General features: G+C 37.6%; 1 protein-coding gene across 2 annotated transcripts; it reads right to left on the reverse strand.

Annotated features, from left to right (window-relative positions):
* Positions 1–451: 451 nt before the first annotated feature.
* On the reverse strand, positions 452–78,248 carry LOC119786031 (nuclear factor of activated T-cells, cytoplasmic 1-like). 2 transcript variants are annotated; one of them, XM_038289078.1, is made up of 10 exons: positions 77,814–78,248; positions 73,872–74,964; positions 71,325–71,484; positions 58,188–58,390; positions 54,738–54,910; positions 53,649–53,789; positions 43,255–43,310; positions 40,430–40,562; positions 31,015–31,665; positions 452–1,745 (listed from the first exon to the last, which is right to left on the reverse strand). In XM_038289078.1, the coding sequence occupies exons 1-10, from the start codon at positions 77,932–77,934 to the stop codon at positions 1,690–1,692; spliced, it is 2,787 nt and encodes a 928-aa protein (XP_038145006.1). In that variant the 5' UTR covers positions 77,935–78,248; the 3' UTR covers positions 452–1,689. The 2 variants fall into 2 exon arrangements, with proteins under 2 accessions (XP_038145006.1, XP_038145014.1); XM_038289086.1 differs by lacking the exon at positions 77,814–78,248 and adding an exon at positions 75,468–75,621.
* Between the last annotated feature and the right edge of the window lie 65,931 nt (positions 78,249–144,179).

Raw genomic sequence — 144,179 nt, forward strand, 5'->3', positions numbered from 1 at the left:
ACATTTGCATGGTCACCATTGTGTGATTTATTCATCAATTTTTAGAGAACACATTAATTAAAATCACTTTAAACAAATTCCATTTTTTCATAAATATGTCATATTAAAGAGAAATGTTCCACCTTGCGCCGACAGAGAAACGTTTTACAGTTGCAACCATTTTTTTTAAGCCATGGAAGATAGTAAGGCACAAAATAGAAACCTTTTCCATACAGGATAGTCATGCTAATACAGAATATGTCCAAAAATGTATAGGTAGGCTACTCCAAAAGCTACTCTCAGCTAAATGACAACAGTATGGTGTGCATGCGCCATTAGACAGATAACATGAAAGCGGTTATAGGCAAGAAATGATATGTGACACACCAGAGGGGATCACTCTACAATATTTGGTCTGGAGGATAGTCTGCTGTAAAGTGCATTTTATTTGATGTAGGAGAAAACCTACATAGGAAAAAAAACTTGGACAATAACTTCACCAAAGATAAAATCCTTTGGTTCACAAAAATCAATTATTGCCACCTTCTAAATAAGTAACAGTCCTGCCAAAGATTTTGTAAAATCACCCAGATGTCGACAGAACTGAGCCTGTTGTGGAAAAAAAAAAAAAAACGTTGCCTATTTACAGGCAAGCCTGCAGTGCAAGAAGTAGCAGAAAGCGTTGTAGATTAAGCAGGTAAGCATACCGTTGTTCAGTTAAACTCATTGTTGTTCAGCTCCCACACCTACGTCTATAAGCTCCTGCTAATTAGGAACTTTTATCACAGGATTTGCACTTTATAATCTCTGATTGTCTCTGCAACAATATGACATGATCTGGGGATAAAAGCTGGAAGACAGAGAAAGGGTGAGGTCTGAAAACAAAAAGGCACTAAGGTGAAAAGCAGAATGAAAAACGGGAAATGAATGGGGAAAAAGCCATGATAGAAGCATAAGGCATACAATTTTTATCAGATATGTTTATACAAAATAATTATAATACATAACATTCAGCATACATGAAAAAAATATTATTAAGAATAATTATAGGAAAGCAAATAAAAAGTGATTAACATGTATCCATACATAGCCAACATATTTAAGAACCATTAACTCTGTTCCTACAGTATGTAAACAAATTGTTGAAATGATACAAAAAAAGTCATATAAAAACTTCTGCTTTGGGCTTCGATGAACCATCTGCACATGACTGCTGCTGCAGTATGACTGCTGTAAGGCACCAGTTTGGTTGTTGCTGAATGAATCAAAGTCATGATGCCTGACACCACCCAGCCATCCTGTCAATGCATTGACGCAGACTTAAAATGAAGATTGTCATCTTTAGAGGAGTGTTTCAGTCTTTCTGAACTGCTAGGTCCACCAATAGAACATTTATTTGATAATTAAGGCAAGAGTAGTCACATACTTTGCCACTGATATCACTTCCCTTTTTTAATGGAATACAACATTCACCTTGTTTATTTAAACAGAGCCTGATGGCGATTGTCAGTTTGAATCTGCAGCCATTTTCTGAGTAAGAAAAAAGAAAAAAAGAAACTGTCGCTTGTGACGCCTAGGCAGTAGATCCTCTTCATAATGATCTGGAACTCTAGTTTTTTTGTGTGTTGTCCTTTGGCTGAAGTTGCAGCTGGAATGTGTGTGTGTGTGATTGGGTGTGTCGGTGTGCTGCAGCAGAAGACATCTGGACGTCTAAGCATGAGTGTGCACAGAAATGCTGGAGAGGTCGTTCCTGATGATCTCGTTCACTGTCAAGACAAAAGAGAAACAGCATATTGTTAAAAATCTGACAGTTTTCAAGAACCTATGTTTTTCCGGTTGTGATAGGAGTTACTTTTTCATATTGATCAACTTATTCAGTTTAGTATATAAAGCACACCATTGTGTATTTATTTCTTCTCCATTTCTTTCTCATTTATACAGTATGTAGTGCAATTACTTTATTTTATAAACTAGTTGACATTTATTATATCAGATAACATTTTGAGGAGGATGTTTTTGTTGCAAATTAATTTAGATTTGTCATACTTTCTGATCCTCATGATTTTTGCCTTTTCAGGAAATGAGTCTTTAAACCAAAATGATAAAAAAATAAACCATTCATTCATGGAAATGATGAAGGGACTGGTTGAATTGTACTTCGATGATTTCAAACTTCTAGCATTTGTGTAGGAGTGGTTTATCAACACTAAATAATCAGATCAAGATAGTACAACTTTGCCAAAAATAAATTTGCCAAACTTAAACTAAATCTAAAATTTCTTAATCTTAGCTTAATGGTTGAACAAACTTTTTATGTGGGTTAATGTGGGTTGAGTTAAGATTACAATCTACAAAAAAAAAGAAAAAAAAGAAAAAAGAAAAAACAACCTAACAAAATATTTGCGTTGTTTGGCAACTTTTAGTCTTCTTTCAGATATAAACATATATAAGTATCTAGATCTGTGCAGTGGCTTTTTGAAAAGAACAAGTTGTCTTTTTGTAGCTGTTAAATTATGCAATGCTAACATTAGAGAAAATCAATATAATAATGCACATATTTTACCATATAACATTTTTCACACAGAGAGTTACTGAGGTGAGCATAAAGCCCGGTGGGACAGCAGATAATAAACTTAGGAAACTGTATTTTCAAAGAAACAGTTTAGAAGACAACGGAGTGTGTAATTTGATTAAACAACCAATTCTATATAGAAATAGAAGACAGATTATAAAAAAAAAAAAAAACTGTCAAGCCCTGCTTTAGTGGGGCAGTGGTTAGCTCACATGACCCATGTATGTAGGCCTTTATACTCCCCGCAGCAAAGTATTGCAGTGAACTTGACGCAGACATTTTTTGATATATGCTCAATTTTGAATTGTGGTCTGCGCTATGTTATATTCCACGCCACAACGCTGTGGGTCTAGATACGGCCGAGGCGGTGAGGAAGTATGTCTGTCCGACAACGGAGGGACATGAGGGCGAAAAAGAACGGGGATCAAGGTGGAAAACGATCCCAGCGACCGACCTTTGTTTGAATCTGACCTGTGGCCCTTTGCCACATGTCTTTTACCTTTCCTGTCAGCCTACTGTAAAAAAAAACAAAAAAAAAAACAAGCCAACAGTGCTGTTAAAATCTTCAACAAAAAAAAACATCTGTTGAGTTTCACTGACTTTAGCTTAGGCTGTTAATGCTGCCGTTTTACTAACTTTCACTAACGCATGGAAACACATGATGGTAGCTTATTTGTTATAGTCGACATCCTTAATCATGATACAACAATTCTAGAGATGTTAAGATGGAAATTAAAAACATTCTTAACTGGAAGAATACTCCTTCAAATGTAAATACTGAGTTTAAAAACGCAAAAAAAAGGGGCTTAACTCTATAAGGATTTATATAAACCCACAATCTCTTTTACTGTTGAAAAATAAGAAAACAAGTTAATCCAACTATCTGAGTTTGTTTGTATAGGATTTAATCACAAGACTCCCCACCTTAAAAAAAAAAATTAAATATAAGCAAATAAACATAAAAAGACCAGATTTTCCTCCTACAGAATGCTGAAAGTTTGAACTGGGTGTGATCACATAATTGTATGCATTGAAACCAAACTTAATAGTTGGCATAGTCATGGCAAAGCAGACAAATGGATATCAGCGACTGCAGTCCAAACATATCGATGTCATTACGAACACATATCGCCTCTCACACACATCTGTGTTTTAAGCCCATCGTCTTGTCTTTCCTGCATTCAGTTCCTGTGCCCGCGCTTTTCCCACGGTTGGACAGGCAGGGATTAGTACCCTCCTTTATCTGCTGTATTCTCTGGAAAAACAGAGGGAAGTGACTCGAGAAAGATGGCGAGACCCCGAGACCTGCAAACAGGGTGCTTCGGGGGCATCGGAGTGATAACGGGGACTGGAGTAGACACGGAGAGAAAAACAAGCTGGGTGAAACCAGCGGCAGGAAGTCCACCCACTCTGAGGTTCAAAGGAGGCCTGCAGTGTGCTATCAAAAGATAGAGTTTAGAAAACGGTGAGGCATCAGCACATTTCCAGACGAAAAAAACACAGTCTGTGTCTGTGTTAATTCAGGCTTAACACACAAACATGTCCTTCTACTTGTTGCATGAGAATGAATTATACATAAAATTTTAAACGATCTATAATTAGGGGATGTAACTACAAATAATACCTATTATACGCATGGAAACATAAAGGAACATCTAAAAGAGGTAGGTCACAAGCTTTGCCATGCCTTTTGCTTTGAATGCAAACACCCACCTATCTACACACAATGACACAAAAACACGCACACTCAGGTTGGTCGGGACTCACCTCCCTCAACAGGAGGAACTCCCTTCGGAAAAATCCAACCTGTGCCAACACCGCTAGCTGTTTTCAACCCTGTTCCACTCCGAGGCTAAACAGGCATTTACATGCTGAGGTTATTTTTAGCTCCCCCATTACGGGACATAAAGGAAGTAACAAGCACATGCAACAATGAAATGATCCAGCTTTAATGCTGCTGCACAACACTGTTTGCAGAGGTGAGAAAACAGCTCCAGGTAATTCTGCATAACGGCTGGGAAAACCCAAGAATTCAGCAGCAAAAAAAAAAAGCCACAAATGTTCCCTTTCTTTTTCTCACAGCAAACTCCATTGCTTCCTTTCTTCTTTTCAGTCACAGTAAAAATAAGAATGTGACGTTTCCTCCACCCACGTATTAACTGTGGTGTTATTTTCAAGCTTTTTAACTAATATTTTCCACAGGCATGCAGCGTTATGTTCCGCTTTAAAAAAAAAAAAAATCACTCAAGAGTTGATGAAGGTACCACACTGGCCCCTGGGTTGTCATCCTTGCACTGTGTCACAAGTGTGAGAATTTTAGAAACAGGATGTGGCCAACTGTGGCACCGCAAGACACCTCCCGGCTATTTATAGCCGCCTAATGATGCATCGTGCGTATACTATTTACTTGCATCAACTTCTGGGAAATTGAGAAATCGTGAAGAACCTGAATGAGTGATGCTCACAATACCTACCTCATAAAATCTCATAACTGAAAAGGGAACTAACACGATTATGTGTGATCTTGATGATCTGTCCCTGCCTTACTATTTCTGTTTTTCCCCACCTTTAGTGCAACCTGATGGCAACAAATCTGCTTTTAGATGGAAAAGAAAGTGAAAAGTGAAAAAATATTTTGCCAGAGGAGTACAGGCAGGCAGTGAGACTATCTTCTCTTATAATATGTCACAATTTTATGATTTCATTGTAAAGAAGGCATTCCTGGTGTTCTGTTTTGTGTTTTCTTTTCACAGCTCTGGAAACTTGTTTTTTTTTCTTTTTGCCCAAGTTAATAATGGAAACCTGTAACTGGGAGGATACGCTGTCATGAACAAACAAAAACAGCGGAAAACTAAGCTCCAAATATTCCCCCAGCTGAAAAAAAAGAAAAGAAAAGAAACACGTGCCCTGCAAAGCACTGGTTAAACAGAGTGACATCCTTTTATTGGCTGCACCCCCCCCAAAGCAATCAGTAAACCACCGCCTAGACCTGTCAGGACTAATGCATAAGGCTGGGCAGCAGGGAGGTTTATTTTTAAGGGGGGCAGGTATGAGACTGACATGACAATTAATACTATACTTTACTGTGATGCCACTGAGGCTTAACAGTTCAATGGACAATCTGGCTCTTTTGTGCGGCCTTACTCGTGTTTCTTGGCAGGTAGCTAAACCCCTGTCTCCAAAGGGCGTGACAGCAGGCTGAGTAAATGTTGACTTCACTGGAATTACTTGTCTGCATCAATTGTGACAGAAGGTGGTTTGCTTCAACCTGCTGTAAAGAAAACCAGAGTACATGCTGCAAAACATGAAGCGCCAACTAATTACCTACAGTGCAACAGGTTATGAGCTATAAAAAAGCACCATATGAATGACTTTGACCAATTTGTATTTAAATACTGCAGGGGAGATAACACTCATTCTTGTAGATTATTACTATAGAAGCAAACATTCACACTTCTGTTTGATTATTTGAAAATCAAAACCTACTGAAGTTCAGACGATCTCTATAACAAGGACGTAGAGAGCAACTCATTTGATTGTCATTGCTCTGCAAATTTATTGGCAATTCTAAAAGGTTTGTTGTTACTACATTATTTCTGTGTTTGGATTTAGTGACAATGCTCAGTGAGGCAGAGAGGATGAAATCAGACACACATTTAATTAATCAGGTTTAACTTTTGTTTTGCAATACTACTGGAAAATAAACCTCTATCATTACATCTTTTCATGCTGCAAACAGGTTTTGTTCTCTTCAGAGTTCCCCTGACTTCACTTTAAAGCTACAGTGTGTAATTTTCAGCCACATCTAACGTCCAGACTGCAGACCGCAGCAACATGAACATCTCCCCCCCACCGCTTCTCCCCCCCAACAGTACAGCGAGCGTTATGGGACAAAATGTCTTCCACGACGTCCGCATCACCTACCTTCTCAAGTGATGAGGTTTGTTTACATAGATAATTTTACAGATAGTATTTCATTAGTCTGTGTAGGGTATAGATTTCAGTACCGTCTCAGTTCACCTCTCTCAACTTGCCGTAGTTACTTTCGAGCGTAATGGGCGATCTCGCAATCACTAGTTTGTTGGCTCTGCGCTGCCGTAGAGCAAAGATGTCTGCCTCCATGGCTGCGAGACCCGCTCCTATGTAATTATAAATAACGAATTCTAAGGCAACGCAAATATTAAGGTTAAGAGGCTGAGCTCGTAGATGATGATAAATAACATAGTTATGTATAATATATTACGTTTCTGACTGTATATCCCTGTAATTATTACACACTGTAGCTATAATTGTTTCTATCGTTTTGCATCAGTTAGTTTCTCCTGGATTTCAGATTATCAGTGTCTTCAATGAAAATATATGCCACAGATAATCATTTTTATTTTATATATAAACTGAAATTTCCCCTCCATTTCACAATAATAATTTTTTTTTATCAATCACATACAATCTCTGTGCATTCAAGTTTGTTGTTGTAATGTTTTAAAGTGTGAAAAGGGATTGCTTTCGAGTCAATGAGTCGATTCAATCAACTGGTTTACCTTAGAGAGAAAACTTTGAATCATATTAACTGTATGATCTGGTGACCTGTAAAGTGCCTTGAGATGACATGTGTTGTGAATTGCCGCTATAGAAATAAACTGAATTGAATTTTAAAACATAAATACAATAGAGAAATAAAGAAGTGCAAATATTAGGTTTAAAAAATAAAGGTAAACATGTAGGCAATAATATTTGGCAAAAGTAGATTGAATTATTAAAAGCATCTTAGGACCTTGGACCTCTTTTTTCTATATTATTATTGCTGTTATTATTATTGTTATTTCAAAACTATTGATAAGGATAATTTTTCCATATTTATTTTGGCTGTATGAAAACCAACAATTTTGTTTCCATGAGAGAAAAGTTTTAATTTGCACTTAAACTTGGTGAGATTGTATTTAGCATATACGTATTTATTTTAAAACGCAGTGCTTTTCCACTATGAAGGAGATACCTCTTTGTAAATTAAATGTCTTTGTTTTGATCTAAGATTAAAACACTTTTAATTTTGAAATGGCATTTGAAGGTGAAATATAAATACATAAATTGTAAACTAGAGGTTTTGTTCTATCTAAAAAGAGCTTGTTGTGTTAAGTTTCTCTTCTACTTTTGAAAGTAATGCAAGTGAAGGCTTTATGACTCCGTTTACTAACTTTCAGCATGAACCTGACCTCCACAGGAGATTTAGTTAGCATTGTTAGTGGCAGGCGCTGCTCATCGGGGTTCGATAACAGCCGGGCTTCCTCAGAGAACAGAGGATGCCCTGTGGTCTAAGATGCCAAGCCTTTAGGACTGAGAGCTACTTGGAGGATCAGGCTGTTGTAACACAATCCCCTGCAGTAAAATCAGTTCTGACCGCCGTGAAACGACAGCGAATTCGCCTCCTCACAGGCTTCCCCAGCTGACGATTCAAAACATGACCTCTGAACTTCAGGTTGTAACGGCAGCTTCCTGCATGTAACCCCTATTCCCATTAGAGGCCTCCTGACCCTTAAAAAGAGAAATGCACCTTCCTGGTTCTTCCCTTACTTTTCCAACATGTATGATTCGCAGCTGTTTTGAGGTCAAGGACCTTCACACTGAAGCAAGGGGAAATATTTTCTATGCTTACATGTACCCCATCAACTCCGTGAGAAATAAGAGAAGCTTCCTTCTATTGTGGCAGTCAGAGACTCTACAACATGAGGAAGCTGATCTGAGTCACAGACCTTCTTTCATGTAAACACCATACAAGTATAAACACCAAAGTGTGTAGAGAGTAAAACAGCCTAACTGTTAGGTGGACTCACTGTTAAACTTAATCTGAAACTTGTGCTTTCATGTGAAATTGATTTGGTTGGGAAGCCAAACCAAAGCTGCAACTTGCCGGAGAGAGACAATTGAATTTCCTGCTACATATTACTTTTGTTTCCCCACTATATCAAATCTTCCCTCGGCCTCTGCTCAAACACTTAATGGACAATTTGCTACCTCCCACACGCAGCTCAAGTGGCTCAGACTGCGTCACTTATCTTCTACTCATAACCAGCGGTGTCAAAAATAGGGAGGGGTCAGAGGTCAGAAAACACTCGTACGGAACCAGACGAACCGGGGGATCCAAATTCAGTGGGTGAAAAAGAATACGTGGAACAGAGGGCGATGCAATCATGATTCTCACAGATAAATGCAAATGGAAGGAGACAAAGCGTTCCACTCATTCTTCACCCTGATAAAGTGCTTCATAAATTCATCTGAGCCTCACAGGTTGACAGCTTCTAATCCAAAGCATGGCTCCCTTTGGGCCTAATGATGTGATGATATGTGCAGACAGTATATTTCATCTGCACGAGGCTGAAAGTGTGAAGCCTCAGGCTTTCCCAAGAGGAAACATCCAGTCTCCAGAACTGACAGAGCGGATTAAGAAAAAAAAAAAAAAAATTGCAGCAGAGCTGGAGTTTGTTTTAAGAATAGGTCTATCTTGAAAAGAGAAGTATTACAAGGACCTACAACAGCCCTGTGGGGCTGCCAATCAACATTTACCATTGCTGCTATGAATAATGATACCTTGAAAATAGTGAATAAAAAGTTATTGATAAAGGAAAATGATGTAGATAACAGCAGATAAGCAACATCACTTTCTATATCTCACTTTCATTCTGAGTCAAATCAAAAACTCCCCAGCAGCTGAAGGAGAGGCACTGATAGAAATATCTCACCAAGGTCTATAAACATTGCAAATATTATGCAATTTAGACATTATTGCATACATTTTTATTTTTACCTAATGTATGATATTGAATATGTAAATGAATAAATAAACATAAAGAGGATAAGTAAGGCTGTTTTCTTTTTCTTTTGACAAAATTGATATTCTGAAAAAGACAAAAAAAATAACGTTAATGGTATTGTACCTATTTATACTTAGAAGTAACCTGTGAACGGATTCCAAGAATCACTTCACTGATTTGTTGTGTGAGATCATGGCAAAGAAAAAAGAAAAAACCCCAAGGCAAGTTATCAAGTAGAGAACTGTGCATCTCCAAACATCTGGTTCATCTTGGGTTCACTTTCCAGACCCATAGAGTTTCATGAAAAAATAAAAAGCAGCTATCTCATTGTACAGGAAGGAGACAAGTCCTGTGTTCAAGAGATGAACGTGTTCGGTGAAGAACTTATGTAGATTTGGGTTGAAACTAGTTGGACAGTTTGATTGTCTTCAGAGAAACTGACCCTGCGTCCTCATGGCAGGAAAGACCCTTCAGAGAGCAAAAGACTTCAAAAGAAAGAAAAGAAAGGCAGGGTATAGATTGCAAACAATCTTACCAGCAAAGAGATTAATTCATGGAGACATGTCCTGTGATTTGATAAAACTAGAACTTAAGTGACTGGAAATATGTACGTATGGTACATAAAAAAGAAAAAACAAAAAGCATGAAATTTTGATTAAAACATTTTAATTTTTTATTTTAAATTCAATTAAATTAATTGGGTTAATTGGGTTCTACTTCCAAACATATTGCATGGATGGTTAACTGATATATTTATTATTATTTACAAAGAGGATTAAATAATGCTGAAATAAAAATTACAAATAATATTAAATAATGCTGAAAAAAGATTTTATAGACACGTTTGGACCCAACTAACTCTTTAAAAAAGACAAAGAACGATTCAACAATCTGGCTTAAACCCAACAAAATTACTCTTTTGGAGTTATACCAAAGCCTAAATTCATACCAATGAAAATATTAGAGCAAACAAGGTGATTTAAAAAAGAAGAGATGGAAAAAAAAAAGTTTTATCCTTCATGATATAGGAATTGTTTTATCTGACTTGATGTCAGACAAAAATGTGTGCTACTTTTTACAAAGTATATTAATATCCAGTTTTCTTAGTGCCAAAGAAAAGGCCAAAATATACTTCCATAGGTTAAGCATTACTACACCGCTACAATGCTCTGCTTGATATTTATATGTATGCAAAAAACTTTATTGGACACCTTTTTTGGGATTATTTCAAAAGCAATGAACAGAGAAACAGAGATGAAACGGAAAAAAGAAAAGGCAGAATGTTAATAGGGAGAGAATATAGATAATAAACAATATGCAGTTTAGCTGTCATCCCAACCCAAACTGTATGCTTGCCAGGGTGCAGCAAACATATTTTTATTGCTGATGCTAAACAGTCCTTGCTGTCTGATTGTTGGAAAAAGTTATTGTATGACGCAAGGAAGAGGTTTACTCACTATTCCTATCATTGTTATAGAAAATGCTTCAAGCTGTTCTTGGATGATAACAATTTAATTGTACATTCAATAAAAGGTCTGTTATGTGTTCCAAAAACAATACTAGAGACTATCGCTAATGATGATGAATCACATGCAGTCCTAATATTGTCCTGATTTACTTTTTTAACACCATGGTGTTCAAAATTATGTCAGAACAAAAGCAGAGACATGTTTCCCCATCTACAAATGCACAAAGTGCTTCACTTTGCTCATTTTTTAAACGGGAAATTGTCGCTATTCTAACTGAAACCGAGTCAATTGCGGTATTGACAGGTCAGTCCACCAGCGTAGACATGTTTGTATTGCCCCAGCAAGGCCTTTCTGACTGTCGTCATTCCAAGCCCCAAAAAACACTGCTGGCACGTCATTGGTCCGACCTGCTGGTTGTTATGAGACAGATGTATCAGCGGAAGTCTTTCAAGATGGATTTGTTGTGAGACTGAAATCTCAGATCTCGCGACAATTTAGCTTGCAGTGCAAGCTTATAAGTCCAGTTCAACCAGACCAATTTATGTTTGTATTCTAAATCAATGGCTAAGGAAATGGCACTTGGGAGCTCAAACTGTCTGGTTAGTTTCAAACCCTTTCCACCAAAGTCTGAGTTTGAAGTAGTTTCTGAATAGGGAGACATCTGTGAGTTGTTTGGTCAACATAGGAGATGCTTGGTCTTGCTCATATTCTTTGGAGTATGGTCTTCAGGAAAAAAGGGAAAACCTCTTCAAAAAACAGAGAAAATAAGCATAGAAAAGACCAAGGGGTGCCGGTAATCTTATTGCTTCAAATTTCTGCACCCTTGTAGTTTTGGTATTTATTTACCTAATGCTGGCATATCTGTGAGGATTCTCAGTCATCCGGGTCATGGTCAAGCTTGAAAAAGTTCAGTCTAGGCAACTTCACGTCCAGTTGCCTAGACTGAACTTTTTCAAGGCTAATGCTGGCAGCTGGTACCCTCTAGTGATTGTTTGTACCTACTTCAGCTAAGAATGGCTTACAATCATCCTCTAGGATCTCGCCATATTCTGCTGTAAACAAATTGGGTTACATGACTTCAACTAAATATTTCTCCAAGCAGTATTTTGTTCAAATCCATTTAAGTTAATCAGGGATCATAACTCTAAAGTCATTTTTCAAAAGACTTAACCATCGTGTGATCAGAACCATGTACAGTATGTAAGACTCTTGAAGATGAATAATCTCATGGACTACAAGCAAAAATGAACAGCTATGTAAAATTCTAAGCCTAGTTTTACCTTTTGAAAGTTATAGTTCATGCCTTTGTTAACAATTTAAATCTGTTGCCAAACCATAACGGTACAGAATGTGCCTCACCTGTTCTACTTAAATATAGCCAGATTTTCTAGAAAGACTTGAAAGCAGTAAAACAGTGGTATCCCAAATTAGAACTATAAAGACGACAACTTTTACTGAAAGCCCCACCATTGATGAGCTTACTTTGGCACACAACCTTTCCCTTTGATCTAAGGTGGTATGTTCTGCCTTTCCCTATCAAACCACAGTCTCTCTTTCTCTTTGTGGGCCTGCCACACTTCCCTCTCCACCACCTCCTCCTCTCATTTCCTCCGGGGCCCAGGAGGCTGAGGGTGTGTGCGCTTAAGGTTGGTCTCCAGGGAGGAAGAAGGAGGAGGTGTTTACATGGAGGTGATCTCCAGTGCCCTTAACAACGAATCCTCTGAATTCATTCTGTGGTCGATGGAGACCAGATAACTAGAAGTACTTTAATGAATCCAAATGACATGAAAGATATACAAATATTTGGAGGATTTTAAATCCCAATGCTTTGCAAAAAGAGAATTTCACAGATATGTACAGCATAGTACCCGCAACATAAAGCAGATTGGCAGGAAAAATTCCTAAATGTAGTGCAGATGTTTGAAAGCTTGGCGCGCAAATGTTGCATTAAAATTTGTGCTTCAGATTTTCAGTTTACACAGTTCAGCCTGATTGGCTTAAGCTGTTACTCATGCAGCTACAGAGCCAGAATACCACAACAGAGCTCGACAATCAAAGTGTTTATCAAAAGCACGCTCAGAAGTTAGAAGTGAAAGAGCTTCTGTGTGCATGGATGAGGACTTGATGAAAACAAAAGCTCAGTTTCACACAACCAGTGAAGCGTAAAGCAAACACAAAACCATTAAAAAGCATCAAACCGAGTAAAACGCACACATCTTAGTGATTGAGATATGAAAGGAGACATTTAAACTCTTCTCACGCCTCATTACTGGTGGCTTTATGGTAAAATAACTCAGTCATCTGATAAAGCTGCTGCGAAGGAGCCTGAACTGTTTCAGTGGAGGCTGCTGTAGACACAGAGACAAAGTAAAAACACGGGAGCATACTGAAGCAATCATATTGCAGTAGGCTCCGGTCATTTGGGTGAATTTTGGCTGTGCACCTGTACAGAACACAATTTACTACTGCACTAGTAGCGCGGAGCTGTAAATCAACTGTTACCTGTTTTAAATTATATTCCTTTATTTTTACAAAGTGAAGCAATTGTCTCTCTGTCCGAAAATCGGTTACGTCAGCTGATACTTTATTGTTCACTATCAATCATACATAGAATGCTTGGAAAGGCTCATTTCTCTTATTCAGTGTTTTGCTGTAGATGATGCTTGAATGCTATGGCCTTTTGGTAACCCCTATGCTATCTACTGTTTCGCTATCTATAAAAAGCAGAAAACTCCCCTCAATGTCATCTGCAGGATACCAAGGCTTATTATTTTTAAATGTTGGGAAAAGACACAGTAATGATGCTACTGAAAAGACACTGTTCTATTCTGCTTAACAGAGAACACGGGTTGCTTGAAGGGGTTGCTTCAGATTTTGCAGTGGAGCTCTGAAGTTATAATCATTAAATTATGCCATGGCAGTGATAGAAAAAATGTGATAACAATGATTTTGCGGCAGATTGCTTACAGCTAGCCAGACTGACTCCATGTTTTATCTGGCTCCATGTTTATATGAGTATTGTACAATGTTTCATTGCCAAATATTCAACAGTTTCTATTCTTTAAAAAACACCCTTGTTACTTGGCTAAGTTTCGATTAACTGAAGCTGCCAGCTTTACTAATACGCCTGTGAATATGAAAACAGTAGAACTTATCGATGGATCAAGCGAAGCCATATTTACAGCTACTGTATCACCATAGTGTATCACTTGTTAAAATGTTAATTAAAAATGTCTTAAATTTAATTCAAAAATATTTTCTTAATCCTAAAGAAAAAGCAAATGTTGCAATGACGCAAAGATCTCTTACAGTTGTCTGTCTAACAGCAGCTATGGAGAAGCCTCCAGCAGAAGACACTGTTGTTGTTGGACAGTCTGATGAAGACAGTGCTCAGAGTCTCACATAATGGTCTTCATTTTATGAATATTTATGTTATAAAACTCTGAATCCCACAAATATAAAAATTTTCAGATTGCACTTATTAACTGTTTATTAGGACTTGGGATGCCTATATTGTACCAAAAAAAAAATCAAACATAACCAATTCAGCTCAAATAAACTAATATATATATATGTATATATATATATATATATATATATATATATATATATATATATATATATATATATATATATATATATATATATATATATATATATATATATATATATATATTTTTTTTTTTTTTTTTTTTTTTTTTTTTTTTCTTAATATAAGAACATTTTAATTAAAGAGGTAAGTGAGACACTTTGCTAGTGGAACAAGATAATTTACATTTAAAATAAGAAAAAAAATTACATTGTCTTATTTCAATTACATATTATCTAATTATCTTTATGTAAGAGTAAAAATACTCATTCCATTGGCAAATCATCTTATTTACCTAGTCAAATTAGGGGCAAATACAGTCAATTTAAGAAATGTTTACCTATTTATAGATTGTTTTTACACTGTAACTGTTAACTGCATAAAATGTGGAGAAAATATCACCAGTGAAGAGTATCTTAATCAGCATATCCCACTGATTATTTGACATGGAACTTAAAAACAGGTATTATCCGTACCTGGACTATGAGCCTCAGTCCCTGTAGTTATTTTACAGTGTTTGCTTTTAAGATATGTTCAAAGTCAAATTTCCACCTGCCACAGATCTTAGTTAGCCACAATCTGGTAAGGCCAGAAATTAAACTAAAGACTAAATAAGGCTTTACAGACTAAAATCATGTTCCTTCAGTTTTCTCTGAAGTGCTCTTGGAATCCCACACCACCCTGACTCTGAACCATCAGATTAACAGTTTTTTCTGCTGACCCAGAGAGATGGCCTACAGCTTTAAATCGTCTGAGTCTGCAGGGACTCAAAAACACAGAGGAGAAGGTCTCCTCAGGGCACATCATCAGACTTTGTTGCACACAAGAGGCAAGGAGGTGGAGAGAGGCCACTGATCTTCTCTCCAATGTGTTCAGACTTCCTTTGATTTCCACAGAGAGCCAGAGCTACCTGCATCTGGACTCTCTATAGTTCCAGACAGTGTGAGTCAGAGGTGAAGAAGGAGCTTCTTTTTCAGAGACAGCGAGTGAGAAAGACATGCTTTCTGCCAACTGTAAATCATAGGATCACATTTTCACCTGCCTTTGTTCATGCTGGTACAAATCCCAGAGATTTAACGGATACTGTAGCTCAGGAGGTAAACCTGCCATGTATGTACTCTCACAGAGAGCTTTGCTACTCCACCATGATCCAGTTAAAATGCATTAGACATATTTACATGATGTTTTGATATAGATTTCATATAGCTCTACATCCAGTAGATTTAAAGTGTGCAACACCAGAGTACGTTCTAATATAATAAGGCTTTAAAGCAATAGCATCACCGTCTACTGGGAATCTATCCAGGAAGTGTTGATAAATTATTTACTGTTGTCTTCTGATCAATTATAAACAATCAATACCAGACAAATGGGTTACTTACATATCCCAAAAGCTGTTTTTATTAATAGCCAGATACCTATAAAATATTAGAAAAAGACTATTAACAGAAACAAGAAAACCAAGGCAATTCATTGTTTAGCTTGTTATATTTCTGTCACAGTAAATAAAAAATAAAAAACAACAAATGAAAAAAAATGAACAAAACAAGAAACTGCATCCTCATAGGAAAGAGGAAAAATAGATGATTTGTGTGCAGATTCAAAGTGCTCTGCCATAAATATTTTAGAGGGTTGTTTTGTTTAGGCAAAAAAAAGAAATTAAAGCAGATTTTCTTAATTTTTATTTTTTTCTTATTGCATGTTTGATGAATAAGTTTATAATTTTAAAGCTGAAAAAGCAGACAGGAAGGCCAACCTGATGGTAGGATTTAAGAAAGAAAGACACCAACCCTTAATCCCTACCCCAAAATCCAATATGGCTGTTGGATTTTTAAAACATCCATGGTTAGTTTGAACTGGTTGTTTGCATGTCATAATTTTTTTTCAATAACTAATACATCATCTGGTTTATATATCTTAGATTAGTGGTTAATGTGCAACACTTAGAACATTTATTCCTGTTGACTGGTATAGAGAACAATTAATTAAGTGCAACAATTAATAAAACTAAACATTTTCCGACTTTCCTGTAGCCTTAAGGTTAAATATAAATGTAAAAGTTTTTTTTTTTTTTCTGAGATTTATTTCTTTCAAAACTGACATGTAAAGTTGTTTAAAATCCTTATAATTAACTATCAAATTTCATTTTTAACTCATGGAATAGTTAAACAAAACCATTAAAAGATTTAATAAATTATACTACTGTTTTACATAAAATAGGGACATATTTTTAATTGGATGTTTGAGTTTGTGACCTATTACTCAGTGTTTATACTTTAGCTGTAGTTTCTGTGTAATGCTTCCATTAATTTTAGTGCACCCTGTAAAATACAGTTTTTCCCTGTTTGATAGCATGTTGCTTCCAGCTAATCTGAGTACATATCAGAGAGTTGAGGGACTGGTTGAAGTTTATACCTGCTATGGGCCATATGTCAACAGTAGGACCTTCACAGTTTAGTGGTTATGCATATTCCCTCTCCAAACGTAAACCTGTTCACCCACTGCTTGATAAGTCTCCCCGCTGCAAGCGGCCAATGGAGGGGGAGGAAGAAAACGTGATCTTTAACTTTGGCAATGTTATTCTTTCTTTGACTTTTACTGATTTAGTTTTAACAGCTTTAGTTAAGGAAGAGGCACGCAGGGTCTGTGGGTTGGTGTGTGTGTGTGCGAGAGAGAGAGAGAGAGAAAGAAGCATTTTCAGCGCTAGAAGCTGCCAGGGAAAATCACTAAGATTGTATGCTACTTTCTTCCACCTCAGATTTTCCTCTCTTTTTCCCTCAGTCTGTCTCGGTCTTTGTCTCCTTTTCTTTCTATGGTTGGCCTGTTTCTCTTAATCCTTACTGAATATTCCTGGATGTGAAAAAAGGAATGAGAATATTTTGACCTCAATGTAAAAAATATGAAGGCCTTTAGGTTTCATCTCTTCAGCATCAACAATGTTGGTAAAAATAGATGTTTTCTATGAATAGATGTCATTAAGATCTAGTGTAGTTTTTTTTTTTTTTTAGATGCCTATGAAAATAACATCTGGGGAAAATCTGTTGGGGATCATTGAGGCTAAAACAGGTGATATTTACACTTGGCCTTAAGTCTTATGACTGATTCTACTTTCGCTTCACTTTTTTACTCACTTATACTTTCCATCTCAAATACATCCCGTCGACCTTTACTTTCTGGGGTGTATTGTGCTCTGAGACTGTTAGCTCTGCCAACAACTCCAAAACCCAACGGCTTTCCCCATCCCACCAAGCTGGACCAGACCTCTATGTTGACATCCGTCGCTGCAGGATACTGTTTCACTGAGCTAACGAATTTCAGATGGGGAGCTGTTATTAAGTGGTCTGGAATGGAGACCCACTCCTGTTTACTGATGCCGCAGGTATTTATGTGCTGCAAGTACAACAGCTAGAAACAAGAACTTCAGTGTGGCAACAGAATAGCCTCTCTGAACCCCATCCAACTGTCATGTGGACACTTCATGAAGAAAAGCCTAATTTTGACCTGTGATATCATTATAAAGAACACATCTCATCGAAATAAAGAGTCCTGATTTAGGGCTTTATTGCAAGCTTTTCCATACAGTCCTTGGAAAAGTGTTACTTCTCCTTTTAAATAGACTTTAACCACAACGTCAATATATTTAGATGGATTCTACTGTATGTTATAGACTATTACAAAAAAGTGGGAAAAGGTACGGAAAATAATGATACATTGTTTTGACTTTTTCGTAAATAGAAACCTGAAACCAGCAGTGGACAATTATCAACTGTTGTCAGTCCCATCAGGATTGATTGATTGTTTTGGTTTCGTTTGACCAGAGCGTCTTCCTTCCCATGTTTGCTTTTTCTCCTTCATGGTTTGGACAAACTGAACATTAAACTTTCTACTGTATGGTGTTCTTTCCGCTGGTACTTTCATCTTGCCACTCAAAAAGTATCTTGATTTTAAGTGCACACTACAAATAGTTGCCCTTCTGGAACTGTGGATGCAGTGTGGCTACAGAAGTTAAATAGACAACAATATCCTGTTGGTAGTCTTTGCATTGAGTTTATCACATGGTCGGTGTTGCTGCTGCCATCATTGCTTTGTTTGTGGATGTTGGAGCTTGGCCTGTTTTTCAGTGTAGTCCTGGTTCTCTGACTGACTAACTGGATGTGCTCTCTTTTATCCTCTGACATGGGAGTTGGCTCGGAGCTTGTCTGCCTGGCTATGTGTTTCCTGTACGGGGCCACCTGTAGAGTTGACAGTTGCCTTTTGTATCTCTGCTTTCTATGTCTGCCACTGAGCCTGGTTCTGCTGGAGATTTATTCCTGTTAAAAGGGAGTTTTTCCTCTCCACTGTCGCTACAAGCAGTGTTGGGAAAGTTCTCTTTCTACGTGAACTAGTTCAAAGTTCAGTTCACACATTTTAAAATGAACTAGTTCAGTTCATAGTTCACAATTCCAAAAAACGAACTAGTTCATAGTTTTATTTATTTTTTTCATATATTGCTCAATTACACCATAGCCTACTGTAGAACCACAGACAGCAATTATTTTATCAGTTGTAACTCTGAAACTGTGCGTCAGATTTCATCTTCATATCCAGTTTTGAATCCTTATCCAACCAGGGTTTACATTAGCATTGAGGGGACAGATTTCCCCATTGTTGCTTTAACGCTTTGTTGCTGTCCATTCATTTCACACTAGTAGCAGCTGCAGCTTTCACCCCTAAAGTATATTCTCAAAAACATCAGGAAAAATGTGCTGCTTGAATGGTCTTTTTTATGAGTAATTATTAAAAGAAAAATAGGAAAGTAGTCTTTAAGGTGCAAATGTTTTTTTTTTATTTTAATAATTTTTTCCAGTTGAAATTCCATTTCAATACATACTAAAAAGGAATCCTGGAAAATTATACCAGGCAGGTTTAACAAACAAGTTACATGGATAGTAAAACCCTCAAGAACAGGGGTCTTCTATGTTTTCCAGACCAAGGACCCCCAAACTGATGGCGAGATGGAGCGGGGACCCCCTAACTATATATATTGTATGAAATTGTGTCCTATGGTCACTCTCTTACAGATGGAGTAATGTAAAGAAATTAATTTCTCCCTGGGATTATTAAAGTTTTTCTGATTCTGATTCCTGGTTGTTGTGAAGGAAACTGTGCCCAGCTTGAAAGAGCTCCTGTGTGTCGCTGAATGTGTGCATTGATGACTGAAAGACATCTTTTGTCTCCATTTATCTGTTTACTACAGTGTGTTGATTTCATGTTAATGAGTATTTAAAGACATTTCAATTAGTGGGGGAAAAAATTGAAGGGGGGGAATATAAAAATATCAACTAACCATGCAGACCCTCATGCAGTACCTCCGTAGACCCCCTAGGGGTCGCGGATCCCCTGTTGAAGACCTCCGCTCAAGAAGATTTTACTAACACAAACTGAGGGACCAGGCTGAGGTAGGAATTTAAGGTTACTGAAGTGCAGGGGCGGATCTAGAAAAATATTTATGGGGTGGCAAGAGGGGGGCAGGAATTTTTTTAGGGGTGGCAACACATGGCATTTGTTTACACTGAATTTAATCACAGTTATCACAGTTTGGTGAGAATAGTATGTACAGTACTAGTGTTTCATGTGAAACAGTTCATATTAATAATACATCGTACAATGAGATCTCAATTAATAGGAGATAGAAGAATGATAACACTACTTCTAGAGGGGCCTTATCACAGGAAAGGTATTAAGGTAAGACACAGGTGCTGAGTATAGATGTGTGAGATTGACTGTCAGAGAGGCAGCTTTGCAGCATTTGCACAAGAAGAAACTATAGAAAGAAAAAGTTTCCCATCAGAGATCTATGGACTGAGCTGCACTAAAGTGAGCAGAACTACACAGTAGAAATAAATGGGTCAAGGCACCCGAACAAGGTACTGGACATCTATGTATTGTTTACTCTGAACACACATTTACCCCATTTGTTCCTCAGTAACTTGACATACAGCAGTTAAGGCAACATGAAAGGGACATTTCATGCATGTAAATATGCTGTAGATAGAGCTGTATATGGAGGACCAACTCTGCCATATTTAAAAATAAATACAGAAATAAATAAATGCTCAATTAATAAATAAGCATACAATTAATTGCCACCAAAAATACAATCAACAAATAAATACAATTAGAAATTATATTATAATGGCAGGCAGAAATGTTAAAAGGGCAGGCAGAAAGAAATAGCGGCGAAGAAATAACTAGGGTAAAAAAATACAAAGGAAGAATAAAACAGACAAAAATATGATAACATGCACATAAATAAATACTTAAAAATATAAGTAATTAAAAAATGAAGTTGAAGATAATAAATGACAAAAAAATAAATAAGGTAAATATTAAAAAGGCAGAGAAATAAAGAAGCCAATTAAGAGTTATATACTAGTGCTGTCAATCGATTAAATTTTTTTAATCGCGATTAATCGCATCAATGCCTGAGTTAACTCGCTATTAATCGCATTTTAATCGCTAATTTTTTTTCTGATTGAAAATCATTTAAATACTCTCGATGACATACAAAAAATACATACAGGCTAGGTTTGTGCCAATGTTCTTTTTTTAAAATGAAAACAGGTCACATACACTGATTTATGCCATAGAAACATATGGCAAGAAGATGGGGAGGCATGTAGCAAAAAATAACAAATATGTAGGCAAAAAAAAGGCCCTGAAAACAGGCTGATGTAAAGGACAGTCTTTACAGTTAATACAGTCTTTTGAACAAAGACAAGCATTTTACCCTACTGCTATAAAATGTAGTACAGTTAACATTAGATGTTAATTAACCAAGATAATAATGAACAATTTTCAATCAATACATCAAAATCAATAGACCGACATCACTAGATGGAGGTAGTCTATGCTCTAGAAAGTTACTTTTCAGACTCTTAACAAAAATGAGAACACACACACAAGCACCCACCCACACACACACACAGACACACCCACCCACCCACACACACACACCCACCCACACACACACACACACACGATACCGACCTGTGGCGTACACAGACAGCAAGAGTGCCGTAGCAGATTCCATTTCACCTCAGTAATCTGTTTTCTCAGCGTATTTCAGGTTGCTACTAGTTACCAGACACTCAACTTGTTTGTTGGTGGTGGGGCTTAAAGAAAAGGCACTAGCGCCACCCAGTGTATGAGCGTCTTTTTCCCTTGAGGAGCTCCGCTCTTGAAGCCTATGAGAAATGCATACACTGGGGGAAAATAGCCCCGCCTTCCCGCAGGCTGCAGCGGGATGTACTTGGAAAATTGTACCATAAAACCACATAGCGTTAATCTCACGTTAAAAAAATTATCGCCGTTAAAATGGCCTCGCGTTAACGCGATAATAACGCGATAATTTTGACAGCACTATTATATACCTTTATGACTAGCTGTATAATTTAATTTCTACTTACATTTATTTGTTGTTTGTATTTTTGGTGGCAATGAATTGTATGCTTATTTATTTATTAAGCATTTATTTATTTCTGTATTTATTTTTAAATATGGCAGAGTTGGTCCTCCATACTGCTGTATCAACAAATCAACAAAAAGGCGGGTTCTGTTTGTTACATCAAAATCTCCACAAATCTGAAAAGAAGCAACATAAAAAATACATTTTGCTTGTGAGTAGGTTCATACGGGTCATTTCTGGATAATTTCATACTATATATACAAAAAAAGAAACAACAACACTGCTTCATATTAAGCAGGATTTACACCAGTTTCACATTTTTAACTTTTAACACTTTTGGTTTTATTAAAGGAAATATCAGATTTTCTCAGGTGCCAAAACAAAATGTAACGGCTCTGTAAAGGTTCACCAGAGAGCAGAACATAAAGTTAACATGACTATAACAGCTGAATGCTGCGGTTTCCATGTTGCTCAGCAAAATGCTTCACAACTTTATTTAGATCCAATCCCTTTGTGCGTTTTGATTTGAGTACAACCAAACTTGATCGTCTCTTTTCTGTCATAGTTGACCGCAAATATGTCTTTATGAGGCTGAGACGTCAGGCCTAACTAACATCATAGATAGAGAAATAACGTTCTGCAACCTGATTTTTATCATCTGTAAATCAGCATTACAGCTATGCTAGCAACATTGTGCTTTCATTATGATTTCATTTCTCGATAGTTAATCAATTTTTACCTGTTTCATCCTGTGTCTCCTCTCCCCATGACCCCTGGCTCCCTCGCTTTGCCTCATTCGGTTTTCAAAACTAATCAGTCTCAGTCGCTCTCGCGTCATCTCGTGCTGCATTCACTGCAGTCCGACATTGGAAATTTGCGGTCGTAATTCTCAAATGATCCATAATTTATAAGCCTCGCCGCCCCTACCGCCAACTGGGGTGGCAGCAGGGGTGGCAAGGCTGTCATTTAGGGTGGCATTTGCCACCCTATGCCACCCCAGTAGATCCGCCTATGCTGAAGTGCAGATTTTTTTACTGAAAGCCGGCGGGCAAACTTGTTGCCATCATCCTCACCGACCACCTGGTCATAAACCTGTTTTAAATGATCATACTGCTGCTTTGTCGCCTCCACGGTAGCCTCTATGCTACTGTGGCTTCCACGCTGCATTTTGTTTTGATGACGCACGCGGCTGTAGGCTACAACGCTGGTAGCTGCTGTTGCCAGATTGGGTGTTTTTCCGGCTACATATTAAGGCCTGTTTACGGTGTGATTTAGCCGGGGTTTCGCCTGGAGGGCTCTATAGAAATCTGGCAACCTATTGAACGGAGTTGAACTGAGAGAGCGTGCCGTTCACAGACACCAGAATGAACGAGTTCACAACAACGTTCATCAGGCAGTAATACAGTACGTTCAGTTCACGTTCGCCCAAAATATGAACGAGTTCATGAACTTTCGTTCAATGAACGCGTTCAGGCACAACACTGGCTACAAGCATGCTTGATATGAGGGATTGCCTTTGAGTCAATGATTCGATGCAATCAGCATGTTTTCTTTAGACAGAAAACTTTGAATAAATTTGACTTTATGATCTGGTTCAATTGTCTTTGTAAAGTGCCTTGAGATGACATGTGATGTATAAATAAACTGAATTAAATTGACTTTAAATTAAAGTGGTATACAACTAAATTGAGCTAAAATATCTGCAGGTGATAACATTAAGACTATCTTTAACACCAGCTATAAAAAGAAATTGAAAAGAATGAAAGAAAACATATATAATAAGGCACTACTTTGAGATTATAGATCACATAAAATTCCAGAAAAAGACTCAAAAGGTTATTTAAATTAAAATGTTACAAATAATTTAAACTAGATTTTTTTATCTTGAGTGCAAAATGAAAACGTTTTTTTCTACAATTGTGGTAAAATTTCTGCTCTGAGTGAGTTGCTCTTTTATATAATTGCATGTTTATAGTTTCTATACTCCAGTTAATCACTAATCCATTACTAACTATCAGGTTGCAGAAGTCAATCTATGGAGTTAAAGTCTTTTGAAAAAGGCTACAATATTTGGGCAAAGATTAACTAACTAGTACAATATTGTTCTTAAAAACAATAGATGAAATTTAAATACAATTTTAAACAAGTTCAAAATAAAAGCTTTAGTGGATCCCCCTCCAAGGCAGTGATAACCTCACAGCCTTTTGAGGGAAGAATGTTCAGCGATCATTTTGTCAGAATAGTCCGCCTCGCTGACATTTTTTGTAATTTGATTCAGTAATGAGAGTCTGGCATGACGTGGTAAATCCATGATCACAGATATACGGAGGAAGCTTCCAGCCAAGCCGCAGGCCGTGTTTTAGTTCTGACCCACTGTGATCCATGTGGCTTGGTGGCTTTTCAACGCGTGTCTCCCAGACCTCAGAATGTGAGCAACATAAACCCAGCCTCTAAATGGCTGCGTCAGTAGAAACTATAAGACAAACAGTATGTATGATGACCTGAAGCTGCAGAGTTTTAAATAAATGGTTTCTATGACATAGTTGAGTTTTATATAGGAGCTATTTTTGAACTATTTAAGCATCTTTGAATAATATTGAAGATCAGTGAAGTAAAGTATCCTGATGGAAATTCTCTTTCTTATATTTTGTGGCCCTTCTGCACTACAAAACCCATTTAAAACCTGAATCAAAGTCTCTCATCTAAGTGTCTCCGTGTGTGGACCCCAGACACAAATGAAACCCAATTTGTTTAGATAATCTCACGGCAGCTTTTCAGCAGACACATTCTTTAACGGTGACTGTGGATATTATGACGGAGCGACTGAAACCAGACCAGATCTTTTGGCTGAGCCTCCAAGGTCTTTGGTGTGCAGACACACGCATGAATAAAAAAAGAAACAACCTGCCAAAATGAAAAAAAAAATCTAATTTTTACTAATTCATGGTGCTTAACTGTTTAAAACCAATCATTTCAAGAATGGTTTTAACACAATTAAGACAGAGTAAAGCAATGCTAGTGCTATTTCTAACTACTAAATCTAATGATTTGCTTGAACTGCAACCAATTTGAGGTAATTCCGTCAATAACTGAGCAGATTTCATAATAAGTTACAGAACGCTATGATCAGAACCAGAATCTCAGAGGCTCTTAAGTTTTGCCAGGGGGACATATAGAAAGGGGTTGTAATAAAAGGAAACAGAGTGTGCTAAGGTAATTCAGAGGACTTCCGCTAAACAGCAAAGGTATTTCTCCTCTAATGTGAAGAGATCACATGATCTCTTGGTTCCATTAATGTACTTCAGCTGCATCCTCCATCCTTTATATTGCAAATGAATATTGTTTTAAACCACACTGATACTCACTTTATGGGAATGTTTCCCAACTGAGGGCTTTTAGAATATACAAAGACTATCATTTTTCTAGGAAGGTAATGACCCTGATCTCTCTTGGTACCTGACAACAATTAACATCATTAGAGGATCCAGTACACACTAGGTTGTCTTAAGTGTAATAAGCTAATTGTTTACTTTGCATAAAATACTGACAGAAAATCTGCATTTATCCCCATATTGAATATCTAGCTCCTCACTTCAAGTACTCACTGAAGTCTGTAAACTGGATAATGGGCAATAAGAGCCAAAGCTGCTCAAATCACATAGAAGGAATAATGTTTTTAATCTCGATGAGGGGAAATTGAAACAAATCTATTGGCAATCTCAAAAGTACAGTTGTTGATCCATACTGTTGGCAGTCAATGATTCTCAAAGGCTAACACATGAGTGCACCTACCAATTAATTCTTCCCATGGCTATAAAACTTCTTCAAGAAGCTCAAACTTTTACTTATACCTCTCCATGAGACGCGCTGCCAGGAAAGAAGATTCCTTATATGAGAAGGCAGCAATAACAACAACCGTAAAATATCCACATCCTGTCTGAAGTCATAAATAATAAAGAAGCCATCACGTTTTTTCTTGTACCTGTCAATATGTCTACATGTAGAGGGAGACTATGTTCTAGGCATTGCACTTAACCACAAGACAGTGTCTCTTTCCTTACACTATTAGCCAGCCATTGACCTGCTCCCTAAAGGCCAGAGGTTCAGAGGTTGAATGGCCTGAAAGCACATTGTCCCTTACCAAGCCTCTTCATATGGCTGGCTGTACTATCTTAGAAAGAGAACGTATGCATCCAGGGGAAGCTCTGCTTTTGAAATCCCCATTAGACACTCTATGCTCGTCCCTAATGAACACCCTTTAGCCCAAAAATCCTCTCCTTCTTCCGACCCCCTCCAACCCTGCCTTGCGGCACTCTCCAATGTTAGCGACTCAGCATGTTTTTCTTCATCGTGGTGTGGATGCGCTTTCAATCATCATTAGGGGTTTTGTGGAGTCCTGGGGTCCGGGCAATGTGCCAGAATGTGTAAAAGTTTCCATGAGGAATGCCTTGAGTTGCCCTCAGATGTGTCAGAACTAAGTGAAGATTCGAAAGAAACTTAGAATCATGTCTTTGTTGTTGTTATTGGGAGGAAGGAAAGAGGAAAAGAGGCATAGACAATATTGCTTCCAGTTTAGGGAAACAATCTTTGCAGCATTTCAAATACACTGGCTCTAACTCCAACAGGAAACAATCACAAGGGAAAAGACGCCACACAAGGCATTCGGAGTACACATGCCAAATGTCAAAAAGTCGATAGAGGCTATATTGTGCTTTGAGATTTTCTTATTTTGGGGAATAAGGGCCCTCTGTTTTCAAGGGAGGCAGCTGGTAAAAATCTAGGTTGCTGATTAGCTCAAGTTGCTTTGCTGTCTGCTGCATTTAGCAGCAATTCATGACATCACCAAAAGAGCTAATGAGACAGGACAAAGAGCACAAGCCCCAATTAGCTAGGATAGGTAGCCTCTGTTTGTTTTCCCCACAGACACTTGTCTACTGCCCAACACCTATTGCCAACAAAAAGCATTTTTTTCAAAAGAAAAACTTAATTCACTTTTCTATTTTAAAAGAAAGTTAAACTACAGTAGTTTGCAAATTATACACTCTGCAAAAGTGTAACTATATGTGTAAGAACAGGTTTGCAGAGTTGAGTCATGTTGGGTGATGTCACAAGAAAGCCCTTTTACACGTGAGAAAATGTGCAGTTGTTTTAAATTCTCTTTTTTTAGATTTTATTGGGTCAACTCAAATGTTAATGGTGCATACTCATATACACTGATGTCATTTGTCTGCCACTATTTTATGTTGAGCGCCTTGTAAAGCATAGACAGAGGGCTGTGAGTAAATAAGCCATGTCTAAAAGTTGGTTTTATAAAAGCTTGACCAAGAGTTGTTTAAGACTTTTAGTCAATAATACTACAGGCAGTCTTCTAGCAGCAGATGTTTCATCCTCCATCTACTGAACCATGCTGATATGTGGATATATATCCAGCTAGGAGAAGTAACAGTTGGGTGAGTGAGAGCCAAGATGCTACTGAGTGAAAGTATTTAAGCTTTCTGCCAGTAGGAATCTTCCTCTAGCTCCCCCATCACTGTGCTGCACTAGAATAACCACCTCCTGCTTTGTGTTGCTTCTATCATAGAGCAGGGAAGACTTTAACAGTTTATGACAGAGAAAGTGTATGACAGTCTGGGGGGCTTTACACCTCCCTGCACACTAACCCTGCTCCTTGCGGTACAGTAGCTCACTGTTGATAACTTGAGGGATTTCTCAGGGGCTGCGTAAAATCTGGACCTGGCCAGAGAGACACATTTCCTCTGGCTGATGAGACCCGGAGGCCTCAGTGTTCAAGCGTGGGTGGTGCGCTACTCTTGGGGAAGATCAAGTTTGCTCCCGCAGACTTCAAATCACTGGCCTCCCAATTGCTGAGGAGGAGAGCTATTCCACACGGCTGGCGTTAAATCACCGCTACCGTGATGAGGTCATCCGCCTGTCTTGCTTCTCTAATGGAGCAGTGACTCGCTAATATAGGGCCTTAATGCGTGTGAACAGGGAGCGGGGCGCCCTGCAAGCTGCCTTCCGATCTTATTTATTTTAGCTTAGGGCTCATTTAAGGGGTTTGGGAAAGGGCCAAGCCTGCAAGCAGCAGATGCCTTGCAGTATGCTGTTACCACCGCACACTTACCGGGACTCCAGCAGCTCACCACAGATGCTTGCTCAGACATTAGGTGATGCAAAAAGGCAGCTTATTGAGGTTTTCAAGAAGCTGCCACACTGATCTTGTTCGATCAAAGCGCATTCCGGTGCATCTCTAATGCAACTGTAGTCACAAGTTGAATACAATGTATTTGGCCACCATGCTTGAGGAGGATTACGTGACAATGTAGTAAAATGTAGGGAGGCAAAATATATTTTGACATACCTTCACAAGGACTAGCACTGCATGATTAATTTGGTAGAAGTTAATTTTTTTCCTAATCTGACACAGTTATGGTCAGATACACACGCTCAACTTGAGCATAATGAATAAAATAAATTAATAAATAAAAGGGCTTAAGGTTTAAATTCAAATCATATTGCCTTTACATAGTTTTTGAATATTCATAAAGCACAATAATTTCTTAATTGAAAATTTTAAGTCAGAATTTTATCTTGAATGTGTCAAATTCAGAGCAGAAACCTTTATTGATGTTACATATTTTACCTTTTTCCTACTGTGTTTATAACTGAAGTACGGGTTTCCATGGTAATTCTTGGAAATGCTATCAAATGTTCCTCTCCTCTGAAGGTGTTTCTTTGAATTGGATGGGCGAAACAAGATGAGAAGTTAATGTTTTCCTTATCTTTAGATTAGGGTTCATGACCACATGCATTATAAAGTTCCAAAGTGATAAACATTACTAAACACTTACGTAAAAAAAATCAAAAACAAAACACATTATATTGACAGTCACATGTGGTACTAGTGTGATTTTCAGTCACCTTGTTACTTCAGGACTGCAATTAGTTAAAACTGATGAAGCCAAAAATTCAGGTCTCTAGTAAAAAAATTCAGATGATAGTTAAATAATAAAAGAAGTAAGTGAAAGGACACCACCCTATGTTCTTTTGAATGATTAGAATAATCTATGTGTTTTGTTGAGGCCTAATGAATAAATCAAGCTTTAATTGTAATTACAATGCTAAGGCATGATTTTACACAGCTTGTGTTTGAGCTGAATAAAATAACTGTAAAGATTAATAGGCTCTTTAACAGCTATGTAAAATACAGTTTTTCAAATTTGTATTTAAGCACAGTAATTCCACTTAACCCATATATTGCTTTAATTAAACATATTTAGACCATAGCATTTCAATAAAAAGAGGATATAACTGACAATTAAGTATAACTAAGAACTAAGAATAGTCCTTAGAATTTAAAATGAGGCACAGGGGGTTGAAGAAGTTTAACATGAGACAATAGAGCAGGCTCTGTATAGTTTGTTGATGAACTGAGGACTAACGGGACTCATCAGTGCTGACAGAAATGCTGAGAGCTGAATTTCATCTCAATTATAGTCCTACAGCTAAACTCCCCTGGTCCCCTCATGCCTATCACCCCTCAGGTCCCAGAGCAGTTGAGTGTAGAACGGAGAAAGTGGACATGCCTGCTAAACAACTACATACACAAACACATTCAGGTAAGATCAGCTCTCCTAATAAAAGCTGGTGTACAGGAAGAGTGGTATTCCTGAGTTTAAAGGGGTGTCTTTGGCCAACCTCCAAAAGGAGACAGACGATATTTTACTATTTCAGGCTGTCAGGATGTCAGTGTTATGATATTAGAATATATCATAACAACACACGCAGCCTCTGTTAACACAGATAACATGTTGCTGACCTGAGAGATGTAACGTGAAATGGACACAGTGGCAATAAAGCCAACCATATGGTCCCAGGGGTGTGACTGGTTTCATTGCCGAAGGGAGAGCAGTGACCCCACAGTCTCCCTTGATGACGACAGCCATATTCCGCAGACTCCATGGGGAAAAGACGGGAAAACAAAGCCTCTGCCTTCTGCCTCTCTGCATCACTCCCAGAAATGTAAGGGGGGGTGGTTCAGTTCAGGAAGCCCCTACCTATTGTTTTGCTTCCTTCATTAGTCGTCGTGTCAACAGTTTGGCTCGTTATGCGTGTGCCACTGTTTTTGTTCTGCTGCACCCCAGCTGACCTTGGTGTTCTGATGTTTTGACAGATTGTTTCAAAATCTCATCAAGACAGTTTGGCGTTTTGAAGCAAAGCAGCCGCTTGAACCGACATAAACTAGGCCGAACGTTCCACCAAAAGCAAATAAATCTGTAAGTGCTAAAATTATACAAATGTGACGCAAATCGGGGAGCAGAGTTTCATCAGGAAACACCATGAGATGCAGCAGGGTGTGGTGATGTGTGAGGGCCTTCAGATAAGCAGCCATCTCTGGCAGTATTATTACGTTTATTAAGATAGTGTTTTATAAAAGAATAACCTATTGAAGATAGGATCAGAGGTTTACAGGTCCAGGAGGGATACCAAGCTAATTCTGTGGGATGCCAAGCAGCACCATAGTGAAATATTGTCCCCCAAGGATGTTCTCTGTCTGTCTGGGTCGGCACTGACTGTGACTATGTGTATATGATCAGATGTCTATGGGGTAAACCTATTTAACTGATACTAGGTGTGTTTCCATTAATTAACAAATAGCAAAAATTTTTATTATGAATATAAATTTGTTAAATGAAAACACTGCAATTTAGAGAAAAACTCATGTTCTACCTCGAACTCAACGCTCCTGACATTTTGAATTTAAAAAAGCTTCCTGGATGAGAATTGAAACGTCTTCAAACTTGGAAACAAAGTCCAGTGGATTGTTTTTAATTTTCAGTTTTTTTTATCATGTTCCACAAAAAAAAGTTTTCACATTTCGATAAGGTGAGGGTTTTTAAAATCATATGAAATTATTATATTATTCAAAACAGCAATGGAAGCATTTTTTGCATCAGTTATGTAATCTGCAACTGGACCTTATTGCTTCGTAAAAAGACAAACAAGGAGACTGGAAGTAGTTGAAGGATGATGGGGCTCAATAGAGTCATGGGTGAAATATGGATATATCTCATGTGTTTAATCCATCGCTGCCATGTCTGCCTATGCAGACATTTCTATACAGAAGGGGTAAATTTGTAGTAACTTACCATCATCGAGATACATCTGATCCAGTTCCTGTGGCTCTTGCTTGATGGTGATGGCCACTGGTGGAGAACTGGTGTCTTCAGGTAGCAGGCTCGGTGGACTTCCTGCAGCCTGGGCTGAGTTGCCTGATACCTCTGCCTGGCTGGGGCTGTACACTTGAAAGAATGCTGTCTCTGCTGGCCCCCCAGGAGTAGAAGGGTCAGAAACTGGGGAAGATGAAGAACTACTGTTGGAATAGATGGAATGGTGGTAAGCAAGGGGACCCGGGCTGCCTTGAGATTGGAGAATTCCTAGGGAAGAGTTGTGATCAGATGACGTAGAATGTGGAAGGCTTGGGCAGCCAGGAGTCTCCTGAATGGAGGTTACTACATTGCCTGGTGGTGTGGCATGAGTTGGGCTGTTAGGGAGGCATTTGTTGAATGCAACAGGGGACAAATCATGCAGGGTAGGACTTGAGCTGGGAGATGGCGGTGGCATTGCAGAATGGTGAGGAGGGCAAGCAGGATATCCCCCAACCAGGCAGGGGTCAGGTTCAGCAACAGGCATGATGGAGGTCAGCCTGGGCTGGCCATAGTAGGGCTTTGAATGCATAGACAGCCCAACACTCCCGATAGAATCATACTCATCGGTCGGTTCAGTTTTAATTATTGGTACTGGAATGAAAAAGCAGAAAGAAAATTATGATGTTAAAACAAAATCAACGTGAAAGATAGCCACGTGGCACAGTTAGTGCATGGATAATAACTGTGAGCAATACAGTTTTGGCCCCAGTACACTCCCTAATGCCAAACAACCAGTGGATTTAGGCTCAATATCAACTTGGCCTTATATTTCAAGGGAGAAGCCCTGACACCCCTCCACACCACCACCATCCTTACCACACCATGAAAAAAGTAACAGAACCGGGGGAAAGAAAAATGGATGAGTCATCAGTGTGGAAAGCCACAGCTGGCTCTAATAATGAGTAAGACCTATTTTCTTTGGAATCTCCTCCAACTCTGATATCCAATAAAAGTCCTTTAAAGCATTGGACTGCTGCTGCTCTAGGAGCCCTGGACCCCCAAGTTTCCTCCACACTCTGGGAGTAATTGATTCTCTGAGGACCAAAAGATAGGCGGAGAGTAAAAAAAAATGAGTTGATTTGATTTTGATTAGACTGCCTTAGCAGCATAAGAGGCTGCAGAGCTGAGCCTGTGGTTTGAGGAGCTTCAGACCTCAGCTAATGCAGGAGAGTGCTTTGACCCCGCTCAATCATCCTGCCTTCTTTCTTTACATTTCTTATCCACAGCAGTCTAATTTGCTTCCTGTAAGCTTCTGAATGACAGGTATCAGGTGGTAGCAGAATGCTATTAAGAAGAATTTTGTTTTATTAGTTTTTTTTTTTTTTACTTTACTCTAAAACTGTCTCTATCAGATGTATATATTGTACATATAATAAGCAAAGAGATGGAAGGAGGTCCCCACTTACATGCTCTGTACTGAGTTTGACATATAAATAAAACTCTGCCAGCACAAAACTAATTGGCTGTTGTTAAGATACCCTTAAGTATAACAAAGTCTTTAGAGCCACAAAAGACATATTGTTTATTGTTGAACCATAATAAAGGGTGTGGTGCCAGTTATTAAAAAGTAATTGGCTATATTTGCTCCAAGTAAAATTTACTTAAAGGCATATGATTTTCACAATGAAAAGGGTGTCTGTTCCCATGTGTTTGAGATTTTGAACAACATAAAATATAAGACATAAGAATAATTTCAAACAAAGCATCAGTCTGTCACATGACACACAGCTTGTTTTTCACTATGTTATTCTAATTTTTTTTGTCTGGATTTAAACAGACATTATATCACGCATCTAGCCTCTGGGGTGATAAGCGATAACGCAGAAGGGAACACATTTACGTCAGTTCCCTGTGTTTTTAAAGCCAAGGGACCAGGCTTGGTGTGTTGGGGAGAATCGAAAAGCATGTCCCGTGATGCCTCTTCTCCAAAGGCTGGGGAGTAACAAATAAGTCACATTACTTCCAACTCTTCCTCCTCTCTGCCAGTTCTTAGTTTGCAAGGATTCTAAAATATTAGCTTTTCTCAAATCAGACACTGGATCAATTTGATGCTGTAAAAGTTTAGAGCTCTCTTCACTAGGAGTTGAGGTTTGGTTTTAAAAGTAGCTCAGATTTGCATGAAAACAGATGTTTCCATTTGGTTAGTTAAGGAGAAAAATACAACCAATTTTACAAATTAATAATATAGTCCTGATGTTAAAACTCCAGAACACTCATCCAAGCAAAAGCCACTTTTCTGTGCAAGCCTTTCCAGTTAAGGAGAATTTATGAAAGAAAATCAAATTTACGAATGAGAAAACTTTGTCTATTATAGACTATTTTCCTTCTATTGCAACTAATACACAACACCCTGACACCTCTCCCCAAATAGCTGCTCTTGGAATAGTGTCAAATCCAAATGATGCCCAGTGGTGCCAGAACCAGTTCGATAATAAATCTACTAGGACATTGCATGAACAATGTGTGTATCTATATCACCACCAATAAATAACTTCTTCTACCCAGGTTCCACAGAGAAACTCCTTCCAAGCCTGAAAGCTTACATGTGTTTTTAACAAATTTCCTGCAGTCATGTCAGGCTCGGTGGATGGCTGCTCACACTGAATCTGGTTCTGCTGAAGGTTTTCTTCCGGTTAAATGGGAGCTTTTCCTCTCCACTGTCGCTAAAAGCATGCTTAGTGCGAGGGATTGCCTTCGAGTTAATGAGTCGATGCAATTCACTGGTTTTCCTTGATAGAAAACTCTGAATCAATTTGACTGTATGATCTGGTGAACTGTAAAGTGCCTTGAGATGACATGTGCTGTGAATTATAATATAAATAAATATAATGAAATATAATATAAATAAACTGAATTGAATTAAACTGAATTGAATATTAAGGATTCTAACAAGTAAATAAAGCTACATTTTATAACATTCCCCAGAGGCATAAAGTCCATCCATACAAAATATATATATTTCTCTGTACACTCACTATATATAGAAAGTTCCGTCTAAAATTCTTTTTTCAATTTAGGTGCAGCATCAATCAGATTTGTAATAAAACCTGGAGGGCTGCTGCAACCAGTTATAGGACCAACAATTGGTGTGATGCCAACTCTAACATCATTCAGCCCGTGCAGAAGTGCAACATAGTGTAAACAAAGCTGAGACAAACCTGAGGTCTTTTTAAAGGTGACAGGATAAAGCACAATGTGAAACTAGGTATTTTGTTGCCTTATCAAATAACCTTAAGGTTATTTATAAGTTAGTAACTGACAAATTAATGCTAAAAACCAACACTTTCCACAGACACAAAGGAAAAAAAATAAGGTATATATATTATAGTTGGATGTAAAGAAGAGTATAGTTTCTGAAGCCGTTTAAAGTTATAAAATAAAGTGTAACAAGAGGGTAAGAACCAAAGGCAGTTTTTTAAAAATATCTACAATACATAATAAGGCTAAAAATTAACATTTGTTTCCGATGCAGGCCTATGGGCTTGCATGCAGGGTTATTACCAAGTTTTCATAATGAGTTAATTGATAAAATATGCTTTTTTTCAAGCTACACAAAAGGAAATAATGTAATGGTGTACAACCAGTAGTTTCCTTTGATTACGTTTGTTTTCAGCTGCTAATGAGATGGGCAGCAGACCATGTCCATCTTTTACATTTTCAAGACTATATTTTCAATTGTGGGGAAGGAACTTATTTCCATCATCTAAGCACTTGAGGTATTGTGTAAATTTCATATTCTCCACCGACAACATTAAGCTATTTATTATATGTCTTCTTTAAAAACTTCTCTTTCTCTATGTGCCCTTGTAATTTACATTTTCTGACAATGATTTCTGAGAGGGAGAGAGAACTGCTTTCAGTGCAAAGTACAGGGTGTTTTATTTCAAAACCAGGTATGATCTTTGATCAATTGCTGACAAACCTACTGGACTAATTGACAGGTGGTGTTATGTCAATTACTGTAATACCACACTCCGTTCTTTCCATCATTACAACACAATAACACACTTTTTCAACACATGCAGTCTTATTATTTCAACACCAAAATTCAGGCCTAATCCTAAAGACGAAGACAGTGTCTTTTCATGAATGACTTAGAAAAAAGTTCTGTCCACACAAGCGTACTATGTACCAAAAACTGATGACTACAACACTGGACGCACGCAGGCAGGTCCTACGAGAAAATCACAGTATAATGATGGCTAACAGTTGCATGCAGGTTATAAAGGTAAACGGCACAACCGGCATTATCTGAGACTAGTTTTAAACAACAAAAATAATGATAATGATTTGTGCTCTTAAAATGCTGGATTAATTTGGAAGTACAGCTAAAGCACAAAAAAAAAATTTGAGGTCAAACCCATTATTGTCTCTGTATGGATGGGGCGGTCTTCATTTTGAGATCAGTAAGTTTCCTCCAGACTAGTTGGTTTTGGCTTGAAGAAAATACTGCTCTGCAATTTCCTCTAGTTTTCCCAGCCCCATGCCTTTATTAAGCTCATTGGATATGCATCTGTTATTTTTCAGAACCTATATTTCAGCTTGCCTTCTGTAATGTCTCAAAGAATTGAATTTCTAAGGGTATCATGTTTTAAAGGCAATGATGTTAGATAGCATACTGTATTTAATTAAAAACAAAAAAAAAAACTAATCAAACACTGTGTGGTGGTTCAGCAACTTTTCGAGTGAGTGTAGAGGAACATGGTTGTGGGACTCCTCTCCCCTGTTCCAACCACAGAGTAAAAAGGGTGGGGATACGGCAACAGCTTTTGTTAAGAAAAGAACTTAAACTTTAGAGTTATCTCCAAATGGCCTGTAAAAATACAGAGGTTCCGAGAAGCCCCTTCTGTCCAAGCCTCTGTTTTTGCCATAATTTTTTGTTTGTGGTCAGTGAAAACTGTTTCTCATTTCAAGACCAACACGTCACATTTCTGTTAATGCAAGAATGATTGGAAGGGAGCTTGGAAAAGGAAAGTTCACTCTAGGAGCCAGACAAGGACAGTTTCATGAACATCGCAGCATCAATAACAAACATCCAGACTTGACTAGAAATGGTGCTCATGGTATAGGAGACTTGCAAAATGTTTTTTTTTTAAGGTATTGTTTATTTTAAGTAGGGATTTTCGGGTAACTTTTTTTTTTTTATTGAAATCAACTCCATTTGATGAATTGATAGTGTCTACTTTGAAGGAATTTCTTTCAGTGTTGCTATGTTAGTGCTGTTCAACAGCTGTTCATTCTTAGCAGAGATTAACTTGCATTGGCAGGAGAAGTAATGCCAGATTGTAGGAATGCTAAATCAGAAAAATTCTGCTCTGGGATTATTTACACTGTTTAACGGTGAGAAGGATGCAGGATGCACTTTATGAGGTTGCGTTTGGAAATATAAACACACAATAAAATACTTAATTTCTCATCTCAATACTGCCAAATTAGCCATGCTGCATGGTGAAGCAGCAAAACTACCTTGCTGTATTTGGAAGGTGAATATATGATAACAGAAACATGGAGGGCATTACACAAAACATTTGTAACATCATAGAAAAAGACATGCTTGCAATAAGCATGAAATATGGAAAAGCAGTTGTGAGTTAATGCACTTCACAGAGCTAAGTTTTAAAATTCCATTGAGGGCAACAAGAACCCCTTACCCCCATTTAAACGCACTGCTGCTAGCCTTAAATGCCGGAATACACCAAAAAAGCAGCTACTCTCCTCTTCATTGAAATACAGTGAAAAATAGTCTTACAGTATTTATAGTGACTTAAATTGTCGTTTAATTACAGTTTTAAATCTCTTTTTCTTGGATATCATAATTGTGTCAGATATTTAATATTTTTTTTTTTATTAAGCCTAATAGTTCCCTGTTTTGTTATAAACAAGAAAATGGCCACTTATAAATTAACAATGTGTCACTTGAAAAGATCAACCAACCTTTTTTTTTTTATTAATTAATCAATAATTAAAGTCCCTACATGAAAAATTTGGTCAACGGGGATAAGAGTTTTTCACTGTTTGCACATAAAATATCTGCAGTTTGTACGGTTATAAAAATGTATTTATTACTATATTGAACAAACAACAAAACTGTTTTCAAGGCTTTGCGAAAAAGTCCTGTCATATATCCATTAAGTATCTGTGAAACACTCGATAATTCCATTTTCTAAATCATGTGCTTATTTAACTGGATTAAGGGGATATACTCCCCAGTGTTCTTTGTCAAAATTATATAGGTTACCAATTCTATAACAATGCCTTTTAGTTTTTTTCTACATTTTTTTTTTGCCCTAAAGGTGAAAGATCATTGCTTCTTTACAAAGTCTATGTGGGGCCCTAAGTGGTTATATAACAATCAACTAATTAAATGAAAAATAAGTTGAGCTGCTATCTGCATTAGCTGTCAGTATTTGATTATTTGAGGCAAATGTTCTTCGGCGCTGACTGAGCATCTGCATGATGAAGCATGAGATTAAAGGATCTTATTTTAAGGTGACTAATGCAACATTTACTGGTGACATGTGCTGCATTGCTTAGTCATACTGTAGCTAATACAGTCAATTTGCAGTGCCTATCTTACAGATTTTTTTTAAACATCAAATTTCATATGCTGTATTTAATAAGAGGATGATGGTGTATAATCATTTAATTCTCCATACACCACTGAGATGCAGGTAAATAATTTGAAGGCAAGGTGTTTCTGTTTGAGTAAGGCTACTACAGGATTATACATTTATTTCATATGCTTTTTTTTTTTTTAGTTCTAATTACTATCAACAGCATGCAGAGTAAGGCTAAGAACTGTTGAAATCTGCTGACATGTCATATACAATGTAATTGATTTAAGCATCGTGTGGCAGCCCAATGAACAGTTAATTTTGCTTTTTACTTCTTTTTTTTGCTGTTAAGTTGCACAAAAGCAGTGGCTTCTGATAGCATATTCATTAGTGTCAAAGAAAAACAAGTGGTCACATGACCTGAATGGAAAATACAGGTGGTTTTCAGCATCTGTGGTCCCGAGAGTGTCAGCTCCATCCTTCCGCTGTTTTAAACAAGTGATTCTATTTTAAGGCTTGGGTTAGCCTTTTTATAGCAGAACAGACAGCAGAGTGTGAAAGAAATGTTCTCTCTAAACAGCGTCACTGGCCACAACTGTGCTTGAAGTGGGACCGTAGGCCGGAAGACTCTTTTCATAGAAGCGAGCAAAAAGTGTTGGCAAATATTTGTGTGTGAGTGTGAATGTGTGGGTGTCTTCCCTTGCAGCCGACCCCCAAGTATCTTGCCACAACACTGCTTGTTTTACTCACTGTTGACACACAAGCACATACTGAAACCCTCAAAAGCAAACAGCTTCACTCGGATTTCCTCTTTCCATTTAGCTGTATTGAAACTCTTACAATCATCAAGAGTACAAAGGATCTTCTTAGGTTGATTATAACCTTTATACACCATTCCTTTAAAGTGCATATCTATGGTTTAGGTGTTTCTCTGAGGAGGAATCAGATTATAGTTGAGTGATATTAAAGTCAGTTCAGTGCATGACACTTCTCAGTAGTAAGGCAACTTCAAATCAGCTATTATGTGCTACTTGTTGATACAAAAAATTATTTTTTGGATAAGACACTTTTTATGGTATCACGTAACAACTCCTTAAATATAATTTGAGATGAATTGGTTCTTTGGCTGTAACTCCTGTGAGTTAATTATCCTTCATGAAGAAGGCACTCGTTCTGCTTGTGTGGTCTACAGCATGTTCGGGGTTTACTTTGCAGCAAAAGAGAGAACACAAGTCAGCTTTTAATAAGAGTTCTGTTTATGCTCAAGAAAATGACTTCGAGATGCCTAGTTCGGAAGCCTCATATTTTTCTTTTGGTGTCTGCCAAGGCCTTATAAGGTTCTACTCTTGGTATCTCCAATGTACTTTAGCATATTTGGCCTTAGTGTATTTTAATTTAGATAATTTTTGTAATATGAAGACACACAGCGGTGCACAGTTAATTACAAAGGGGAGGGCAAACATTATTTACAAAACTTATAAAAAATCTAAACAAAAAAATTTTGCATGCTTTATACCCCCATTGACAAGTTATCTTCAGAGGTGGAGGATGTCTTCCAAAAAAAACCCAGAATAGTGTGTCATGATCAGAACAGTACCCAGATATGGCTATGCATCTAAACTCCAATATGAACTGATTTGGTGCAAAATTAATCCTGTGCTTCACCCTAAAGCAGCTGTTTAACTGTTAAACAACATCTTGCTGTTTGGATGCTTTATTTCAGCAATGACAAGGAAGCTGCTCAGAGTTGATGTCGATCGTGCAAATACACTTTCTATCCAACTGACTATGATTGATCATTTTTTTATGTGAAGAATACAAAGGATTTCTAAGACTTAATTTTCAAGTCTGGTAGAGGCAACATACTGACTAAAGGGGGAACTTAATATAATGTAGACCACACCATCCAGATTTTGAAAGAAAAGATTGAAAAATGTATTGTTTTCTACAGAGAAACTATTTTATATAACTATTTTTGGTCCACTTGTTTAAATGGCTCTATTTCTGTTTGTTTATCTCTTCGGACCATCTAGTATCTGCTGATAGTGTAAATATGCCATCTTATTAACAGCTGTGGACCTAAAACAGGTTTCAGGCTATCTCACCCACTGGGTCCATTAAGCACTGATCAATGAAAATAAGATATCCGGGTTTGGATCTAATGCATTCCACTGGTAATCATGACAATCTAACACAGTCAGTACCACCTCATCAGCTTTGTCTGAACACATTTGAGGATACATTTTCTGGTAAGAACCTTGAACCATAGCTGATATTTTGTGTGTTTCTTGCCAAAACATTATGTACATCATTCTTAAAATTCCATCATGAAAGCCACTTATATCTTTGACACAGGATAAGCTCACAGAGGAGTATTACTAACCTTTCAGCTTGTTATATGACTGACAGGCTGGATGGGTGTTAGATTGTGTTTCCATATTTGCATACATCTGTAAGATCATTCCTTTCTTGGGGAACCATGGGTTTATTGTGTGAAGCAGGGTGTAAAAGTCAAGTCCCTTGGAGGTTGAGTCAACTACACTGACAGCACTTGGAAGCTCTGTCACTCAGCAGGCCCACCTCAAGGCTGCAGAACGCCACTCTACTACTGAAAAAACACCCCTCTCATCTTCTGCTCTAATTCAGCGACTCGAGCTTGCTGCTCCAAGGCAGGAAGTTAAAAACACCCAGCAAGAATGAGCTACACATTTTTGTGTCATGTTGACAGTTAAAGGCGGATTGCAGATTCTAAATGTCAAGATGTGAATATTTTTTTTAAACAGGATCTGGCTGCTGTTTACCGTTTGCAGGCACATAGGTGAAGCGCTGGTACTGGCTCCTCTTCCTTTTGCCATTGCAGACGTAGAAGTTAACTTGCACTGGACTGGATATTCTCTGATTCCTGTAGGGTGGGATCTCCACAACAATAGTATTCTAAAATAAAAACAAAAAGATAGAAAAAAGTATTTTAAATGAAGCCCTATTTCAAATATACCTTGTAGTTCATGGGGCATAGGAAGACATGATGAGATTGGAAAATAATGCACTTGCATTTCTTTTCCTACAATGCAGATATTTTTGCACACATAACTTGATCACAAAGTAAGCGAGTCTTCTTCACACACAGCTTTTCCTCCACCTATATTAAACATGAACCACTGCAACATAATCCGTACTCGCTGCTGAAATGTAATAATCCATGAAAAAGATTCCTTCATTTCAAGCTATGCCATCCTAATGCACCCGCACCTCAACATATTGAGTGCTTGAAATTTAAAGAAAAAACCAATGACATGACTTACAGAATAATTGCACAAAACAAATGGCCAGTTTGGGCATTTTTCAATAGACAATGAAGGTACATTCCACTGCTAAAAACAGAGGATGTCAGAGTAAAGGTAATAAATGATATCCTAACACTAATTAACACTGAGTCCATACCTTTGATAACACTAAACCCACTACTCAGAACTAGACTACATTAAAAGGAACCAACCAACAAGTATTTAAACATAAGTCATTATAAACAATACTTTTAAAAAAAAATACCTGTTTACTCTCTTTTAAGGAGGTAATGACGCATGAGTTTAAAGTAAAATATTAAAACTGTGAGAGTTTCAGAGATTAATTAACAGGTATGTTATTCATTTATTTTTTACCACTGGACTGCATTTATGGTAGCGTTTCCAAGGGACTGGACAGGGAACTGGTCTAAATGAGCATGTCTGGGCTGTGCATGGGTAGTAGTTGGGCCCATGAGGATAGTCCAGGCCCCTTTGTTTGTCTCTCTGGAAAACCCTTGGGCTTTAGCTTTTCCCTTCAAAGCACAGCTGAAGAATCAGGTTGGCGTATTTGTTTGCTCAGCCGCTTTTTGTTCTGGAGGGGTCACCTTTAAACCCTCCGGTTACCTAGTCTGCTAGACCACAGCATGTCTGTGCAGATATGAACTTTTGACTCCTTAATTCTGACAAGGAAACACTGTGAAATCCTTCTGGGTGCTTGTGCCTAATTCCTGAGATTACTGTCACTCTCATATGGGCTTTCACAGGTTGTAGCAGGGAAATTGTAAGGTCATCACTATGTTTGGAGCAAGTTAGAACACAAAGAGTTAAAGGCAAGATCAGATCAAGTCCACTTTCCATATGATGAGAGGGAGGACATGCGGGTGGGTGAATTGGTGTGTTAAATGCATTCAGGTACACTACTTTCCCTCTCCATCCAAAATAACCAAAGTTAGCATGTTCCTCAGAGCAAACAGCAAACAGTTAGCCAGGCAGACTGGTGGACTTTAGAGTGGTCTGGTTTCAACACACATACGAAGAAAGTTAGCACTCTCTTCCAGTCTCTCTCTGTTTTTAAATTTCATATGGACTTGCGAAAGGATTTACTATCCTCTAACTGTTTCCCAATTTTTTTCTTTTCAATTTTTATTTGGTATTTAGAAATTATGTAAAATTTCAATCAAAACTACCCTGCACCCTGTGTTTTCCTGTCTCGTGATATCCCAATGTGAAAAACATACTTTTAAGGTGATGTAAGGTGACACAATATGAAAAATGTCAAAAGGAAGTCATATGTTTATATGCGGTTCTTCAATTAAAAACACGATGGTAATGCTTTTCTCAAATTTGTATGTAAAACCATTTGTAAACCATTTTCAGCCTGTCCTTAACTGGCCACCTTTTTTCCAGCAACTCTGACTATGACCAGAAAATATCAATTAGAGTTAAATCAGAATTAACTACAGAAGTCCATATTTAACCAGTAGATGCTAGCACATAGTTTACATGAAAGTGAGTGAAATCACAGCAACAAGTGACACTAAATCCTGAAGCACCAGCGTCTGGTTAAAAGTGCATTTGTTTTAGCCGTTTGAAAGCATAAGGTCCCTCAGTCGGTTTATAGAGACAGACCACAGATGAAAGACATCAGCAATTAAAAGCATGCTATCATAATGCCCAAGGAAACTAGTTTTCCACAACCCTCCTTGGCTCTCCGCTCTGAAAGCAGACCTAACTAACCGATGAAATCTTAATGAACTCCAGAGCTAAAGAAGCTCTCAGTGACACGAAGAACAACATTTACTTCATCCCCTCTGTCGACAATTCCCTTTTGGTCAGTTTTATATTAACACAATCTGAGTGTGTGACTGTACGTCAGTGAAAATGAGTGCACTGGTTTATTTTCTCATTACAACCTTCACGACAAGCACCAGGTAGAAACAGGGGTGTGATTTGCTTCTGGCTGCACGCTCACAGGCACAGATGAGGTGTTTAAACCCAGCTCACCGCAACACTTCACTATGAACTAAACGTCTAGCTATGCACTCAGGGCAGCATTGCCGTTTGTGCTTGTATTAGAGCATGTTTCTGCCCGTGTCATGTTTTTATGCAACACCACAAGAGAACGTGTTTACCTCAAGGATGGTACAGTGATTTTGTGAAAATTCCATTCAGGATTGCATCGACTAATCAGTGTGGTCTGTGTTTTTTACTTTGTAATGCCTTAGCAAAGGTTACATCATTAAGTGGGACAAATGAGGAGGAGACCAAAGAAAGGAGAAAGTCTCAGGGGGAAGAGAGGACTGAAGCGACAGAGGCATTTTATATAAATAATAGGTACTTACAGATTTGACAGTGTCCTTGTCAACCTTGGCTTCTGTCTCCCACAAATGGTGCCCATCTGTTGACACAGACACCAAAGAGATTATGATAACATCTATGCCATATGATAAAAGAAGGCAATACGTGGCTGAGACTTGCAGGAGAAAGTCAGGAAAACAATGGTAGTGTCTTTAACCGTAGGCCCCGGAATACTTGGGTAAATTTCAAAATCTACAAGTTGCAATTCAATAAATTCAATAATCTCAGTAATTTAAGTGATTCAATAATCTCAGTAACTTAAGGATTTATCTGTCTGTACATCTATCCATCAATCTTATCTTAGATTATGTTGTGGATGTAAATGAAATGAAGGAGAAGTCAGACGTCACACTCGATGTCTATGGGAATGCTCATTGATTTGTCCTAGATCAGAGGTCTGCATCCAGCTCTAGGAACCCCAAGTAGCTCTTCAGAACCTTCACATTGGCTCTTAATAACGAACGATGATGACAAAAAAAACAGCTAATGTTGTTAATTAAAGACTAACAAAACAAAAGCAAATACAGGACTTTTTAAGAAAGAGTATGTAACATTTTGGGAGTCTAAATGAGTTATGTTTGCATAGATGACTGAAAGCAAACAGAAAGAAGTAAGATGCATCAGTCTACATAATCCTCCCTAGGTTTCCAACTTTCAGTTGTCTACAAATCACTTACGTCTTCTAATTACTTCTGGCTGACCCTTCTCTTCAGGCCAATTTTCCATGGCAGATCCTATCTAAGGTGGAAGCCACAGACAAAGCAGGCATAGGATCATAGGGGATACTGAAACTCCTCTACCATGTTAAACTGCCAATTCTGTTAAGGGTGGGGGGAAATCAGTGGTTGTCTTTATTAAGAAAAAGATAACCAAGAGTAACTTGCTTCTGTACAGTAAGTCCATAGGAAGCTTTTGTTCCCAGTTTATGCTTTCCTATTAGGTGTTTGATGCCAGTAAAGAACCCTGGTTCATTTGTTTTATTTCTTTTCTGCAAAACTGGCAGCCTTTCCCACTCTCCCTTTTTTTTATATTCACTTGATGTAAAAAGGTTTCCCTTGCTGCCATGTACTCAAAGATCCCTGTGAGCTACTGCAGCTGCTGCAAGCCTGTAAAGGTTCAGCTCACATTCTTTGCGTTTTCCCTGGGATTTCATGCCACACCTTTCGTGAGCAGACTCGGGTTCTGCTGGGGCAATCAGGAATGGCCATGTTGCAATTTTTTTTTCTTTTTTTCAGAACCAATGAGTCATTACATCTGTCAGAAGTGGCAGGAAGACAGTGCAGCCTTTGTGTAAGCAACACTATATGAGGTAACACCATGGTTTCTGCAGCTCTCCTGCTATATGTTAGTAGCAGAATAGAGAGAGCTATAGATCAAGAGGAAATGCTAAACCTTTCATAAGAAACAAAAAAAAAAAATTGTTTAATGGCAATTTCCAAACTACTTATATCAAAGGACTAACTTAGCCGGCAAGATCCAAGAGGTTTTCTCTCTTTCAAGAGGCTTATGTTTTTCAAATAATTGCATGAGTGTGAAGCTAAAGGACTGCAGTCAAACTTAGATCTTTATTGCTGAGATGTGGTAGTGGGGGCGGGTGGTCAACTTTATTGTTCTGAGAGAGAAAAAAAATAGTCAGTTGATAGAGCTTTCCAAAACGGCCATATTAAACACAGTAGACGACAAAAACAGACAGTGCACAGATTAGATAAGGGCTTCCTGTTGCGAAACTTGATGAAACTAGATCTCCATATGGAAAAGTATGCCTCTCTGTGAGGAAGATGCACAAGCAGAATCATCCTGGTAAGATGACTGTGGAGTTAACAGACATCTTGCATGTAGCAGGTGAAAAGAGGCACACGTACTGCTGTGAAGCTGAAATGATTGGAGCAGGCCAATTAGAGCGAGCACAGACACAGGGAAGGTCATAACAACAGAGAGAGGCAGACAGAGATGAGCATTCCTCATGTTACGTCTAGAGGAACCAAGAGGGAATCTCGCCCACCTACGCTCTGGGAGACTCTCCAAGAGGGAAACCTTAGACTACAACGTCAAAGTGAAGCTCCAGCAGTAAACATGTTTTTCAAAGACCTAATCTTTCCACCTCCCTCTTCATATTTGCCCTCTCCATCTGCGTCTCTAAATCACTTTGCTCAAGCAAAGTTTAATGTTTTCTCAATCAAACCAAGAAATTCAACAATGCTGTGGTCGGATGGAGATGGAGGCTACTTGTGGCTTACCGTCAGAGATCGGCGTACGACTGATAACCACAGGACTTTCCGTTTTCTCCTTCTTCCCTGCAACATCTGCAAAATGCTTCTGTTCCCGACAACACCTCCTCATGCAACCAACCTCCACCCACGTTCAATGTGCACAAACAGATGCAGACACATGCAAACATACAACCACAATATCCTTTACCTTTGTTCTGGCTTTCAACTTAGATTATTGGAGGTGGCGAAGCACGGAACAATAGTTGCTGAGCACAGAACAGTATCCTTGATGGGAGTTTTGTTGGAAAACTAAGGGTTGATTTTAAAAGACAAATAGGTGGATGTGTGCTCTCTTATTCAAGGTATAATGCTCAGGGATAGGTGACTCACTTGAGGATAGGTGACTCACTTGATCAAATGAGATCCACAAAGACTAACACCAGACAACTCTGACAATACAATGATTCTTAGAGCAATTAGACTTTGCAAAGGCTGTGTCAACTTTGGCTCTTTGGCTTTATCTCCTAATAACACCTCATCCAGGTTGTGTAGTTGGTCACAATCTGGCAACACTGTTATAGTTAAGCTCACTCAAACAAATCTTGTTTGTCCTTTTTTCTTTGATTAAAGTCTTGATAATGATCAAGGGGAGGTCAATGAGCTCCATCTGGTTGAAATGAAAAAGATACGATTATATTCCAGATAAATATTTCAGACATATGTTCTGACTCATTGCTTCAGAAGGCCCGACAACTGACTGGGGATATATTTACCCTTACAGTGAACTTACGGTTTTCGACAGCCAGAGGTGAAATTGCTTTTTAAAAAGCAGCGTTTTGTACATGGCAGCCTTCTGTGACTGAAGAGAGTTCAGTTCAGGTTATTTTGAGGATGGAAAATATGATTCACATACCTAATTGGGGAGTTTTTCTTATGATGTATTTTGCAGCTATCTTTTTCTTCCAGCTTGGATTTTAAGAAGCATCCCCCCACTTTCCTGTTTACATATCTTGAGTTTATTTTCCATTTTATTACCTTTCTACTGCCCCTGCTGCTGCCTTGAATTAAAATGCTTCAGTAATTTTGCACACACTCTCACGGCAGTCACCTTGCTGCCCGTGGAAAAGTGAAGCCAGGAGACTAGACGGATTCTCCAGTGACTGATTCCAGAGATATAGCTGGAATCTCCTCCTGAACACCAGAGGCATTGTAAAAAAACTGTGAAACCAGGAAAATAAAAGTATGCTTCACATCCTGAGGTATCAGTAGCAACAGGGACCTGACAGTAATTATATGATGGATTTATAGTCAGGAACTCAGTTTGGGTAAGTGTATTATTTTTTGTTTTTTTGGGATGGGAGTGTTGGCCTAGAGGGTTAGAGCAGTGCACTTGTGCTATGAGAATGTTGCAAGTACCTGGTTTGATCCCCAAAGCCTCAATATGGGTTACTGACTGCTCCCAGGGCGCCGCACAATGGCAGCCCACTGCTCCCCAAGGACATGGGTTAAATGCAGAGACAAATTTCTCCAATGTGAGATCAATAAAGTTCAGTTATTATTAATAAGAAAGGTGTGGTGATGTGACCTGACTACAAAAAAAGACTAGGCTTATATCAGTTTATCTGGTCGGAACTGCACATACAAAGGAAATGCTGAATGTTTTATAGTATTCATAGTATCAGCTTCGAACTTGTTCAGCTTGAAAGCTGGTTAGTGCTCCACAACATTTTTACAGACTAGACGTAACCTTTATAACTAATTGTTTTTTTCTTAAAAGATACCTTATTAAAAATTGCATCTCCCATAAAACAGCTGAAGAAATATCATAACTACTAATGTAGCCTAGGCAATCTTAAAGATCAATTGCATTTAGGGTGGTTTTTATCATTTAAATGCAACAATGTTCATGTTAATTCCATTTTTTTTTCTCCATGAAAAACATATTAAAATATGTTTTTGTATGCATCTTATATGTGTATCCTTTTACACTAGTTCTAAAACTTGGTTAAAATCTTGTCTCGTTTCGTTTAGCCACTATTATGAAGCAGGGTGGTTACCCAGGACAACATTCATGCAAGACCCAGTGTTTAGATATAACAAAAGGCAGTGTTTACCAAGTATTAGTCCAAAATTAGCATCATAAATCATGCTCTGGTCAGCCCAGTCAGATGATGATGCCAAAGCAGAGTCTAGACATACCAGATGTACAATACCTCAACCAGTTCATCTGGTGTTTAGACTTGCCTGTGCTAGCTGCTTAATTCAGGTGTAAACAGCCTTTATATGAACTCTAACAATTTTTTCCAGCAGGAACTATGATTTCCAAATTCTACAAAATAAACTATCAGAAGACATGCTGAGGGTCAGTCTTTTCTCTGCTGCAGACCAGGCCGTGTGGCACTCCGGAGCTGCAGGCAACACTCCAATCCAACAGATTTAAAATCCATCCAGCTCACCAGGGAATTCCCTCCCCTCCCCTCTGAGTCAGAGAGTAGGCTTTCCCCATCTCTCTCTCTCTCTCTCTCTCTCTGCTGCTCTGTTTATCTGTCTGTCTCTCTATTTTCCCTGCCTCTAGCACTCATTCCATCTGTGGAAAGCAGGGCAGGCCAGAACCCACACATTAGGTGTGCCAGGTATGTCTTCCTTTATCAGTGCCAGTTGAGCGGTTTGGATAAACTGGCACAAAAAAATAATAGCAACACCATAAAACCTGAATCCAGCTCGACAAAGCACAAGCTGATGGAAACTTGAACAAAATGCTAAAGCTGCGGCTCGGCAAAATAATTTCCTTTCATCCCCAAAAGAGAGGAAAAAGACAAATCTTGTGAGCAAAGGATTGCTTACATTGTAGCAAAAGCAAAGACTTGAGGAGAGGATTTCTTGGGTTTAACGGTGATCAGGCTATTTGATTTATTTGATCTTTATTCTATTTGTGGTTGGAAATGAGCTGAAACACTAAGGAAAATATTGAGTGAAAAGGACCAAATATTGACTGATCAGGATGGATGGAACATAGAATAAATATTTCTAAATTACAGAGAATAATCTAATGTTCTGCATGTTGTTAAAAAACAAATCAACTTGCCAAAAGATTAACCAGAAAATTTAGTAAGAGAAAACATGGTGCATGTTATGTTCTCTTTCCTTATGCACCTGGAAACGGGCAGCAGGAATAATGAAGCCTTGCCTTTTTCCTCCTTTTTTCCTTCCTTCTCGCTCTTTTCAAGAGCTTGGGATCTGCTGCTTTCCGCTTCACCCCTCAATGGGGAATCCTTGGTGTATGACTCACTGAAAACACTTCCTCCTGAACAACACAAACAGGCCTGGAGGCTAGCAGCTAGAGCAGGTACCAATGTACGCAACAACACCAGCAAATACATGCACATACATCAAATTCAGCGGGTTTGCATCAGTTTATCCTGTGGGCGATGACGGGAAGCAATGGGGATGGATGGGAGGTTTAAAAAGAAAGTAATTATTATTCAAGCTGCATTAAGATTTGGCAGCAGAGGTTGGAATAGCTTAGTTTATATGATACTGGGGGTGTCTCAGGGGGTATGGTAGGAAAGACCTAATAAAAAAAACACACACACATACACAAAAGGAGATGAAGGTTTTAGCTGTATTGATGGGTAAATAATCTGGTGGTTTTGTAAACTTCTGAACAGACACATTTTTTCTTGCAGTGTCTTGGAAAAAAAATTCATACTCCTTGACCTGAAGCTAAACATATAGTGTATCTGCATAGACTTCTTTTAGTTAACAGTTACTGAAACTGCTTTTTGTTGTGTAAAGTCTTTAACATATGCCTACAAAAATGAATACCCATTCTTTGGAAAATAATCAAAGCCTAGATAATTGATAGCAGATTGTCTTTAAAACTGCAATCTCAAAGTTTTCAGGTTAAATTCTGGACCTTGACTCTTACAAGAAAATGTTGCGATCTGCTGCAGCTCTAGATCCTTTCTTTAAAATTGTTGTCCTGCTAGAAGCTTAATCTCTGATCCAGACCTCAGTGTTTTGCAGTCACTTCCATGAATGACCTGTATGTCGCTACATCCATTTTTCAATTAGCTTTACGCAATGTCCTTGTCCCTGCACTCCACTTCAAAGCATAATACTGCCATTGTGTTTCACAATAGGGGGAGCATGATGCTAAGAGTTGGCTTGATTTGACCCTACAACAGGGTATCAGAATAAATAGAGTGGAACAAAAATGTTCACAGGCTTTTCTGATTATAAAGTGTATAAGAAAAAGTGGCATCTTTTTTAAACAACTCTCCAATACTGCAATACTTTGTGTACATCTAAATTACTGAAACCCAACTAAGTGCATTGAAGTTTGCAGTTGCAGTGTTTGACAAAGTTTGAGTGGTAAATAAATACTTTTGAAGGGCACTCTAGAATTGGAATGCCTCTAATTAAATAGCTCAAGTTTATTTTGGCACATAAATATGTGATTAATATTTCTAGCTTTGAATAACTTTAATGAATTTTCAATTTCTTATATAAAGTGTATTTTTTCTTGAAATACTCATGGATATTTTAGACTTCTTCATTCAACCACTAATTGTTAATGGGCCAATTTTGTAAATTTTTATGGAATTTTTTTTCTTACTTCAAATTGGAGCATTTAACAACATGCAAGCATTTACGATTTATAGTCGGGCCATTTGAGCTAATGGGCTTCTAAGCTGCCTGTGATCTTGTTCTGACTCAACCTAGATGATTTTCACTGCAAAGCATTTTTCACACAAGTTGGAATAAGACTGAATCCGTCTGTTGCTCCTTAGGATTTGTGGAGCATTTTGGAAGGTGTTTATTGGAGTCAATTTCGGAAAGTGAGCAGCCATTCTGACTTTCGATGGCAGCAGCAGTAATGGCTGTCACCACTGTGGCAAAAGCAGTGATTGGTTTTTATGCCTTCCCAGGCGTTTGGCTGCACTCGAATGCGTGTGTCTCTTTGAGCGTAATGGTAACTGTCTGAGAGGAATAATCATTGTGGTGCAAACTTTCAAAGACTCATTTAGTCATGAACTTTTCCAGCAGAAAATAAGACTGCAGTCAGAGAGAAATTTTATAATAAAAGCATAATTTTGAGGTATTTTTTCTAAATAATATTCATTGTGTTACCCTCACTTTAAATTTCAGAAATAATTCTGTGAAACTATATCAAATAGGATTTATTTGATATAAAATACCTAAATTAAGGCTGGATTTGCAGCATTATCTTGAGCCCATATGCTCTGCCCTTTTCCATGCTCATATGTAGCTTCCATTACTGAACGTGTGTGCACATGTGTGTTTGGAGTGTGTTAGTAAGTCCGTAATGGGCTTTTTAACTCCAAGCAGTAGGTCATTAAAATTTAGATAAAAGCAGTCTAAGTAGCAAACAGATAACTGCTCTTCTGATCTCTCACTCAAATGAGAGGACTCTGAACACAAACTGCTAGAATATCAATAGCAAGGCAAAGTGTGGGGAGGTTCCCACTGGAGCAGAACTCCACACTGGCTAATGTGTTTAGCAGATATCAAGGATAGAGGTACACAAAACTGAATATTGAGGGGGGGAAACAGAACAGAAGGAAACAGGGCTGAGGCAAGAAGTGTGGGTGAAAGACAGGAAACACAACCTAGAAGGGGGTCATAGGGCTCAGACAGGAGGGCATATATGTATGAATTTTCTTCTTCAGGGACTCCCCCATCCTCCATCCATGACTAAGTAAATCCAGGAGGAAGGAGACCCCCATATTACCAACATTCAGTCCCTTCCTTAACCACAGAGTCTTTACAGTTAATCTTTTAAACAGAACGTATCAAATTTTTATAGGTTTTTTTTTTCATTTTACTCTTTAAACTTTAAACAAGTAAGATAAAAAAATATTAAACACATTATTTTATATTGTGTTCATCCACTGTTCTTCTAGATATCAGGCATCAGCAATTGACTAGTATGAAATGTAATTTAGACGAAAACAAAGCCCCTAATTTTACTGGATAAGATATACTTTACTAGGGCGCAACTAATGATTATTTTTGCTAATTGATGAATTTGTCCATTATTTTTTCAATTAATGAATTGATATAAAGACAACAAATGTTCCTTAAGGAACATTTTTTACGGAATTAAGTCAGGTGAAACAAAAACTTTTCCACTTGTTATGGTTAGAGCACATTAACAGACCAAAACGTTTTTTTTTATCTTAAATGCCAAACGTTTACATAGAGCTGGTCACTTCGTTGGCTAAAGACACGTTTTAGAGTTAAACATTAATCTATAACTACATTTGTTGTTGTTTATTTCAATGATCAATTAATCACAATTAATCCGATAAGTTATTTCAGCCCTATACTTTACTATTTCATATTAATATTTTCTACAAGTATGTTTTGTATTTGTGCTTCAGGTTTGCCAAAAAATACAATGTCTTCTCTTTGAAAAGGTGAGGAGATAACAGTAAAATCTGATGTATAAAAGATGGCCAATAAACAGCTGGAAAAAATGTGTTGCATTTATTTAATTCTTCTATAGAGTTCAAATCTTTGTGTACAGATACAGCTTAGATTGCGCTGATTGAAACTTTTTCTGCCTTCATCTCTTATGCTCTAGGAAACATTTTACAATAGCAATAAATAGTGCCTGCTGCATGTCCATTGACTTTCTCTCTTTTGATTCATTCTTGAACATCTTCTTGATCATGAAGTCACATCTGTCTCTCAGTGCACAGGATATATAAAAATTGAGCAATGTTTTTAATTCAACTTTGCATCCTCATTTCTCATTTTCAAGTTTAGGTTACCTTCTTTTATAAGGACAGTCTGCTTTTACCAGTTTTGAGTATTATTGTGACTTTTGAACTACATGCACAGTGTGAATAATTGTTTGAAAATCAGAAGGAGCATACAAGATAATCTCCAATATTTTATCTTTAGATTTTTGGTGGTGTAGTTTTTCTAAATTACTACAGAGGAGGCACTCCTAGTGAAGGACATCTCCTTAATTGTGAATTAGTTTGTTGCAATTGCTTTGACTATCTGAGGAACACTTTGGTGGTTTTCAGTGGTTTGGATAATATACAGTATATGCTACAAAACCAAATATATTTTACCCAGTTATGTAGAAAGTGCCAAAGATAAGCACTAATTAAATCTAATTAAGCTTCTGATAAACTATATGGCTGCGATGGACTTGCGACCTGTCCAGGGTGTACCCCGCCTATCGCCTGTAGACAGCTGGAGATAGGCACCAGCACCCCTCGCAAGCCCACTTGGGATTAAGCGTGTTAGAAGTTGGATGGATGGATGGATGGATGGATGGATGGATGGATGGATGGATGGATGGATGGATAAACAATATGGTTTCATTTGAGTGTTGCCTTAGGCAGGTATTGCTAGCATATCTTTAACATTAAACCATACCTTTAACTATTTAAAATGAATAAAAAGTTAAACCCAGTACAGCTTTTAGAGAGACAGCTGTGTATAAACGTTTTATTCATTTAAATTGTACATGAAAAAAAAAAATGTTCCTAAATTATTATGATGACGTTACTTTGAGGAAAGTTTATTTGATAGTTCAAGGCTTTAAAGTTGAGATTATGGCAGTGAGTACATGTTTAATTTGATTACTTTGTGCTCAATCAAACAATTTTTCATGATCATCAGTCAATCATATGCAAACTTGGTTATTATTCCTTCTGCCGTTCCCTCCACCCACGGCATTGAGAAACCAGAGAAACAAAAGGACTCGCCTCTCTTAGGCAGTTGCAGCGACGAGCAACCGTGGCAAGTGAGTGGCAAAATGAGTGAGAGGGTTAACTGTCAGGAGCAGGGCAGTAAGTAAAGACAGAACAGCAAGGCAGAAAGGAAAAGTGAGAAAAAGAGATATTGCACATGCCCTGGTCGTGATTCATTCCTTCACTTGTGGCGAGAACCAAAGAACAGGCAATGGAAACTTCAGCGAATGTAAATACGCTTTGGTTAAAAATATAGTGGTCTAATGCACACCACATGTTGCTTTCTGGCAAGTCTTACTCTATTTTGACGGGAAGAGGGAATAAAAAAAAACACAACTGGAAGTGAGAAGGGTAGAGACATTTGAAAGAGATATTAGGAAGGGAAATTAAAATGCAAGGAACACAGTCTGTGAAGGTTTGCATCCAGTTTACCCTGTGCCTTCTCCACGAACACCACCTTGGACTCGGGAAGGAAGTTGAGTCCGCCGAGCAGCATCATTTTGCCACCAGTGGCAGGATAGCTCTCCACACTCTGCTTCTCCACCAAGGGAAGCTCCTGAGCTGAACGCTGGGCTGCAGAAACACACACAAACTCACCTTTCAACACTGATTTTGAGTCCAAGTGAACAAACTTACTGATCACCATCTACTCTGAGAAGAGCATGACCAGGACAAGGCCTGTAAAACACCAGCTTTTCATTAAGAGAACCAGCTTATCAAATTTATTACTATGATATCATGACCTCTTGCTAAGAGGTTTTCAGCCAACTGCTGCTTTAAAAAAGGTGCAGAACGGCTCAGAATAATACGTTCATGCTCAGATCTTTGCTTCATTATTTCCATCAAGCAGCCAGTGGCCAACCACCTGTCTCTGTTTTCTTTAAAATGAAGCAAGCTGGGATCACCTCTAACCTCTGGAATACAATGAGATGATTCACAGCCAGATACTTAAAAAAACTGGATCTCTATTATCACTAAGATGTGGATTTAATTTATGAGTTTACTTTAAAACAAGTTTCCTAGAGAGCTAAAGGTCCCTTACTGTTCAGCCACGATAAACCAGCTCTGATTAACTTTGACGTTCTGTTAACGTCATCTCTGTCTAAACATCTTGACTTGATTACATTCTTGGGTGCCAATCACATCATAAGTATACACAGAAATGAATGTCAAAGAAACAGAAGTTTCTTATGATGGAATCATTCAAACGTGCCAAAACTGCGGCTGGAAAACGACCTTTGAGGAAAGTGTGCTAATGGGTTGCTTTTACCACATAACTTGGGCATTCATAAAATGTGAATTTGGTAAAAGTAACACGTGTTTGGCACCAGGAACAATACATCTTTTGCCTTTGTGAATTCCTTTGATTGTGTAAAACCTATTGGGTCCAGAGGTAGTGAATTAGTTCCAGTAGGTATTAAAATTGTGGCTTATTTTATTACATTGCAACAATAGATACCACTTTTTTCTTGAGTGGAAAGATTTTGTGCTTGTCTCTATTTGTGTGTGTCCCAAACTTACAGCATTCGATGGGGTTTGAAGCAGCCTGCACCGACACCGTCCTGCCATTGGGCTGGTTGATGTGCACACGGAACACCAACCTCACGCGAGTATTTTTTCGCCCAATGTCTGTTTCTCCTTTGCGCAGTTCAATGTCAGAATTGCGTAGCTTGAGGATTCCTGCACAGTCAATTCTATAAGGAAAGAAGCACAAGAATAAAAAGTTGATCAGTCATTAATTTATATATACTGCTGTCAGTATATAAACACAAATCTATTGGTTTAGTTAGACTTAGACTAACTTTATTGTCTTTTTGCATACACAGAGTGTATAGAAAACGAAATTTTGATGCATAAAGCTTACAACATATTACATCTTTGCTTTGAAGAGGACGTTCTGGTTCTGAACAAACACAAAGAAGAGGAGGTGGTTCTGAATGGACCCAGAGAGGAAAAGGTTCTGGTTCTGAATGGACCCAGTGACGAGAAGGTTCTGGTTCTTAATTGACCCAGAGAGGAGGAGGTGTTTCTGAATGGACCCAGAAAGAAAGAGATTCTGGTTCTAAACAGACCTAGAGAGGAAGAGTTTTTGGTTCTGAATGGAACCAGAGAGCTGATGTTCTGGTTCTGAATAGGATTTCTTTTATGCGTAAGTTTTTTATGTATCATTAAATTTATGGTAAATAACACTCTTAAAACTTTGTCTTTCAAAGTGTGCACTCAAAGTGTTACATTTTGTGTTACAATGACAAACTTCAACATACTTGATTTATCCTTTTTCTATTTTTTCTGGAACCAATACTTTGCAGACCTACTTTTTTTGCTAAAATTGGAACTGTAAATCAATGTAAGTCTACAAGGTTTCATTGAAATATCGCTACAGATAATCTTTATTAGATTGGGGTTTGGACTTTAACTGGGCCATTCTAACTCATAAATCTGCTTTGATTTAAAACTATCCCCTGTAGTTCTGGCTTTAAGGTTTTTATTCTGTTTGACTCCAGCCATCTCTCAAAAGAAAACGATCCCCACAGCATGATGCTGCCAATACCATGTTTCACACTGGAAATTGCTTTCGAGTGAAATATACAGCTTTTAATTTTCCAAAATGCATAGCATTTTTTTGCTTGGGCCTAAATATCCTGAATACTCTTCTTTTGCTTCCATTATAGAATGATACACTACATGTGTTTTTCTATCATATCAAACTACAATCGAACAAAATATATTTCACTTTCAAATGATATTGCATGACTTAATAAAACCCCCATGCATTTTGCATAAGCAATTGTTTGATTGTGTTAACGCACTGAATACCATTTGGGCATAACTGTTTAAATATTGATTGATATTTTTATCCAATATAAACTCCTCGCATCATTGAGGAGGTGATTATCACAAGACATCAGTATCACAAAAAGATCCATCCGTCTCCAGGGCTACTTTGTCCTTTCAGGCTATTGAATTGGTTCATTCTGCATAGAAGCTGCTGTTAATCATTTCCACATGCAGCAGCAGACCATTGCCTAAGCTGTCTGTCTTTATTTATTTCATTTTACAATTTGGGAGGTAGAGAGCTAAAGTTTCTCTCCTTCCTTTTGGTCGGAAAGAAACGTTTTTTTGCAGGCATTTATAAATTGAAATACAACTAATGCGGCTGGTGAAAGGGAGGAAAAACAAATGGGATATGTTTTGGCATTTTATTTGTGTTACGTGGTAGGCTTTTGGGCAGTGCTGCTGGAACACGGCAAATGTCAAGTTTTAAACCATTCCTTGTTTTCTTTTTTCTTTGGTTTTGGTTTATTCAACACGAATGAGGGAAAACTGAAATCAGTCAAGGCAACCTCTCCTTATCAGTTTTGCATAATTTAGGAATCTGTCATGACCGGGTGAAATCAGCTATGGAAGCTATTCAGATGTCTGTCCCTTACTTAAGAAAGCTTAAAATGGGGGTTACATTTCAAATATGAATGAAAAACCTAAAGCACAGTCTTACAATTCTTGCACAAACTGTCTGCAATTGCGAAATTGTCTACTAGCTTATAATATTAAGTTATGGTAAAAGGTTACACCAAGTTCAGTCAGTTTTTCTGCATAAACTGACTTCTTTCAAGAGGAAAGGGGAGAAACTGAAGATGTCAAAAACTAAATTTTGCTACCTTCTGCATCCCACACAGCAAGCAAATTATCGCTGGCACGAGAGCAGATAGGCGAAGGCTGCCTTATCGAGTCAGCTGGTAAACATCTCAGTGGAAAGAGACAGTTAAAGGCCTTTCTTTAAGTTTGACTGTCAGGGGAAAACTGGGGAAACTTTAACTTCTTCGCTTTCAGTCTGAGTGTGAGCATTTAAAGAGCAAAAGAAAGTCAGAAGTCATGTTCTTATTGTTAAACAAACAAGAAGGGATGCATTTAGTCAAACCAATCATAAATGCATAGGATTATGTTCCCTCTCTTTGACATAATTGAGGGAACTAATATCATGGTGAAACAAAAAGAAACAATAAATAACTCTGTATTTTAAATCTCTAAAATACTACGGATAAATATAGTGGGGAGCAAAATTCTGACCTTATTTAAGGTCTGATCTAGAGGGTTATCCCTAACACAGGGTTCTGGGAACAAGTCCAAAAAAGAACATTCCCTACTGCCCCATGAGAAAGGAGCGTCTGGAAAAGTGCTACTACCTGGACACAATGTGGAGTCCTGCTTTGACTTCCTCCCACATCTAAAAACATTCATGACTGGTTGTTTTGTGATTCCAAACTGTCCTCAGAAGAGTTTTCCTCTCACACAACTTATAATAATTAGAGTGCCCTTTAAGTACTGTAATTTGCAATCAAAAGACAGCTCTTTTTCAGATTTTCTGCTTCTATTTTACTGTGGTAGGGGGGTTTTAAGCTTGGTTAACTAAACTTAAAATTGTTTACCTGGCATCTTGTAACTAAATCATATCATATAATGAAATGTTTAGATCATGAAACTGGATAAGTGACTCTGTGTTACTGTGGCAAGCCATTATTTTGATATATGTAATACCGCATACCCATGTTCATTCCTAGCTGTCCAATCTCACAAACGAGCACTATATGAGCTTAATAGATGGTTGTATTGTTTTTGACACACTTGTTACCAGGGTAGAAATGTTTTTGCACATTAATCTTGCCGTCATATTTTTGTACAGTGACATTAACGTAGTTGAAGGACTTAATCCAGGTGGGGGGATGTCTGTATTCTGACATTTGCAGCCCCTGTTTATACATGCCAGGTAGAATTAGTCACCAATGGACAGTTTCAGCCTTAGCACCTGTTCACCTCATGGAGCTAAAGGACAGAGGACTTTTTAGTATTTTGTAATGTTGTATTTTTTCGGGCAATGGTTAAAAAAAAATGTCAACAAAACAGTTGTGTTTCAAAGTGATGTTAACTACAGTAAAACTCTGAAGATTAATTAACACATCTCAAATGACTCACATGGCTCGCATGTTGTTTTCTGGCAGCAGAGGGATCTCCAGAATCTTGGTGTTGGATTGCAAGACTTCATGGCTGGCGGTGGAGACGGTTTTGCCGGTGATCCGATGGACCTGGTAGAAGGCATGCGGTCGCAAAAGGCGATCATCTGCCGTCCCAATGAAAAGCTGCAGGGTGAGGGGCTCACTTTCCATGTAACCATAAAGCTGGAAGCAGAACAAAGAAGCTGAGGTGAGAGGAAGCACAACAAGACCCTTATCTGAGGCAGGTTCTCATTTAGGAAAGAGATTTAATCAGCACCAGGAACTAATAACTGACACATAGCTGAGGGGCTCTAATAGACAAATTGTTCATTACAGTTTTAGCCTCCCAAATCGTTTGAGATTATTTATAGAACTTGTAGTAATTGAGACTTTCTTGAATCTGTATGTTATTCTCCTCGGAATTAAAAATCAACAAATTCTTATTATTGTCTTTTTATTTTATATTTTTATGCTGTATTTTATTCTATTATTGTGTTTTATTATTTTTAGCTATGTTGATCACTTTGCTTTTAGCATTAGCTGTTTTAAAGCGCAATACATATAAAGATGATGATGATGAAGAAATACTGAAAAAGATGAACATTTTCAGGAGTTTCACATCACCTTAAAATCTCTTTAAAACTTTACAAAAATTATGAAAATAAAGAAAATAAAAATAAAAAACAAGAAGGAAGCGGCCAGTTCTCTCTAGAACTGAAGGTTATCCTCAGATTAAGGTCATCCTGAATTTTCTTTAATTCTGCTTTTAACCAGTGTTGACTGAGTTATCATTGCTTTTGCATTACTCTTATTGGTTAAATCAAAATGAGTCAGTGGGATTTAGAAAGTATCCTGAGGTCCAACAAAGATGACTTGAAACGCAACAATGATATCACTAAAGAAGATTAAAAATAAAAACTACATTTACAAAAAAGAAACCAAAAAAAATTGTTGGGTTGATTTTTTCAACATAGTTGCTGAATTTACGCTACTAGGATCAAAGTAGGGTTGATTTAAATAAACATTTGTTCAAAAATTATGGCTTAGCTTGTTGGCTTAGACATCAAGCTAGATCTGGCACTGAACTTCCTTATCAGATGTTACCTAAATATTTCTTATATCTGGGTAACGCTCTTCATCTCACTCTTGTGATAATAGATATTATTCACTCTGAACTATTCTTTGGTTAAAAAATATACCCAGTATGCTAGATCAAGCCTACGACTTAAAAATAAAAGATCTGAACCCCAGATTGCCTCACGTGACCAAGGATTAGGTTTGGAAACTAACCAAAAGTATCTCCTTTTTAATTCAGCCACTGTTAAAGAGTGAATTGTGAACTAAAAAAATCCCTCCATGGAGCACAACATAATCCCGCCCCCTAGGCCTTGGGGCAGTTATGAACTTGCATTGTGATTTCCATTAAAGTTTAGAGACTGTGTCCCACTGTGATGAAAGAGACTAGTGTATCAGTATCACAACTTCAAACAACTACCCCTTCCTTTTGTATTCCTCTATTAGCTGCTGCTGCTTAGCCAATAAAAAGATCAAATATTTGTGAAAAGTTGGAGAGACCCTCCTTGGCCATGCACAGTTTGGAATTGCATTTCATGCATAAACTGATTTATTATCTCAACATAAAAGCAACAATTAATCAAACTATTTTGACAAAAAAATAGATAAATACCTGAATATGGACACAGTATCTCAAAATGTAAGGGGTGACTCAAAACTATTACATTTCCAAGTAATATTTGACTGAGACATTTTACTATCCTATGATTTCATTTGGAGTCAAAGACATAGACCTCCAACGACATATATTTGTTAAACTACAGCATTCTCAAATGGTAATAAGAAGAAAAGATTTGTGCGTCTAAGAATTGCTGTAAAGGTCTAGAATTCATCTTGTACAATTTACCCAAAACAAATCACAGTTCTGCCTCTCTCCTTATGAACCTCCATTGATCCACCCAGGTGGCCTCTTGACCGCTTTAAAAATCTGCTCCAGTAGATCAGTTACAGAAAACCAGGGCTCCCAAAAACTGGGGCTCTCTGACAAAATCCCACAAATTGGTCAATTACCCAAGCACACACCAGCACACTGCCTCAGACAAATTTTCTCTGAGCTCCATCCGAGTGAAAACAGCAGCAACGTCCAACGGAATAAAAAGACCCTACTTGTTTATCTATTGCACTGAGTCATATAGACAAATGCAGACCACATGTAACCTATGACATAATCTGAATAATTGGTTTATAATTACCTCTGAGAGAGCAGGCAGGCACGTGGGTGTGAGGAAGACTGAGGCGACTGGAGAGCTGTCACTTTTTGGTCTTTGAAAAATTGGGGCTACAATTTCATGGACCTGTAATACCTCTGGTTCAAGAACAAATTTGTCTGCGGAAGAAACTTGCCCTGACACAAAGATTAAATGTGTGCTGTCTTTAGTTAATGAGATAGCTTTCGGATAAAGGAAAAGTGAGAGCATGCACCCGTTCCCTTACCAAGTTTCCGAATTAATCACCTTGAATAAAAATAGGGTATGAGCCATTCATAGCAAGTATATATGCATATGTCAGTGATCTAAGTACCAGTTCTTATCTGAGTTTCCTCTCTGATTCACGTATGAAGAAATCATATAGACAGTGGTAAAGTTGAAGCTGTCAATCATCTACACTCCCTATTTCTCTTCAGTCGTCGGTAGTGTCTCTAGCAGCTGTCTCGACCTGTTAGCTAGTCACACATGCTAGTCATCAGTGAGTTAAGCAGAGGTTGGGGGCTTCTTGAAGTCTTGGCATCCCAAGGGGCCACTTCATCTGCTCCGTGATCTCACCGACAGGCCCTGTTCCCCTTGTTATATTTTACTTACAGTGTCACTTGCAGTGATTATGTATATGCACACATGCTACCAGTTACTGGTGCACCGACTGCTGGAAGGGCGACAGCAATGATCAAGATACAAATCTGAATCACTGAAGCAGTTAATTGCATGACGTTGGGTTTTTGGATTAATAAGACACAGGCAGCTAGACTGCAAGGCTTTGTTTTTTGTCACATTTTTTTGTGACCTTAAGCCTTTACCTCGGCTGCCAGATGACTACAGGGTGGGCTTCAAGGAAAGGCAGGACAGTAGGATTGGTGGAAATGGAATGGGGTGGAGAACTTGTCTTTTTACTCATTTTGTGGTTACACACAGTGATTCAGGTATGAGGACTTAAAACCTCATGGGGGAGAGGAAGTGATTAATGAGGTCAGGTAATCCTCTTGGTGACGTTAGCCTACCCGGCAGCAAGAAAAGGCGGTCTAGTCCCCCTGGGTGACCACTTTCAATCGTTTTTCCATATGTGCTCCCATTGACCCTCTACTCACAGTCCTGCCTTGGCTTCTTCTGAACTCCTCTGATACTCAGTTGACTGCACATCACAAGCAGACTACTTCATTACGTTTAAGAATGAAATAAAATCAAGTTAGCAGCCAGTGAGACCAGTTGTGTATTTTTGTCCCCTAGTGACTGTTTTTGCTTTAACTGCAGCCTATCTGCATTTGCATGGCTTATTTATTTTTTTGAAAAGTTAAAGTTTAAAGAGTATCTACGTTTCACAAAGTATCTGAACGCCATTTTCCCCAAAGTATCAGATAGAAAACATACAAACAAAATACTCCAAGAAATCTTTTCACATTTGGTTATGTTAAAAAACCCAATTTTAATGTTGACAATGTTGGGGATTCTGGAATTTCAGCGAAACCTTAGTCTCATTTTTTCTTCTGAATTGTATTATATGTAACTCTATCTTAACTTCCTATTAACTTTATCTAGTTTTCATCTGATGCTATTGAAAAATAAACCAGCAGCATGGGCCAGAATTAACAATACCTCCAGCTCTGCTGCAGTCTTCTCTACCCTCCTACTGTAAACTGCATCCACTACTATAGATTTTAAAATGCCTAAAATGTACTAATTTTGGTCTATTTGACAATAACAATTTGCCATGATCCCTATGTGGTATTTCGCAAAATCTGAAGGGGAATTTCTTTGACTTTATATCAAAAATGTTTTTTCTTTATACTCTGCTCATGTATTAGATGAGTAGTGAGGGCGGCTGTTTATACGCTTCCTCTTTAGGGGTATACGATTCAGGGTAACTGAAATATGAAATAGCTGAACAACAACAAAAACTTTTTTCAAAGTATTGTGTATGTTTCCCTGTGATCCATCTTTCGGTCATCACCTTTGCAAAAGAGATTGGGCACAAGACAAACGGTACACTTCAGCAGATGATGCCCTTATTTACTAACAGTAGACATATGTATGTCAGTCCGGATAAAATAAACGCTTTCTAAAGCTTTTTAGAGTAGGCTATCCTTTAGTTTCCTTACTAACAGTGGCATCTAAAATGTCGCCTGCATCTGGCCTGAATAGTGAAAATAAAAGATTTCAACATGTTAATTGTTCCGATTCAGTGCAAAATTAGTTATGTCTGTCCCGGCTGGAAATTGATTGTGAATACAGTTGAGAGAAGTGCATTACACTGCCGTCTCTACTTCAGCTATTCCTTTCATCACTGCCTCAAATGTCATGACTCGTAGAAGTCCACGTGGCACAGAGAGGAGTACTGGAAGTAGAAGGGGGTTGGGGAGTGGTACTGGGGAGAAATGCAGAAGTTGATTCAAGTTTTCTCCCATTATCCCAGTCTCTCGTCTGTCAAGTGCTGACACACACGCTGCCAGCCTTTGCTGTACCCAATTAAATATACACTCATCCAAGTTGTCTCTCCTTGCAGACTTTACACCATCACCCGCCTGGCTCACTCACATCTCCCATGCCCCATAATGAACACACAAAGCAACATATGCAATTCTTTAATGTGTTTCGTTCCCATGGATGCAAATACCACTCCTTTTGCTAGCTAACAAACTTCTATTGCTCTTAAGGTTTTTGTGGAACCGACTACTTAGTGTTATGTCATCGAGGGCAACATTTCAAGCAAAAGCCTGTGTCTAGACTACTGCGGGTCAAAATTCCCTATAAAAACAATGGTTTTGTTAACAGAAAAACCTGCCATGAGAAACATCATCTAAGTCTACCAAGGTTTTTATAAGGGAGATGATGCATTGATAATCACTCTCTCTCCTCTAACCACCCAAAAAACACCAGGATCTTGTGCTACGCATCATGAATGTACAGCTTGACTGGTTATCACTTCAAACCAAGAAAAACGATGCACAGCTCTGTACTTTTCCACATAGTATTAACTGGTAATTAGTGGTAGCCCGATACTGCTGTAAGGGAAGGAGAACCACAATTTGCGAGTGGCATAAATAGCCCTTTGGGCTACAAATAATAGTTCTGACTAAGCTCTAACAGCACCACAGGGTAAACCGAGCCTTTTGAATATCAAACAGGAGGCAGCAGTAGATTTAATGAGCAATTAGCTAGTACAGTATAGTTTGCTGTACATTGGGTGGGGTTTCTTTGAGACATTACATAGGCACACAGAGACATTACAAAGCACCGGATCCCAAGGTGAAACCACACATGCAGAAAACCCAGCGTGTGCAAGAAGAGGTCTTTCATGTCACTATGGCGGAAGCCTATGGCAGATTTGCTATGCATTAAAGCTGCAGAGCAAGACACAGGTGGGTATTAAGTCATGCATACATTAAAGGGACTATGGCTACATCCTGCAGAAAGTACAGCATGTCTGTTTTGCTTTAGGTTTAATGAAAGATTGTGTGTGTATGCATATGGGCTATTGAATATCTTTCATGAAAAGTCATACGCACTTCTGCATTGTACAAGTGTTTATGAATGTTTTTACCCAGCAATAGATGGGTATCCCTTACGTTCCATTTCAAAATCCTATAATGGACAGCAGCAAGATGAAATTGTTGTTGATTTGCTGAGTAAATCTCTATGAGTAAGTCTCTTATTTTAAACTGTCAAAATTGTTTTCACCCTGCAATGGACTGGCGACCTGTCCAGGGTATACCCCAACTCTTGCCTGTAGACACCAGCACCCCTCGTGACCCCAGCAGGGAAAAGTGTGACGGATAACGGATGGATGGATAATTGTTGTTACAATGCACCGTCTCTTTATTATTTTTCTTACAACTATCCTAATGTTGGTATTGTAAGTTTAAGCACTGGCTATTGAAGTAAAATTTTCCTAATATTTAAAATATTGTGGTACAAGACTTCATCTCCAGTACATGCTTTTGTCCCAGCATTCTGGCATTAATACAACTCAGACACTTGCCTTTTTAGTATGCCTTCCTTCCATGCTTTGTATTTAGCAACTCAAACTGATAAGGTTCTAATCAGCAAAAATCTTCTACCAAAAAAAGATCTATCAAGGGTGTAATTAACCTCATCCTTCTGCTCACTAGTAATGTTTCAGCATGGCTAAGCCATGAGTCTCTTGGCAAAACCACTCTGGTGGTCTGTGGCTATTTTCAACATTACTTTGGAGGTAGGTCCCCCCCCCTTTGTGGACTTGTTTTTGACTGAATTTTTTTCCTATTTGGTGTACTTTCTTTAATCCAAAGTGTGGCATAACATGCTGCAGGTAAGAGCAGTTGTTAGCACTGCTGCCTTCCAACAAGAACACTGCCAGTTTTATTTACTTATTTTTTCCTGATGATTTTTTTTTCTCTCCCATTCCACATCTAGCCTCCCTCTGTGTTGTCTAGTGGAAAAAAATGTGGTTGTCTGTCACTCTACAATTTACCTTATGTATGAATGGGCTGTATGTCATCAATATAGTGGCAGCCCTTTCAGCGTCTACTGTACTGTACTGTACTAAAAAACTTGAAAGAGGTAGCAGCCAGCAAACCTGCAATAAGCAAGTAGATACGGTTGATAGACCAAGATTTCCCATTAGTATGGCTTTAAAAATGCACCTAGTATGGCTACAGGGAAATTAAGTAGCATCTTGAACATTCCAAATGGAGGACACAGAATATCCAAAATCTTCTGGTTTATGATATTTAAAATATTATCTGCCGTTTGATGTAAAGTGCTATGGGCGAATTACAATCGGAGTGCAAGTCTTAAGCAAATGATCTGCAAATAAACAAGAAGGGTAGGGGTGTCAAAATGTTAATTGCCCTGTTGGCAATTAACAAGGTGGTATTGTATGTATGTTATTTTTTTCTCCTATTCTTGCAGCATTGCAGTAAGGTAGTTGCTAGCATCTCCAATCTTTAATGGCTTAGAGTCAAAGTTGTGCTACCCAGAGAAAACACATGTGTGAATGGGGAGAACATGCAAACTACCCACATTAGGGCGCTGGTTGGAATATAATCTCAGAGTCTTCTTTCTCCAGGGTAATAGTGCAGTCAACTGCACCAGTATGGAGGCCATGCAGAAACAGTGTGTCTTTTCAGGCTGCTTCAGCTTGCTGTTTTTTCACCTGGTGTTACTTTCCAACACACGTGTCACCATCACTCATAGCACATGTGTCTGATCATGCATGAGCTAAGAAAACAATAGAGCTGTGCTTGACTGGGACTCAACAGGAGGGAGGCCTGGTGGTTTGGGTTTGGGAAATCACTGAAGGATGAAAAGTTCACTGGGAACGACATCCTCTGGTCCTCAAGAGAGGGAGAAAGCGAGAGAGGCATGGGTGTGTGAAGGGGAGAGGTAGCATCTGCTGGCTCTGGGATTCTGACTCTTGCCTTTCCCCAACTTCCATGCTCAGACAACCTCACGGCTATACTGGTCCTAATCAGCAGGATACAGAATATCTCTAGGGGGCAGCCAAGGCAAGTTCCAGCTGCCTTGTGACTCCATCTGCCCCTTGGGTATCTTTTCTCCTTACATCCTCTAGCAGCAACAACACACATAATCACACATAGACACACACAGACCCACGACAAACACACACACACACACACTCACACACACACACACACACACACACACACATGCTTCCTTGATTTGCCTCCTACACTCATGCCCCTTTGTCATTATTGACTCATTCTCGTTGACTGTGCCTCACCCATCCAGCGCCTGCCACTCATTACCACGGGGCATTTGAGACCAGTGGATGCCCTTCCTTCAGTGTTAATAACTTAACTTTTCACATCACCTCACCAGAGACAAAGAAAGTGTTAACAAGCATCTGAATAAGATTTAAGAGAAATTTTGTATCTTGGACTCTGCAGAAAAACCTTGAGGTACCAAAAATGTTTTTCGAGATACACTATATTGCCAAAAGTATTTGCTCACCCATCCAAATTATTGGAATCAGGTGTTCCAATCACTTCCATGGCCACAGGTGTATAAATTCAAGCACCTAGGCATGCAGACTGTTTTTACAAACATTTGTGAAAGAATGGGTCGCTCTCAGGAGCTCAGTGAATTCCAGCGTGGAACTGTGATAGGATGCCACCTGTGCAACAAATCCAGTCGTGAAATTTCCTCGCTCCTAAATATTCCACAGTCAACTGTCAGCTGTATTATAAGAAAATGGAAGTGTTTGGGAACGACAGCAACTCAGCCACGAAGTGGTAGGCCACGTAAACTGACGGAGCGGGGTCAGCGGATGCTGACGCGCATAGTGCGAAGAGGTCGCCAACTTTCTGCAGAGTCAATCACTACAGACCTCCAAACTTCATGTGGCCTTCAGATTAGCTCAAGAACAGTGCGCAGAGAGCTTCATGGAATGGGTTTCCATGGTCGAGCAGCTGCATCCAAGCCATACATCACCAAGTGCAATGCAAAGCGTCGGATGCGGTGGTGTAAAGCACGCCGCCACTGGACTCTAGAGCAGTGGAGACGCGTTCTCTGGAGTGACGTATCGCGCTTCTCCATCTGGCAATCTGATGGACGGGTCTGGGTTTGGCGGTTGCCAGGAGAACGGTACTTGTCTGACTGCATTGTGCCAAGTGTAAAGTTTGTTGGAGGGGGGATTATGGTGTGGGGTTGTTTTTCAGGAGCTGGGCTTGGCCCCTTAGTTCCAGTGAAAGGAACTCTGAATGCTTCAGCATCCCAAGACATTTTGGACAATTCCATGCTCCCAACTTTGTGGGAACAGTTTGGAGCTGGCCCCTTCCTCTTCCAACATGACTGTGCACCAGTGCACAAAGCAAGGTCCATAAAGACATGGATGACAGAGTCTGGTGTGGATGAACTTGACTGGCCTGCACAGAGTCCTGACCTCAACCCGATAGAACACCTTTGGGATGAATTAGAGCGGAGACTGAGAGCCAGGCCTTCTCGTCCAACATCAGTGTGCAACCTCACAAATGCGCTTCTGGAAGAATGGTCAAAAATTCCCATAAACACACTCCTAAACCTTGTGGACAGCCTTCCCAGAAGAGTTGAAGCTGTTCTAGCTGCAAAGGGTGGACCGACGTCATATTGAACCCTATGGATTAGGAACGGGATGTCACTTAAGCTCATATGTGAGTCAAGGCAGGTGAGCAAATACTTTTGGCAATATAGTGTATCATAAATTGAGCTCAAACACATGATTGGCTCATCTCTTTAGATATATTTTTCTTCACACTGCCTTGCTTGGAGGGGTTTCTAAAGTTATAAAACCCTCAAGATACCCCAGCTGACGGCACAGCATTATAAATCACAGGCATAAATCTTCACTTTCCAAGAAGTCTGCAATCTATGTGAAAAGATATGAGAGAAAAGAAGCACTTTAATTTGTGTGCTATAGCTTTAGAAGCACCTGGACTGACCCCAACTTAAACTCTAAAATTTTACCTTTTTTTTGGGACAAAACTAGTAGTATTTCCACAGCATTTTTTTAAACATTTACACGCCTAAATTGGTTCTTTTTCACATGTTAACTAGTTACAACCACTGGCTTGTATGTATGTGTTTTATAACATCTATTGGTCAGGTTAAAAAATAAAATCTGTCAAAAGAAAGCTATACAAAGTCTTGCATAAAGTTTGTTGCTAGTCATGAGGAGGACAAAGTATGTTCACAAAGTGTAAGATGCAAATGCTACTAATAATAATTTTAATTTAAAAGTTATATTGAAAAAACATATTTAACAGGAAAATTAGTATGAATTGATGGTGCTACATACAAGGAGATCCTTGTAGGAAACATCTGCTACTCCACTTAAAACTAGGGCTAAGGTTCACTTTTCAGGAGCATGACCAAATGATAAGTCAAAACGGTTTAAGGAATGGTTTAGATCAGGATACACCCATTACTGTTCAAAGTTCAGACCTTAACCAAATTACTACCTTTTGACAGATCTGAAAACTAATCTTCACCTTCAGTATATTCTTCATCCAATGTGACTTTGCTTAGGCTATTTTGAAAAGTTTATTTTTTTACTTTTTATATCTAAGAGGCTGGTTTAAAAATGCCCCAAGAAATGGAACCCCATGCTACAAAGTGGTTTTATTATGGATTGACTTAGAGCAGACTTGAATCCAACCTTGAAACCTTTCACATTTCAATCGTCAAGCATTGTCTAGGTCTTTCACTTTAAATCCCAATAATACACACTCAAATTCTGAAATGAGAGCATGCTACTTGTAGACAGTTCTTATGATTAACTAATGTGTTTTTACTCTGTTTTTTGAAGAGTTAGTCAGACAGTAAGCTAAATTAATGCCGGTCACACCTGCAGCAGCAGTGTATGGCAGGCTTACTGTGATCAGCCTCTCCCGGTGCCACGGGGAGGTGCTGGGGTGAAATGTTGATTCATGCATGTTGATGTACAATAATGAAGTGGAGTAATGAACTGTATTTATAGAGAAAACCTGCAGGTTTGACAGGCTTGTTTAAAACACTGTGCTGGCCTACGACTGTCGAGTGCATTTGACATCATGTAGACCAGGATGTGCTGACAACATCTATTTACAAAACTGCTCCAGGACAGTACTTGCACAGTGCTAAGAGTGTGACACTGATGGACCAGTAAGATTAATTTGCACTGGGGAAAATACCTCTTGTTCAAGAAATGGAGCTATGCTGCATTAAGCTTTTTTTTTTGTTTAATAAACCAGTAAAGAATGCAATAAGTCAGCTTTGCTTTAAATGAACAGTTTGACAGCCACATTTATCCTCAGCTGTAGGCATATGAAAAAAGCACTAAATTCCCACCTTGTGTAAACCGAGATCTGAGCCCAGTGTGATGACAGCGCAACATAGAAAGGAGTTCTGTGCAGCGTTGTTGGCGAGACTGACGTGTGCTCTTTTAGAGTTTGCCAAGTACAATAGTGAGAGGTGATGGTTCTTCTCTATACTAATTGAGTCAGCATGCACTGCAACTGGTCAAAGTGACCTTTTACAGGATTACAGTGTATTGACTCTGAGCTTCAGGGAGCATTAATAACACAGTAAACAGGCATATGGTGAAATGTAAAGCCTAGTTTGTACGCACTGTGTTAATGTCAGAAGTCACAAGAAAGGCCTTTTCTGGTAGTTAACAGGGTGGACAAGCTGTAATGAATGGGATTTTTACTATAAATATCATGTTGGTGTTGTGCGCATGAACATTTTTTTATTTAAATATGAAAGAACTTCAGATTTTTACAGATTTATGAGTATATTTCATACTTTCAAACTGAGGTTCTCTTAAAAGGTAATGGAGAATGTAGATATCTATCTCATGTTAAATATTTAGTATAAATTCAGACCAGCTTGTCCCAAAGGATGAAATTGTGTTGCTGGTCTGGGACAGGCTAAGCCTAGCACATATCTCTGTTCTCATAAACAGCAAAGCAGGAAATATAAATGTAGAAAAGGGAAAATCTCAAAGCCTAATTAAAGCCTCTGGGTTTACTCCACTGTTTGCTCAACCTTGGAGTGACACTAACTTCATCATCTGTACTTTATTAATACTTCACTATAGGACTTTCTACAGACATTCATATTAATTTTAGATATTTGTGACCATCTTGATATTAATATTAACACTCGCTGCCAAATGATGCAGCCAAACATGCCCAAATGAAAGGAAAAAATAAAGCACAAATATTGTTGTGGTTTTAACTAATGCTCATTTATTATTTTTACATTGGTTTAACTTTTTGTTACTCTAACTGAATTATCTGCAAGACAATGATGGGTGGAGCACTCCTACATCTATTTACTGTTCAGCCGACCATTCTGTAGAGATAAGTACCCAATTTGTCTGTGTAAATAGTTGAAAGGTTTATACAACAAAGTCTGAGAAAAAAAAAAAAGCAAGGAATGCTTTATAAAAGTAGAGTTGTCTTAAGAGGTGGAACTCTAAGAAAGCTCATTTCTGCCACTCAAAGGAAAGAACAACTGGTATCATATAATTTGACTAAGCTACCTTGTAATTATGAGATAATATCTCATAATTATGACTTAGCTATCCCATAATATTAAGATTATGACATTATGAATGTACTTTTGAGAACAAGCTTTGGGAATAACAAGCTATAAGCATACATGACCTGGAATAAATTGGGCCTCTTTGAAATTTTTCTGTCATTATGATACGGTAAATAAATCATGCTTATGAAATAAAATGTCCTTAAAAATACCTAGCTGTCTCATAATTATGACAAAAAAAAGTTGATTTTTAAAAATAATAATAATTATTATTATTTTTATCCAATGTGCTTTCATAGAGGCCCAATTTAGTCCAGGTCAGTAATTCTCAAATTCTTAAGCACACCCTTATTGGTGTTGCAGCATCATGACAGTAAGGGCACAATTTTATTCAGGAAACAGTTTTGCAATGAAATAGGCAAATTCTTAAATCAGGTGCAGGATCTATTTGCAAAAAATGAAGGTACCCCCATTACACTATAATGTCCCCAGTGTGGTACAATGTGGGTATTTCTATTCTATTCTATTCTATTCTATTCTATTCTATTCTATTCTATTCTATTCTATTCTATTCTATTCTATTCTATTCTATTCTATTCTATTCAATATATGTGATGAAACCCAGACAGAAAGGGATGGAAACAGTACAGTTAAAATAACATGTTACTGCCATTGGATATACCAAAATAGTAATCTAAAAAAACACACCTGATTTTTATGCTACAGTGCATCACTAAACTGTGTTTTTTTTTTTTTTTTTTTTTTTTTTTTATGAACAAAGATATAATTTTGAAGACAACAGCTTCCTATCTATCCACAGATTGACTTACCTGAACTACAGGATGTCCCCCAGACAGTGCCTTCACAGCTCCCCGGCTTCCCTCCGTCTCATAATGTGCCCTATGGTGGGATTTTGGCTGCACCTCAATCTGCAGGTTATACGGACCAGAGCAGGACGGCAACTGCCAGTCAAGAGCCGGCAGAGAAGGGCTGAAAGAGCAAAACATTTTGATTGCTATAGAGTTCAAGTCACTTTAGATTAAGTTTCTTTACATTTATGCATCTTTTGTGTCTTTCATTTCAAATGTAACATAATTTTGCAACCATGTATGCATACTGCATGCTTCACTGTTTCCTCACTGTATCTGCAGCTTCCAGGTTTGCTTTAAATTAGCCACAAATTGAGCCGCTTTAAGGTAATCCAACTGGCTTGATGTCTATGCATTTCTTAATAGCACTAAGTCTAATCAACATTAGCTAGACCTGGATAACTCTTAAGGAATGGTTAATCATATGTTGTGTCTTTATGTAAAAGCAAATGAAAAGCAAATGTGCTCTAGTTTGAGAGCTGTGTTTTACATTAGAGCATTACAAGTGGAAACAGCCACAATGAATTAAGAAAGTGACAGTGGAAGGAAAGATATGTCAGGGGAACGCAAAAAACCTCATACTGTCTGGAACTTAGTGAATGCTTTATCGGGATGGAATAACACTGAGATTCTACAACAAAACCCTATCAGTTCTAAAGAAACCAGAGCATGAAGTGCAACCCATCTTAGAGTGTGATATCTCTTTCTCCGAGCTGCAGCTGGCATCCCTCAACATCATTGTTCTCCAGATGGAGAGTCACAGATTCCCATGTGAAAACTGTAGAGATATCTAAACCAAAACAAACATGTGCAGGACAATATTTCTCTGTGCCGGATGCCTGCTAAACGCAAACCCCTGACCCGAGGGGTGGGTTGACTGAAACCAATCTCTGGCATCTTTGTGGAACTTGCAGGCTGTTTGTTGACCCAAAACAATCTGATTTCCCCCCACAGGGCTTTATCTGCCCAGTCGGTGCATGACATCATGATAGCTGCATGGTAAAAAGATGGTCTAATGGCGCGACAGACCAGCACGACGAGCCAGCTGATTAACTCCCAGACTGCTTCCCCTTCAGCTCAGCCTGTCACCGTTACTTCCTGTTACTCACTATCTTAATCAAACACTTGATTTCCGACAGGAAAGTGTGTTATTGGCAAAGAAAGACATGTCACAAAGGAGGGAAGAAAGAAGAAACACAAAAGCTCACCTTCAGTGTTTGTTTGGATGTGTGTCCACACAATATGTTTGTGTCAGTTGTTATAGCAACAACTGCATACACATGGAAAGCAGGTCCTCTGCACAAAATATGATTGATGAAATAGTTCTGATCTTCAAAGGGAGCTTATTTGGAATTGAGGAGTATGTATCTTTGTTTCTCTGCCTTTTGAAACTGCCTTTGAAGATTAAAAACCGAAACAATCTTGTCATCCAAGAAAAATAAACAGAACTTAATATAGATGCAAAAATACAATAAATGAGTCAGGTTGTGGTTGGTGAAGTGTGTGCTCAGTAAAAAGCTGTTGAAAGGATTAGAGCTAAAGATCATAAGCTTGTTTAAGGTAGTAGAAGTGTGAACTTCTAAAGAAAGTTTTGAAGTAGGTTGGGTTGAGATGCTCTACTGAAGTTATGCATTGGTGACACTGCATTTAAAAAAGACAATGGGGGTTTATAGAGTGATGTCTTGCACATTCTTTTTACATGCTTAAACTTTGCAAAGGTGACTGCTTTATGCAACTTTGTTGCTTTTAACAAACCTACCAAAGATATTTTTTCACAATGAGCTGTGAGAGCTGTATAGTGGGCTTTCTTCCTCTTGGAAAGATTGCAAATTCAGTAATAAATATTATGTGGAATAGGAAGGGGCAACACATTCTGCATTATTAAAGTTGGATCTTTTTTTTAACTTCAATATTTTTTACAGTTCATAATCTTATTTGAACAAACTAAACATTGTGGAATATTCCAGTCATAATTTGAGTTTGCAATATCTTGTGATATTAATGCTTGTCTAACTATAATCTTCTTGTATGTTCAAAGTGGTTTCATTATGGGTTTATATCATAGAATGGAGGATATAATAGAGGTATTTTTCAAAATAATTTTAATGTGTTGCTTTACAGTTTATAAAGTCTAAGAATTAGCAGACCCCATTTACATCTGAAGAGATTCTTTCTTTTTTCTTAACAAAAGAAAGAAAAACTCTTAAGCATACTAGATAAAACAGCGTGTTACTAAATCATGACATTAAAGAATAATCTATCGTTGATTCTTTGTATGAAGTCAATCAGTGACAGATATAGTTTTAATATCATGAAATCTTTTTGGCAATAGATTGCGTTACACCCCATGTTAGGACTAAATGCATTTTAAACACGACTCTTGTTAGATGAGAGGAATTACAAGATTTAACCAACCTACAACCCATATCAGGAGTGTGAAGGAACAGAAAATGTTTTTTATTTTTTTATTTTAATGGAGATAGGCTTTTAAAAGCAGTAATAGCTCACCTGAGGTATGGCTTATGTTTAGGCCAGGAGTATGGATGCTGGGGCACATCCAGGAAGCCTCCACCGTAATTTTCCTTCTTAAGGGTAAGGCGGGAGGAGTAGTCTTCATTTCGAGGCTCTCCTTCAGGACCAAGCTCCTCACCTCCAGGTTCCACCTTAAGACTTAGAGATGGTGAGAGGTCCAGCATCGTCTTCCGTGTCTTCATTGGGATTCCTTCCCCAAGGTCGACCACTCCATCTGTAGTGAGAGCATTAATAGCTGCTACAATGGCTGAGTTGGTGTACTGGTTGGTGTTGGCAAGCCAGTTCTCGTCTGTGACGCTGACTCTTGGGGAACCGTGTGAAGAAGGGGTGGGTGAGTGGTTGGGGGAGCATGATGACTGCTGGTAAGAGGAGCCATTGAAACTGTACTTTCTTTTCCCCATACCACCACTGTTTCCTCCACTAACTCCACTGCAGGAAGGGGAGTTGGGCCGGGACCCACGGGGTTGTGTTGGCCACCCTTCCTCTGCCATAGCTCCTATTTGAGGAGAGTTAGAGGGTGAACGGTGAGGTGAGGCTGCAGGACCGATGACATGTGGACAAGACAGAAGTGAAGATGAACCTCTAGGTGAAACGCTGGGAGACTGCCAGGGCGAGTTCTGAGGGGAATTGTCATAGTTGTAAAAGCCAGACTCATAGGATGAAGCCTCTGAGTTACAGCTGCGGGAGGATATGCTGCTCGCAGGGCTTAGACAGCTAGGGTCACGGTATCCATCAACATTTGGCAACGTCAGTGTTACAATGGAGTTGACGCCTCGTTTGATTATGTGATCTTCTCTACTGCTGGCTTCTATGTCATCCTCTGGGTATTGGCTATAGGCTGTGATCTCTATACGAGGGCTTTCCAGAGCTGGAGCTCCACCAGGTCTTAAGCTTTGAGGCAGATAATAACCTGATGCTGCATTGTTGTCATTTTGAATGTTGTAGCCAGTCTGATGGCAAGAGGAAACTGGGATGACAGGACTGGACTGCAAGGTGTGGTACTGCGTTGTTAGACAGGGGTTGCCCATGCCAATTGGAAGACTGATGTTTGGGGTGTAGTTGTATGCATCTGAAAAACAAAAACCCAAACTATAATTAAAACACATTTAGATAGATAGATAGATAGATAGATAGATAGATAGATAGATAGATAGATAGATAGATAGATAGATAGATAGATAGATAGATAGATAGATAGATAGATAGATAGATAGATAGATAGATAGATAGATAGATAGATACTGTAGATAGATAGATACTGTAGATAGATAGATAGATAGATAGATAGATAGATAGATAGATAGATAGCGAAACAATGCAAAATTACCTAAATGAGATAAAGTTTAACAGATTATGTGTTTACAAACATCTGTAGAAACTTCAGAATCATCTCAATATAGTAGCTATACCTGCGGCGTAGCCACCTTTAGACAAAAAGGCTAAACACTGTTGAAACCTTAGAGAGGAAATTTTAAATGACAGTTTTCAGACGTCTTAATGTCAGTTTTAAAGGCTTTCCTAGAAAACAGAGTCCCTAGTATGCCATAACTTAGGATAACTCATACAACCCACCTGTGTCTGGTTCATTCTGCGCACCTTGATGGTCTTCAAACACACAGCTGAAGTCAAACTCTTGCTCTTCTTGCTGAAAACTCATTTCTGCCTCTGTCATAACCCTCTCTTTCAGGATAAAATCCAGTGCCTCAGCTCAGTCCTCTCTGATGCTTTTCTCTCTCTTTTCTGGTTTAAACAGATGATGATCCCCTGCCCACTCCACCCGTTGTGACACTCCTCCTTAAGTCAGGCCTGACTGCTTTTTGGTTTTAGCTGCAGCTGTTTTTTTTTTTTTTTCTGTTACTCTTTTAAATAGGTGTTTAATCTATGCACTCTGCTGCAAGCGAACTTGTCTCCTAACACCCACTCAAACACATTGAGGCTTTCACTTTTACACATTTCATGATCATGAAACTTGGGTTTTCCGGGTTCGCGCACGTCACATCTGCTGAACTAAGAAAAATTTATCTTAAATCTCCAAATTCACCAATGTGAATTTGGAGAATTCTGATTGTAGCAAAAGTCAAATCCCTGTTTGAAGACAAAGCAGTGCCTCCACATTTGTCTGCAGCATGGTTTCAAAGTGCTCTGACTATCACACAGATTATACAGTTTTCTTTGTGTGCACAACAATTTCTCTCAATTACGCTATCATGATCAAAACATTCTCTTACCACAACAAAACCAGTGTGACTAAAGAATAGTGGAGCTTATCCACAGGGATTGTGGTCTAGGCTGGGCTCAGACTGACATGATTTCAGAGTGAGATATATGTGGTTCCTCACAGAAGTCAACTCCAGCCTTTGGAACTGAGAACCCTGGGGCCACTTTTTTTGTGCATGGCTGGCAAAGAGCGTTGGCAAAATACAGAGAGGATCTGTATGTGTGGACATCTGGGTTTATCTCCTGTAGCTTAGTGGCTCATGGCACATAGCTGAAGCTCTATGTGGTTAGGCATAGCTCCTTGTCAAGTTGGCTATCCTACATCCCACAAAGAACAGATCACAGCTCTCTGTCTTATAGTTGCAAACACAGAAAAAACGCACATGCCTGTTACCAATTATGAGGCTTAGTGCTCCGGGACCAAACTAAATAATAGGCCTGCACCCGTCTGTATGAAACCTCAAAGACTGAATGAAATTCCCAACATCCACAAAAAGCCAGTACTATCAGCACTGAAAATTGAGACGAAACAGACTATCAAGAGATCCTGATAAAAAGAGATCAAAGTTGGCTGAATGTAAAACAGGATCTAATCTATTTGGTTCCCAGCTGCAATCAAGAACTACAACACAACCAATATGTCCTGTTTATCATCCATTTTCAATATAATTCATTTTACTTTATTTTACTTCAACACTAAAACATAATATCAGATACAAAGTAGATCATATTCTGATTTTAAACCTGAATCACTTTTTTCATGTAATTTTATAGTGACATCTGTGTGCATTAAAAAAAGATTATTGTTTAGTTGGGATAGAATTTGAGGTAAAAATATTGAACTTTTGATTAAAAAAAAGCTATGGAGAAGTTCATGCAAAACAAAAGAAGAAAACACATTGCTTTATCAAAGCAAATAAATCCATATAAAGTATTTCAAAAAAGAAAAATAAGTATCATTAGATTCTGACATAAAGTCAAGGGTAGCTGTATGGTGCAGAAAGCTGCACAATAAAAGTCAATTGAAAAACTAAAATTTTGATTGAAAAAAACAGCAAGAAAAAACTTATGTATCATGCTTCCAGAAAGAAAGATTAATGCAAAAGTTGTCCTTAGGGGAGTCACTTAGATTGGAGGAGAGTAAAGCGGCTGCTTAGTTTGCATATGTCTCGGATCAGCCTATGTTGAATAATATTTTCATCCCTTAAAACATTTTCATAACTGTAATCTTGAAAAAAAAACTTACATTTCAACTTCAACTTAGAGGTATGGAAACATCAGAAACTAGAACAGCTCCTGAAATAAGCTCTTCTATCAATGTACTATCATGGCAACAATGGTAAATGAACCAGCCCAATCACCCCTAACTGCACAATGAGAGATGCACCTGCAAGGGACTAATAATATGCATATACAAGGATGCAGTCTCAACATAGAAAGTTTGAGATTCTCACTTTAAGATGCTGTGATTATTTTGTTCTTGTTTGGTCCTATTTTATTTCACTGTTTTGTTTCATTTTCTATAGTTAAACGATAATAAAAAGGAACAGAACAGCAAGTGAAGGACATTTCATTCAAACATTATGCTTCCTTTAAAAAAAGGTTAAAGATTATACATTTTATCATATTATTTTCAGGATTTTCTTTGTTTCATTTTCTATTTAATTCAATCATAAGTTGATTTGAAGTGATAAATATTACCTTCCTCTGCAGACTTCATGTCGGCGGCGGTAGAGGTGAGAAGCTGGAGTCTCCGCTCCTGACCGGCTGCTGCTCCGAAGTTGAACTTGGCTTTGACGCACAGGCTGAAGGTATCCTGCATTCAACAAGGGATGCGCGACGCGCAACAACGTCTTTACCGACGATGTTATTACAGAACACAAAGTTTGACTTTATGAACCATTAGGCATAATACGCTCGGAATTAAAAAGATGAATTAACTGTGAAGCATGAGCTGGAGAAATACATGGATCGAAGGGGGAGTGGCAGCTTTTGGAGCGTGTTGAGGTGAGTTTGGACCGCTTTGGAGCAGTGAAGGTGTTTTTTTAGGAGAACTATCTACAGTTGGATGACGCAGCGCGGATTGCCAGAGTAGCCGGCTCCTGTGCTTTTAAAGCTGGAAAACACCCTCCGTCCTCCCCATCTGTGCGCCGCCCATCCACACGATGACGCGGCCGGCTTCTGCGAGCTCCTGGAGCGCTTTGTGATGTCTTCCACCCAGGGAAGCCTTCAGGGGAGGTGGGGGATGTGTGTGTGTGTTAGAGAGAGCGAAAGTTACACAAACATCATTTATATCAACAAACGATAAACCCATATAATGCTACAGATAATCCTATAGGCTCCTGCTATACTGCAAGAACTGAAATACCACACATACATTAGTAATAAGAAGAATAAATAATCAATGAAACAAACAAAACAAATAAAAACTACAGTTTTCTCGTTTGAATTAAAGTTCCATAAAGTAGAAGAAACAATAAAATAAAGATCCAATTTTAATAATTTTAAATGCCTTTTTTTATTAAGGTTTAGTCAAGCGCAACAATTTATGATTTAATGTGCTGAACAGAAGCTAAGCTGATGTCCATCAATTAGGCAACATTTGTTTTATAATATGATGTCAAGAAGAGTCGTTCTTACATGTTGATTTTCTTTAATTATCCATTTAAATCAGGGAAATATACCACTATATAAACCATCTGCCAAGGTAAGAAACGTGTTTTAGCTACTTAAAATGTTTGATTAGTGTCCTTCCTTCCTTCCTTCCTTCCTTCCTTCCTTCCTTCCTTCCTTCCTTCCTTCCTTCCTTCCTTCCTTCCTTCCTTCCTTCCTTCCTTCCTTCCTTCCTTCCTTCCTTCCTTCCTTCCTTTCTTTTGCTTTCTTAATTCTATTAGTGTCCTTCCTTCCTTCCTTCCTTCCTTCCTTCCTTCCTTCCTTCCTTCCTTCCTTCCTTCCTTCCTTCCTTCCTTCCTTCCTTCCTTCCTTCCTTCCTTCCTCCTTTTCTTTTGCTTTCTTTATTCTATGATTACTTCCTCTGGGTTTTACAGGTCTTACATATTAAGTCAGCTATTCTGTAAAAATATATTTAACATTTAAAATGGTTAAAAATTGGCCAAAAAATCAACAGATATAAACTATAGAGTTGAGAAAATAAGGTTGGAGAAGTTTGGATTTTGGACATGATCAGGATTTGTATAGATGTAAATTTGTATGAGCAGTTTATAGGCTACATTGTAGTGCTAGTTTAGTTTATCATTCACCAGTATGTCCCCATACTGTTGTTTTTTTTCATCCAAATGGACGACGAATAGATGGTAGTAAACTGTAAGTCTCTCCAGATGTTATCATGTACCTGTCTCAATGGTATCTTCACTCACATACCCTCCCATCCCTTGAGCCCCTCAGAGGCTGGTCTCTGTGCCGTGTGTTGATAAGAGCCTTGATGGTCTGGTTCCCTCATTTGGTCTGTATGGAACCCATTATCTTTTTTTTTTTTTTTTTTACAGTGAGCTGAAATATTGTCTCACTTTGCCACTGAACACTTTCCACTATAATTCTGTCTTGTTCTACTCATGCCAAGAGAACAGAGACAGACAATGTATGGCATCATCCCGCTACAGTTTAGACATCTGGGTGTAGCAGTGAGTGTTTGAAATGACTAAAACATAATAAACAATGTAAATGCAAACAGATTGTGTGGTTCAGTGGTATAGCCCATTCCCATGTATAGTTCTCAATGCACATATGATGGGTTTGACTTAACATCTTGGCCTCTTTTCTTTGCATATCTTCTCATTTACCTTTTTCTGTCACGAATGCTGTGGAAACATGCTATAAGAACCACAAAATCATCCTAAAAACAAGAAAAACCATTGACAATGTGCTTTTCATTGGTAAAATTATTCAGGACACACTGTCACTTTACTACTTTTGAGTATAACATAATATGCAACTAACACACGTTACCATACATTCATTTTTGAACACCATGAAAACATTCTTTCACATATGATTTTTAACTTACAAAGACCATTTTTATTCCCGTCTAGTGGATTTTACATAAGTGCGGGACAGTTATTAAAGCAATGATTTGCTATGCAGTCACCTCAGTTTAAGGAACGCATGGAATAGGCTCTGACTGCAGGAGAGCTGGACCTCCTCACTGAGCATTTCAGTGACCGTGACCAGTACGCCACACTATCTCCCTGTAATAATCAGTTTATTATTGAGTAAAAAAACAACAAACAAACAAAAAAACAGTCACACTAAAGCAAAAGTGTTTCACTTCCCCCAAATTCTAACTATGCTACAATTTATGGCAAAATAGGATGTAATGTTTCATAAATCTTGTTTATTTCTGCAAGATTTTACGTCATAAAAGAAACATTCTAACAGCAGATTAAAATTAAATCTGGGCTGTTATTACCCAGTCTGGACATCTTCTTTCTAAATGATCTCAAAGAAATTAATATTTGTTGCAAATTAGTGGTTAAAACAAACACAGCTGAGCATTAGATGATGCAATAAACATTTGTTACATGAGGTCAAATATAATATTTTAAAATGCAAGCTAAAATAAGATTTTTGCTGTCATTGTATTATTAGCTACTCATAATAAATGGTGCCTTTGACAAGCTACAATGGCATTTACTTTGGATGGTGTCCAGGTTGTCTTGAAAAAAATAAGAGTCTCTTGGGTCTGAAATGTTTTTGGCTGGCTTGAGGATGATCACACATAATCAGAAACAGATTGACTTCTGGGGGAGGCCAGCAGTCAGAGCTGTGGGGCAATGCTGCCTGCAAAAGAGGAGAGTAATGGGACACAAAGTTTTCTTTGCCTACAAAAGCTCTTTGGTGTCGGCTGCGGCTTGGCCGATGAGCATGTGTGAGCTCAAAGATAAAAAAGCAGGATCACGTAGTTCAGGAGATGAATTATCCTAAAACCCAGTGGTAGGAAAAAAAGGAGTTGGTGGGCACCAGCCAGTGGGATGGAGCTGCACAACTCACTGAACAACTTTAAGCTTATCATTATGGATCCTGTAATGTCGTGCAACAGTACACTGTGTCAACAGTTGCTGAGGCTCAGTAATGGAGAATGGGACCATTGAGTATTAAAAAAGAATATTTAAAATACATGGCAGTCTAATGGTTATTAACCCCTTGCCACCTGAACATATATATGTGTATATGTATATAAATTCAATTCAGTTTATTTGTATAGCGCCAATTTACAACATGTCATCTCAAGACAGAGACAATTCAACCAGATCATACAGTCAAACTGATGCAAAGTTTTTATCTAAGGAAAACTAGCTGATTGCATCGACTCATTGACTCAAAGGCAAACCCTCACACCAAGCATGCTTGTAGTGAGAGTGGAGAGGAAAAACTCCCTTTTAACAGGAAGAAACCTCCAGCAGAACTAGCCTCTGTCAACCAGCTCCACAGGTGACCCCATTCAAGAAACACAGCCAGGCAGACGAGCTCCGAGTCAGCTCAAATGTCAGAGGATGAAATAAAGCACATATAGTTAGTCACTGTCACAGAAACAGGACTACTCTGTAAAACAAGTAAAAGTTCGAAAATCCAGTCAAAGGGGTTGATGGCAGCAGCACAGACGACACCTCTCTCCAGGATGGTGTCACAGCCACACAGGAACAGACCAGATGAAGCTACTACGAGAAAAAAGCAGAGAGAGCATAAAGTTATATAGTGAACTAACAAATTCTGTGGGGGAATAAAGATAGAATGAGGCAGAATGAGAAAAAAGGGTCCCTATGTCCTCCAGCAGTCTATGCCTATAGCAGCATAACTATAGAGATGGCTCAAGATAAGCTGAGCCACTCTAACTATAAGCTTACTTTAACAGTAGACAGGGTGTCTGCCTCATGGACAAAAACTGGTAGTTGCCTTCACAGAAGAGAAGCCTGATAACTAAAAGCCCTGCTTTGAGAAATTCTAGGAACCACTAGTAAACCTGCAGATTGAGAGCGAGGTACTCAAAACATAAATATATATATATATATATATATATATATATATATATATATATATATATATTAGGGGTGGAACGGTTCACAAAATCCACGGTTCGGTTCGATTCACGGTTTCTGGTCACGGTTTTCGGTTCGATTCGATACATGTTGATTGTTACACCGAAATTCCATAAAAAATTATGAAATTACTGAAAAAATCCCCCCAAAAATAATGGATTGTAATTATTTTAAATGATCCGCGGAAACCCTGGATCATTTCCGTATGTTTTGCTGCTTTGAATTTAATCATCTGGCGCATGCTCTCTAACCTGCAGATGCATACAGCCAGATGCATGCATCTGGCTGTATGCATCTGGCATCAATGAGAAAAAGGAGCAGCGCATGAACTGAACGAAACACACGCGAACCGAACCGAGACAGTCGAACCGAACGATTCTGACGGTTTTCATAAATCGTCCCATCCCTAATATATATATATATATATATATATATATATATATATATACTGCATATATTAGAAAAAATGCTTTTGCTGCTAACTAGTTTTTTCTTTACTATGTAAATTTTTTAATGTATTTGAAAAATGAATAATAGGTATATTACAAATTTGTGTCATCTTTTATACCCGTCAGTGACAACATACACTGTTAGGAACCAGTTGTAATGGAAACGAGAGCTTGCAAAATGTTCGTAGGTCCACACGTAATGTGTGAAAAACTGTCATTGAAAGAATTCACATGCTTTCTTGACTGTGTACATACTGTAATAGAAAGGGTTTGTTTCATATTTGCAACAATTGGCATCAAGGTGTTAAAAAGTTAACAAAAAATTGATCTTAGTTATGTCTTAATTTTAGGGATTATGTTATGAAATAGGTGACATGCCTACTAGACTTTGCAATTATTTGCATAAGGATTTAGACACATTTTCTATGTATCCAACTTTTCTTGTTAAAACCACATACAGCAGTTCATTGGAAACAGTCTGTATGCAATCGATGAAAAGAAGGCAAAACTTGTTTGTTGTTCCATTTTTCTTTCCTTAAACTCTCAACATTTTATTTATTTTTTTGTCCCTGATGAAGAAAATCGCCCCAAAAGTATGATACCACCACCGGCAAGTTTCACTGTTAAATGTTTCTAGCCAACGCAGCATTGATCATGCATGTAAAAGATTTAGATCTCAACTGATCATAGGACAGTCCCCCACAGGTTTCTTGTGTCAAATGGCATACATGTTATTTGGTCAGTAGATCCTATTTTTTTTTACTATTTTTGTACAGTATTCTTCAAAAACAGGGTTGATGGAAATGTTTGGATTCCTTGGTGTCTGTTTCACAGCACTCATAATTATAATCTTTCCTCAGAGGTTTAATTATTTTTATTACCACTTAAATCCTAAGGAAATATCTAAACATTCTGTTCTAACTAAGAATTTGCCATTTTTTATATATTTTTTAATATTTAATTATGATTTATGATATTTTAATATCTGGCATCTCTACATCGCACAAGCTGCTCACCCTCAACATGTCTGCTGAAATCATTAGCTGTGTCCTTGTCCGAGATATAAGAGCACCTCACTGCTTGCTTGTGTATTGCCAAAAAAAATATTTCCGCCACAGTTATGTAATTGGTTTTATTGGTTTTATTTAAAAGATATTAAGAGCCAAAATCTAGATCAGGACAGTCAAAAAAATGGTTTTGACACTGTAGATTTGTTTCTTTTTGTTTTCCTCATTTAGTAGATATCTTCAGTGTGGTGCATCTTTCCTCAATCTAAATCTTTTTAAGCAGTGCTGATGATATAATAAATTACTAGAGTGAGTTTTGCAGAATAAGGGCTACACTTAATGCCAGCAAATGTAATATTTACTGCCAGTGGTTTGGCACAAGAGTCAGTTTTCGTCCTGGCATGGTCAGAGCACATTTCTTAGAACTCTCTATTTGAAAGATTTACGCATAAAAGTCAGACGGAAAGTTGACAGGTTTAAATAATCCGATTTGCCAAGAGTTTAGCTTCGGCTCATCATATTTGTTTGTCTAGACATCAGGAATGCTACCGTTAACTGGTAAAAAAACAGAGGCGGATATTGACGTGGTGTGGACACTAACAAGGCATTGTAGTCTCAGAAGTTTGTTGCAAGACAGGAGTTGCTTTGGATTTTTTTTTAACTCCAGGAATTCGAACCAATGCATGCTCCTTCTTTTAAGGCTGTGTGGTTAATCACCTCCTCTTACAACATATAATTCCTGTTTGACATATCCGGGGAAACGTGTTTACTGACATTTAGAGTTCCTTATACTATAATTATCCCTTTTCAGAGATATTTCTATAAGCCAAGACTTAAATCAGAGCTGCAAACATTCATCAAGTTGAGCTGGGCTGATTAGTCAGCTGTTGTTAATGATGCAGAAAAAATGGCAATGATTTCCTTCCATTATAGCATTTATATAACTTTTCAGCATATATGTAAAAAAGAAGAAGTTCAGATGTGATTGGGTCCCTCCATCCTGAGGCAAGTGCACAACGTGTAAGCTCTTCCCAACTTCTTCTTTTTTCCTTCCAGTCAGAACATTCAGGCACTTGTAAGGGTGTACTTCTAGGCTCACAATGGAGAACTGCTTGCAGCTATCTTAGGCATGTCTGGACAGCACTGTATGATTAGCAGAAGGCTTTTTTCAGAGATTCCTCTTCTCAACAGGAAGTCCTGTACATGTCTGGCTTGTAAAACCAGAGAAGAAGGGCTGTCATTGTCACACGGCCATTGACTAATTTTGTGTTGTTTGAAAAATTGGGAAGAAGTGGGAAGGAAGGGTGATAATTTGAAAATGTAAACTTGTAGCAAATGTTGCAAGACTTTTTTTGATATGTGCATAAGAGTATTGTGCACATTGTTCATCCATTCTTCTGTGTAAAACACCTACTCAGGCAGATTGGATAAAGTTTGTTTGTTAAAAGCTACTTTTAATATTTGTGACAGATTAATTTAATTTATTTTTGGACTACAACTGAAAACATTTATCAGATTAAGCATGAATAATCGATTATTGAAATAATCCTCAACTAAAAGAGTAACCCACCTGGAGCAGTAATTATGTCTAGATAAAAAAAGAAAGAGAAAATATATAGATATATATATATTAGTCCCCAGTTTTGTCTGTGAATATGATCCAGGACCCTGCAATGTGCAATAGTTTTAGTTTTAACTGACTGAAGTTCTGCAAAAAAATCCACTTTAAGGCACCTTTACCATCCGATTATCAATTGGTTATTAAAAATAAAATATTCAACTGATTAATTCATTGGCAAAGCAATTGTTAGTTGCAGCCAACTTTGAACAGAACAATTCACATTATTATTATCAAAATCAAAAAGATATCCTAATAAGATATGTTTATATTTCCGGTTGTAATGTGATATAATACAAAAAAAAGTTTAAAGCATGTTTACACATTTGTTAGGAAAGATAATAAAAAAAAGAGAAAGAAACTGAGCAGAGATTGATTTTTACCATTAATGACAAAAGCAACTGTAACTGCAGGAAAAAAAATATATAAATAAATAAAGTAATAAAATAACCTTATAGCTCTCTTCTGGTTGTTATTTGCTTGATTAAGCACATTTTAAGAGTTGAGAAATCCACAGTGTTTTTCTACCTAATGATTCCTTACTGAGCTCCACCAGCTTTTGCTGACTGTGTAAGTTGTGATAAGAGCTCCACCACGGCTTCTGTATCTTACTCACATGTGTAGCTAATTCAAAACGTGCCTTAATAAAGGTTTCTATTGGTCAAAACCGCAGGACTTATGAGACAATACTTCTACCCAGCTTTTAACACAGATTATTACACAGGCAAGGGACCTGATGAGGACCATATTGTCAGTTTGAGACCAAACAGTATGAAGTCATCCCTATTTTCTGTCTATCAACGTTTTATCCACGGAGTTTGGCTGTGATGCCTGTAATGATTGTAGACTTATGAGGTTGGATGGTTTCACTTTTCTGGCCCTTGAATGTCACACCCAGGCTTTTTTCAATGATTTAAACCCAAGCTCATATCCCATGGCCATATTTACTGTCGGATTTCTCCAGCCTGGCTGTTCTACTTTAAGGACCCGTTTACAGGGCCCGGCACAGACAGGGCCTCGGTTACGCGATGGGTCACTCCAACATCTGTACTCGGTCTAAATGCAGTCATCGTGTCCACTTAAAACGAAGAGATGACTTGTCACAAGCAGTCACTGTTTCCACTGTTATTGTATTTAACTACAGTATGACAGAACTGGAGATTTACAAGGAACATCAGTACTCCTAACTGAACACACATGCAAAATTTACAAAGAGGACCACTGCTTTGTGAGTCTGGATCCTACATAAATAGAAATGCATTGGTAGGCCCACTTTTGCCCTTCTTTATTATTTTAGTCTGCTGGCTATTAGGTCTTTTAGATGATTGATATTTTCATTTTCAAAGAACAAGAATTATATCACCGTCCCATTTGATTGGGCTTTCTAAAGCCTCAAGTTCTGTAACTGCTCTCTTCAGTAAAAAGAGAAAAAAAAGACAAGAAATTGGGTTTAAATGGAGCTTGAGAATATTACTGAGTGATGCATGAAAATTCTGCATCAGTGAATATTCTAAAAATAATTTCCCAACTCCCTGTTTCATGTTTTCGTCCCTTCGTTTGTGGTTGTTTGGAGAAGCCTTTCTTCTATATTGGGAACTGAGACCACATCAATACAATTAGCCTTTCCAGTTACAAGACTCTACTGTAGGTGTCAGGTTGGGAACTTTTGGATGCGACTCCAGAATGCAGACAGTCTGGAAGCAGCGTAGTGACAAAAAAGGTTTAATAAATGAAACATTAAAACTTAGAATAAAACATAACAGGCGTAGATTGCCTTTGTATAGCCCGAAAAAGCAACATTCACCATTGAATGAAATAAATAAGTATTAAATAATTTGGGCAGTTGAAACAATTCTAACTGATATGTGTGAAAGAGGCAGGGTGGATTTGGATAAATGCAAAACAGCAGAGGAGGAAACTGAAAAACATTAAAGAATTACTCTAAATAGTATTAAACACATAAACAAATAGAAAACACCACGTATAGCAATACAAAAACATGTTAATAGTAACAAATAATAACAATAGTTGGCAAAATCTTGATAAAATAACAAGAAAAAGTTGCAAGAAAAAAGCTCAATGTTCATCAGTGAGAATGCAGAGCATCTGTAAACATTTTAATAACTTTAACTGGACTATTCTAACCAACAGGTATGCAGTGGTATTACCATTTCACTTCAACTCTTTTATGTCTTTTTCTGTCTATAAGATAATCTTCCACCCATGACCAAATTCTTTTATAGTCTCTAAAAATCCTTCTTACAGGTTTAGCCTGTAGTTAGCCTCAGCATGATGCTGCCACTTTTTACTGTAGCTCCACAGTAAGGAGAGTGTGATGCACGCTGTTGTTTCTCCCCCTGCAGCATTTGCAGCAAATTCCTAAAAATAATAACGAAGGAGGCTTAATGCAAATGCAGCACTGATTTATCAGATTTCCAGATTTACTTCCACTTCACAATTGTGCAGCACTTTATGCTGGACTATATGGAATCTTACCCAAACAAAGGTTGTGGTTTGAATGTTTTGTTCAAAGCATGTTAAAAAGTCTAGTCTTTATTATTTTCTAGAACTAACTTAGCTTGTTTATATAAAGAAAAAAACCTCCAAGATAAAAAAAAAAAAGAAACGAAAAAAAAAAGAAAAACACACCTTTTTGTTAAACCAAAATGGGGATGTTTCTGATGAGCTACGCATACCCTTGAAACCCATATTGGGAATAAGAAAACTCTAGACTTTGAAGGCGATGTTCTCTCTGTTTTATAATGAGTACATGTGCTGAACTCATAATCTTTTTTCCCCTCTGCATTGTGCACAATCTCCTGGTATTTCCTAGCTGGTATCTTCTTTGTAAGAACAACTTTGAGTGAGTTCTTTGTGCCCTTCTTCACAACATCTACTGAGATCTTTCTAACCTTACTTTTGGAAATTTGTATATTTCTGGAATTTACATGGAAATATATGGAAATGTTTTCTCTGGTAATCTGATCCTCTCCTACCACTGACAACTGAATGAACCATTAGTAATGGCCTGATGCCTATGTGAGGTTTGCTGCTTTTTACATTTAAGAACTGCAATCATTTCAGAACCAAGTATTGCTTCACAGAGTTTGAGAGGAAGTGTAAATCATTATTGGGTAGTTCAACTGATACAATCTTTATAGGTATAAATTTAAGGGCAGTGCAGCGGTTTGTAATGTTTGTATTAGCGATAGTAGAATGTAGTTCCTTTTTATTAAAAACCTAAACCTTTCCTTTTTATTTGAAATCTGTAAAAAATTTACCATAAAGTGTTATCCAAGCTGGACTCCCATCTTCCAGGTCCCTGAGTAAGGCTCTAGAATCAGCTCACGCAATCCACTGGATCTCCCCATAAAGCTCAGCATACCGTCTCACTAACCAGCAGTCTACAGACTGACCAACTTTATCTATCTCCACTCCACCACGAGTTTCAGGCCTGGGAGGGAAACAGCAGTACTCTTTGCTCCTGTTCATGCATATCTATCAAAATTAAGCGCCATGTTTCCTGCCAAGGTCTGAGCGCCAAAGACAAAGTAATTTTATCAATAAATGTCTCCTAATTGTCTTTTCTCTTTGTGTGAGTTTTTCAGATTGAACTGTTTTTCCTGCTTTACTGTGCCCTCCATAGTCAAAGAAAGGTTGCTGTGGCCCCGGCTGAAACCTTGCTCCCACCCTATGCGCTATGCTCAGACAGTTACCATGGTGGTAGAGGGCTGTGCTGAAAAAAGCTTGAGTGCTAGTGATTAAGTTTTATGACGTTAAAGGAAGGCAATTTAACAATAAGCAATATTAAAATAAAACATGGCAGGATTTTCTTTTTAGCAAACTAGTCTGTGTGAAAACATTATCTACACGAGCAAAATGTCCGTTTATTTAAGAATGTAGCTTTATGTGTTGATAGAAATCCCTTCAGAAATAAAAAAGCCTATTTTAGGTGATAGTAGCTGTCTAAACATGTTAAACTATATTACTGCAGAAAGCCCTTTATGAAAAAAACATCTGCTGTGAGGGAAAAATAATACTACAGAATAATTAATTTCGGTGGAGTCCGCATAGACTTTCTAATACTCAGACATGTGTGTTTTTATCCACACTTTCAATAAAATGCAGTGATTTAAGATGGTGTCCTTTATTCACGCTGGTCCTCATCAGGTAAACACTTGCAGGCAACTGTAAATGTGGAAAGTATGTTTATCTGACCTATCCTTGCTGTTGGTATTGACATGCAATAAAAAAAAACATTTTAAAAATAGCTAGATCCTGGCTTACAGCCGCTGCAAGTCATCTGAGTTTAGGAGGGTCCAACCACCATTCTGACTCACAAGCCTAGAAAGAAACCCTTACTGGACAATTGTATGTAGAGGTTCAGCTGCACTGCCAATGACACCTTCTTCCCTCATGTTTTTTCTGCCCATTTCCTGTCTCCTATCAATGCCTTTCCTTCTTTTACAGCATCTCCGATGGGATTCCTTTTCTGTTTCCTGTTGTTTGTGTGGGTTGCTTAGAAACCGTGGCAGCTGTCCATGTGGGAGGGATTTGTTTTCTTTTTGCAAGCATGACTTGAGGAGTCAGAGGGCTACAGGGTCAGCATGTGGGTTGGATCCTCCTCAGTTTTAAATATTTTTAAACCTTTTCATTTAAGAGTGAAGCTAAAGGCAGTTCAACCAAATTAGTTGATCCAATTTTTTTCCCTAGAAATTGGTTTGAAGTGTTCAATTCAAGCATATATTTATACATACATTCATTTTTAATATACATTAATTGGACTGTTGACACAAAAGTCACAGAAATCCTCATATACAGTAAAATCAAAGGAAATTAGTCCACAGATTAAGCTATGGGAAAATTATTGAAATTCTTAAAAATACAGAAACAAAATAATTATTTTTTTTAATTAATTAATTTATTAAAATTTCCAAATGTTTTAATCGAGAAACTACTTACATGAACTGCTCAGATGGGTTTTGACTTATGTGTCCTCATTAACTATAACAAAATCTTGTTCTTTTAATCATATTTTTATCTGCACATTTATTTTGACACATTTCGCATAGTCTAGACTTTTTTTTCTTGCTTCAAAATCAATGCTCCTTTCAAATCCAGATTCTTACTTTTAGAGGTCTAAATGCTTCTCTAGGGCAATATGCTGTAAGGAGGTCAACACCATGATCTTTGGGAATTATTTTTGGTTTACTTTATTACCTTGTTTCATAAAAAATTAATCGATTGCCTTGGATTAGTACTCAGGCTAACTTTATTCAGGTTGTTGCTGCATGTGTTGAGTCTAGGGCTGCAACAACGAATCGATAAAATCGATAAAAATCGACTTAAAAGCGTTGGCAACGAATTTCATCATCGATTAGTTGTGTCGCGCGATTATTGCGTCATCCGCCGCGCCGTCATCACTGCCTCTTGACTGAAAGAGGAAGAAAAAAAAAAAAGGCAGAGCGAGTCAGCGCCGCAGGAGCAGTGTTGCCAACTCAGCGACTTTTCAGACCCCTCCAGCGACTATTTTTCAAAAAAGCGTCTAGCGACAAATCTGGCGACTTTTTTCGGTGTCCCTGGCGGCTTTTGGAGACTCTTACGTGAAAGCATGTATCGTTCCTACTCTGCCGTGGGGCGCCTCCCCCCGCTCCCGCAGGAGTCCCTCTCAGCGCTGCAGTCAGACCCTCAGCGTCCAGACTGCAAATGAAGCGCGCATGCACCGGGATTGTGCGGCGCAAATTGATCACAATAATTAAAATAGCCTGCGAAAAAAAAAAGCGAAAAAAGTGATAACATGCAACTTTTTTCAAAAGAAATTAACATGGCACGGAACCACCATGTTTGTTTGGTTTTAAAGTGGGGAAACGTTACGTTAGTTTCTCAGGTAGCTCATCTGATGCTTTCCTTACCTTGTTAGTAGGTTACAGACAGTGATAAGGTTGGCTACTTATTTTACTTTTAATTTCATTTGAATTAACTTAAGCAGCGTTTACAATTACTTTATAAAGAAAATTAACTTGCAAATTATGAGGGCAAGGCTTTTAAAGTTTAAATCTTCTGGTGAAGATAAAGTAAAGAAGATCCTGCAATTTATGGAAGTAAAGCAGAATAAAATCCAGCAAGATCAGTAATATGTCAATTAATTATATGCCACATTCCCATGTAAATTGGAGTCTTTGGAGGATGTGTTTTTTAGCACCCCTAGTTCTCTCATTTTTATTCCAAATACAATTTATAATTTGAACCACAGGGCTATTTTTATCTCTATGGTTCAGTATTTTCTCAAGTAGCAACTTTAACTGCTATACTTTCCTGTCTTAAAAGGCAGCCCTCTTCTAGTCTAAAAAAACTCATTTGTTGAAATGGGGGGGCCTATTGTTTGAACCCCTTAGGGGCTTTTAAAAACAAAAATGTATTTTTTTGCGCTTTATGAAACAAAGTACCCTATATTTTGTGGATGTACAGCTACATTTCTCATGTAAGTTTGCGTAGTTTTAACACAAACATTTATTTTTCATATTGCAACAGTACAGTTAATGAGCAACCTGTACTTGTGTGCTTGTTTGTTCTGTTTAAAATGTTTATTTTGGAATAAAGAGGTTAATATAAAAAATATTTTTTGTCCGATTCATCGATTAATCGAAAAAATAATCGTCCGATTCATCGATTTTTAAAATAATCGTTAGTTGCAGCCCTAGTTGAGTCAGGTGTAATGTTAGATATAGAAATGCTTGGATGGAGACAATATTCTCTTAACTCTAGTTCTGGACATTAACATGATACATTTTGAAAAACAACAAAAACATTTCTGTTTGCAGTTGAAATTCAGACTTTCAGCTTTTTTTTTATTGGTTGAAAAAATTGCTGAAGGAACTAAGCATCTATAAAGCATAATATTTTAAATAAATGATTATTATGTTTTGAAATTATTGCAAATAATTATTTTGGCTGACTGAAGTTTTAACTTATTGACGTCACCAGACACTGTTTTCTTCACACTGACGCTTGCCTGCAGTAGTGGACTTTTTTGTTGGGGTGGCAGACATGGGGAAAGTCTATCTTATGGGTGTCCTAAGAGTAGGAAAAAAGATTTGTTCTTAAATTATTTACAATTAGTTTCTAAACATTAAATATATTGAAGCGCATAATAGTGAATGTTGTTTAAGTGGAACTTGGCATATGTCAGCATTCTGTGTTTATTGGTGGGTATTTAATATCCTGAAAACAGAGAAGCAAAATAAAGTGCTATACAAATACAGGTCATTTTCCCTTTTACCACATAAACTATTGTTGCAGTGAAATGAGTTGTGTTTGTTTGTATTGTTAGGTGTTTGTGAGTGTGTGAGTGCAAGTTATGCATCCCCCCCCCCAGAGAAGATCTTTGTGGAGAACCTTGGTAGTCTACACAGGTGGCGCTCATCAGAGTGCTGGGCTTTAAAGAGCAGCAGAGTCTTCACTCAGAGCTGGTTTCTTGTTGTTTCATCACTTCCTTGAGTATTTTCCCTGACTTTTTTGGGGATTTTGTTTGATTTTCAATACTTTTGTATTTTTTCTGGATTTTTGTTTCAGTTGCCTGTTAGTCTTTATTTAATCAACAGAAACTCACCTCTGCCTAATCTTCTCTGCGTTTGGGTCCTCAAAGCCACCACCCCACCTGACATGTTTTTTTCCCCAAGATTTTAATTTCTTTTCTATAGCAACTGGTAATTATTTGTTAATGTTAAAAGCCAACATCTCTTCTTTTCCTTTATGAAATGGACCAGAAGTAATTTTCCGGTTTACAAAGAAGTAACTTTTATCTTTACTTAAAATAAGCCTACTTCACTCTTCCACTTCTGCATAGCACCAAATACTGTATAGGATTGATGTGGTTATGCAACATATCAACCATCTGGGGGGCACCTAGGGGGCCAATCATACTTCAGGAGGTTACAGTGCTTCTTAATGATATCTTCATCAGTGCTTGCTTTCTCTTTTTTGCCATTAGCATTGACCAACCTTTACATTTTACCACTCCTTATATTGTTGCAATTTCAGATGTTGTTTTTTTCTGTTTTTGCAGTTAGAGGTGGCTTGTTTCACCTGCTCTTAGACCATAGCCAATTCTTCCAAATGCAGGCATCACACCTCCAATCAAATTTCTTTCATATCTCTGAATGAGACTGACATAATGAAGAAATTGCTCACATCCCTCAAATGAAAGTTGAAAATGTGGACTAGAGAATTATGTTACTTTAGCTGTAATATGTTTCAGTAAACAGAAATAAAAAAAAATCTTTGGAAAGATGTGATGCTTATGGAGCCGTGTTTTCTGTTTACTCAAGTTAGCTCTATTAATCAAGGGTACTTTTACTGGCGGTCAAGTAAAGTAAGTGTATGACTCGTAGTAGTACTTTGCACATAAACCCATTGAAGTTTAGAGCATGTGCACATAATTGCTTTGATTACCTTAAATTAATATTGTGCCTGCGATGGACTGGCGACTTGTCCAGGGTGTACCCCCCCTCTCCTCTTTAGACAGCTGGAGATAGGCACCAGCACCCCTTGCAATTCCGCCTTGGACAAGCGTGACAGAAAATGAATGGATGGATGAATTATTGTGCAGGGAACTAGTCTTGGCAAATGTTTATTCAAAGTAGATTGGAACTTTGTAGGGGAAATAAAATCTGGAACGTGACCTTCCTACTTTCTAAATTGACACAGTATGTTTTTCCGATGATCTTTTTTTTTTTTTTTACTCAAATTACTATACAATATGTATTATTTTCTAAATACACAAAATGTAAATATTTTTTAAAAGGCAAATAATCCTTACAATTTTTCCAGCATTTGCACAGATGCCTGTCCTGACTGTTGGTTGCAGATCACCCTGAGTTTTTTCAAAACTGTTATGATTCACTCTATATTAGTCATCCATCCCCTTTGATTCACCTTCCATCTGGCTCTGATTCCATTCCAGCCTGAACTTATCACATGAGGAATAAGCTATGTGGTGTGTGCTGGATTTTTGAACCACTCCTATCAGGCCTTAGACCTGACCTTCACACCCCTCACCTGCTTTTAGGGTGAGATTTCAGATTTAACTTTGCCTTATGTTGTTCCATTTATGAGATTTTTGAAAGTATCTGCATATATTTTCACATATTAAAAACTATGTGTTAAATTTGCATGAAAGCCATATTACAACCTCTTCTTCTCATAAACGATTCTGTCAATCAGCATGACTCACAGGTGGCTTTTATCCAAAAACTATTATTCTGTGTATATTCTGATTTAAAATAGGGTTGCTCTCTGTTCTCTCTCTTTGTTTGATCTGATTTTAAAACACCACATAAATTGAAACAGACTTTATTAAATCAAAGATCCTCTGAGAGAGAGAACACGCTGCCTCGTCGACGTTTCATCCAAAGTCATTTAATTCCAACCAGCAGCCTTAAGCATCTCTCCAGGTTCTGGAAACCTAATATGGTGGTATGTTTTTCAGCTGGATCCAAAAGTGGTGCTCCCAACCTCAGACAGCGATCCCAATCAGTAGGAATACCCTGATGCTGCAGTTTGGACCCTCTGTGCCGAAACCAGATAGTATAATTGTGAAATGAGGGCTCCCTCTCCAGGAAACACACTCAAGTAGGAAAACTGGCTGCTGTCCCTGCTGATAAGTTTCATGGTTTATTATAAAAAGCACACTTTTGGTAAGTAATACTCTCCATTTACAAATTACCATTTTACAGATCTTGGATGGGTCTTGGATTTTTTTTTTTTTTAAGGCAGACAGTTTTATAGTCACATTTTTTAACCACGATCAACATATTCTGTTTCACCTCCAGCACATTTTCTAACAGAGTGACTCAAAATAAAATGATTCATAACCTTGGATTCTTTTCCAATAAATAAATACCAACCGGTGTCTCAACATCAAGATCTTAACCAGATTCTACCCTTAGTTAAACAAATGCTGATATGCGAATTAACCAGCTGGGAAGCACCTGTGGCTTGCTTAAACGAAACATAGCCACACTCTGGAAAGTTTATTTCTTATTACTTTTAGATCACGCATGTCATCCATTGCAACAGGCAATAAACACTGTTTCTTTTTTCTGGTTATCTAGTTTTAACTCCCACACACATCTCATTGTTCTCCATTTATTACCAAGCCTTTGCTTAAGTAAAATCAAAAGCTTTATTGAAGACGTAAAAGAAAGCATATTTATTTCCGGATGTTGTTCAGCAGACAGAGCTTTCATATGGCGCTACGCTTCCCAGAACATATGGTGAAATAGCGTCTTTACGGTATACAGGTCCATAGTGGGCTTTGGGATTATGACGCATTCCCACTGTAGGGAGAGATGTAGTTAAAGCATACATTCTCCAATCCTTCATGGTTTGTTGTGCTGTCATTCCTTGCAGCAGGAGGCAGTATTACTCAGTTTCTCCTGTGTGTCACAACTTTGCCACAATGTTCATGGTATCACTTCTGAGAAACCGTCTGAACTGATAAAACATCTGGCAATAAAATAAGGCCCAGACACAATGAGCTGCCAAAAATAAAACAAACAATATAAAGCAACCAACAACACAAGCTGGTTAGAAGATTATAATTTCGTCCGAGAGCAACTCTACAGTAACTAGCAAAAGTATTCACCCCCCTGAAACAGTTTATGTTCTACTGTTACATAGAATTACAATAAACTCCAATGATCTTTCTGGTTGTTGCCAAATATAATAGCTCTGTCTTTTCTTGCAGTTATTGATGCATGTATAAAAACATCTGGACTATATAATTTCATACATCATCTACTCCAAGCACCTATCCCACAGGTCCACACGGCTGGATGAGAAGAAAGGTAAGGCCTTGTCAGAGGGAATTCCTGCTACTCTGCCTGAGAACATGCACACCATGGTGGCCCCTCTGACATAATTTTCTTCCAACAGCCCGAAACAGCTCTGACCCACAATTGGGAGTGACTCAAGGCAAAGGTTCGTTCACTTCCCAGAAATCTATGCTTGGCTATGAGTGAGAAGACCCCCAGACTAATGAAATTTCTAACTTTTCCATTGGTCAGGTTCTAGATCTTTCTCCTTTTGGAATATTTCACCAATGTGCAATGTTGTGTGTGAGTTGATGTTTGTGTATAGAAAGTGTTATCTCTTGGGGACCTTGTGAAATAGCATGACCACCAAGGAGATTCACGACTTTCTAAATATCTGATGGCTGATGACCATTTCAACTGTTGTAGGCTGTATTATCTTACAGCAGCTAAACAATAAATGCAATTTTGACTAAACATGATAGGCCAACTATAAGAAGAAGTGCATAACTGAGAAGTTGAAGATGAAAACTGGTTTGCAATTATTAGCCAGACGAGAGCATCTTCTTTAACAGTTTTTCTTATGTCTCCCATATAGCTTTTAAGTTTTATTGTTTTTCTTTATACACAACTAACAACTGTTTTGGTAACATAATTTCAAGGGTAACCATAGACCTTTCAGGCTGCTTAACCCTTTAACCTCCTGGTCAACCAGGCTCAGCAAAATGCAGGTTGGAGGTTGACAAAGCAGTTAAGGGTTAATGCCTTCTTCACCTGGCCCATTAGTTTAGATAGAAAGCAAGGTATTAGTGGGTTTACACTTATGCCATACAATTTATGTCACTAAGGAATGACATTTAGACAAAATATGTTACTCACCCCCCCTCCACCCCAACTATCCACATATTAGGGAGGCTCCTTCATTGCTGTATTTTAAAACTCGACTTAAAACTCAGTCTTACTCCCCCTCTCCTTTAAACTGCAGGACTGAATTGTTGTGACCTTGTTTATTTAGTTTATACTGTTTTTATTAAAGCCTTATTTTATATCTTTATGCTGTCTTTTATTCAATTATAGTGTTTTATTATTTTTTGACACTCTTGTTTTTTAGCTGCTAACTATTTTAAAGCTCTGATGATGATGACTTATTCCTGCTTTAATTCCCCCCAACAACATCAATGGTACTTTTTGAGATCTAATGATAAAAACATAAACCCTAACACTATGCAATGTGGTGTGCTTTTTTTTTTTTAACAGAAAGTTTAGTAAATCCCTGAAAATCTCCTATGGTGAGACATTTTTTAAGTGAAATGCTGCTGCCATCTTCTGGTTAAGACGTTTATTGCAAGGGAATATCAATCCAGAAAATAGATTTTCATTTTTTTCTGTTGGTTTATTGTCATTTTTTTTTATCAAGCTAAATATAGTCTTTTCCAAGAGCTTTCTGTTTAATAGGGTGGTAAAATTATAGCTAAAGTAATACATGGAATTCTAAATGGTATAAAAATAATACAACTGATATTTGGAAATTACAACTAGACAAAAATTTCAAGTTTATAACTGTACCGCTCTTTGACCCATGAAGCCGCTTAAGAAATGTAAAGAAATTACCAAAAAAGTATATATTTTAATGATAGAAATTATATAAAAATTCTATACAGTCTCCGTAAATGTTTTTTATAGCCTACAAACCAAAATATATCCAGTAACTTGTATAAGGTAGTATCTTGCACTATCTGGGGTACATGGTCATTTTTACGTGCCAAGATTATCTGTACATTTAATTAGTGTGAATTTGCATTTACCAAGAAATTATTTGCCAAGTGGAAATCTTTGTCCCAGAGGAGCTGCTTAGATCTGTTTGTCTTCTAGTGTGAGCACTGCAGGGGTGCTTAGGGTAAATCAATTGAAAATGTCACTGTGTGCTGAAGCCTTTCATCCAGAAAGCACCTGCTAACTCAGACAGACCAGGCTGCGTTTCTTCAGGCAGAGCTTCTCCTCTCTGCCCCTCTCTTTGGCTTAATGCTCACTGACTGATCCCATTATGCAGCATTATGGTACATTCCTCAGATGCAGAGTGTGTGAAATAAAAGGGAATCTGATAGTGGGGGGGGGGGGGGGGGGGGGGTAACATATTTTGCTTAAATGTCAAGTACTGCCTTTTTGTGGACTTTAATTAAAAGCAGACTTGGTAATATACAAACAGAGATGATAGAGGAGCAGAAGATGTTTTAACCAGGAAAATACCTGGGCAGTTGAAGTGAAGAAAAATAATGCATGATATAAATAAACACCTCATAGTGCATAGGGATTTTTACCCTTCTTCCTAGTGATACTGCATTTGCCCTGCAACATTTTCTTTTCTATTTCAAATCATTCCTCAGTTACTGTTTCTGAGTGACATTCCTCCTCCCAGTGCTCTAGATTGGTCTCCCATGAAGCAACACTAACTGGTAATGAACATCCATGTCCATCAGCTGTGATACACAACTAATAAACATGCAGAGCAGGATGTGGGGCTATTTAAGGGCCCCTGAAAGAGGGAAAGTGGAGAGAAGCAGTCTTTTTCATGTCCTGTTGTCAGATGTTGTCAGCAACTTCAATGAGATTTATTAGCATGCTCTATTGCTACCAAACATGCTTCGGTTTCCATGTTTAAAAGCAAACCCAAACTCATGGGAGGTCAAACATGTTTTGCTGCCACTATGTGGTGAAAACTGGAACTACAGCGAGGGTTACTACAATGGTAAACATTACTGTTCATTCACATGTATGATTTTTGGGAAATTGGAGGTACTATTATTTTTTATGCTAATTATTTTAATTTTTTTTTTGTTTAATATCTTTTAAATTTTATTATAAATTTTAGCAGGGAAGCTACCTCTAGATCAGGGGTGGACATTTCCATATTCTGAGGGCCAGTATCCTGCAACTATTAGATCCATCTTTGGACCAACACACCTGAATCAAATGACTGAGTTACCTTCTCAGCATGCAGTTAGTTATTCCAGAGTCCTCTCAATCATCCAATTACTATATTCAGGTGTGTCGAACTAAATGCACACCTAAAAGTTGCAGGATACGGCCCTGAGAAACTGGAATTGCCCAACCCTGCTCTAAATAGAAAATAACGAAAATATAGATTGTTTTTAATCAGGGTGTATTTCTTTGTACAAGAAAACAAAAAAACTTGTTTGCCAGTCTGATACAGACAAATTAAAACTAACTAAATACATGTTATTATGCTTTAACTCAGTTTTACACTATTTTCAATTATAAAAGATCTTTTGTCAATTGCCCTGCTAGTCAGCTTATTATACCATTTCACATAAAAGTCTAACTTAAAATTAACTTACTGGTAGATAAAAATATGTTCAAGATAAAAAATAAACACGAAACTTCTGCTTTTAGGGCCCAAACAATTGTAATATAAAAAGGTCAAGAAGAACTTGTTTTGGAATGTAATGAGCTTGTTTTCCATTTTCATTCTAAATTATAGTCTTCAGGGTGTCATTTATCACTGTGGTGTATTTGTATTATTTTTTTTCTTGTTTTTTTCTTTTGTTTTTTTTTTATTCCAAACACATTTATATGTAAATTATCTCTAAACAGCATATCCAAATTAATTATTTTCTCTTTCAGTTAGGTGTAAGGTTTGTGGTGTATCTCTTAATTTAAAATGGAACAATAAATTCCCCCCACTCCCAAAAAAAAAAAATTCTAATTTATTTATTTACGTATTTTAAGACTTTGCCTGAATGTCAAGTTTGCTTTGATTAGAGTAGTTCATTAAAACCTGAGAGAAAATTAGGAAAAGTATTTTATTTAAGTTTTTGTTTTTTTTTAACATGAGCTTTAGGGTGAATTTAGTCATAAAACAGGTTTCCTATTTATTTTTTTTTCTATATGAGTTAAAATTGGTTTCATGTGTTTTTCCATTACTGTCTTCAGCTGATAGTTGAACGGCATTTTTCATTGCATTCTTACAGTTTACCAAAATTCAATAAAATCAGAACCGCGGGCCATTGCAAGGATGCACAGAGAAAAATCCCCCACTATGATTAATAGTGACAAACCACAAAGGGATATTGCTCTGAACTGTTCATCCTTTGCCCCATTATTATAATTATGACATACAGTCTGTATTTGCTCCAGGGGAAAAGCCAGCCTAATCAAGCTTATGTATAATAGTGTAATTAAATCAACCTGCCCTGGGCTCGCATTGACTCGCTAATATGGCCAATACAATATCCTAGTTATGACCTGCTGCTCTCAGACATCCATCCCCACATGTTGGCCGAGCAATAATTGCTTTGAATGAACGAGCCTGTAATGCGTGGGGCAGCCTGATAATGATAAAGGGGTGGCTGACAGGAAGTTAATGCACTCACATATACACATGTTGTCAGATGTACAGTAATTAAAAAGAAGGGAAAGGCAGTAGATACATCACCTGTATTTAACATCTTAACATAAGACAGTAATTACTGCGCATGAACAGTTTGCAGTTTCAAACAGCCATCTTAATGTACGGGGATGCTGAAAGCTCATAATCCCTTTAGGGGCTTAATAAATACAGCTGTGGAGATGGGAAAACACTGCATGAGCATCAAAGTACTGAGCATCTCATAGAAAAATTGAGTAAAAATTACATTTTACTGTCTGTTTAGATGAGACTAACTTGTGTAAAAGAATCTGAAAGGGCTTTATACACCATCGAAACTGGTGGTTACCGCCAGATGTGAAGGCATTTACACTGGAACAGAACGTGCTGTCTGACTTTGATATGTAATACAAGTATTAATGGCCATTAAAGTTAGACATCTGCTTTAAAACAGATACACGTTTGGAAAGAATAGAATCCAGATTATCTTTATCCACACTTTTTCAGCAGATGTTACAGTAGTAGCCATTCAAAATTTCCCTACTTTCCTTGATGGGGCCTTGGCTGGTTCCTTTTATATATCAATCTTTGTACTAAAACATTCTTTCTGTCATGATTTGTGGAGATTAAAATCTAAAGAGAAGCATCATCTCCTGGTCAGACCCTGTAATTCAGTGAAAGGGTGGAGTCAGAGTAAAAAAATATGCACGCCCAGGAGAAGGCCAGTGGCTTGAATTTGGAGGGGATTTTGCTGCCATTTGGCTGGCTTTTGACTGGGAAGGGACATTTTGAATGGCTGCTACTGTATTATTATAATATAAGGCAAGGGCAGCTGGACTAAAGGACGAAGATCCTAATTAAAATGACTTTTGGTCTATAATGAATTTACAATTCTTAAGTTTTAAAATAATTTTGTCCCTGCTATCCATCTTTTACAATGATATAATAACTATAACAAATAGCAAAATGCTCCATAAACAACTATCTCTAAAAACAAATAGAAACACAGAAAAAAGATAAATTATCACAAAAAACCATTGATTGCAAATTAAAAAGGATTTTGCGTCATGAAGTACTGTTATTTGGGTATGTGCATCAAATGGAGATTAAATAACAGTCTGCCTTTTAGTAAAAGGACTCACATAGTTTAGAATTGAAATATGTGCTACTGCACATTTCATAATAGTGACGCAACTTACATGTTGTCCTATACTGCGGTTTTTAAGTTTCTTTCTGTCCCTTTTATATTTAAAGAACTCATATTTTGTCAACAAATGACTGCTTTTAAAATGGAAATGACCTGGATTCAGAGAGCTGCTACAATGTGTTCGCAACACATTACTACAGTAAACACACATGTAGCTTAAATGCTTTTCAACAGAAAATCCAATCTATACAGGAAGAAAGTTACGCGTTCAATTATTCAATACTGCTAATAAATATCTAAAGCTTATCCTAAAGAGAGAATGTTGCTGAATTTGTGGGCTAACTCAACCTCTAACAGATACGTTTTGATGTTTTGGCTCATCGCATGCTTTATCGTCAGTTAGCTTGTTGTACAATGTGCCATAAACATACTAAGAATAATTTAAACCACTTTAAACAAACTTTTTTTTATAATTGTGAACATCTACATGTAAAGCTTAAATAAATACCTTGTTTAAACACCCCTAGTTTGCTTAATCATATTTACATTTTAGCCGATTTCAAAGCAGTTTATGCTTTGATGTGGATTCCATAGAGGGAAGCAGATTGGGACAAATATTTTTTAATAATTACTTTTTTATTAATATTTTTTGAGTGCATTTCATGTCTTTGTAATTATTTGAAGCAGAAATTGAAACAAAGCTTTACAATTACTTTACAAAAGTGATTTGCTCTGTTCCAATGCTTGCCAGTGTTCCAAGTGTCTTTGATTTATTCAACTCAACTCAAACTTTATTTATAAAGCACATTTGAAACAACCGGGATTGACCCAAGTGCTGTACAGTTAAGGAACATAAGATAAAAATTGAAGGCTAAAATACAAACACATTACAAAAATTAACTGTTACTTACTGATTATAATTTATATAAATTTTATTTATTTATTTATTTTTTTTTCTAAATATGAATCAGCTTTTCATTTCCAGCTGAATAATTTTTATTGATTAACTTCAGATAAATATAATATGAACCAGTCTTTTTAAAAAATTTTTATAAATAAATTAGGGTTTAAATCAATATAGGGTTTTAACTTTAGAGTATATAATCTACATCCTATGTCATGAAGTTGTTAATAATCTATAATATACAGGGCTAAGTTAGTGCATCTCTCATCTTAAGGTCACTGAGAGAAAGATTCTGTAAAGGAAATTATGATCTCCAACCATTTTGGTTTCCTTTTGAGCAATAAAACATGATTAAATAGTGTATTTTCTATTTTTTATTTGTTAACTAGCTTCCTACTGCTGCATAAAAGCCCAATCTGACAAACGCAATGTTCACAAATCACTAGAATAATATAAAGTATGTGCAGATTTGTCTATTACAGTGGAAGGGGAAAACATATAACTCAAATAGAAAAAAAAAACAAAAACAATGTACAGTATGTTACAAAGGCAGGACACAGGAAAAAAACAACCAAAAAAACTCTCCTCTGAGATCATCAAAATTACAGCACAGTGAGTTTTCTAATCAGGCTTTCAAATCTAATCCTAAAATTAATACCAAACATGATTAACCACAAAGCAGTTTAGAAAAAAAAATCTGTTTTCTTTTAGAAATAGCACTGTGGTCCTAATCATTACGGGAAGGAAAGTGGGCAGATTGTTCAAGTACCCTGATGCAATCTTGACGTCACTTTGCCCAGATAATTATGAGAGGCCAAAGCTGGGGTCAAATGTCAAACTGCAATTGATGTCTCAAAGCGAACATGGCTATGGCTGATGCATGATTAGTTAGATATGTACATTTAGATAATGTGCTTGTCCCCTAATCTATTAGGAGCCGCTCTGCTCTTCGTCCCCAGGCCCTAATGCACTCCATTGTATTTGTGGCCAATAATTAAAAGGAAAAAAGCATGCATTAAAACCAGTCTCTACTTAACAGATCTTAACTAATGAGATTAGTATAATGAATGGGCCACTTTCCCAGCTTGGCCTGGTACAGTGGTTATTTTGCTAACAGGTGCTGAATATGACAAGGTTCGCATCATAAGCCTTTTCTTGTAAATGCGGTTTAGAGCACGGATTACTGCAACAGGAACACTGAAAAAAGGCCAGCTTGTTTGCACAAATACAGCAATCTGGTGTTTAGGAGAGGGGATCTGTATTCTGACATATTTCTCTTCCAAAAGCATAATCGTATAAGAGTTGGTCAGCTTTTTGCATTTGAATAAAACTATCTGAATGTAAAAGTCACACGCAAGTAACGCTTGCAGTAAAGATGAAACAGCAAAGCAGTCAAATTCTATGCACAATTTTACTTCTTAGAGCTCCATGTCTTATACTGTAAAATAGAAAAAGTTATTTCAACAAAAATAGACACATTCTATATTTTAGCAGATTGAAAAATTGTAATAAACATGTCTTAACTACTATTTTCTGCATTCAGTGCTAAGATATAAATCACCAGTTGGAGAGTTAGAGTTAAGAAGCTTTCTCATAAGTTTGACTTTAGCTTTAACTCTAAACTTGTTAACAGTAAATTGACTAAACTTAATTTACACTACAGCCTCTTTCACCCAATTGCATTGTATGGTAAATGCATTGTGTGCATTGTATGGTTTCTTGCTCAATAGCACAAGATCTAACTGCATTACCTCAACCTTCTTTATGTGAATTATGAAGTATCACAGTAGAACAGGTTTTTGGAAATAGCAGATTTGAAATTAACCTTCTTAGATTTGCAAAGATTTTTAACTAGCTTGTTTTTTTCTGTCTTAGCATGAATTAAAGTGCTAAATGGGTGAAAAAAACACACATGCCAGATAAAGTCAGAGGCAATCAACATTTATGTCACATGATTGTTCAATTATTATGACATCTGCATCTTTCTTCACATTCCCATAATGTCGTTCTTTCTCTACTCTCCTCTAGTCTTAGTTTAGTTTGTTACCTCACTAATACTAGTTGACATGACAGATCAACTGACATGACAAATCATTAACAACTTGTCCAATAATCAACATTTTTTCTTTATAAAATCCTTTTTTTAAATGCTGTGTGTGAAGTCAATTCCTGTCCAACAGCATGCTTTATTCTCATTAAACCATCCAATGGAAAAAGACTTAATTTTCTTTCCTGTTCCTTTGTTGGAATAGTGTAAAGCCTTGCTCCAAATATGCATGACAATTGGTTTGGTAAATATCAGAGGCCTGTATCAAAAAGCAGGTTTACTGAAAACTAATTTTCTAAACCCTGAAATCAGGGAAAATCTGAATTTTCAGTTTTCACAAAGAGACTTTACCCAACCTCTGTGTCTGTTGCCGTAGTAACATTCTCCCCAGAGCTAATTTGGGCTTTGTCGGAACTACAGTATAGCCACTATAATGGTTACACCATTTTATATGAGTGTCGGAATGTCTAGTGGATGAAAAAGTAGTGGACTTGTAATTTTCAACACTTTTAAAGTAGTGATCATCCATGGTCATAAGATACGCAGATTCAGTATTTCCTGGAATGCTTTGCGATGAGAGCTCTCCTTGCAAGCACTCCCCACAGATGCCCGCTGTCGCCTACAGCTGTCGCTACCCAACAGCTGCGATAAATAACAAAGATGGCGCAGGGACTGTGTGGGGAGGTGGAGTTACGTGACCATTGGGGGGTGAAAAGTAGTGATCATCTGTCCGAACGGTCAGTTAACTAAGTTCACTATAAAGGCCAATATATATTGTCCCTGGTCCATATAGTGATTGAGGGATCTAGGGGTTAGGGTGGACATTCAGACACAGCATTGGTCAAGGAAAGGTTTTCCCCAATAAACTCAGAGGCTGTGTCCTAACACCTGCCCTAACCCCTGGATCACTACCATTCAAAGTGCATTGTGGGAAATTTCGAGTCCACTACTATTTCATACACTTGCCACTCAGACACTCATCTAAAATGCTGTAACCCCTATATACTGTCCTATTTAGTGATTAGGGTGGACATTCGTTCACAGCCAGAGTGTCCTCTGTTTCCATCCTTAAAGCCAATCATGTACTCTATATCCGGTTTAGTAAGGAGAGTTATGTAGTAGGTTTGTGGAATCAATAAAAAAAGAAAAAAATAATTCACTAGGTTCGCCCATTAGTTGTTAAAAAAACACAAACATAGCATGTCCTTTTGATAAGGATCCAATTAAAGAATGGGCGGCACCAATACACAGAGAGTTAAATATTTATAGGGAGAGGAATCTCAGAAGGTATATAGATGTCCTTGATATTCAGAAAGATATCTTTATGAGCGCTACTGTTTCACCTCACATATATTCACAACCTTATTCGTCATACATTCATACATTCATTTGGAGCATCATACAGATCTCTTTAACAAGAAAGAAAAGTGAAATGGTGTGCTCAAAGATGACCCTGCACATTTTCAGTATGTTTGGCTCAACCTGCTGCTGTGAAGCAGGATTTTCCACCATGAACAGAATCAAAAATCCAGACTCACAAAAAATCCAGACTCACAAATGAGCACCTTGATATGTGCTTGAGAATGGCTTTGTCTCTATTCAAACCCAAGTTTCTAAAACTTGCAGGGCAACGTAAAGCCCACTTCTCTCATTAGGCTATAAAAAAGAAAGAAAAAAAGGTTCAGGTGTTTTATAAAATATGTGAATCAGGAAATTGTCTATACCAAACTGAAAGATTGTTTTCTACTTAAAAAAAGAGCTATGTTTCTATTTTCTTATTTAAAAAGTCAATGTATAACATGGATGCATAAACACCTCATTTTATTTCAATATTAAATTCTGTTTTAAGTAACGGATTATAATTAAAAATGTCTCCGGACCATTACTGGTTGTTGATTTTCTTTATTTTTTCCTAATTTTTATGTCATTACTCCTACTTTAGACTATGGCGAGCCAATTTAATATGTATTAATTTGACTGATTCTATATTTCTGATATCTGACATATTTTTTTTCCTTGTAAAAAGGAACATTTCAAACAGAATGATATTCTTCACATCTAGAAGAAACATTCTAGATATCTAGAAATGAATTTTAGATCTCCACATTCATATATCATAAATAAATATTCAGTCAAGTTGACAAATGTCAAATGGCCATTCATAATGTGTTAACATTTCTAGGTATATAAAACTAGTACAATTTTGCTTTTTAACTACCTAAAATTAAGTTTCTTTTGCAAAATGTTATTTGCAATCTGTTATTATTGTTCCGACTAAGAATGTTATTTTTATCAGGAAGAATCCTTTTTTAGTGGATAATTTCTGTATTAACTCTAGCAGCAGTCTTTTTCTCCATCATCTCTCCCTCCTTTGCAGCTGTAACGCTGTTGCTTTGCATTTCAACACATTTTTCAATATATATTTTTCTTAAAATCTCTTTAAAATCTCTAGATCTACACCATCTTTAGGCAAATCTGAAATGTTTAACTGGGATTTGTTACCAAACTGAAATTACATGTTGTAGAGTTTAACCAGTGTTGGGCAATAAATTAACTCGATATGCTTCAATAGAACAAATGATTTTCTGTGTAGTTTCTTCAACAGATTTTCACTTGTTTTTTCAATCATAGCTAATAGGTGTTCTGTCCTCAATATAACAGCTGTAAATGATCTTGAAACGCCAAAAGGTTAATTTTTAAATTCTGTACAATGGAGGGTTACGATTACATTTTGACCTGGAAATTGTATCTTGCCTTTAATACCCTGTCATTTGATTTTGGGTGCCTTTGTGGTTTTTACTTGAGGGGGTCTTTGGCTGTATCTAGTTGTAGCCATCTGTTTATTATTTAGCTGCTGCCTGCAAGTGCTGCCTGGCTGCATTAGAGGAGTAAGGGGTGTGTGTGTGTGCTGCACTACCTGGCCCTGGTAGGGTCTTTACCGGCCTCCATGGGCCCATTAAAATCCTGTTAACTTTGATAATCCCTGGCAAGAACTTGGCCTCTGTGGACCAGTGAACAGAAGAAGAATACTTTAAAGGCCCACTGTTTAAGAGGTCACAACATCTTGTTAATGCTATAGTATTTGTGGTGACCACCAAGGGTCTCTGAGAGAGGTTGCAAAGGGCAACATGTCAGAAACACCAAATATGATGTAATGTATATTTTCCAGGTGGGAAATTCTATTGCGCTTAGGTTAGTTGAGCTGTCTCAAGCTCTAAATTATATTATTTCCTTTTCAGTGTTATAGAGTTTTTTAAAGTATTCAAACCCCTCAAACCTTTTCCCATTTTGTTGCTTTATTATTAGGGATGCAGGTTTTTGATTAATTCATTCATCGAAAGTTGATATTATCAATCAACTAATAATTAATTGAGAGCAGCTTTTTTCTGAAAAACTTCATTTTTCTCTTGCATTCTTTCTACGCTAAATAAAAAAAAAATAGTTCATCTTTAAATTTTACCTATTGTGCCAGCTGTATTAAATGGTTACTGAATAAACAAAAACAAAAAATGTTTTGTTACACATTTTTAAAACTTAGACATACGTAATTTTTTTATAACAATAAAATACCCCTTGAGTTACTCACTAAAAAAGATAAGAAAAATATGTAAAACATTTTCATTTTAAAATGTAAAGCGATATAAATCTATCATCATGCTGCTCTGACATGCTCTTAGACTATTTACTACTTTGTTTCCATCAAAGTGGCAAATCGTTAACTAATGTACAACACTCTTTCTTTAATCTGACAATCAGTGGTGGGACAGACTTTGTGCTTTTAGCAGTGCTTTTTAAAGGGTTGTTCTGGTTTCTCTCAGAGGAATGTTAAAACTTGGCTCTGATAAGTGCATTAACTCATGAAAGCCTTCCCCATCTATAGTGCTTATTGCTAGCATGTCTCTTTCTATCATGTTGTAAATGTTTCGAATAATGCCCTCCACTTTTCTATCACCATATCCTAGCCTTTCTAGCACAGCAGAGTACTTCACACTTCTTCAACCTGCAGCACTGCTAAATATTTGCTATTAAGACTACAACTTAAAGGAATAATAGAGGTAGACCCACCCTCTCCACTTAAAACATGCACATGCACAACCCTGTACCCGCTCCAGTGACAGAACGCCTATCAAACGCGTGCGAGAACATGCACAAGCCCATTTTTTCTTGTGCACGCTCTGTTTAAAAGTTTCCATTTGCATTGCTCATACAAGCTTACTTTCCAAGAGAGTATTCACCGACGGTGTTATGCAGACAAATACCTGCCTCCTACCTGCGAATTACCTCCCTTCTAGCGCACTGATGTGAAAACGGATAGAACGATGAACAAAAAGGGAACTGTCAAACATATTGTTGATATTTTCATATTTCTTACGCATGGAGTGTTTTGGTGGACAGATAAATGCTGAGAAATTCCTGCCTGCCGAGAATTACCACCCCTGTCGCTGGAGCATGCAGCGCCCTAAACTCTCGCACTTTGATGAGAAAACTGATTGAAATATGAACGAAAAAGGGAACTTTTAAATATATTCATAATGTTTTCTCAGGAATAGTATGGAAGGGTGTTGATAGCAAAAGGGGATAATGCTATTAACTGAGCAGAGAATATATTCATCGGACACTGACTGTAGCACATCGACTAAAATGTGTCTCCATACAAGTAAAAATCGTCTTCATTCGAATGTATCTGTCCACCAAAACTCAATTTTAGGGCTTCTATAAATAAGAAATTTAATTTAATTTAATTTAATTAAGAATATGTTTAAAAGTTCCCCTTTTCGTTCATATTTCAATCCGTTTTCTAAACCGTGTGTGAAAGCAGATAATTTTCAGCAGCCAGGTATTTCTCGGAATAGGGCGAAAATGGGGACGAGCTCATAGGACGGCCTTACATGAACATATCACTAGAATGATTGACAATTAGGAGGACCACTTATTTTGATGATCCACCCAGAAAAACAACATCCTCCACTATACCTTTAAGGATTTAGGTTTAAAATTTGTTTAAATTTACAAACAGAACCGCAGTAAGGTGCATTCTGTATCCTTGTCACCAATACACAGTGAACATGATGCGCCACTTTCAAATGATTCATATTTCTTCTGTACCATGCCTTCGCTCCTGCATTACTTCTCTTGCATACACCAGTGAGCCCCAATTCAAAATAAACAATGATGCACTTTACGGGATGGTGGCAAAGCCACACATTTAATTATTAATTATTTTAAATAAAAAAAATACATTTAAAAATGTATTTAAATTTAAATAATAAATTTTAATGAATTCATTATTTTTAAAGGGACATTATCAGAAATTTATTTTACTTAAACACCCATGAATCAACAATATACTGTACGTCTATTCTATATTTACATTCCTCGTTACAACCACAACCTCATACAAAAAAGTATCACACAACTGTGAAAAATGTGATACATGGTTTTTACAGTTTTATGAAAATGAAAATCTAAAATGTGGGACTTGTGCATTTTCAGCCTGTTGACTTGAACGCAATATAATAAAATCCAGTCCAAGCAGTTGTCATCAGATGTCATGTTCTTTACAAAAAAAGGTCCATCTTTGTGTAATTTCTCACTATAAATCCTGCTGGTTTGGATGCTTCAGAGGTTTGTTAGAGATCATTATTGAACAAACTGTGTCATGAAGTCCCAAAAGCATAGCAGAGAGTCCAAATTGTAAAGGCGGTTTTGGATGATCAAGGGATCTGGAAACTTTTTTCAACATTTTACAAAGTAATTTAAAACAGTCAATTTAATTGCTTTATGACATGCAACAGTATAATGATTTTGTCCTACAGTTTCGAACACAGCCTTATTTCCTATCTGATGAGTGAAATCAAGACATCAGTTTAGTAGAACCTGTTTAACAACACGAAGTAGGCTGAAAAATCTTAAAAAGCAACACATCTTGCCCCCATGTAAAGATATTAAATTACAAATGAGAAAGAGTGAATTACTGGCTTCTCCCCTTCTGGAAATTCTTTTTCTAAGCCATCTCTTAGCTAAAGAGAGATTGTCTCTATGTCCAGTCATTTTTATATTAAAGGATTTCTTAGAATGATTTTGGAACTTTTATTTCCCCAATGACTAGAGGAACCTAAATTAAAGGTTGGATATTTATAAAACTTCCCTGTATCTGTTGAGAGACTTTTATTTTCAGGGTTTCTGTGTGTCTTCTCTAGGGATGTTAATAAGAATAAAACAATGAAATTAGCTAAAGCAGCTCATCTAAAACAGCCCCTAAATTATTACATCTCACAGTGGGAGTAATTCAGGTTGGTTAAGCGGGTCAGCCAGAGCAAACGGCTCTATTGATGCTAATACTGGCCCTAACAGGTGTTATGGAGGCTTCAACATTAACATCAACATGTGAACCAAAGCTCAGGAGACCAAATACTGCTGGACACCGTTAACCAGCTCTCTGCGGAAGAGAGAAAAAAACTCTTCTGCCACTTTTAAAAGAGCCATAAAAGGATAGCAGTTTCTTTTTACCCTTTCTGCACTCCTGATAACGTTTTATCACTTACTTCAAAGACTCTCGGAAGGATATTTCAAAGTGACACAGGCGTTCTGAGACAGAACTGACTTTGCAACGGTAATTCCTCCTCTTTGTGTATGTAAAATCGAAATTCCTTAGCTCAAAGGGAAGCTGAGGGCGCAACGAGGCAGAAACCACCAGCATGTGCGGAGAGATTCCTCGCTTCAATCTGGTAGCGATTACCAAGGAGAGCAGATGGAAGGGGGGCATAATGAGCGTCGTAGTGGCACTGCCCTCGATCTGTAGGGAGAGAGAGAGCCTCAATGGCCTGCAGAACAGAACTATCAGCACCCTTTCATGATCATCTACTGAAAAAAGGGCTGATAATGCAAGAGGCAGAACCAGGATGGTTCATCTTTCATTGAGGCAACTGTGAAACTGTTCTTTAACCACAGAGAGCCATTTAACATTCCTTCATAAATTGGCATCTGAAGGTTAAAAAAATGCCTTTGTTTTCTGCAACACGTGTTCAAGCCTTTGATGCTGAAATTCTGATTGGTATCAAACCATTTAAAGCTCATTTAACTTAATACAGCAGATTTTGGCTCGTAATCTTTCCAGTGTGCGACTTGTTTAGGTCAAAAATAGGAGAAGCCTCTGTTTGTTGGCGTTAAATCTAATGTATGGGTTAATTAAAGAGGGCTCTAGGGTCAAGACAATAATGGCTTTTGTCATTGACAACAATTCCCTCTTTTCGAATACATTGACAAAAAGACATGATTAGTTGAACCTGACTAAGCAGTTGTCCCAAGGCTTTATTGGCAGGAATGAGCCTTAGATTTTTCATTTCAGAGTCACCATTGATGTTAAGTTTTTGCTCAGTCACTGCTCATACTTTAGTTTGATGGATCAGGCTTTAGCATGTGTTCACATGCCATCTTCTGGGACATAAGATACAAACCGGGAGTGGGTAACAAAAGAGTAACCATTTTCTCCCCTCTGCTTTTTCTCTTTTATGGTATAAAGCTAATCCTCCCACTCTCCAAGTGAAAAATGGCCCATTGATTAGGCTGCTCAGTCATTAAAAGGCATATTCAAGCACTACACCATGACCATATGGGATCAAAGGTCATCAAAGGGCTGTGTTCAAGCCAAAGCCTGCTTCTTAAAAGAGCGCAGAGACTCCCTTTATGATCCCTTTTTACATTTAAGACTAACCCCGTGGTTCCAACCACACAGATCAGAAAGAGCAGGCACCTCTGAAGAAACAGTGGTTCATATAGATTAACAGAAGGAGCTGGAAAGACGGCTGCAGTATAGGATAAGACAAGTGATGAGGGAAGGATGAGCAAAAGAAAGAAAAGTGAGAGGACAAGAAAAAGAAGCCAATATGTGGTGCAAGATATCCTGAGTGTCACTGCAGAACCCCCCCCTCCCCGCTTCTTCTCAAGAAAATTAAATATTGATCAATCTCACAGGGCTACTAACAATGAAGGAGATAAAGAAGAGTATTAAAGGAAATAAATAAATATACACTTGTATCACCTGTCCAAGTTGTGGGGAGGGTGGAGGTTAGAGGGGTGATTTCCTAGCCTGGGAAATGCAGGCCCATCCATCAGCCACACCCTGAACAGGCAGAGGTTTGCCTGTATAGACTGGGGTCTGCTTTATCGTGTCTGATTCTTGACAGTGAGCAAACAGCGCCTCATCTCTGGTCGGCTTTATCTGGAAAGTTTCTGAGGCGCCCCAGCCTTTTCAATAATTAACAAGGAATATATTTCTATTGCTCCCCTAATGAGGGATTTGTGCACAGAGGTGTCCTTTCCTCTCACAGAAAAAAATAGCTTAAATATCAGGTTTTAATCAGATAGATTTTCAATTAAATTGACCAAACTAAATATCAGAAATATGCTTTCAGAGGAGGAACTGTTAGTATTTGCAGCATAAGCATTGCTCTGCAGGAAAAAAATCTAAGCTAATACTGTTAGCATGCACAATAAACATGCATGAGGCTTATTAAAGAAATACAAAAATAATTCAAATACAATAAGTTTATTTATTTAATTTCCTCATTAAGAGATCAAATCTGAGTTAATATACAGCTTTAATGGTTTAATGTGTTTAGAAATCCCAAATCCCTTTTTTCCCTGATCAATAAACATGCAATAACAAACAACAATTTCTAACTTGCGGCTCTGATGCAATTGGCCATGCAAGCCATGTAGTATACTACTTTTTGGGGTCTAGCATATAATATTTGGTCCTGAAATCCAGTGTTTGAGTTATTTGACATTGAGAGGGTGATTTTTAAACATTAATAACAGTGTAATCTATATATATATTTTTCATCCATCCATTTTCTGTCACACTTATCCCTGCTGGGGTCTTGAAGGATGCTGGTGCCTATCTCCAGCTGAGGCAGGGTACACCCTGGACAGGTCACCAGTCCATCGCAGGACAACACAGAGACAAATAACCACTTACACACACACTCACACCTAAGGAGAATTTAGAGAAGCCAATTAACCTAACAGTCATGTTTTTGGACTGTGGGAGGAAGCTGGAGTACCCAGAGAGAACCCATGCATGCTCAGGGAGACACGCAAACTCCATGCAGAAAGACCCATGGCCGGGAATCAAACCCAGAACCTTCTTGCTGCAAGGCAGCAGTGCTACCCACTGCTCCACTGATAGTAACGTCTGTCATTATTCTTAATATAACTTTTTGGCGATTTTAGGAAGTAAATCTTTTTTCATGTGACAATATTTTTAGGTCTCTTATATCTAATATCATTCAAAACATTTATAGATAACATTTCCTGATGCATCAACCTTAAATATAAAAATAGAAATAAGTTATGTGATTGGTTTTCTGAACATTATAAAAATCAAGAAAATTTTTCCAAGTTTAATGCCTCTGTAAATTAAAAAATGTTTTAAAGACCCAGTTTTTTCACCTAATTAACATTCCTTATGGTCCCCAAACTCTCTTTAGTGTAATGGTTCTTACTAAGTGAAGAAAACTTTAGCCTTTTTTCAGAGTCTGTTAGATGCTTAAACATCTGGAGGCACAGGTATTTAAGGAGCTATTAAAAATAGAGTAATTTTGTCCTATATGTTGGACCATGCAGTTTGTTCAGACTAAAGGGAAATGAGAGAGAGCAAGATAACAGGAAGGCTGCTCAGAGTAGATGGGGTGATTTTCCTTTTGAGTTTTCAGCCTAGTTCTGTCAAAGGACATATTTCATTTGGAAATGTGCACTATTTGACAGTTATGATCAGAATCTATTTTCTACATTAAACCTTATAACAGTTAATGTCCAAGTATCATTATAGCATCAATCCAGTGATGTATTTCTATATACAAAATGTCTAAATGTATATTGTTTTTCTATTTGTTAAAACGAAAAAAATCCTGTAGTAGTTACACAAATGTTTATGTATACCCTTAATATTAAGCAGTATTTTCTTTTATTTATAAATATTTAAAATAGTATATGTGTTATTCACATTTCAACTTGTCTGTTAGTTAGATTATTGGACTGATCAAGAAGATAAAATAAAAAAATCTTTATTTCGCCTAAGACCAAGCAATAATGCTTTCAGCCCAAATTGAAGTCTGTAAGTGCATTTTCCACACAAGTCAAAACTTGGACTAAACCAATTTAATGCGCTTTAGCCTTTACTATTGATTGCCGGTGTATTTAATCAGATAACCATCACCAATCATCACAGCCATGCAGCTCCCTGGAAGAATTCGGAAACCCAGTTTGCAGCTGTGACAGTTCTACAAACAAAAGCCTGTTTGGTCTTACTGAATAATGAACTGTTTGAATCTAATCCCCCCCCCCTTCTCATGCAGCGCCGGGATGCAGGTCCTTAAACAAATTATGACAGGAGATCGTCCTCACCAATCGACCTCTGGTGACCTCTTATATTGCTGATATTTATTACTCCACTTCCTCTGGATCATTCTGCACTGCCTGGTTTTTCTTTACTGTGTGTGTGTTTGGGGGGGGGTGTGTGAGACAGAGATGGTTTGTAAATTATTTGGTCCAAGCAGTCAGGAAGCTGGTCATAAAAGCCAGTGCTTAAAGATGTCCACATAAAGAAAAGAAGTGCAACAGCCTCTCCATCCTTTTCTATTCTGACCCCCACCCTTCCTCCCTCTCTGCTGCCGTCCTGCTCATGATCCCAAGAGATCTTATCGCTCCATTCAAGAAAGGAACAAACAAGATTATACTGTAAGTTATTCTCGATTATGCTCACAAATCTGGAGCTTGAGCGAGAGGAGGGTGGAAGAGTGAAAGATGATAAACTACACTCACTGACGCGCTTTTCGTTTCCTCCTCTAATCTGCCACACAAACTGATTTATGGGATAAAGAAGGAGCAGCTTTTGTGGACAGTATATCTTTCAAAAAAGAACTCCTGCATTGAGAGAAGCAGAACAAATGTGACAGTGACATATGTTTCTAGCAGCTTGTGGCTTTTGCTGTTGTACTGTGTGTGTGTGTGTGTTTCTGAGAATGACATAATCCCTCCCTCTCAGGCAGAAATGTGGCAAGGCATTTCTTCAATCCGACCTGAAAAGAAAAAAAATTGAATAAAAATGTCACCTCCTCAGATTGTAAACCAAAGGCGCTCCATCAGCCGTGCTACACGGTGACATGGCGCTTTATGTCCGCGTGCCTTGCCACTGACTGCGGCTCATCAGGAAAACGACGGAGCAGAAAAATAAATACGACACCTAGAAGTCTATTTGTGTCATACAGTAAAGCGAGGGGCTTTTCTTCCCTCCCGTCACCTCGGCAGCTACAACCATCAATTTAGCTCAGTGGTGGCCAGTCAGCGCCTCTCTGTCCCAGCTGTGTTTGACACTATTTATCTGCTCTAGTGAAGCAGATCATTTTTGATTATTAACCTCCCACCCCTTCTCTTCAAAAAAGGGGAAAATAAAGCTTTCCCTGAAAAAGGTTGGGACCCAAAATGACCACATCATATGTGGCAATCATGTACTTGACTGTTACAGCTGAAGAGCCACTCCATTAAAGCTTTCTTTTACAGCAAAGAGACACAGAGTAAGAGCCCACATCCTTCAATATAATTCCACTCCAGTCTTTTCAGCCCTAAATACGCATTCTGTGGCTTTCTCCTATCTTTTCATCTGTCTTTCACTTCCATCTTTGTCTTCGTCTTTGTCCTCCTCCCCTTTTTCACTCCCCCACTGTCGACATCTCTACAGCGCCTCTCTGAGTCCATGTGCATACCCTGCCCATTAAATTACAGTCCTCTCTAATAAAAGGTTGAACTTTCTTTACCCACTCATGTGGATGAAGAATCTGCCAGTTTCCTGCTGTTCCAAATTCCTGCCTTGAAATATTGAATGCACACACATGCACAAGATCACACAAGTACACAAACATATGAATACAGTGCTTTGTAAAACTGATCATACACAATGGACTAATCCATATTTCTTTTATTTTCTATTATGTTGGGAATGTTGTTATGTGAGTTATATATCCAAATGGGGAGTGATTGTGCATTGTTTTTATAATCTACTCAGATTAAAAGTGTATGCATGTGTGCTTAACTTTAAAAATAAGAGATGGAGACATCAGGCTGTTCTTTACAAGAGCTGCTACAGGTTCCCATTTTGTCTAGGATTCATCTAGATCAGGTGTCTGTGGCCTTTCAGTTCAATGAGCCACTGTTGCTACAAAATAGAATTTATCAAGAGCCATAATAAAGATTTGCTAAATATTGAAAGAATTGGAAATTAAACCAAGATTTTTTTTATTTTAAAATATAAATATTCATTAGATTGATTTTGTAGAAGGAAGAAATGAAAAAATATGAATGGTCCACTAGAAACATGAAAAATAAAGATGGTTAGTCCTGCTAAAGATGTAAAGCACAATGATATTGTGTTATTTTCCATATGTTATACAGATAAATGAAATCATAGAAAAGAATCCTTTCTTATTGCTCAAATGCGTAAACTAATTCCTTATTTATTGTTGTTGGAACCACACTGAAGGGGCCAAAGAGCCACAGGTTCCAGACCCCTGAACCAGACCATTCTAACATGACTATACTTATATAAACTTAAATAAACTCTTTAATCTTTCACTGTTTGTATACGGATGCGACTCACTTAAAAATAAATCTCCTGCACAGTCTGAAGACTTTTAGACATTTGCATGGTTTCATGGTTTTTAAGGTCTCTGGTTGGGCTGAAAAGGACATATTTGCTGTTCTATGAGCCCCAATGCAAGCCTGGTTCTAAACCCTAGAATGAAACAACAGGTTTTCTTCCTTTCATGCTATGCTCATGAATATTTGGATGAGCTGTGTGCTGATTGGTTGGTTTACAACAAGCGAAGCTGCTGAGCAAAGACGTACCATAGCAACAAGCACTCACTCACTGAAACATCGAAATTGTTGATATGGTAGGTTGACCAGACATCCCCTTTTTTCCAGACATGCCCTACTTTTCATACCAAAAAAAAAATGTCTGGGGGGAATTTCAAAGTCGTCCGGGATTTTGGTCGACTACAGTGCAGCACATAGTTGAAAAACACTGGTCCGGGAAACAACCCCTGTGGACGGGGGCAAGGAGCAAGTCGGGGACGGAGCAACCGAACCCAGCTCGGTGATGGTAGCCTGGACACAAGCGGGCCTGTACTTACCCCCACCTGACTTACCGGCCTCCAGCCCCCCTCCTCCAGGCCAGGACGAAATAAGGTAACATCCCCGAGTTTACATCAACTCGGGGCTTCATTTGAATTCACCCGTTTTATGGTGGAAGTTTAGAATTGTGAGATTGCAGAGAAAGGAGGTGTCGATGGGGTTTGAACTTCTCTGTACGTCCATTTCACCCATTGAAATATCGTTATTCATCTATGACAATGTAAACTTGGTTTTGCATTCTATGACCCCTTTAAGAAAAGCATTTCTACACCACAATGTTACCACTGCTATGTTTAGTGGCAAAGTAAAACATGGGTTAAGAAATGTTTTACCTTTCTAGCATGCATGGTGTTTTGCAAGTCAATAAATTGGAATTTGGTTACTTTGCACCAGAGAACCTTCCTCTACTTTGTTGTATCCTTTACAGTGATTGTGGTGATCTGTGTTTGGAACCTCCTGACACTCTACAAAGAGTGATTTTTCTCTTGCCACTGGTATTAAATGCCAGATTAGTCATGTATGACTGATAGCTGTATTGTAAACAGATTCTCTCACCTGAACTGCAGATATCTGCAGGTCCTGCAAAGTTACTATTGGTCTTTTTCTCTAAATAGTGTTTCTTCCTGCCTGGCTTGTTGGTGAAGATCAATGGCCATGTTTTGGTAGATTTAGAATTGTGCTTTTCATTAGTTATTCAAAGGTATAACTATTGTTTTATTTGGTAATCTTACTTTTCCCTTAGCTTTCTGCTGTGTTCCTGGTTATTGAGATACTGGGTAGACAACCTAAAAGGGGTTGAACAGAAATGGATCCATTCTGTAGAAGTAAATTGTAAAACTACACTGTATTCATCTTCTCCTTATGGACCATATTGTGTTGATTTGATTTGACTGAGGGCAACTTCAAACAACATGCATATTTTTACAAGGCACTCTAAAAAGTACAATGAATTTGCTATGTCTCATTAATAACATGTCAAATTCATCCACATGTACATGCATCAGAATCCACACTGTATTTGTCCCTCCTTCTGAACCTGCTGGTTCCAGCCTATTCCCTACATCTGTATTCCATACGCACCGGTGCCATTATGCCTGGCCTTCCAATAAATTAAACCCTTTTACTCTTCTGTATTATGTTATGTTTATTGATGCTCATATAATTTAATTTCACACAAATTCCATTAAAGATTATGCTCTCTGTCACAGAGCGGCGCTTCCAGGAGGAGGGAATCTAATCGGGTTATAATGGATCAGAGACATGCATTACAGTTAAGATATACACACAAACACATAGCCCAACACGCACCCCATGCGCACAGTTGTCATCTTAATAATGCAAACTGAAGCAAACAGATCAATGATCGCTGCAATGATGCTGTCAAACTGCACTAAGTGACAGGAAGCTTTCAGAGCTCGCTATCAAAAGGAAGCAATCTCTGGGGGATTACACTGTTCTCCGGCCCTGCTGGGAATTAAATATGTCACCTCTATGGCATGTCTTCATCAATATTTGCTCATGCACTCTGAGACACTAAATTAAGAGCTCTAGACAACAAGTACCTGATTAGAATTCTGTTCAAATATCAAACCATTAGGATATATTATTTTCCTGAAGCATACAATTACCAACTTATGAATTTAATAACAGTGTAGGGTTTCGGTAATAATCATCCTGAATGTTTTTTTGGAAGCGGCTCTACTGATTCATCCAATAATCCTTAATGAAATTAGTTACAGTTAATCAAAGCATCAGCATTTTCACCAAAATGACCTTTTTTTTGCAGTGTTTAGGTATGTAACAATCTGGGTCTGTTATATAAAACACAGCACAGATGAGCAGAAGTTGTATCACCTATCTACCTACCTACTGTACACACGTCCAGGTACTGGCCTGGTCTACATGCGGATGACAGAAGTTAGTGGATTGTCAGTAGATGGAAATCCTTCATCTGACTACCTCAATCAATCAGAAAAAGGACCAGACATTTTTTTTTAAATATAAATATTCAATATTTTTTCATTACCTCTTTAGCGTTGTCCTTCATAATATGTAATGCCTTGGTGCATGTCAATGTTACAAACGAACCAGAATCTTGTTAATCTTCCATGTTTTAAGTGGAAAACATGGAAGATAAATGAGCAGGAAATAATAAAATGTTTTATAAAACGTCCACCAAATGTTTCTGTCTGTGTCTGGATGTGAAATGTTGACCCCTGAAACGATATTTTCTGAATTTCTGTTTGTTTAAAAAGCATTTTTGGCATGTTTTCTCTTTCATTTCCAAAGACAGAAACAGAATGGAAGGCTGCAGCTGTTTGATTGTATCATATTCTGCCTTACGTACAATCTACATTTATCTGTTTGAATCTTTTAAAACAATGCGGAGCTGTCAATGAGATCATATATTGGAAGTCTCCCTTTTGTTTTTTCGTAAACTAAAATGTGGGTTGCTCATCCCGTATCAGCGAAATACCCACTGACTCATCATGCAACAAATAAAACATAATAATTACAGCAATTAGCTGCCCTGGTTGACAATTCTGACATCCTGGAGTTACACATCAGCCGTTCCTGACTCACTGCCCCGAAACCATAATCTTCCAAAACATGGTTCGCCTTTGTCTGTCACGACAGTAAGTAAGGGCTTAATCAACGCAAAAAAAAAAAAAAAAAAAAAAAAAAATCAATTTTTTTTTTTTTTACTTTTCCAAAATTTTCCCACTTCGTTTACTCCATCCCTTCACTCTATTGTATAACTGTTTTATCCTTTATATCAGTACAGAGAAAACTAACATGACACAGATTTCCAGTTGCATGTGTGAAGTTCCACTTGAGGTCTGAGTTTCCTTTTACCCTGCTTATCCCTGCCTCAGAAAGTGACAGGCTTATAAAGAACATGTTTATCCCACAGTTCCCAATAAGCCATTTGTTAGGCTGGAGGTTGAGTTTATCAAGGACTTGTAATAAGCGCCATGTAGCCCAGGTCCACTGTGGCTTTGTCTTCATTTACCTGCCTGTACATGTGCTGTATTCAGGATTAATTTGCTGCTTTGAAGTATTAAAAAGAGCCACCGGATTTTCAGTGGCATGCTCCCCAAGGTGGACGCCTTTAAAAGGAGCTTTTTCTTCATTCCAGCACTTAGGTTTATTACAGATCCCCAGACTGTCCAATTTTAAAGAAATATGCCCCCAAAATAGCAGGATAATTGTTTTTACTTTTCTCCCCTGGGGATTTCTGTAAAGAAAAAAACCCACATGGCAACTGGGCTCAGCTTTATGAGATCTGAACTGTAGAGGTGCATGATGGAGAAAAAGCCTCTTGTAGATTTGAATTGCAGGTTATGCTGGGAGGAGATTTAGGCATTAACGAACACTCTATCACAAGTTGGGGTCCCATATTTACTGATGTTTGCATTGCATGCTGTGTGTGTCTCCCTCGTGGAAATGATATTTGTAATTATGGCCTTCATTATAACAGCAATAACAGACGCTTGGATGACTAAACAAGCAGCAATCCAAACATCCACTTATCTGTGTACATCTCCTGCAAAAAAGTTTACAAAATTTGAAAACATAAACACGGGCAGTAACGTCCATAACCCTAATGTGATGACACATCAAACTGCTCACCAAACAAAGCTGCTCTGTCATATACTTCCTGTTGTTTTATTTGCCTTATTCAGTGTTTATAAGAAGCGGACACAAAGACGAGGGGTCTTGTAGCTCTTAGCGAAAAGGCCTTGTAAATGTATTTGATAACATGCTTCTCTCTTTTCTTCCCCCTTCAAACATGTGTAACATTAAGAAACATGTCCATCCATTTCTTTTCAGTTTCATACATCCTCATGCAGCCTTCCCTCAGACATTTCCATGTGCCATTTTTTTGTGTCTTCCCCATGGCGGTGGGCCTAAAAGTTGTGCAAGACTTTGGAGACATTTTGTTACACTGAAAATAGCTTTAATAAGTTTTCTTTGTACATGCAGTATAGCCATTTAACAGGTTGTGGGTCTAAGATGAGTAAGGTTTCATCTTGTTGTAATTTAAACAAGAAAACAAAACAAAACATATTTTCCCTGACGCTGACCACATTTCATGTTGATCTGCCAGATTCATGAGTGGATTAAGTGGGAGATAAAAGATGATGTACATTTTTCTGACACTTCCAGTAAATCTAAATTACACAGACAGTAACATTATATCATAGCAAGATCTCACAAGATTAATAAACTACATTGCTTATCAGTAGAGGGAAAGTCTGTCTCAGAAAGCTCTATCCTGTACTGTCAGCATGTGACTTTGTCGGGTAAGATGAGTCGGAGCGGTTATTTTCAGATCGGAAGTTAGGAGCTTAAACCCCAAATTACCTCAATTTATGTGCAATAAAAGAATATCATTTGTGTTTTTCTCATCAGTCAGATGTTTTGTTGATTAAATAGAGGCTATTGATTTGAACACTTATTATTAGCCCCACTGTAAATTTAGATAATAAGCTGATTAGAAACACCTGGCATGTAAGGAACAAAGAAATTGCTTAATATGTGGATCATTTCATTAGGGCTGCTTTTGCTCTAACAAGACTTATAAATTGATAAAACATAATTTCATACAACCATTACTTTTTTAATCATCTTAACATCTCAACTAGAGAACATTTGTGGACAGTGGCAGCTAATTGTTTCCTAGATCTGCAAAATGTGTCTTTGAACCACCATTACATTTTTATATTTAAAGTGTTTTAAATTAAGCCAGATACTGCATATTTTTGCTGCACTTTCTTGTCAATGGCTTCTATCTAGAGTCAGAATAGGGGACCCAGTATTCAGACCGACATATAGTAAGATGTTTCAAATGACGAATCAGCAGTGAGCAGATAGGGCGTCTAAGGCAGGAACCTCTGCAGGAGGAAAAGACAGGTTAGCCACCACGTTAATCTGGCAGGGATGATCAGAAACGTGTGAAGTTCAGTCCATGCCCAGGTGGAGAAGTGGATTCTAGTCGGACAGCTGCCAACACAATGCACTGAATGCTGCCCAGAAAGTTTCTAGACACTGAAGCCTTGAAGACAGCAGAACTGGCAGAAGATCAGATCCAAGCAGATGAAGGAAGGCAGGACAATCCAGAGAGCGAAGCCAAAGCTGGTGTCAAGGAGGTACACAGGAGTCCAGGCCAGAAGATCAGAAAAAGGTACCGAAGTAAAATCTGGGTCGTCAACAGGCAGAATACAGCAGCAGTCCAAAGACAGGTCAGGCAAGCAGATCGGAACAGGGACGGGTAGCCTTAGAGGTCCAAACGTAGAATGGGTCAGGATCAGTTAATCAGAAAACAATCAGGTATGCTAAAGAGCTCTTATCAATGCCTCAAACAATCTGGCACTGATGACTGGAGGCAGGCAGGTCAATGTGTCACCTGGATCAGGTGACAGTTGAATGGTGATGAGAAACTGGGTGAAGATAGGCAGGTGATTGGAATAAACAATCAAGCCAGTCATCAGTGCTAAGATCATGACAGCTGTATTTGCAATAGTGAAGGGATGTTGTTTTAGACAACTATTAGTTTTATATCACTCATTGTTTCAACTAAATACCAAAATCAATCAGTCCAAAGAACTCTTCATCAATCTTTTATTGAGCAGAGGTGTTAGCAACTAGTTAAAAAACAACAAAAAAACCCCAATAATAATAGCATAGTTTTATTGTACGGTATTTCTTACTTTTACTCAAGTAATATTTTTGTGGAGTAACTTAGAATGTCTTGTAACTGTACCCACTGTAAGTAACAACTTATTCGTAGACTAGGTGAATATGCAGTAAACAGTAGATCTTGTCAATGGAAGGTCTTTGACTTGTGTTACTGTAAGGATGGTTTTCTGTCATGTGATTTAATTCTCTATATTATATTATTATTATATTACCAGAACTTGCTCATAGCATCTTAGCCTTTTTATCAAGTAACATTTTTACTCTTATACAAAACTGTGTTATACATATATATAGTTATAGTATTTATACTCTACTATATTAATCTATTAATTATAAGAAAACCACCAGGAGTTGCGCCTTGTATACAGCCACTAAATATTGTCTAATTACTTTAGATTCGGTCTGAATTACAATTATAATTGCTGTATTTCTTTTTTCAAATGCTTCCTTTTCTTTTTTTTATAAGTAAGTTACTGCGAAAAATGGCTGAAAATTTGGAGACTGAAAAGTTTAAAAAACAATTTTCTTTAATAACATTTCTTACATTATTTTTTAAAAAAAGAAACCATAGAAGTATGGAAACTATGTATTATCCTTCCCTAGTGAACATTTAAAACAGTTATAATCCTATGCCTAAGTAATTTCTCCCCCCCAAAAAAGGGAATTATATATTAAAATATGTGTAGTATATGCTTACTTTCTTAATGTCAGCATGTATGTAAACAGATACAGTGAGTGGAATTGTGTTTTTTTTTTTCTATCTCTTATTTCCATCCGTTGTTGATAATATCATCTTTGCTATACTGTAGCATCTGTGCTAGCTAAACTCAATAACACAAAGAGGTAGTTGGCACTTCAGTTCAGACATTTACTCACAATGTTTAATCCTAACATAAAAACTTTGCCATAAATATGTTCAAAGATTGAAATGTTGCTGATGAAACAGTTTCTTAACTCACACAGAGCTAACAAAATCTAAACTTAGTAATCAAGAAGCAATTAAAATAATAATTACCATCAGCACAAGCAAGGCCTGATTCTACTTCATTTTTACACCACTCTCAGGTGGAACATTTCACATGAATCTCCTAGCAGGTCATCAATAACTGGTGCATATCTGCATCTAAGCACCATTAGTTGTACTGCCACAGCAGGTCAGTGTCAATACACCTGGCATGCCCTAACTTAACAGATGTTGCATGTTGTCCAACGTATCCACGTGCCCTGCTTTACTCTTAATGCACCAGTGGACACTGATGCATGTCACTATGGTAACCCCATTCATCTGCAAATCTCAACTGAAATGCTTTGAAATGCACCCCACCATCACCACCATCACCAACACCACTGCTGCCACCATTCCAATCAAACCTAATTATACCATATTGCTTTTCTTGTTCGACAACAAGGAAGGTTGCTGGGGGTGGAAGAGACGGAGAGATTTAATGTAATTATTGAGACATTTCTTTCTCTGCACGGTCCGGCAAGAGTGAGATTCACCGTGATGGACGCTGCTTGTCAAAATGCCTATTGATGAAGCGCAAAAACCCAATTTGCAGTCATAAGGCAACTACCTTCCAATTATGTTAGTGCCAGAGCATTCCTCAAGCCCAGCAACTCCAATCCTTCTCTCTTTTCTGAGTGGCTAGACCATTGCCCTTGGCAGACAGGTACCAAATGGGCTGCTCTCTGCATGCTACCTTTAATGTTTTATTGATTTGCTTAGCATATGCCCTGATTCATCTCGCATACTCCAACACTATTGCCCTTTGTACTCACAGCCTGACCTACCCAACATGAAAATTACATTATTGAAATATGTTAAATGTGCCACCCCCTCACAACCCATCCCCTTTTGAAGAATATCTCACCTACTAATAGATCTTTTAGGGACTAGCAGACAGGTAATATTAGATTCTCTTCAACTTAATGACTTCTATCACTACAATTTAATCAGACCATCTATCTATCAGTCATAGAAACTCCATAACATGCTAAATCCATGAATAAAATTCAAATAGTTTTATGAGTTTCCTTTTTTTTTTTTTTGCTAGTTGCAAAATTTTGAAGAACAAGAGGCGCCACTTAAGAGTTATCCATTGGACATGGAGAGGGAGGAATGGAACAAACATTAGAAACGAGAGTTGTGGAGTTAATGAACAAAGAAAATGTCATCCACACAAGAACTAAGATGCAACAACATTGAGTCTTCAATTTCCTCATCTCACTTAATAAGAGTGCTCACAATCATCATTCACTTGACTACAGGGGATCCAATTACCTCAATCTGAGGAGGGCATCAGTGAGTAACAGAGTCAGACGAATGTTGATTGTAAAAAAACATACATAGCAAAACTCAAAATTTGTCTTCTGATATTCAAACTATTGTATAATAAGGAAGAAGTTAAAATAATAAATGTCTGTTCTTGAAAATAGAGGCTTTTGTGTGTATATGTGAGGTTGGGGTGATGCTCGTGTGTGTGCCTATGCTTTTGTGTGTGCACTGCGTTGCAGATGTTGATGATGAATATGTGTCTGCCATGTCCCCATACTCCCCAAGCAGGGAAAGCACCCCTTTGATAGAATACACAACAGGGATAGAGACAGCTTATTCCCAGACAATGTCAATAGCTCAAGGGTAAAATCATTTGTCACCACGGTGAAATCCCTCTAAATGTATACATTTATTATTGTCGTTCTTTAATTGATCGTAGGGAGCCAAGAGAAATACCAAGGGTCTGTAATACTCACCTATCTCATTTACAAATCAGACTCTGTAAAGCTTCAAGGACATGTGAGGCTCCTCTAAGACAAAGAGAGAAGGAACATGCATTTCCAACCTTCGATTGTAAAGTTACACATTAATCAAGGTGGATTTCTAAAGACAGGGGACATAACAGAATATACAGGAATCAAATGCTATTTCATGAGATAAAACAGTGTTTTATGTTTATTTTTTACTGATACAAAAAAACAGGAATGAGAGGAAGGAGAGAGTATATAAATTCTATAAAGCTGGTGAATAATCCAGAGCAGAAAATTGTGAAATTTTAAATAGTAGAAATGCCTTGTTGCAATCCTGTGAAGGAAACTTTTTAGCAAAGCTATACAAGGTTTGATTCCAGGGCTGGTTTGACTGAGTCTATGCCTAACCAAGGTATGTTTCTGTTTTTTTGTGTTCATGTAAGGGATCCCCAGGCATAGCTGTGGAGACCAAGGGGCCTGGTTGATACTGGTTATCTAGGTTGTTTACAAGTTGTAAAGTTCTTTTAGTATCTTCTACCTTTTTGTGGAAAATGGAAGGATTTTTTACAGTAATTTACTGGAAGGTTGTTATTTTGACCTTCACATAGATGCAGGTTTTATTCAAGGTTCACTTTGCCATGTGTAGATTGGTTTTAGTATCCTTTGGCAGGACACATAACTCCAAGTTGCCTAACAATGTGCCTATTAGAGCATGGATGGTTCTGTATTTTGGAACTAGATTGCAATGTTAATGCATTCTGGGTAGAACATATGAAATAAGAGATTTATTAGAAATCCTGCCAATTTCTTTCTAACCACAAAGCAGCAAGGACGAATCAGCTCCTCTCAGTCTTTTGCCATGGTTTTCAACTGGGAAAATGGTGGATTTTTCCCTCCAAGTTGAGGAAATGTCTAAAGCTGAAGGGAAGTTTTGCTAAGATAGATAGCTTGACTGGGCCAATGACTGTAGCAATGTCTGTTGTCCTCTGGTCTGTCATTGTGAAAACTAGAGCTTGACAATCAAGCAGTGGTGTCTGGCCTCCCTAGATATTGAGGGGAAAATTCATAATATATACAAGATTTCAAAAGTATTATCAATGTCAGTTTTACTTAATAGTATGTGGCTACATGTATTATGAATTATTAAAAAACAATTCTACCAATTGACTCTCACAACAGTGCATTTCCACTGACAGAACGTATAATTTCTATTCTTGGGCGCTCATTCAAAGTGCCCCTGAAGTGTAGCGAAATAACTAATTATATAATATTGCTGGGGAAAATTTATGAATATTTGGCCAATCAGCATCGCCAGAATTAATGGCTTTGGGGCTCCTGGAATTTTTGACCATGCTACAGTGATATAGGTGATGTAGCTAGTAGTCAGTCAGGCACTGAGGTAGAGATTATGGCGACGACGACAGTTGAACTTGAAGAGTAGCTTTCACACAATTCGGTGAGATCTTTACTGAGTTACTCTTTTGCGAGAAGATGGTGAAAAAATCCATGTAAAGGAGCTGGGACCTGACAATCCCGAAATAAATTTAACGCAGCGAACCGAGGAAAAAGCTAAATCCTACAACTAGACTTTTAGCAAGAGTTGGTTCCAGCGTAAGTCGTGGCTGACAGCCTGTTGGACAGATAATGCAGTTTTTTTGTTTTCCCTGCATTCTTTTTAAAAGTAACCTGAGTGAGTTGACGTGGACACAGTCTGGACAGACAGACTTAAAAGACCTCTCCGTCAGGTACAGTTGGACTGATTTAAAACACTTTTTAGAAAAAAAAGAAGAAGAATGAACAATCTGGGATTCACATTCAAATATAATAATATAGTATAGATATTCTAGATGTTTGATAATTTGCAACCAAAAATAAACTCTAAATAAACACATTCTCAGAAAATCAATAGTGTTTTCTATATTAAAAAAGTATAAAGCTTATCACCTGGTTAAGAGAACATAATCATGGTACACTAGGCAGGGTTTTTAATATGTGGAGCTTGATTGCCCACCTCTGACAGATCTGAACTCAAAAGCTTCTTGTGCATCAATTTTATCATGAGCCGCATAGATGGGCAACATAAAACTATGCTGGATACAGAGAACTGAAATGAGCTTACATAGGATGAATGGGCGAGTCTGGTTGAAGCTTAAAGTAGGATACATGTGTATTTGCATCAAAAGCAGTCAGATGGTTTGGGCATCCATGATACTCCCTTTGGAGCCACTTCCGGCAGGGAGGCCACCAATGTGCACACCCAGAACTTGCACGATTGCCTTTACTACCCTTTTAACAGCTGACTTTATCTTTGTAAAGGTAATTATTGAAAAGCACCTGTAAAGCTTGATGTTTCAATTTGATTCAATTAAATGTCTTTACATAGTGCTAATTAACAAAACACATGTCATCTCAAGGAACATTTCAGTGACAATCAAATCATACAGACTGGCTGAAAGTTTTCTGTTTAAGAGAACCCAGTTGATTACATTGATTAAAGGACTTTACATGATTCCCTCTTCCTGGATAAGTATAGGTACAGTAGACATTCTCTGTTTATTTTTCTGTGTTTATGCTGTCTGGTTTAGAGTGAAAACCAGTTGTTCTAAGATTAAACAGTCCATTTTAACAGTTATAGAACTTTCTCTAAAACATTTTAACTAGAAAATTTGCAAACATAACAAAAAGTTGTGTTTTACTCTTGGAGAATTAAACTAACCACGTATTGTGTGCATTTGTCGTTACAAAAGTCTGTATTACTTTTCTGAATGGGAACCTATAGTGAAATGTTTCTCCCAACTTAGCCCATGAGGCTTTTTTTATCATATTCCAAAGAAATATGCAACATTTGTGAATTGAGCTGAAGCTTTTTAAATTGAGAAGTGCTAAGCTAACATAAACACAATCAATGTACAGTACACACATATAATGTACACATACAAAGGACATATACATATCACCCACTCTATTCTTACTGAGGCCACCCAAGTACAAAAACCTAACAACAACCTTAGCTTAAATCAACACTTACAAACTTTGGCTGCGCATCATTCTTGTTGCAAAGTTTAGTCAGGTGTCTAATAGAAAATATTATATCTAAAACTTAAGTGTTTTACATTAAGCTCTGGTCATTTCAGAGCAAAAAAAAAAAAACCTTCTCTCAAACCTTATTTACAGTAAGTAGAAAACATCAGAGCCACACTTTTTGCACCGATCTTGTCATGAAAAAGATGCTGTGTACCTGGAAGGACATGACTCTACTTTGTTTTTTTGCAGATGCTGTGGTTCTGTTGGCCCCATAAAGTTATAATGTCTTGGAATGAGAGCAATTTACAGCCCAAAGCTAAGCTGCTTGAAGGATAGTTTGATGCTTAAATTATGAGACAATGATTCTCAAACAGATTAGGGTGGATAGAAGTGAAGGCTCAGTTTCTGACTCAGGCAAGCGGTGACAAGTGTTTTGTTTAATTCAATTCAGTTTATTTATATAGCACCAATTCACAACACATGTCATCTCAAGACACTTTACAGGAAAATTCAACCAGATCATACTGTCAGATTGGTTTAAAGTTTTCTGTCTAAGGAAAACCAGTTAATTGCATCAACGCATTTATTCAAAAGCAATCCCTCAAACCAAGCATGCTTGTAGCAACAGTGGAGAGGAAAAACTCCCTTTTACAAGGAAGAACCTTCAGCAGAACCAGGCTGGAGGTTCAGTTTGAGTGGCCATCTGCAGAGGCCAACTGGGGTTCAAGGAGACAGAAGCAGACATATAGAAAGAAGTAGAGATACAAAAGGGAACTGTAAACCAGCTCCACAGGTGGCCCTGTCCAGGAAAGACACAACAGACAGACGAGCTCCAAGCCAGCTCCCATGTCAGAGGATGAAAGAGAGGACATCCAGTTATTCACAGTCAGAGAAACAGGACTACACTGAAAAACAGGCCAAGCTAAAACATCTATAAACAAAAGTGTGGATGGGAGCAGCATTGCTCATTGTGTAAACACCACCTCACTGGTCAAAAGGGCACAAAAGCAAATGAACCTCTTGCGGAGGATGAGAAGAGCCCACCTGCCCCCACCTTTCTACAGAAGCACCATAGAGGGCTTTCTGACCAGCTGTCTCACTCTATGGTGTGGAGGCTGCAGCGCTTCAGACTGGAAGGTGAGGAGAGTAGTGAGAACTGCAGAGAGGATCATTGGGGCTCCTCTTCCCTCCATTAAGGACATTTCATCCCAGCGCTGCATGTCCCGAGTCCGTAACATTATCAATTACCCCTCACACCCCCACCATGGACTGTTCTTCCTGCTGCCCTTTGGGAAGAGGCTTCGCAGCACTCAATGCAGGTCCAGCAGATTCCAAAACAGCCTCTTTCCAACGTCATCAGACAGCGGAATTTGAAAAAACTGGAAAAAAAAACAGCTGAATGGTGAAAAAGCTATAAATCATATCACAGTCTCTGCATCAAACTGTCCATATCAATGTATTTTTTTGTACCATGTTTTTTCTCCCAATTTTTACATTTGATCACGGCTGCACTTTAAGAAATCGAAATGCCATGAGAGCTGTACTAAATGAAATTTTGTTTTGTATACACTAAAGATACACTAAATAATAAAGTTTGTCTAAGTCTAAGTGATATTTCTCTCCAGGATGGTGTCACAGCCAAACAGGAACAGACCAAATGAAGCTACTATGAAAAAGCAGAGGGAGTTAGAGATTGATCTAACAAATACTACAGAATGGGAGAAAAGAAATCGAATGAAGCAAAAAATGGTGGATGGATTGATTTGGGGTTTGTCTGCAGCACTAAGGGTGACGCTACTGCCTGTCCATGACTAAAATAATGATATGCTGCATACAGAGATGATGGTCAAAGGGCCCGATGGGGCCTGTGTACAGCAGCCTTGCCTCTGTCCGTTTGCCTCTGTGCAGCTTTTCATACATGTGTCTGTGCCAGTATGTGTGAATGACTGAATGTAATTTTAAGAGCTTTGGCCAAGTCTCCTGACTTGAAAAAGGGGCTATATAAGTACAGGCTATTTAACATTTACTATACAAGCCAATTAAGAAAGCTTCCACAGCAGAGTTGCAGGGCTCGGTAAGAAACATGGAGTGAGGAGCTCTAGTTGGATATTGGACTCAAGCTATTGGTCCTCAATATAAAATGGAGTCAGCTAGGATGGTTTGAGCATTTGATCAGTGAACTCTGACTATAGAAAATATTAGCAGTGAACATTTTTGACACTTTATAACTGCAGACATATATGAATAATTATACTGAGTAAAATTTAAATGAAGGAATGTCAATTACATAGTTATTCCATCATGGTTTTCAACTTTGATAATTTTTTCTGTAACTGATCTGAAATAAAGTGCAATCAGTTATGTCTATGTGACTCAAACAGAGTTTTTGGTTTAGCTTTTTTTTGGTAAACAACTAACTGAGTAGTAATCTCACATTGTTTTTCACCAGGATGCATTGTGTCTTATTTTCAGTGTTTGAGTGCCAGTAATACTGAACTGTCTATTTTCCAAGCCGCCATACTTATTTAAGTTGCATTTTATTTTTTCATTTACATTTTAAGAACTGATTGTCTCTTCAAAACACTGCAGTAATTATCTCTTGCATCTTTCTAGTAATGTCTGCGTAAAACAATAATGTGCACCAGCCGGCATCTGTTCATGAGGCATTCGCGAATCACTCAACATCCCTTGTAATATTCCTCTGTTCTGCTCTATCATTTGTAATTGATTCTTTATGAGTCATTTTAAATCTAATAGCTTGTGATCAGCGCAATGAAGAGCAGACCTGTGGGAGAAAGTGCTATGACTGACAGGGGGCATCAAAGAGGAGAAAAACAAATGTAGATCTCAATGTGAATCACAGAGAACAGAGTGATCAACAATCTGCAAAGATTTTCTGCATAACAGACTGCAATCACAGAGCTCTTGTCCATGATTAGATTCTAAAGTGCCAATTACGTTGTGTCAAAAAAACGGAAACGGGACATTGACACTCTACAATAAAGCAAATAATTTTCAGTTGGGGGAAGAGAAAATGTTAATATGAGGGGTGGAAGATGGGGTGAGGAGGATCTCAGATTAAGGAAGTAGCTAATAAGGTTTAATGGTGCGTGTCAGGAAGCCGCAGTATGCAAGGAAAACACAGCTGGCTTCATTTTGTAAACTATTTCATATAGACATCTATCCCTCTCACAATTATCAACTACTTCTGAGCCATTGGAGACAGTTAAGGGACTCCAATCAACAATATGTTCTCGGGGGTATTCAATTGTTATGAAAAGGCTTCAATAAATTACAAGTTCAAATGTTTAATGTTTGCACACTCATTAGCATTTTGAATATAGAGGCTTTTATAATAAACATGTTTAAAATGGAACATTTAAAAAACAACTAAATACAAATTCATTATTTTATATTTTATTCAACAACATCAGATAATATCCCATGCAGTTATTTTTTTTTTATCATTTTGCAATTCAAATAAGGGCAGCTTAGCACTTCACTTCAATCTTGAAGATTAGATTTAAAGTAAATAAATAAATGAATATATTGATAAATAAATAAATAAAGATATATTCCATAGTCACAAGGATTATAAAGAACTGTACCTTACATACAAGATTCTGATAAATTATGTTTTAAATAAAATATACTCTATTAGTGTCCAAAATATATAAAGTGATATGGGAACAAAAGAAAATAGATAGAGGGAATCTAAACGATATATATAGGCCTACAGATTTCTTCTGCTTTTCCTTAGTTTGCAAATTATGAATCATTTTTTTCAAAATAGTTTTTTTTTTTATATGGATGAATAATTCCTCCATACCTGGTGTTAAATAGAACCTCTGGATATTTGAATAACATTTTTTCTCCCCATAAACAGGCCTGATACTGTAGATAGGCCTACACACTCATGAAATATCTTAAGAATTAATTGTCTAAATAAAGCTATGATTCCTCAAACAATAAAATATCATGGCTTAATTTTACTAACCTCAAAGACCAACAAGTAAATCTAATTCAGCAAACCTCAGTGAGAGCCTATCTCATGTTTTCTAAGAACCAACTTGATGAACCCCATGTGTTTGGTAGAGGGGAATTCTATTAAATCTGGTGTTACATTAAAGGAATTGTGGAAGATTTTCACAAATTTTTTAAAAGACCAGCCCTCTCCAGAAAAAAATGCACATGCAGAACCCTGTACCAACTAACTAGAGGGAATGCCAATTAAACACGTGCAAGAGCCAATTTCTCCTTGTGCACGCTCTGTTTAAGAGTTGCTATTCTCAGAGCTCATACAAAATCCGTCAATCACTATACAGAGTGGGGACTATATAATGGACTTTATACAACAAAAACAGTCAGAGCTAAAGAAAATATCACACACAGATTATTTTGATCATCAGGGCCACATTTGCCCTTTCAGAGCCTGAAAAAGTCATATTTTGTGAAGGAGAATGTCAGGCTGTTACTTTGTGACATTTAGTTTACTGGAACTTCAGTTGTGTAGCAATATGATAACAAGCACAAAAGCAAGTCAGCATCGAAATATCTCCCAAAAGAGATACTGAGAGTATCTCTTTTGGGATACTCTCAGTGTAAGTGCAAGAATGCCAGCTATCAATTAAGTCATTTTAGATTAATCTGGACACTTCCTTTATGAGAAAAATCACCTTACAAAACTTTAAGGACTTTAGTAAACTAAAATAAATTGAAATTGTTTTCCAACATTTATTCTTATTTGTTCAAAAAGATAACTAAATCAGTATATTAACATTATCAGAAAATAAGCTTGAAATTCTGTTTCAAATATCAAATAGAAACAGTTTAATGTACAAATTTGGCAGCTGCTGTATTTTGGATCATTCAGTAGTAGTTTCAACTTTGCTACACCTTATAATTTTTTTGTCCATCCATCCATCCATCCATCTTCCTCCGCTTATCCGGGGTCGGGTCGCGGGGGCAACAACTCCCAAATTTAACTCCTATTTTTATACCGGCCTTAGTTGAGGTTCACAGTTAATCCAACTCCTTTCAAAGTTTTATGCTTTGACTTCAAACAAACAGGGATCAAATATTCATGGCTTTTCATCACTGAAACGTAAAGGTTTGATTTTGTTTCTAGACCTTTTTTTAAATTCGGGAATACTTAGAAGGATCAAAGTTATACAGATAAATCAAACAGAAATTCTTAAAGAAAATCAGTTTGAGAATAAGTTATATCTAATATTTTGGAATTATAATCAACAATCTGAAGGTTGACTTGTCAGAAGTTCAGACCGTAGGACACAGAATTCAAGCAGACAGACCAGAGGGATTTCAAAACAAGCTTTATTAATTGCTCAGCGTACGGCTGCTCGTCAGCTGGGTCAGGATCACTGGATACTTTGTAGAGATAGGAACTCAGATTAGTAACTACAAAACTCAGACGGGAAATGCTAATTAGCATGTGAATCGTTAACCTGGTTAATGTTCAGTCTGTGCCCAGACGAAGGACTGGTATCTAGAATGATTGTTGTGCTGCAGTTGCGGCGGGAGCTGCCCCCAGAGTTTCAGGAGAAGAGCAGAGCAGAATGACGAGCAGAGGCCAGCACACATGGAAGAGCAGAAGAAGTTGGAGGGATAATCCAAAGCCAGAGTAGAAGCAGGAGCGGGTTTTACAGGCCAGAAGATCAGAAGTCCAATAGGTGCCAAAGGGGTTTCGAAGCTTTTGGACGGTTACCTCCAATCTAGGTAACAGTCCAGAAACAGTTCAGGCAAACAGAGCAGAACAGGGGCAACCAGACCTCAGAAGTCCAGAGGCAGAAACTAGTCAGGATCAGGTAATCAGAAAAACACAGTTTAGCTTGAAAACTCTCACACACTGCTCAAATAATCTGGCACTGATGGCTGGGAACAGGCAGGTTAGGAAACAGGAGTAGGTGGATCTGATGAGTGACAATGAGCGCTGGGAGGAGCTAAGCAGGTGGAAAAAATTAGCAAAATTAGCCATCAGTGCCAAGATCATGACAAGACTGGATTATTTCACAGTGATCATATATTATAGAAAGCAACGTTAGTCAATTTTCACAGCATATAACTGACAAAACAAACTAAAAGTAGTATAACAGGAAAATACTGTATATTTCCTCTTTACAACCACTCATACAAAACTAACAACATGTATTAAACAAATTTAAAAAAAATTCCAGTCTTTGTATGTGACTTTTTGTTGGTCACATGCAGACATAGGGACTAATTAAGTCACTGGAAGAGAAGGAAAATGATTTTCTCTTGATGTGGGGGATTTACTTCAGAGAGGAAAGAGCCATCATTAAATTATTATGATTGCAACCTTGACTCTGGGGGTTTTCTCCCACCCCCTCTTATCTTTAACCCACCACAGTGTGTGAAACAAGTATCATAAACTTCAAAAACCGTTTCTCGTCTAACAAGCTCTTGGCTTTGATGGGCCTAATTTAAACTATTATGTTCTTGTGGTTTTCTAGATCCTATTATAAATATTTGAAGGGAAGTATTTATCACTGAGATACAGCATATCAGCAAAGATGGATTTCCTGTACAAGCTAAGGTCAGTGATTTAGACACATAAACATGTTTATGGGAATTCCTCAGTGCCTTGACCTGAATTTTATAGCACTAATGACAAACAGGGGAAGTAGTAGAATGTTGTAAATATTAGAGGGATAATTTAGACTTTTTCAAAATAATTTGTAAAAAGTTAATACAATTAAGGGTGTGCTTACCTGTGGTGGAAAAATGTCATATCTTTGTCAGTTGGAAAAATTAAAAATAAACAAATTAAAAAAATAGCTGTCTACACTTCAGCATTTCAGATTGTTTGAATATGCCGCTGTATCAGTGAGCCTGAATAGCTACTGAAAAAAGGGACTTTTTGGTTCTGTAAATATTAACCAGGTTTTATTGTAAAAAATTTCTGCAAATAGTCATGGAAGTTCTTTAACGTTAAAATGACACCTTTTATTTAATGTGTTACTAAAAAATAATTTGTAAATTTATATCCATCAGAAGACAACAAAATTTAAATAATCTTTCCAGATAGCATTAACAAAAAAATTAAAAAGGCAAATAAATAAGTTCCCCATTTAACAGATGCAAGTAATGTGTACTTGGTCAGAAATAGAAAATATTATTTACTTGTTTGTTGCATCATGCTGCAGTTTGTACCACTATTGCCTTGCAACAAAAAGGTTCTGGGTACGATTCCCAGCTCAGGTTTTTCTGCACAGAGTTTGCCTGTTCTGGCTTCTCTAGATTCTCCTTATGAACAAAAGTTAAGAGAAATTTGGTAGAAAAATTTACTTGAGCCTGTTTGTTATATCAACTCTTCTTAGTAAATAAAATCAACTTTTATTTTGTTGAGTGAAATTTAGAAAGAGTTTCTATGTGGAAAACGTTACCTAGCTTTCTAGTAAATGATGTTTCTTTTTTTTTTTTCTTCTTCATGTAATCGTTGATACCTGGAAAGGCACAAAAATATACTGGATCTATGCACTTGCACAAGTGTCAGGGTGTATGCAGTGTTGCACTGGTAATAAAGTAGTTATAGGGTGTATAGTCAGAAATTACTTGAGTATATACATATTACTGCAATGGATGCTGTAGGGAGTAATGTGTTTTCCAATGACACTATGAAAATGCTTTGAACTAAAAACTAAGTTAATATGTCTTTGGAAGTCATGATTCCAAACCTTCATCATTATTGTAATATTAGGACTGGCAAATGTGACCCAATAGAGATATTTTTGTAAAAATGCTTTATGGTCCACGTAGAAACCTACAGCAATCAAACAAACACCATTAACACACTGCTCAGTTCTTGTCTGGATGTAACTGCATTTGGGAAAAGAGTGAGGACTGGGGTTCCCAGCTTTTCCTTATTAGCACACTCTGCTTGACAAGAAAAGTAATAATGATTTCATATGAGTGACCAAAAGTCTCAAAATAAAAAAAAAAGGGAATAGATGTTCACACGAGAAGAACTTCATCTCTCACTAAATGTTGCAACAAAATCAGGAGATTTGCAAAACTTCCTGTTTCATAATCAAAAACTGAGGTACACACTTCGGGGACTTAAATTTATACAACAGGCTGACAAGTCACAGTGTCACAATATTTTGTTGACTAAAAGATCAGCCAACATTAATGGTTAATTTGGAATTTGTTGAGGTTTTGTTAGGTTATTTGCTATAGTTTTATCAGCCTCTAGTTTAAAGATGTAAATTATATTGTTATTAAAGGACATAAAAAAAACAGAGAGCAGGAATGAAAAAAATTAAAAACAGGTGAAAAAAAAAAAAATTAACATGGTAACATTGTTATGTTACCATGACCTGTTTATGGCTTTGTCCTCAGAGCGGTGAAAGGCTAACAAGTTAGTTTGTTGTACTTTGGATCCCTGAGCAAGACCCTTAAACCTACAGTGCTCCCTGGATGTTGCACAGTGGCAGCCCACTGCTCCCCAAAGGGATTTGTTAAATGCAGAGGTGAATTTCTCCAGTGTGAGGTTAATAAAGTTCAAGTATTATTAAAATTCAATTGTATGTTTTATGTAATTATTAATGGCAGGCATACACTGCACGATATTTTCAATCTTTGTATTCAGCAACACTTCCAACTATATGACGAAAACTTCCTAGCTCATGTATGGCTACACACTCCAATGCTATCGAACTGCTCGCACTGTACACCCAAAAACCGGACATCGGACTCAGTAGTGAGAAATGGCAGTTGTCAGAATCATTAATCCAGAAGACAAATGTTGACAGAAGAAGACAGTCAACACAAGACAGTCAACCAAGAATTCCCTTGTTTGCACATGTGCAGTGGATGGTGACACAAGGTAAATGTAATCTATCACTACAAGAGGGCGGACTGAATTTTCAATATATTTGATTTCTACCGGATCATACAGTTCGTGATTGGGAATTGGTTGTGAGAGAATAATCACCCTTCGTTACTGCCTGTATATGACATAACACAGGACACACGATGAGGCTGTAAGTCAGCCTAATCCCAAATATTCTCGCACGACTGGAAAATCATCCCAGAGAGGGTAAAAATAAGTACAGGGTATGCCAGCCATAACTTTTGCACTCACAGAAATAATCCAAACAATTAAGTAATTGTCAGAGGTCTGTAACGTTGAGTCAAGAAAACTAAAAGCTCAGCAACGTCTCTTTGTTGGACATGAAATATGAATATATATATATAAAAAAATGAATATATATATATATATATATATATATATATATATATATATATATATATATATATATATATATATATATATATATATATATATATATATATATATATATTCATATATATATATATATATATATATATATGCAAATACTGCACCAAGCTACTGGTAACAGCAAGTGTTTATCATATTGCAAAGTGTGCAGGTGACAGTAATTGTCGACAGACGACAGTGGCAGCCCCCAATATGGACCAGATGGTGATACAAGGGTTGGGCACGCAAAGCCACAGGGGAAACGTGATCCGCAGAAGGGCAGCAACACTGAGATAAAGACAGAAATGGGTGACATTACAAACACATTAGAGGACTCACTGGATAAGGTGCATGTCCCTGACAAGCAGGGTAAAACTGCAAAATAGAGGCATATATTTGAACCTGATAGGATTCACAGGAGGAGAAAGAACAGGAGATGCTCCATTTGGCTTCATGCTAATCAGAGCATCACCTGTAGTTAGCTGAACTCACTCAATACCCTTTGAAAGTTTTGGTGTTGTAAAACTGCCAGCTTCCTGTTGAGGACATGTACCCTGCATGCCACGTTAGCTCTGAAAGCCTGTGCTCACTCTGTGTAAATGCCTGCATATACAAACACATATGCAAGGAGCTATACGACGACAGTCATGACCGCTCAGGCAGATATGTGATCAAAACCACACAAAGTGGCAGTCACAGTTTGAAGTTAATTGGGGGGTTTAGGGAACATTAACGGCTATTAATATGGTACTTTAGTCACAGATAACAGGATGTGGGATTCCTTTGCCTTCTTTGGAGTTTGTGTGCTTGCTCTCCAGGCTTCCTCTACAAACAGTTGATGTTTAATTTCCATAAATATAAACCAAAGTGTTTTGTCTGTGTTCTGTGAGGAATTACTTAAGAATGACGGGTGGGAAAATGCAATAAATTACTGGGGCATTTCTTTTTTTCTACATTTAGTTTTAATGTTTAACGCTATTTTTTATACTGTGCAGGGAAAACAAAAATCAGCTGTAATGGTATATTTAAAAATATAAATAAGTTTTGTACAATGCTACTAATTATGGAAGTCTATTGTTATCAAACCTGTTGATATTACATTCATGTCTGCATTCAAAGAGCTCAGGAACTGTACACCAAATAAAAAACGTGATACTGTTACTGTTCTTTCCATTGGATTAGATGTCTCGTTAAATGCCACTCGAAAACCCCCATTAGTTCATTTCCCTCTTGGTTAATTAACATCTGGTCCTGACCTTTCCAATGGATAGGTGCAACTTTATCTTGAAAGTCAAGGTTACACAACTATGCATCAAAGCAGACTGATTACTGATCACCGGAGTGAAGGAGAGAAGCTTTGGCAAAAATCTCTGGCTCGAGTGACCTAGATGAGTATCGGTGGTGTAAGAGAACACTTAGGAGACGGATAAAGAGAAGCAATTATTTTTAAAATCTTGTAGAGATTAGATGAAGAGAAACATTTGAAAAACTCAAATCACTCTTGTTAGTTTAGAGCACGATCATACTCTGCACCACAAACTTTGTACATGAGTACTGAAAAAATCGTGTTTATTAGACCTTACTGAATAATATAGGAAGAAACCTTTTTATGGAAAACACTTTTGGAAAGTAAATTAAACATGGAAGCACCATTCAGTTCATTTTCTTACACCTGCTAAAGGAATGGTTCCGATTTTAAAACTGAGGGTCTTTGAAGATAAAATCAGTACCAACAGTTAGCAGATGTTAAATCAGAGAGAATATGTAGAGAATTTAAATCCTCTGAGTGTTTTGAAGCTAACAGCTGGTCATATGAATCTTGAATTTTAGCTAATTTTTGTTATTTAAAACCCGAGTTGGAATGTTAATTTCCTTGAGTAGATTAAATACATGGTTTGAAGTTATATTATACAATTGTCAGTAAACCTTATCTAGGATAAGCATGGACATTGTTGCTGTAAAATCAAAAACAAACTCCTGTAAAGCTCATGGACCTAATTCACAAAACCATGGCTTAAGAAATATAAACTATCCAATTTAAGCTCTGGACACACTGAATTAAATTTTGGATCCGATCCGTCAGAAAATTGTTTCGTATGAGTTTGTGGCATTTAGTGCTCATTGAGAGTCAATGGGGAAGACACCCCACATGTTTTTCTGCAAAGGTGCTTCTGTAGCTCTGACTGAGAAAGACCGCAGCTCTATTATAGTGGGACTACGCAGCCATTCAGCTGCAATTTCATGGGTCAGACAGGAAGAGACATGTGGTTGAAAAGTAAAACACATCCACTTTAAGGTAAAATACAATATAAATCTCATAATCAATAAAACATTTATAAAAACATAACACTTTACCTAAGATATGAGTCTGAAAGGATAGAAAATGGATAAAGTAACACAGAGATCCTCTTTGAGCCTTGCAAAAACAGTGAGGGATAATGCAGGAAAGCACAGGTTATCACTCTCTCTGAATAAAAAAATAATAATAATTTCACAAAGTTCACTGATCGCCCTTTGAGAAACTCCTCTAATTGCCTCATCCAGTACCTAACCCTATTCTCCTTAGATGAGAGTGTGTGCGTGAATGGATGTTTGTCCTCTTTGTCTCTATGTTGCCCTGCAATAGAGTGGCGACATGTCCAGGGTGTACCCCGCCTCTCACCCGTACACTGCTGGAGATAGGCACCAGCACCTCTCGCGACACCAGCAGGGATAAAGAGTGACAGAAAATGGATGGATGGTTGGATCTATATTTCCGTATTTGAGTATTCTTGGCCTGGAATTATCAGTCTTTATAAAATGTCTCAGTTTCAAATACATATGTTTTGCTTTTGCTTTAATCTGAAGGCTTGGTGCCACTAAAAAAGCTTTTACTCTCACTTATTTGACAGCCCTACAGCCCATCTCAGGCTATGACTTTTAAAACTGAAATTAAAGCAAAACATCAGAGACATTTTAAAGTACTTTTCATGAATTGAACAGTAAACTATAACCAAAATAACATCAGAATAATAGTAAAGAATAAAAACAAGATAAAAGCATGTATTATATAGTAAATAAAACCATTGGGCCAGAAACTTAAACTAGTAATACCTTAGTTAACGGTTTAACAGTCAAAGGTCTTTCAAAACAAATGGTATATTAACGTTGACTTAAAATAACTTCTCTTTTATCCTCTTTACAGTCTTCTGGAAGTTTGTTCTAGATAAGTGGACTAGAGGAACTAAATGCTGCTTCTCCATGTTTGATTCTTGGTATCCAGATTAGGCTAGAAGACCTTAGTGGTCTGGAAGGTTGATAAACTGACAATCCCTCTTCAAACAATGACCTTTGAGGTACACTGGAGGATCATTCTACACACACACTGCGTTTAAAACCCTTCGATCCTTATTCGTTACGTCAAAGTGTAGAAGACACATTTCTATTACAGCACCAGATGTCCAAATCAGCCGTGTTGTTTCAGTGCTTACTGCGATCAGCCTCCCCGGTCCCACCGTTTATTTACATAGGGGAGCTGTGGGGACTGGGGGATAGTCCCGGCTAATTGTGAGCAGCTGTAATATCACAGACCCGTCATTAAGAGGGCAACAGCTTTGCACACGCATTCATAATCCGCCCTGAATTGGAATAACAGCAACGTCCGCTAGTCGCTACTGAATTACCAGATTGTTAGTGTGGCCCTAATTTTTACACTTTGTTTATGAAAGACTAAACCGCTCAACATGATTAGCACCCACAATAGTGCGATGTTTCTCCAGGGAAGGAGCCATAAGCAGGAAAATGGCCTGCAGTTTTCCATCAGAGGCATAATCGGGATGTTAGAGGACCCTGGAAGGCAAGAAAGAAGTGAAATTTTCCTCTTTGATAAGACCATGAAAACGTGTCTTTTGAAAACCAACAACAAAAACAGCTATGGGAGAATCCTATTTTGGACCAGTTACAAATTCAAGCTGTAACACACTTGGGTTATGTGGGACAATAGTCAAACTCCCTTTATTAGCTTAAAAAAACTCTTAGTTAATTAGTGGTAATTAAAGCCTTGAGTGAAAAAACATTGTAATGTGGCTCAAATAAAACATTTTGGCCAAAATTCCTTGACAGCAACCATAAAAGACTAATTTGAAGTCAAGGTAAACCTCTTTGGTAATTTCTACCACAAAGGTTGGTACTAACTTTTTTTTTTTTACTTAAAAACAATTGCTTTTTCTCTTCAATGATGAATGGAATATCCAATACTGTTTAAAAACGGCCCTTTGTGAAGTGATTTTGGTTTAATGAAATTATTCAATGTTTTTTATGGGATAAAGGGTCTTGGACCTAAAATTTCCCATGGATAATCATACACCTGTAACTGTTGTCAGGACCAAACCTAAACAAGGGGAAAGACATGCTAAATTTGTATGTGGTTTAGCTCTAGACTTTATAAAAAATCTGAGATGTGAATGAAATGTTTACAGCTACATACTTACCCTTAAAGGCAGTAGATAACTGTATTGTGTCATTAAAGTTATTCATTTTTTATACTTGAATTCTTCTTGAATATGTTTGTGTGTGTGAGTGTGTTAAGTGGTAGGGGCAGTGTATTGTTAAATTTCCTCCTTCATTTGGTAATTTTAATGCATCTTCCCAATGTTTCCTTGTTGTCCTTTCATGTTTGTGAATAAGCTCTGTGACAAGAAATTTGATCAAAATGGAAACCAAAAGATTTTAAGATAGAGTTTTGAAGAAACACGGAGAGACAAGAATAACCTGGAAAACCCCATCTTGGTTGACTCATGGGAATTCCAGCTGTTTATAGAGAGGCCTCAAGAATCAAATGATGAAATATAGACAAAAAATGTAGGAATAACTTTGAATTCATGTACTGTTTACACAAGCATTGGCAGAGTGTTTTAGGTGCCTTTTTTGTCATATCTCTTTGTTGATATTTGAATTTGTCAATGCATGTCAGGTCTCAAGAATGTTTTCATAATCTGGTTTTATTATAAGCAATACTGACCGGTGTTGAAAGATGAAGTCAAAAAGACAACAACGCCACCACTGTGGCTATTCGTTCAACAGTCTGGACCAAAGTGGACCACACACAGTGTGTCAGTACAGCTCTGCATAAAGTAGATATTAGAATACAAGCAAACGGCAAACAAGCCCCACCAGGCGCTCAGTGTGCTCTCCGTCCGTGTTTTGATTTGAATAAACAACACCATTATTGAGATAGCGTGATTGCAGATGCAGCTTTCGAATATGGTTTTTTTCAGTGTTGCATGTAGACAAAAACAAACTCCAGTTTGTAGAATACTGAAGATGCACATCCTGTATTTCAAAGTATTTGCCTGCTGTATTTGTGTATAAGGCAGAGGGAGAGAAAAACAGGGAAAGAGACAGTGGAGCAACAAATTAAAAGAGTTCAATTACTCATTGCAAATATTTAGAGAAGTACTCATTTTTTTCCCTGGAATAAGTCAATGCTGGTGAGCAGTTGAGATATCTTCATGGGTATGAGATGCCTATTTGTTTGGTGTTTTCAAACAAGTATTTTGACCCCTTGAATCATTTCATAGAGCTTTTATACAAACAGTAAACTGGTAAAACAGTTTAATTTTTTCATTTTTTTTTCTTTAATACAGTCAGAATTTATATATATGAATATGTATATGTGCAGTCATATTTATTTAATTAGAATTTTTGGTGAGGCTTGCCTGTCAGATTAAATGTACCCTTTAAA

The sequence above is a fragment of the Cyprinodon tularosa genome, unplaced genomic scaffold (assembly GCF_016077235.1).
Source record: "Cyprinodon tularosa strain WSP-4 unplaced genomic scaffold, ASM1607723v1 ctg107, whole genome shotgun sequence".
Lineage (NCBI taxonomy): Eukaryota > Metazoa > Chordata > Actinopteri > Cyprinodontiformes > Cyprinodontidae > Cyprinodon > Cyprinodon tularosa.

Coding starts and splice junctions, on each gene's coding strand:
- LOC119786031 (XM_038289078.1), bottom strand. CDS start 77,934: ATGCAGGATACCTTCAGCCTGTGCGTCAAAGCCAAGTTCAACTTCGGA. Junction 74,965..77,813: donor CATGAAGTCTGCAGAGGAAG/GTAATATTTATC, acceptor TTTGTTTTTCAG/ATGCATACAACTACACCCCA. Junction 53,790..54,737: donor TTCAAACCCCATCGAATGCT/GTAAGTTTGGGA, acceptor GTGTTTCTGCAG/CCCAGCGTTCAGCTCAGGAG.